The sequence below is a fragment of the Miscanthus floridulus genome, chromosome 7, assembly GCF_019320115.1.
Source record: "Miscanthus floridulus cultivar M001 chromosome 7, ASM1932011v1, whole genome shotgun sequence".
In the NCBI taxonomy this organism is placed as follows: domain Eukaryota; kingdom Viridiplantae; phylum Streptophyta; class Magnoliopsida; order Poales; family Poaceae; genus Miscanthus; species Miscanthus floridulus.
Window position 1 is genome coordinate 133,583,903 of NC_089586.1, and position 121,203 is coordinate 133,705,105.

A 121,203-nucleotide genomic window follows, 5' to 3' on the forward strand; every position below is an offset into this window, starting at 1 on the left:
GAGGGCATACGGTGGTTACGGCCACCGATTCCTTCAAAACCAAGTCACAATTTGAGTTGTGGACCTCTCTCATACATGGAAGCAAACTAGAGGAAGAAACCCTAAAGGAGAAAATGAAAACTGGAGGAGGTCAGGGAGATGGGGGCTCCCTCATCCTATTTAACAGGGCTATTACACATTCCCAGTTTTACCCCTGGATGCAAATGAGTTGAACCGCTAAGTCCAAGGGCGTTGTTGTCCAACCTGGTGTAATCTTGATCCGACGGCCACCGCGCCTTCTCATCGGTAGCTTCGCCTCGACGCGAACTCCCCGATGCCGCCACGTGCCGTCCGTCCCTCCTCGGAACCTCCGCCCGGGTTTTGAGGCCCAAACCCGTAAACCGTCCATCCGATGGTTTTGAGGTCCAAACCATCAAACCGTCCACGAGTAGCGTACTCCATACGCGTCCCCCGCCATCCGACGCGTGTCACCGCCGTCCTCGACCGGCCGGCCCGCCAAGTCCTCCTGAGCCTCACTCGACTCGCGCGTCCGCCGTCTTGACCCGGTCAACACCGTCACTCCATGTCTTCTTGCACTTGTCGATGTCCCAAGTGTCAGCCACCGCGGCTAGTCATCCGGCCTCTGGGTCCCTCGGTCCAAGCCTCACGTCTGTCCTTCACCGCTCCCGGTCTGTCGGCACGGCACGTTCTCCTTGACCTTCACCTCGCCGTCGACCACCGCATCCGAGCTCCACACCTGCACAACACAAGCCAAAAGACATGTCGCACACATAGCTTTCACCATGGTAGGGTTAGTCACCACTCAACCTACTTCGTGGATCACATTGACAATCACTCATCACAAAACGAACACACAAGGGTACTTGTCAACCTTGTGTTCGCAATCTCCCCCTTAATGAGTGCATTGTCAACACCAATACACGAACAGCTTGAGCAAAAGAAAACGAAAAAGAAGAGAAAAGAAAGAACTCACCCAAATGACCAAAAGCCAAAGAAAAGCCAAGAACTGGGTCATTTGAAAGTGAGCAAAACTTGGTCCCCAAAGACATGGGCAACGGCTCGACGCAACCAAGTAAAACAAAACTAGCCCTCAAGAAGAGGCAACGGGCTCAACGCCACTAGCAAAGCTCGAAAAGCCGAAAAACTGCTAGACCCTCCAGAAGAGGCAAAGGCTCAACACATCTAGCAAAACACCTCAAATGCAAAACTGCTAGACCCTCTAGAAGAGGCAAAGGCTCAACACATCTAGCAAAACACCTCAAATGCAACTCCCCCTGAACAAGTGCAATCTCTCTCAAATGAATGCATATCGCTCAACTTTAGGTAAAATTGGAAGTTTCTTCCCCTTTTCTGAATATTTCTCCCCTTGTGTCATTGTGAGTGTGGAAAACTTCTCCCCCTTGTTGACACATGCACTTATCAAGCTAGAGCCCAAAGATTGCATCTCCCCCTCAAATCATGCTATGAATGCAGAAATGCACGAATGCAGAAGCTTCAAGATTATAGTAAGTAGATTGAAAAGAGGCTCTAGTTGATGCTGTCATGTATATATAGCAACACATACAAGTGCTAGCAAATGCTCAAAGTGACCAAATGAGACGAAATATGGCATTTAAGCAATTTTGATCAAGTTTGAGCAATTTTAAAAGAGGGTTCACCACCAAAGGAGCACATAGCAAAAGTAGACAGGAGATCGACCTTGTGCTACACATGTATGCAAAGTGAACTACCCCAAACAAAGTTCACACATCATGTCATGAGACAAACTTGTGGTTTGATCAAATTTTAGACACCAATTGAAATTTATCGGAGTTATGCAACTTATTACCAAAGTTTGTCAGACAAGTGTGTGCGGGAGGTTATCTGTGCCATCAAAACCTGACTTAGCGACCATGTCAAGCCTATGCCAAAGGCAATCAGAAGCTTAAGACAATGATCTTGGTATCCATTACAGAGCTCAAGTTCACCAATGAGTGCAATTTGGAGCTGTTTCGATACTCTGACATAGGATAGTACAGACCCATCCCGATCTTTTCAAATCACTTAGTTTGATTTTCAAGTTTTCGCACAAATTCAAGTTTCTCAAGCAAGTGTGTAACTCAAGGTATGAGCCGTAGCAACTAAGCATATATATGAAGCAAGTAAAAGATCTCGACACATTCTACACATGCTAGTGCCACAAGTAGTGGTGAACACATTTCATGTTTCAATAAGTTTTAATCAAGTTCACAGTTTGGAAAACAAGCTTAGCTCATAACATGCATCAATTGATCAAGAGGAGCCTAAGCCAAAAGCACATCATGTATATCCATAACATCCCCAACAAGAGCATAGTGTCAATCTAGCTACTATAAGGATGAAGCTCAGGATGCAATATGATACATGATGATATGATATGCAAGTATGATATAAAAACAAAAACAAAGGCTAAACTACAAAGAAAAGCAAAACTAGAATACAACAACCAAAGTTTCCCTCCTCTAAAAAGGGAAACAAACTCCAAGCTCCCCTCGCAAGCGAGCAAACTAGGCTTGGTCAAGTGGTTTGGTGAAGATATCTACGAGCTGGTTTTGGGTATCAATGTGGTGCAGATCGATATCACCTTTCTCATAGTGGTCACGCAAGAAGTGAAAGCGAACTTCTATGTGCTTTGTCTTTGAGTGAAGGACTGGGTTTTTGGCTATACTTATGGCACTGGTGCTATCACAAAACAAAGGCACTCGCCTAAACTCTAACCCAAAGTCTCTCAGAGTAGCTATCATCCAAAGCAACTGGGAACAACAAGCAGCAGCAGCAACATACTCTGCTTCTGTGGTGGATTGGGCGACGCTAGACTGCTTGCGAGAAGACCAAGACACAAGAGAAGATCCAAGAAACTGACAAGTCCCCGAAGTGGACTTCCTCTCAACACGACAACCATCATAATCCGCATCAGAATACCTGCAAAGAGAAAGAGAGGAGGAGGCTGAAAACCAAAGACCAAACTCGGGTGTGAAACGAAGGTACCTGAGGATCCGCTTGATGGCTTGACGACGAGATGTGCGCAGAGAAGACTGAAAGCGCGTGCACAAGCAGACTATGAACTGGATGTCCGGTCTCGTCGCCGTTAGGTACAGCAGGGACCCGATCATGCTTCGGTATTCCTTCTGGTCCACGCCTTCTCCCTCCTTGTCCTCATCTAGGGCCGTCGTGGTTGACATAGGCGTCGAAAGAGGCTTGGCCTCACCCATATCAAATTTCTTGAGCACGTCCTTGGTGTACTTGCCTTGGTGCACGAATGTCCCCTCACGAGTTTGCTTGATTTGCAGCCCAAGGAAGAAAGTCAATTCGCCCATCATGCTCATCTCAAATTCCCTGCTCATAGTATCTAAAAACTTGGCAACAAGAGCATGAGAAGAGCCACCAAAGATTATATCATCCACGTATATCTAAACCAAAAGGATGTCTGTGCCTTGCTTGAGGAGGAACAAAGTCTTATCTACGGAACCCATCCTAAAACCCTTATCAAGCAAGAGCTTTTAAACGCTCATACCAGGCTCTTGGGGCTTGTTTCAAACCATACAAGGCTTTGTGGAGTTTAAAAACATGGTTGGGGTACTTTGGATTTTCAAAGCCAGGGGGTTGCCTCACATAAACCTCTTCCTCTATGTACCCATTCAAGAAGGCACTCTTTACATCCATCTGATACAGCTTGAACCCTTTCGAAGCTGCAAATGCTAAAAGAATCCTAATGGCTTCTAGACGGGCAACAGGAGCAAAGGTTTCTTCATAGTCTATCTCCTCTTTTAGGCAAAAACCCTGAGCCACTAATCTCGCCTTGTTTCTCACCACCACCCCATCCTCACTCTGCTTGTTCTTGTAAACCCACTTTGTACCTATGGGGTGGCACTCTGGTGGAGGTGGAACTAAAACCCACACTTGGTTCCGCTCAAAGTTCTCTAACTCCTCGTGCATAGCATTAACCCAATCAGCATTAGATAGTGTGTGTCCAATATCTCGAGGCTCAAAAGAAGCTACGAAAGCAGAATGAGCAAAATGGGAAATATGATAAGACTTGGAACGCGTTACCCTTTCGTCGATGTCGTCGATCATGGTCTAAGGAGGATGGCGTCGCTGGATATGTCGAGGTGCACCCAAAGACGAAGTCGCCTCCCCCTCATCCACAGCTAGGGCCTCCTTAGTCGATTGAGGAAGTGGCTCGCACGGACCCCATGAAGTAGAGGTGGAGGGCTCGGGGCCGTGAGCCAAAGTGGTCGAAGCTGGCTCGATCGGGGCAGCTGGTTGAGATGGCTTGGGATCATCCCAATCGATGTCATCGTCATCCTCAACAAAAATGCTGTCACCCATCTCTTCATCACCTGCACGTTCAAAGACAGAAATAGAAGAGGGCATGGTTTCGTCGAAGGTGACTTCACAAGTCTCCACGACACGGTTAGTCTCAAGATTAAGCACACGGTACGCATGTGAATGAGAAGCGTAACCGAGGAATATACCGTCCAAAGATCTAGATTCAAACTTGTCAAGATTACCTTGCTTAAGAATGAAGCACCTACAACCGAAGACTCAAAAATGACTCACCTTGGGTGGACGCCCAAACCGCAACTCGTAGGATGTCTTCTTTAAGAAAGCACGAAGAAAAATGCGGTTTGAAACATGGCAGGCGGTGTTGATGGCTTTGGCCCAATAACGCCTAGGAGTCCTATGCTCATCGAGCATCGTCCTGGCCATTTCAACCAAAGTCCGATTTTTGCGCTCAACAACACCATTCTGCTGAGGGACATAGGGTGAAGAAAACTGATGTTCAAGACCTAAGGAAGCACAGAAGGTGTCAAACTGAGAGTTTTTGAACTCAGTGCCATTGTCACTGCGGATAGCTCGTATGGCATTCTTTGGTAACTCAGTTTGCAACCTCAAGATCAAGTCACGAGCATGAGAAAACGCTTCGTCCTTGCCCTCCATGAAAAACACCCAAGAATAACGAGAAAAATCATCCACGATCACAAGAACGTACCACTTCCCTCCCTCTGACCGAACCCGAGCCGGACCAACAGTGTCCATATGGAGTAGCTCACCGGGTCTCGTGGTCATGACCTGAGTCACTAGAGGATGGGAAGCAGCCACCATCTTTCCGTGGCGACAGGGATGGCATACCAGATCCTTCTCAAACTTAAGTTTGGGCAATCCTTGGATCATGTCAAGAGAACTCAACCTCACTAGGAGATCGAAGCTCAAGTGACCAAGTCTCCTATGCCACTTCCACAAATCAGAAGAAGATCTGGCAACCAAACAGCGAGAAGAACCGAAAGACTGAGAGAAATCAGCTCTGAAAACTCGACCGAAAGGAACGATCTGACAAACTAGATGTCCCTGAGAATCGAGCACACGAGAAAGTCCAGTCTTAAAGCGCACCTCAAACCCATCTTGAAGGAGTTGCGAAACAGAGAGCAAATTGAAATGCAGGCTTGAAACCAAAGCAACGTCCTTCAAGATAAAAGACTCATTGACCCGAATGGTCCCACGAGACATCACCTTACCATTGCTATTGTCCCCAAATGTGATGTACTCCTTGTATTGCATGGGGTCGAGGCTGGAGAACCATTTGGAACTTCCGATCATGTGGCGCGAACAGCCGGAATCAACAAGCCACGTGTTCTCTAGGCCTCCACTCTGCATCAATAGAAAGACAGGGGGTGAGCAAATAGCACAACACTGGGGTTAGTGAAATGAGGAGAATACCAGTGTTGAGTCATTTGCCCTAGAAAAGTGTTAGGAAAAACACCATACATGCCATGTCCCATTGGAGAGAAGCGATCACCACGTGGGGGAAAATGTGGTCCGCTAGGAGTGTGGGACTGAAAGCCACCGTCGCGAGGTCTAGAGTCATATAGATCATGACTTGGGCCACGCCAGGCACGACCACCACGTGGTCTCGCCACCTGAGGCCTAGCACCTTGAGGCATTGCACCTCTAGGCCTAACACTGTGCCTCTGAACAGGCGGTACATGTACGCCATGGGGAGGACGGTACATGTTCCGGTTGTTCAACTCATACTCACGCCGCTCATCTCTCTTCCTCCTAAAGCAAAACTCAGCCAAATGACCATCTCTATGGCAATAGTCATAGTGGTACCTCACCTCTCTCTTGGATGGTGGTTGACTCACTCTCTTGTGGATGTGGTTCACTCTCTGAGGCTTTTTGGCTTTAGGAAGGGGTGCACTAGAGATGTTGGGTAGAGTATCGAGTGAGTTCTGAAAGTGGTTCGGTTTGGGAACCCAAACTTGCTTGGATGGTGGAGCTTTTGGTGGTTCTTCAAACACACCATCTTTGATCATAGGCTTGGTAGACTCTGGTGGAGGGATCTTGATCAATTTGGGAGTGTTGGTGGGTTTCTCACTTGGGTTCAAACCACTATGTTCACCAACCTTGCCATAGACATGCTCACCCTTCCCACCTATAGCAAAGCCTACTCCCGATGAGTTAGTTCCCCGCCTAAATTGGCTCACCATCATGCCCAACTGAGGCTCACTGCACGACACCCAGCTCAAGATGGACCGAAGTTGTGTGTTTTCTTCCTCGGTTCCCATCTTGTCATGCCTGCAGGACTTAAGCTCCAACACCAAAGCTTCACATCGAACACATGTAGTGGTGGTGCTATCTGAGTTGGCCTTCTCAAACTCAGCAAGTTTGGCAACCTTCTCTACCAACTCAGATTGCAAGCCTGAGCAGGACTTGCATGCACCGAGCAACCCAGAATGAGACTTCAGCTCATCACATTCATCAAGCAAAACAGCATACTTGGATTGCAAGTCAGAGAGGTTAGACATGTGTATAGCGCACTCATCGCACTCCTCCTCCTCTGACACCACTACACCACTCTTGGCAAGCTCCAACTCCTTCAAAGCAACCTCTAGCTGGTCCTTAAACTCTTTTCTCTCGCAGGCAGCACACTTAAGCAACTTATCTTGACTCATCAATGTATCATTCATAGTATCAAGCTCAAGCATAAGTGAGTCAAGTGTGGGCGGTACCTCATTTTCGTCGTCGTCGACGTCGACGTCCTTTTTGAGCTTTGCTCCACCGTCAACCGCCATAGTGCAAAACCCACCACGGTTTGCACCGGCAACAAAGCAGAGACCGTTGAGCTTGTCCTCGCGCTTCTTCTCGGACTCATCATCGGTCGAGGGAGAAGAAGAGTGATCATCGTCGGAGTCGTCGTCGAGGTCACTGAGGGAGGCGAGGAAGGCGCGTTCTTGAGCTTTGGCCTTCATGTGGTATGCCTTCTTGATCGCCTCCTTGTCGAAGCCGCCCTTGGCCTTGTGCTTGCTGGAGGTGTAGTCGCGCTTATCCTTGCGCTTGCCGGAGTCGTACTTGTTGGTGAAGGGCTTCTTCTTGGGGCAGTGCGCGACAAAGTGGTCCGGATCTCCACATCCATAGCATCCCTCCTTCGGGCCACCACTGCGTCGGTGGTTCAAACGGTTGTTGTGAAACCGAGAGAACCGACTGATGACGAGTGCCAACTCATCATCCCCAAGAGACTCCAGCTGCTCCTCTGTGACTGACATCAAGCACGACAAAGAGAAAGAAGCTTGTAAAGGGTTAGTCAATGAACTTGAACCACTACCTAAGACCAAAGCCATGGTTGGTGCAGAAGGATTCTTGAGCTTGGCTTGGGTTTGGTAGTCGATCTCTGTGGACTTGAGCTTGCTGAAAAGCTCGTCGACGGTGAGGGTGTCGTAGTTGGCCGACTCGATGATCGCCGACACCTTCACATCCCATACCTTTCGATCAAGGGCATAGAGAAGCTTGAGCGCCCTCTCATGATCACTATAAGGTAGGTTGGCCTTGTTCGCTTTCATTTTGTTGACGATAGTCTGAAAGCGGGAAAACATGGCATCGATGGACTCGCCATCAAACTGAGAGAAGTTCTCGTACTTGCGCTTGTACGTCTCGTAGAGTCTGGTCTTGACCTGTGCGGTCCCCTCGTGATAGCTCTGAAGCCTCACCTAGATCTCTCGAGCTATAGTACAATCGGAGACACGCTCGAACTCAGAAAGCGAAAGACTCGAGAAAAGCATACTGCGAGCTTTGCTATTTGCATTGTGCCGATCCTTGTGATCCTGGGTGGTACGGGCCGCAACAGGGAGCACAATGTAAGTAGCATCCTCGCAAATTTCCCAGACGAGCCAATCAATCCCCTGGAGATGCGCAGACATGCGGATCTTCCAATAAGGATAGTTGGACCCATCAAAGTGTGGTGGTTTGCCGGAACCACGCTCCATGTCGCCTTCGTGGATCACGGACCGATTAAGGTGGAATGATCCTTAACCGGCTCCGATACCAATTGAAGGACCGGAAACGGCGACCAGAGGGGGGGTGAATGGGAGCCTCAAATTTCTTTCGAAATCTTCGACCACTGTCCCAACATCAATCCCCAAAAAGCATACACGAAAGACTTGATGACCACGACCCTAGAGAAGGGTGAATGCTCCCTCAGAACACAGCGGGTCACCATAGAGCAAACGGAACACAGATCGAAGCCCAAACGAGCAAACTCTCAAAAGAAAACAGCACTGCTCCTATAAATATCGGACACGTCCGGTATTATATCGGACACGTCCGGTATTTTTAGACACGTCCGGTATGATCTCGGACACGTTCGGTATTTTCAGCAGCAAGCTGACCAAAAGAGAAAAATCCAAAACCCCATCAAATGGTGTCCAAAAATCATGAAATTTTAACCATAGCTCTTTAGACACCAAGGGAAGGTCTCCACCAAATTTTAGCACAAAACTCCAAAGTGAGAAATATCGGACACGTCCTAGATCATATCGGACGCGTCCGGTATGAACGAACAGTTTCTCGGGAAAAATCAAATCAAGGCATAACTTGATCAAATCAACTCCAAATGACTTGAAACTTTGCACAAGGGTTCACAAGCGAGTAGAAAGGCAACCTCTAAAGGATCATGGCCCGAAACAAAATCTAGCTCCGTGAATCGAAGGAATTGAAGAATCCCCCAAAAAATAGGTCAAGAACTTAAATTGCCCGGATCTGCGATCTCGTGAGGAATTAGTGGATTTCCTTTGGTGGAAAGCTTCTACTCATGTCATTGATCGATCCAAGGCAACAAGAACGAACCAAAACCATCCCAAAACGAAGAAACGAGAGGGGAAACAAGAGGGGACAAAAGGAGCTCATGAAGAACACCAAAATCACATCAAGAACACAACTAAATCATGAATCCCAGAGGGCATACGGTGGTTACGGCCACCGATTCCTTCAAAACCAAGTCACAATTTGAGTTGTGGACCTCTCTCATACATGGAAGTAAACTAGAGGAAGAAACCCTAAAGGAGAAAATGAAAACTGGAGGATGTCAGGGAGATGGGGGCTCCCTCATCCTATTTAACAGGGCTATTACACATTCCCAGTTTTGCCCCTGGATACAAATGAGTTGAACCACTAAGCCCAAGGGCGTTGTTGTCCAACCCGGTGTAATCTTGATCCGACGGCCACCGCGCCTTCTCATCGGTAGCTTCGCCTCGACGCGAACTCCCCGATGCCGCCACGTGCCGTCCGTCCCTCCTCGGAACCTCCGCCCGGGTTTTGAGGCCCAAACCCGTAAACCGTCCATCCGATGGTTTTGAGGTCCAAACCATCAAACCGTCCGCGAGTAGCGTACTCCATACGCGTCCCCCGCCATCCGACGCGTGTCACCGCCGTCCTTGACCGGCCGGCCCGCCAAGTCCTCCTGAGCCTCACTCGACTCGCGCGTCCGCCGTCTTGACCCGGTCAACACCGTCACTCCATGTCTTCTTGCACTTGTCGATGTCCCAAGTGTCAGCCACCGCGGCTAGTCACCCGGCCTCTGGGTCCCTTGGTCCAAGCCTCACGTCCGTCCTTCACCGCTCCCGGTCTGTCGGCATGGCACGTCCTCCTTGACCTTCACCTCGCCGTCGACCACCGCATCCGAGCTCCACACCTGCACAACACAAGCCAAAAAACATGTCGCACACATAGCTTTCGCCATGGTAGGGTTAGTCACCACTCAACCTACTTCGTGGATCACATCGACAATCACTCATTACAAAACGAACACACAAGGGTACTTGTCAACCTTGTGTTCGCACTCTTCTCTCTCTGATGTGCACAAAGACAGTGAGATCGAGTATATATGTGTGGGAACTGAGATCTAGAGAGGGAGAGGGGAACGGATCGGAGGGAGCTTCGAGAGAGGGAGAGAGATGGGGCCGTATATATAGACGATCCATAGAGATGGATGGAGCCATGAAGCGAAGAGGATGGATGGATCGGAGGCCGCGCCGCCGCCACAAAATTAAACATCCGGCTGCCCCAGGTCCAGGTCCAGGTCCAGCTGGAACGACATAGAAACAGACAGCCACCATGGGTGGGAGATGCCGGCGCGAGGGGAAGAGAGATGAGCGAGCTAGAGATCGCGGCGGTGACCATCATCATCATATACTAGCAAAGAGGGCCGGCCGGGGAGGATAGATGCATGGTCATGCCGGGCTGGGTTGGGCCGGCACGTACGTGCTGTGCTGGCTGTATAGTACGCCGGCCAGCTAGGCCCTAGCTAGCTAGCTACTACGCAACTTTCCTCACCAGCTGCACCTGCACCCATCAACTTGGTCCCCGTTTGTTCGAGTTGTAGTAGATTTTGGTTTTTTTGCTTTAAAGTTAACTTTCTGACTATTATATTATGGTTTATGGTTGCTGGCTTTTTGCAATTGGGTTTTAATAAAATTTTAGCTTCCCAGCATCACTTCAAAAGCCAGCAGGTAAGCCCATCTTAGTGTGCTTTTCAATTTTTAGTTCATTTTCTTACAAGCCAGATTTAATTTCTAGGTTCTCAAAATAATTTAGGAACCACATGCACTTACAATTTACTCATTTTATTTCTTGATCAATCATCCCTTCTTCTACTGCAAGCTCATGCATGCATGATTGTACGGACTCGTAGACGACATAACTTTTTTTTTACACTTTCACTACCAAAGCTTTATTTCCCTGTACACACAAAAAGCTCATGTATACGATTAATACACGCATATACATGTCCACCATATATGAACCTGCAGAGGACTAGAACCCTAGATTTTGAAATGGCACGCATTGATAGTCACGACAATCGTGTTGTTAACTAGCAAAAATCATCTACCTTACAAAAAATAGACCTAATAAGAGCAACTCCAGTAAGACCCCTACTTGAGAGTCTCCATAACTAAATATGGGGGGCTCAGGTAAAAAATCTAACTCCAGCAGGGCCCCTACTACGGACCCTAAATTTGTGGGGTACCAAAATCCTCCCACCAGACCCCATTCTGGTTGGGCCAACCCCAGCCCTCATCCCTCTCCACACGCATCTGGCTCACGCAGTCGCTGCTCCTCACCTCCGGCACCGCACCCCCTCACCTCCGGCGAGGAGCTCCAGTGGGCGGTGGCGCGTCTCCCTCTCTGCTCCCCGCACGGCCAAATACACAGAGTACACAGACGAAGGGCCTGGCGGCGAGCGGATATGCGACCTCAGCCAGAGCTCCAGCGGGCGACGACGCTTCTCCCTCTCTCCGCTGGTGGTGTGTCTCCCTCTCTCCTTCAACGGGCAAGCGCAGACCCGGCTGGCCGCCGCACGGGAGTGGCCCCCTGCTGACCGTCGCGCGGGAGTAGCCAATGGGATCTGCATGTGAAGGATGGGGAAGAAAGGTTTGACTCATTGTCTGCTAATATGGATTTGGGGGCCTGACTTTGGGTGCTGCTGCTGAAGTGGAAGAAATTTGTTGGGCCAATAAAAATAGGGTTGGGCACCCAAATAAAAAATGGGAGACCTAATTTGGAGGCTACTGCTGGAGATGCTCTAAGGAGACATGATGGGAGCCAATAATGCATGGGTTTTGATCTACGGTACTACCTGAATATTACAAATCTACATTATTCATCCAATCCTAAGACATCATCTTAAGTTTATCAAAGTTTATATAAAAAAGAGTGTTAATATTTATGTCACCAAATTGATATACTAGAAAATATATTTTATGATAAATCTAATGATACTAGCTTATAATTTATAAAATATATCTGTATTTTTATATAAACTTGGTCAAATATACATGGTATATAATGTATCTAGATACATGCATGTCCAGATGCATAGCAAAATCTACGTACCAATTTGGGAAAAAAAAACTACGTAAAACGACTTACAATTTTGGAACGTATGGAGTATATGCATGTGGGTTTATATACGATTCTGTGTTCTTGGGAAATGAAAACCTGCGTGGTTTCAGGATAGTCATCGATGGATCGGATCAACATTATTGAATTTGTGGAAGGATCACGGGCTGTCCGGGCCAATAAGAGAGGTGGTTGTGCACGTACCAGCAGTAGCATCACATGCGCCATCAGTACGTACTGTTTACACTTTTCACGTGTGCCCTAGCATCATATCATATATATCGCGACGAACTGACGGAGGCCCACGCATGCATGCATGGCCAGATAATTTAATACTGCTAGAATTTAGCTACCAAATAGTATCAAATCCAGCCGAAACACACGCAACAATTACTCCTATATATATACTACTGTACTTTGCGAGTGTATATATATTATTATTACTCCATCACCACCGATTTGGTTCCGTGGAGCCCATAAAGATTACCAATCAAACATTTCTGATTCTATGGTATATATCATGTATGCATGCTGATTTACTCCCTCTATCCTGAAATATAAGAACATACACTATAAAAGGAAATATTAACATGCGTACCTACCATTAGGCCTCCTTTGGATTGCAGGAACGTAAACCACAGGAAAAGGTGAAGCATAGGAATAGAATAGGAATGCAAGTGAAAAGCAGAGGAATCTAAAACAAAGGAATTTTCATACCATGGTGTTTGGATAGGCAAAGGAGAAACACATGAATCTTAAAGGATTTTTAGGAGCAAAGAGTGGTTGTTTTCTTAATCAAGCTACTTTATTCTATTCCACTCTCATGAATAGACACAAGTTGGTCACATAAGTCCATTGTTTACCTTGTTCCTTGTGCATAGGAATTTTTCTATGAGGTCTAGGTGGATTGTTTTTTCCCTATAGTTTTCCTATGGAATTGAAAGTTTCCTATGGAATTCCTATGACCAATTCCTACCAACCAAAGGGTGCTACAGTATTTCAATCCTATGGAATCTCAATCCTATGTTTTTCCTTTGTTTCACCTCTATTCCAAAGGGGCCCTTAATGTTCATCACCAACCCAAATATGGTAGTCAGAGGGGGTTATATGTGTCATTTGTCTTACCACATAATATATCTTAAAGAAAATAGGTTGAGGTCTACCTGAGTGTCTACCACACAAATGGGAGCCTGCAAGAGAGGGATGATATCACACCATATTGTGATGCGGGTAATGTACCTAAAGTCATTATAATGATTATGACATTGTTCCTCATTTAGGGCCGGGGGCTTGCAAGAGCGGCTAGGCTGGCGGCGCGGCATGGCCATCACGAATCCGATGATAATTCCGAGTTTCTGATTATCACTATCCACTATCACCAATAAGAACGTAAATCGGTGGTGATAGAGTGATAATATTTGTGCAGTAAATAACTAATAATTATAGGGCACACCCATAAAAGAATAATTTACTAATAGTTATAATTAATTTTCATGATGATCCATGATGCATGCATATATAGAGTATGGTGCATGGGTTAGTTACCCTATCGACGACGGAGAATAATACGTACGGCATGAATACAATATATACAACTAGCATACTTCGATCTGCAGAGTAGTAGAAGATGAAGCGAAGTGCATGAAGTCACAAGCACATACAGAATAGAAGAAGGAAGAATGGTAGATTAGATCTTGAAGAGACGACGGAGACTTGATCAGTGCAGTGTCGTTGCGCAGCTACTAGCAGAGTAACAACAAGCAGGCAAATCAGCAGCTAGCACCAGACGGAACAGCTCATCAGATCACGCTGCGTGCCAGGTGGTGATGCTGTGCCAACGCTCGACAGCACTATCCCTATGCAATCATCGTCCAACATTCCAACAACGACGATCCATATAATGCATGAAATCCGTTTCGATCCATTCTTTTGTTTCTTCCCCATTTTTTCTATAGGCAGATATAGAAATATATAAATATATATATATATATATATATATATATATATATATATATATATATATATATATATATATATATATATATATATTTAAGGGATCTTTTCCATTATCTTCAACCTCAAGCATGTCTCTCCTTCAAGGTTGTATAGTTAATAAATTTATAGGGGGCTCCATGCTTTCAGCAGCGGTAGGAGGAGCACGAGCCAATCCGTAATAGTAGCTACCAGGCAGGCAGGCAGGCAGGCAGGCAGGACCAGCTCGATCATAATGATGGATCAGCTCGTGTGCATTAGGTGCAGCACTGTGACAGTACAATAATGTGGTCACCATAAGCTAATTAGATCTACCAACCACTAATTAACAACAGTCCTTCTCCAGTAGCATATACAGTTCTAGCAGTATATTTGTTACTATATCAGTTATAATTGATCCCGTCGGTTGCTTCCATTTTCTAAAAGAAATCAGCTAATTATATCAAGAATTGCACTATTTACTTGAGTAGTATCTATGTCTATCTATCAGTGACCTGAATTTTGCAATGGATGTTTTGGTGGTGTGGAGACGTGCGCCAGGGAAGGTAGTGGTGATCCCTGACGTACAGGGACATGGATTTTGTGGCACTGCAAATCCGTCAGCCAATTCATATTTCTCTTGATGAACCACCACACCACAAAAACAATATGAGCACAGAGCCAGTGAAATCGCTGTGCATGCGTGCCTGGCCTGCTTTTGCATCTGAATTATTGGCTCCAGATTGCGAGTGGACCAGCTACACGAATCAAGCTATTGGCCAATCTACAAATATCTCTGTGTCCATCTGTCTGTATCTACATCTTTTCATGGCTCTCTCGCAGTCATTCAGTCGGACTGTCGTAGTATATATGGATAATCAGTCAATCTGTACATGTATGCAGATATACTCTGAGGGGTATCCCACGAAGATAGATTGATCGGTAGAGGAGCGTGAGATCAAGAACAAGAAGGTAACAGAGACACACGAGTTAGACAGGTTCAGACCATCAGTATGACGTAATATCCTACTCCTGTGGTCTGTTGGTTTGTATTAGCTATCGTATGATATTGCGTGAGTTTGGAGAGGGTCCCTGCCTGCCTTATATAGTTCGGGAAGCAGGGTTACAAGTCGGTTAGATCTGAGAGATAACTGAAAAGTAATAACTGATTACAGAAATATTAGGATCATACATATTCTAAAAGATCTCGTAGTATCTTCAAGATATCTTCCCGGTGTCTTGCGGGAAGCGCCGAGCAGAGTCATGCCCCGCAAGGCTTCATCTTGTGGGCTGGGCCACCCCAGGGGACGTAGCCCATGTGGTCTGCTGTGGGTATCCGGGGTTGTACCCCTCATAGCTAGTCTCCGAGCACCTTATACCCGTTGTGCAACGCCGTCCTGAGCTCATCCAAAGCAGGTATGAATAAAGCCGAGCTGTCAAACTCATGTCCAACCACCATGATGAGTTGTCGAGCAGCGCGACCTGTCGTCGAGCATGTGAACCGTAGCCGAGCAGCGTGACCTATCTTCGAGCAGTGGGAACCATCGCCGAGTAATGTGACCCAAGTACGGCTTGCCATAAGGGTGTAAGGAGCTCAAGTTTAGAATCAAAAATTTCCCCGCAGTGGACGAAGTGTGCCCACTTAGAGTCCGACCACGAGTGAATGAGATACTCTTCTTTAGCTTCAAGCGGCATGGAGTCTTCCAGAACAAAGCAAACACATTCACCACGAGGTGAAGTGTGCCCACTTAGTCCCCGAGCCTGACAGTAGATGACGTAGTCATGTGGTGCCAGGGTTAGAAAGTAGAAGTATAGTGGAAAACCAGCTGAGCAAACAGCCAGTCCCCGGGCGTGTCCCAAAAAGAGACAAAGCACATTCACCGCAAGGTGAAGTGTGCCCACTTAGTCCTCGAGCCTGACAGTAGGTGACACAGTCACGTGGTGCTAGGGTCAGAAACAGAAGAACAATCAAAGACCAGCCAAGCAGATAGCCAGTCCCCGAGCTACAAGCAGAGATATCGGAGAAATCAAAACTGTGGAGAAAAAACCGGAGTAAAGGCTGTACAGTGTCGGTTATTGAGACTCAATAAATGGCAGAGAAGTCGGCGATCATTCGACGAGTAGCAACTGACGGTGGCGATAAATGAGCGACATGTGCTGCGGTTGCGCAAAAGCCCACGTTACGACCCACCTTGCTGTTGCGGAGGATTCGGAGAGGCGCAAATCGCGGGAATGGTTTCCCAAAAACCCTCAACTACGAAGAGGTGGAGAAAGTGCTTTATAACTGCGCCGCCGCATCCCAAGTTTCCACCTCTGCCACTTCGTCTTCCTCCAAAGCTCTCGCATTTCCAGATTCGCATCCACAGTAGCTTCCGCCGCCAAACCCTAATCGATTCCAAGGGATGGCGCCGAAGAAGGGAAACGCCAAATCGAAGAAGACGAGCCCGAAGAAAGCGGGAACCGAAGCACGGCGTGACGAAGAGTGGACGCCATCGCGTACGGGAGAAGCGGAGTTGAACAGATTGGTGGAAGTCGGCGTTCTCCCTGACCGCGTAACCACCGGATGGCGGCCAGCCCGTGGTGAGCCCTTCCCGATGCCTAACATCGATGAAGTTGTAGTCTTTGAAGCTTATTTCTGGCGTGGGTTGAGATTTCCTGTTCACCCATTCCTTAGGGATTTGATGGAGTTTTGGGTGGTCAGTTTGTGCAATCTTCACCCAAATACCATATTACACATCTCAATCTTTATCCATTTCTGTGAGTCGTTTCTGGGGGTTCTGCCGCATTTCAACCTCTTTAGACACCTATTCTGGTTGAAGAAGAAAGACGACAGTGGCTCCAAGGTGGTCGGCGGTGTCTACTTGTAGCTCTAGGATGGAATGGCCAACGAGTATATCAACGTACCGCTAAACACTTCTCTAAAAGGGTGGAATTCCAAATGGTTCTACATGAAACAGAGCCACCCTACAATCTGCAGCGACGTCCACCATATCTCGGAGAACCAGAGAAGCTGTTTGGAGAAACCAAACAGTGTTGACATGGAACAAGTAAGACCTGATTAGAGGCGTGGAAATTAGAGACAAACTGGTGGCAACAAGCTTCATAGTGCGCCGCGTCCAACCCTATAAGGAGAGGGTCCACCCGGGTTTTGACTACAGAGGTGATGACGACGGGACCTAGGAGAGGATGGAATGACTGACGAAGAAGGATGTCATAGGGCAGGCCACAGAGCTATTCGCTCCCAACATTTCGTTCGTATGGCCAAAGTAGACGAGGGCCTTCAATTGTTCATATCCGCCCCCGGAGGTAATCATCTCGATTTTTATTCCCAAGACTTTTAATCCTAAAACATTGACGAGCTATGAACTGATTTACTTATGCAAAGATCCATTTGTAGGAAAGAGCAGTGCGCTTCTCCGTCGTCCCGAGGGTTGATTGGTCGAGGGGGGTAGATGCCCGGCGATCAGCTCGGTCTGAAGAAGATGCGGCTAGCACCTCATCAGAATCTGGAGTCACCAACGCTGGCCGGACGGAGACTTCACCCCTGGTGACAGAGAAAGTTTGGGGAAAGAGGGCAGTGGTAGACGAGCCAGCCCAGAAGAAGAGAAAAATGGTGGCTGCCGCTCCCCTCAAATGGGGCGGCATCTCGCTTGGTGGTGACCAGACCACTCGACAGCGAAGGACCGCGGTGCTCGAGTGGTCTGATGACGACAAAGATCCAGTTGCTCCTCCTCCGAGCACCCAAGCACCTCCAAGTAGTACACACATGGAGGAGCAACCAAGGGGAAGCAAAGAAGTCCCCGAGCATCAGGCGATAGAGGTTTGCTGGGCAGGCGACAGGAGTCCCCGAGCAGCAGGCGGAGCAAAGGCCGACTGTGGAGGAGGCGAGACCTTTACCCCAGGATAAGGGGGTCGACCCCATAGCCGCGCCTAGGGGCTTGGGTAGGCATCGCCGATTTAAAAAATTGCACCGGCAGGCCAAACAGTTAGTATTCTCGTGTTGGAGTCACTCTGCTGTCTTGTCTTAGCTTTGTTGCCGCTTGACCAGATGATCTGATGCAGTGCAAGGCAGACAGAGGATCCAGACTTGTCTGAACAACCTCAGGCTAATCCCGGAGCAGAGGTAACGCCGTTAGCTCCCATGTCGGGGTCCCCGGGTGCTCGACAGCCAACGGAAGACTCAACCACTGCTGCAGGTGGACTTGGACATGGTGAGAGGTTGGCATCAGCGGGGAACGAGTCAGCAACAATACCTAAAGCGATGGTGGTTGCTGCCAGGCCTTCGGGAGCTGAAGCTGGAATTGCCAGCGAAGCACCAGAGTCTAGGTCGACCAAACCGATGGCCCCCTTAGAGCTAAAGCGCCCCCGGAGGCATCATGGGGTGTGGTTGGACCCTTTGTCCAGCCACAAAGCCCCCCGATGGTTTCTCTCGTTGCTGCGGAAGAAGAGGACGAGGTGGAGGAGATCATTCGTGCTGAACCTCAAACCCAATCCGTCCGAATCCTCCGCAGGCGCGGTGACGAGGTGATAGTTATGGAGGAAGAGGACACCCCCAAGGAGATAAGGAGGCTGAAATCTGCCCTCGCCAGAGTAATAAAACAAATCGAGGTTAGTACTGAATCCAGAGCATTCATTTTAGCGTTGGAAATCGGATACCATTATCATCCTTGTGAATTTCAGGGAATAAATCGGACTGTCGAGCAGTGGATCAGTTAATAAAGAGGATGGAGCCCCTCGCTGAGGAGAACCTAAAACTCAAAGAGGTGATAAACCTCTCGAAGAAACACACTCAGAGGGCCCGGCGCGAGCGAGACCTTGCTGAATCCAATGCGCGAGATCTGGAGCACCAGAAAGGAGTCCTGTCTAAACAGCTGGCGATTGCAAAAGAACAACTACGGAGCAAGTTCGAGCAGCTGGCCACTGCCTCCACACAACTGAAGGATGCTTCTGAGCATTTGGAACAGCTGTAGAAAATCTCCGAGCAGAAAAAAGGTACGTGTGATCGACGAAAGTGCTCTGCATAGTTGGATACACTTACTTTTGGTGCTAACTATCGTACTTGTAGAACAAGATGTAGAGCTCGGCCAGCTGCGCCAGGCCCTCGAGCAACTCCGAGAGGAGAAGGTGAAGGAGACAGGGCGAGCGAGCAAGCTAGCCGAGGAGCTGAACGGTGAGTATTCCCTGGTCGGGATTACCGCTAAAGTAACTTCCTCGCCTGATGGAACTTTGTAATGCTTGCAGACTACCGTTAGAGGGTCAAGGCACAATTCGATGTGCTAGAGCAAGACGCCTAGACCCAAAAGGACAAGTTTGACACCATGGTTGTTGGAATCAGACCAGTGCTCGACTGCGTTGAACCAGAAGTGGCTCCTCAGCTCGACGGTAGGCCGCCGTGCCTAGACATCGTCATCGAAAGGTGCAAAATAGCGTGGGAGGGCTTCAAGGGATTCAACCGTGGCGCCGTTATTACCGCCGCTACCCACGCCCTTGCTATGGTTCGGTCCCACTATCCAGCCACTGACCTTCAGGTGATAGGGGGCGGGTTCACCGAAGGACTGAGCGAAGCAGAGACCCAACAGCTCGAGGATGAGGTGGAGGAAGCAGCGAAGAAGTTGGCAAGCGATATAGACCTGTTCGGTGAAATGGACGGCGATGGCGGGGCATAATGATCCGCCTGGCGGATATCATCTGTAATTTCTAGACAGTGCAGTCAGAACGCACGAAGGCATAAAAAATACTTATGTATACGATAAATATTATAAGGTGCATGTGTATGCGGTTAGATTGTATTTCAGCGAAAAAATCTTCATAGTTTTAACCACGTAATGTAAGTAGAGTCCGAGCAGTTGGCTTGCTATTGACCCATATGGCCTCGGCTAGCCCGTAGTCCATGGCGTCGAGCGCGGAGCCCGTGCACGCATAAGAGGAACAGGCGTGACCAAGGAACCATAGTCGACCACCCATAACGCAGGGCATGGAGCCCGTAGCACATATAGGGAGAGATCAGAAACTGGGTCTTCTCCATAGAGAAAAGAACAAGACGTGTGCTGCACGACGGTTATCAAGATGACTTGGAGATATAGATAATATAAACGGCGTTCGAGCAATGTATTCGATGCTGAACTCTCAGCCTTGGCTAACCCATAGTCCATAACATCGAGCGCGGAGCCTGTAGACGTGTAGGACAAATAGGCGTGACCAAGGAACCACAGCCAACCACCCATATCGCAGAGCATGGAGACCGTAGCACGTGTAGGGAGAGAACGGAGACTGGGTCTTCTCCAAAAAGAATAGAAAAGAAAGTATGTTGCTCGCCGATCAGCGAAATATCTTGGAGGTTTGGAGAAAAATGTTCGGCGATTTGGAGAAAAAACATGGCGAAATTCATTGGCGATTTAAAGGAGACATGTTCGGCGATTTTGGAGAAATCGTGTTCGGCGATTTTGGAGAAAACGTGCTCGGCGATTTAGGAGAAAACGTATTCGGCGTTTTTTGGCAAAAAATGTGTCGACGACTTGGAGAAATCTTTCGGCGATTTTGGAGAAAATAGTTCGGCAATAATGTTGGAGATTTGGAGGAACGTGGTCGGCACAGTTATAGCGATTACGTATTGGAGTTCGTTATGAAGTAGCATAGAGCTCGGCGACCGCGAGTGGATGTTAAACCACAATGGAGACAAAATGGAGACAAGTTATGGAGACCAAAACTTTATTCAATATAAAAGTGGAGAGTACATATCTGGAGCATTTTAAGGATAGAAATGTATAAGGTGTTCGATGTGCCATGAGTTGGGAACATCGACTCCTTCTAAGTCACTTAGGCGATAAGACCCTGGTCGGGTAACCTCTTTGACGACATAAGGCCCTTTCCAAGGGGAAGAGAGCTTGTGCATCCCTTTAGTTTTTTGTTTTCTACGAAGAAAAAGATCGCCGACAGCAAATGAACGACCTTTGCCGTTTCGGTTGTAGTACCTCCATAAGCCTTCCAGATATTTAGCTATGCGGACGTAGGTGATTAGGTGTTCTTCCTCAGCCCTGTCGATGTCCTCTGACTGAATAGCCGTGGCCTGCTCTTCATCATAGTTTTCCACCCTAGGTGCTCGAAAGGCAATGTTCGCTGGTAGTATGGCTTCTAAGCCATAGACCAAGAAGTATGGAGTCACACCGGTGCTGCGACTAGCTTGAGTACATAGTCCCTATACTACAGCTGGAAGCTCCTTGAGCCATCTATTCGGGTGCTTTTCTTCTTTCTGATATAGTCACTTTTTGAGGGCATCAAGGATCATGCCGTTCGCCCGTTCGACCTGGCCGTTGGCTCTTGGATGGGCAACGGAGACATATTTGACAAAGATGCAACGATCTTCGTAGAAATCCCAGAAGTGATGGCCAGTAAATGTAGTTCCGAGGTCAGTGATGATGCTGTTTGGGAGACCAAATCTATAGATGATATCTTCAAAGAGCTCGACTGCTTTCTTTGCAGTAGCCGAGACGAGCGGTTTATATCCAATCCACTTGGAGAACTTGTCGATGGTGACATATACGTACCGAAAACCACCTGGTGCTGGTTTGAAAGGCCTGATCATGTCTAGTCCCCAGCATGCGAAGGGCCAGGAAGCTAGGATGGTTTGCATCTCTTGCGTCGGCACGTGTATTTGCTTAGCAAAGAATTGGCATCCTTCACAACGTCGAATGAGGTCTTCTGCATCAGTGACTATTGTGGGCCAATAAAAACCAGCTCGGAAGGCCTTACCAACCAGTGTTCTCGAGGCCGCATGGTTGCCATAGGAACTAGAGTGAATTTCGAGAAGTAGCTTTACTCCCTCCTCTTGGGTGATGCATTTCTGTAGTATCCCTTCCTTAGCACTTTTCCTCATCAAGTTGCCGTCCACCAGCACATAATGCTTGCTTTGACAAATTAGGCGTTCGGTTTTAGTCTTGTCGGTGGGTACCTCAGCACTGGTGAGGTACTTGATAAATTGCTCCCTCTAATCGGCGGTCGGCGAAAGTACTGTAAGCACCAGTTGCTCGGCGGGGAGAACTTCCTGAGCTTCCTTATCTTCTTTGATGGATGGCACCAGGAGATCCTGAATGAAGACCCCCAATGGGATCATGGAGCGAGAAGAGCCCAACTTGGATAAGTGATCGGCGAGCTGATTTTGGTCGCGTACCACATGGTGGTACTCGATGCCGTAGAATTTTCCTTTAAGCTTCCTGATTTCGACGCAATATGCGTCCATCTTCTCGCTGGAGCAAGATCAGTCTTTGTTAAGCTGGTTAATGACTAGTGCAGAATCCCCGTACACCATGAGGTGTTTGACACTGAGCTTGATGGCTATACAAAGTCCGTGGAGACATGCTTTATATTCGGCGGCGTTGTTAGAGGACAGAAAGTGTATCCGAAGAACGTATCGGAGTTTATCCTTGGTCGGCGTAATGAACAAAATGCCCGCTCCAGCACCGTTGATGTTAAGGGTGCCGTCGAAGTACATCACCCAATGCTCGAGGCAAGTGGCAGCGATAGGCTCTTGGATCTCTATCCACTCAGCGATGAAATCAGCGAGCGCCTATGACTTGATGGTAGGCCTGCTTCTAAATTCGATGGAGTAAGTACCAAGCTCAACAGCCCACTTGATGATGCGGCCGTTGGCCTCCTTGTTGCGGAGAATGTCCCCCAGAGGGAACTCAATGACCACGGCGATCTTGTAGTAGTCGAAGTAGTGTCGGAGCTTACACGACGTAATTAGGATTGCATATAACAGCTTTTGTACCTAAGGATAACGAGTTTTGGGCTCAATAAGTACCTCGCTTATGAAGTACACCAGATGTTGCACCTTGTAGGCGTGCCTGGCTTCCTCGCGTTCAACGACAATAACTGTGCTGACGATGCAGGAAGTGGCGGTGATGTAGATCAACAGAGTTTCATCTAGTCATGGCACTGTCATGATCAGAGGCTTTGTTAAGAACAACTTGAGTTGCTCGAAAGCTATGTCTACCTCCTCCGACCAGGGAAAGCGCTCGGAGGCCTTGAGGAGCTTGAAGAAAGGTAACCCTTTTTCACCAAGGCGTGATATGAAGCGGCTTAAGGCGGGCATGCAGCCTATAAGCTTCTGTATATCCTTGACACATATCGACCGTTTCATGTTGGTGATGGCGGAGACCTTGTCAGGGTTGGGTTCAATGCCTTGAACACTAACAATGTAGCCCAGCAGTATACCGGATGGAACTCCAAAGATGCACTTCGAAGGGTTCAACTTCCATCGGTACTTGTTCAAGTTGGCGAAAGTTTCCTCAAGGTCAACGATAAGATTGTCGACGGCCTTGGTCTTGACGACCACATCATCGATGTATGCTTCGACGTTGCGGCCGATCTGTTGGTCGAGGCACATCTGGATGACCCTTTGATAGGTTGCTCCAGCGTTCTTAAGTCTGAAGGACATGGTTGTGTAGCAGTAAGCACCGAAGAGCGTGATGAATGATGTCTTGATCTGATCTTCTTCCTTTAGGGAAATCTGGTGATAGCTGGAGTAATAGTCAAGGAAGGAGAGCAGTTCACAGCCAGCGGTGGAGTCTACAACCTTGTCTATCCGAGGCAGGCCGAAGGGGTCTTTAGGGCAGTGTTTGTTAAGATCAGTATAATCAACACGCATTCTCCATTCTTTGTTCCTTTTTCGAACAAGAACAGGGTTTGTTAACCAATCTAGATGATACACTTCTTTTATAAATCTAGCAGCTAAGAGCCGTTTTATTTCTACCATAATAGCCTCCTTCTTGTCTGGCGCGAATTGGCGGAGTTTCTGCTTGATCGGTTTGGTAGTCGATGAGACATTCAAGGAGTGCTCAATCTTCTCCCGTGGTACCCCCAGCATGTCTGCAGGTTTCCAAGCAAACACGTCGGTGTTGGCACGTAGGAAGGAGACGAGCGCGCTTTCCTATTTGGGGTTAAGGTGAGCCCCAATCTTCACAGTCTTCGAGGGATCGTTGAGGCCAAGGCTGACCTCCTTGACTTCCTTTGACTTGGCAGAGGCGCGGGGAGGCTCCAGCTCTAGGATCTCCATGTCTTTGGCAGGCACCATCTTGACTTCGGTGACCACGCTAGCCATCTAGATGGAGAGGTCGGTAGCTTCGGTGAGGGCGAGACTCTCTGCCTCGCAAGCGTAGGCGATGGTGAGGTTGGCCCACAAGGCCAAGACTCCAGTAGGCGAAGGCATCTTCAGCACTAGATAGGCGTAGTGCGGCATGACCATGAACTTGGCTAGAGCTAGCCGACCAAGTATGGTGTGGTAGGCGATGTTGAAATCGGCGATGTAGAAGTTGATATGTTCGACATGGTAGTTGCTTGCCGTACCGAACTGAACTGGTAGGGTAATCTCTCCAAGCAGTTTGGAGGCCCTGCCTAGCACCACACCCCAAAAGGTGGAGTCGGAAGGTGTGAGATCTGACAAACCGAGGCCCAACTCTTTTAGGGCTTCGACAAAGAGGAGATTCAGAGCGCTCCCACCATCAACGAGCACTTTTCTAAAGAGCACCTTCTGTACGGTTGCGTCGAGGACAAGGGGAAAATGCCCTGTGTATGGAATATCCACCCACTGGTCGGCCCTGCTGAAGGTGATGGGGACCTCAGACCATGGGCGATAGATGGGGTTAGCGGTGGCATCTTTCGTAGTGACAGAGAACACCCGCCGTGCGGCGAGCTTCCGCTCTCTTCTGCTCTCAGTGGAGGCGAGGCCCCCGAAGATGGTGGCAACCACCTTATCGTGGTCCTAAAAGGCATTGTTGTTGCCCCTAGGTGGTCGGTGACCTCTAGCTCCATCGTTGGCGTCGTCGTCGAGCCTCTTGTCCTGGAACTCCTTAGTCAAACCAATACATTCCTTCATCTTGTGTTTGGCATTCTTGTGAAGAGGGCATGGGTCATCGAGGATCTTTTGGTACTGTTCGTCGTAGTTGTGCTTGGTGCGAGGTTGACTGACGGTGGCGACGATGTGGTCTGGCCGGTGGCGACGATTTTGGCTAGGCCTAGGTCCTCCTGTCTGATCACGCCCACTGTTGCGATGGTAGCTGCGGTCGTCGGGGCGGCGGTCGCTGTGGTGTCGGTCATCGGGGCGGTCGTCGTAGCGATGAGATGGGCGATGAGTGCTTGCATCCTCGTTGAAGCGCACCTCGGCTTCCTCAGCGTCGGTGTACTGGTTGGCCGTAGTGATCATCTCACCGATGCCGGTGGGTGGCTTAAGGTTGAATTTGTAGCGAAGCTCGCGATGGTGGAGTCCTCGGATAAAGGCGGTGATGACCTCAACTTCCGTGATGTTGGGAATAGAGTTCCTCATCTCGGAGAAATATCAGATGTAGCTACAGAGGAGCTCGGATGGCTTTTGGTTGATGCGGCTGAGATCATGCTTGGTGTCGGGTCGAGTACACGTGGCCATATAGTTGTCGGTGAAGACTTTCTTCAGCTCTTCCTAGGATCCAATGGAGTCCGACACAAGGCTGGTAAACCAGCTCATGGCGGGTGGCATGAGCATGACAGGGAGATAATTCGCCATGACGCTGGTGTCTCCTTCGGCGGCATGGATAGCAGTGGCGTAAGCCTGTAGCCACCGTGTCGGGTTCATTCTTCCTTCATAGGGCTCGACCCCAGTGATCTTAAAACCACGGGGCCACCAAAGTGTTCGGAGTGCCCTTGTGAAAGCTGGAGGCCCCTCAGGGTTGTCGACGCCATCGTCTGCAGTGTTGCGGTCAGGGATAGGCTCGAGGGCTGAGTTCGGGTTGCCGTACTCCTGCTCGTACTCCTGGCGGCGACGCACTTCGTCTTCATGGCGACCAAAACAATGTTGCTTGATACGCCGTCGCGCATCCCGGAGGTTGCTGAGGTGCACTCGAGCGTCCTGTTCGACCTCCTGGTCATGTTGGCGATGGTGTTCGGCGCGATAACCCCCGGGCTAAGGGTAGCGGACTGGTCGGCGAAATAGCTTTGACTAGGGCGGTGTGATTGGATCTTGGCGCAGCTGATCGGTGAATCGTGCTCGTAGAGCACAAGGTCTCTGATCCTCGTGAATCTCATTGACCTGACAGTGAGCCGCTTTGAGCATGGCAGCGATCTTGGCGAGCTCGGGCGTTTGAGGGAAACGAGCGAGCTCATTGGCGGGCTACTGCCAGATTGGCGCTTGGAGTCTTGAAGACGTCGTGGCCGTCACGCGGAGAAATTCTTCGTCAAGGTCGTGGTGGAGCGGGAGCGGTCTTCCTTGTGAATCGAGCCGATTATTCCGAGCAGCCTCGGCCCTCGCAATGGCTGCCTCGTTTTCTCAGCGCTGCGCGCGGTTGATGTTCTGGTTCTCCCGAGCAACGTGCTCCTCCTCGGTTTCGCCATTCCGAGGAGGGCTGTCGATGCTGACGTTGAAGATCGCACCACCCCGGAAGGGTGGAAGGAGGAGTTGCTCGGAGAAGGTTTTGGCGAGGGTCTCCGTAGAGCCTTGAGACTCGGAGCCCGGAGTTTCTTCCGAGGTGGTCTGGAGGGGCACCCCGGGGCACCAGCCTAAGTGTAGCATGTTGACGGCTGGCAAAAATTGGACGGTGACCTGGTCGACGAGTAGATGGGCGCATTCCACCTGGTTGGTGAGTTTGCCCCTCAGGGCGTGTTGGTAAGCGACGGCGGCGTTGGTGAACCCGAAGGGTAGGGCCGTAACCCCTACAGTTTCCCAAGCAGCCTCCGATAGATCTGGATCGGAGGGTGGTCGGTGCTGAACCAGAGTGTCCAGAGCCGATTCGGCGATGGAGACAATCGGCGAGCTTCAGTCCAACCCGATCGATGGATTCGATCAGATCGTTGTTGTTGATCTGCCTCCTCTGGTAGCGAGGAAGCGGACGGCGAGTTGTTGCTGAAGGAAACCTCAGAATCGGCTCCGAGATCGGATCAGCAGTTGCAGGTGCGGGGGTGGTCAGCGCAGAAACGATCTGCACCGGCTCGAGGAGCTCTCCGACTCCGTTAGCGTTGATGACCCACGAGATGGATCCGACCGTGAAGATCTGGCCGGGCTGCGGGAGGGACGAAGAGCCTGTGGAAAAAGTCATCTTGTTCGACAAGGAACAATACGCATTCCCCTACCTAGCGCGCCAACTGTCGATAGAATATTGTCGGCGGTCCTCCGAGGGGTATTCCACGAAGGTAGGTTGATCGGCAGAGGAGCGTGAGATCAAGAACAAGAAGGCAACAGAAACACACGAGTTAGACAGGTTCAGGCCGTCAGTATGACGTAATACTCTACTCCTGTGGTCTGTTGGTTTGTATTAGCTACCGTATGATATTGCGTGAGTTTAAAGGGGGTCCCTGCCCGCCTTATATAGTCCGAGGAGCATGGTTACAAGTCGGTTAGATCTGAGAGATAACCGGAAAGTAATAACTGATTACAGGAATATTGGGATCATACATATCCTAACAGATCTCGTAGTATCTTTAGGATATCTTTCCGGTGTCTTGCGGGAGACGCTTAGCAGAGTCGTGCCCCGCAAGACTTCGTCTTATGGGCTGGGCCACCCCAGGGGGCGCAACCCATGTGGTCTGCCGTGGGTATCCAGGGTCTTACCTCCCACACAAGTCTTGGTACCATCTGTATGCGGAGATAACCAAACAAACTCGCCAATTCCCATGGAATTCTAGTTTAGGAATTCAGGAAAATGGATTCCTGCCATGCCAATATACTGCTAATAGCATCAGTCTGTTAGTGCCATGCCATATTTAGCCTATCCTGAGTAAAGATAGGATAAAACGTTGGAACAAACCTTTCGTAAATTCCATCAGAAATTATACTTTCAAAAATTCTAGTATCCACAGTTAGGTCTATTTAGGAATACATGGGAAAGTCCAAACTAAATTTCTTTTGCCATACGCAAGAAATGACAAATTACTAGTGTGGACGCACGAAAACAAAAAGCAAAAAAACATAGCATATATATGGTCCATTTTAACATAGGCATCCGAATTTTCTTTAGAAAAATGAAGATATGATTTGTAACACAGTTTGTTTTTCTTTAAAACAGAATTAGCCCATGTACACCTAGATAGCGCCCAACATAAGAGGACAGAGATGGGTACAAAAGCTACTGTTGTGCAAACAAGAAGGAACTGTATGGTTAGTAGCTAGCTTCCAACACTTGTCCTCCTCACCTTGTATTTGGACTGGAAGCCTTAATTGGGCTCGTTGCCAGGCTTATTTTTAAGTAAATTTGTAATGTCTCCGGGCTTATTAACAGTTTGACCGATGGAGACTTTGGAGAGGTAGCAGGCTGGACAGTGTAAAATTCAAGCTTTTCAACATCCATGGAGAGGCAGCTGTTCACAATTCGAACTGTATAGTAAGTCTCCTGTAGCTAGGTGCTTGCACACATGGACAAACAGCATCCAGTACAAGTATGCATGACCGGTTCACAATTTGTTTGGTTAGTCCACCATCCGTGGATTAGTATGCAATTCCATCTGGCAGCACTGTTGCTTAACAGCAGCATAATAACTTTTATTAACTTTATCCCAACCCAGCACTGCATCAGCACATATCACACCATATCGATTTGTCACTACTGAGACGAAGAGTCACTACTCATCTTCATTGGCACAACTTCATCAGATGATGAAAATCAACTAGTTGACACAAGATACAGTATTTCCATAACCTATGCATATAGGACCATCCTAGATAGGTCTAACACCATCAAAAGTCTTCCTTGACACAACTTCATCAGATGATGCAAATCAACTAGTTGGCACAACATGATATTTCCATAACCCATACATATAGGACCATCATAGATAGGTTCAACACCATCAAAATTCCCTCCCTTTTCAGACCTTGGTTAGTACAAGGAGGCAGAATCAGTTCTGTCAAGTGATACTTAGTCCTCTGCCATTCGAGCAGGCTGACTGCTCTTGATTTTGGCTACAACTTCAATTGGTTAAGTTGACTTAAAGTGGGAGTCATCAATTGTTGAGTAGAGATGGCCCAAGTCCACATTGTCGAGAATAGCGTCCCTGCATAACAAAGGAGCTGCTGAGAATACTCTATTTTTTTCCTGTGTGCTAGTGAAAGTGAAGAGAGAGCTCTACATGATCTTCTTCTCCGGCAGTTTGAACCGCTTGATAACTTCATCAACATGTACCCCATGCTCACTCTCACTGTCGACAATAGAATGACAAATAAAGATAAGAAAACTTGCTAACCAAGGCATCACAACAAATCAACTTTTTATTTGTTAAGTGAAAGGGTAATTATTAAACTTAGGACAGGTAATGTGGAATCATATTTTGATAAGAAAGAAATAAAAGAAAGAAAAGGATGATTATGTGTAATATAAACTTTATTTAGGGCAGTTTATTGGAAAGGCTGGTCAAAACCAAAGAAAAAGGAGGGGCCACTCGCGGTCTCCTCGCATTGCACAGGCGAGGGTAAGGCTTGCCACTGACACCCTTCCTCAGACCCCACACAGAGCAGGAGCTCTCTGCACTGGGTACGCCCGTAGATATGACTTACAGGTTCGCTGGTTCTTTAAAAATATTAAGCACCTGCGTGCTCAAATCAGTATCGGATCCACTTGCTCCACTGGTCACTGGTGCCTATAGGAATTAGTAAGACACGGTGATATGTGAAAAGGTTTTGATTAAATAATCAATGCAATAACTGCAACTATAACTTACTAGATTCGATTTCAAAGATGTTGGTGTGCTTGATTGACTGAAACCATTTGAGACTGACACTCCCATAGAAGAACTGGTTCGTGCAGGACTGCCAGCCTATGATGTAAACCAAAAGCCTTGTAAAACAAAGCCACGGGAAAGACAGCATGGAATATTTCAATGACCTTAGTACAGGAAAGGGCGACACCTTTAATTTCGTGTTCTCTATATGCATCCGAACACACTGAATGAAATGCAGCGTAACCTCATTGAAATCAGTTATAGGCCTGAAAGAAAATCAATATATTATTTGTATGCTGCATTGTAAGAATTGTTCAGCTTAAACGAACTTACTGCCAGGATACCTGCTTGAGAAAGCAGTAGCACGCTTCCTCTCTTGAAGTCCCTTGAGGCTTCCAATGACCGCAACGTACATACCATTCCTTGATAACCAAAGAGAGAGAAAACTGTGATCTATCCGCACAAAAGCATGGCGACTTTCCTCCAGAAAAGATAGTGAAATGCTTTAACAACAATGTAAAGGCTGTAGCTTATACTTACTGAATAGCAGCAGTTTCGGAAGAATCTGAAGCATCATTCACCCTGCGAAACAGAAACATAAATAACATAACTGTGTGTAAGGAAACCTATTACTAATCGCAGACAACCAACATGATAAGACATGAATAACTTGGTTGAACGTAGGATTATGACATTGGTGATTATTATCTTCTTTTATAAAACAAGACAAAGATCTCCTTATCAATATATTATTGGCAGAACTCCAGCCAGCCATTTCTTTTCAAAAAAGGAAAAAAAAATTCACTGAAGTGCAGACTGAGTACATTTTGGGGAACTGACACGCAAGATTTGGCATGGTAGGAACTTCAAGGGCTAGGTTGGTTATTAAATCAGTTTGCAGAATATTTTGTGCTATACCTTTACATCAAGATTTGGTAAACTAACAAAATCTGGTTAGTCTACACGAATTCTGCAAGTAATTATTAAGGCCAGAAGCACTATATGATTACTTTCAGGTTAGCTTTTCTTGACAAATTGGCATCAAACAGAGCAGTTTGTATCACTTCAACAACTTATCAGGTCACACTAGAATCACTAGCCTTGCGGGGAGAATTTGAAGTTGTTATGGCAGAACTCCAGCCAGCCATTTCTTTTCAAAAAAGAAAAAAAAAATCTTCACTGAAGTGCAGACTGAGTACATTTTGGGGAACTGACACGCAAGATGTGGCATGGTAGGAACTTCAAGGGCTAGGTTGGTTATTAAATCAGTTTGCAGAAGATTTTGTGCTATACCTTTACATCAAGATTTGGTAAACTAACAAAATCTGGTTAGTCTACACGAATTCTGCAAGTAATTATTAAGGCCAGAAGCACTATATGATTACTTTCAGGTTAGCTTTTCTTGACAAATTGGCATCAAACAGAGCAGTTTGTATCACTTCAACAACTTGTCAGGTCACACTAGAATCACTAGCCTTGCGGGGAGAATTTGAAGTTGTTAATGAGGTTCACAGGAAGCATACAATGGTGAGGCAAGTTCAGTGGTTGGAAGGAACAACAGATGGAATTGTTACTGAAACATTCCACTTCCACATGTATGCCTTTCACATGCAGCTATGTAGTTTTCTGGTTATTATAACCTAATGCAGATGTTTAGCTTTGTGTTTATGAGTAAAAGATGATGTGTTCTGATAAGATGAGGTTAGTCCACACGAGTTCCTGCAAGCAGTTATTAAAGCCAGCAACAGGTGGTTTCAGATTGTTGTACAGCCAGATCCAGTGGAATCTATGTCATGGTTCTTGAATACAATGAATGCAAGACTAAAAATCTCAAAGAAGAAAAATTAAGGCCTCCTTTGGAGGAAGGCGGGATTTTGTCCTGTTTCCAGTGTTTTTCTTGTGAAAATGAATTGATTCATGTGAAATTCCTGCATTCCAAAGTGCCCTAATCATAATACATGGTTACTTTCAGGTCAGCTTTTCTTGACAAGTTGGCATCAGCAGTGTAATTTGTATCACTTCAACAACTTATCAGGTCACACTGGAATCACTATCCTTGCAGGGAGAACTTGAAGTTGTTAAGGAGGTTGACAGGAAGCATACAATGGCAACTTGGCAAGGCAGGTTCAGTGGTTGTAAGGAACAACAGATGGAACTGTTACTGAAACATTCCACTTGCACAGGTATTCCTTTCACAGGCACCTATGTAGTTTTCTGGTTATAACCCAATGTGGATGTTCAGCATTGGTGTTTATGAGTAAATAAATGGTGATGTTTTCTGATAAGATTTCTGGGATTGACTATGAGAGAACCAAACAAGCAGTGTTACATTAGGCTCACCATCTGATGAAATCGAGGCGGCCGGTGCCGTCATCGAGCGTGAATGTCACATCGGTCGTCCGCTCCACCTTGCCGTTGACCATCCCCACAAGTCGAATCTGAAAAGGGAACCGCGGCTGACGAATTAACGGCGAGAACATGTCCATGTCAACTAATCCAAGCACGAAGAAGAGGAAAGGCTGAGAAACGCATAGCGCAGGGGAAGAGGCGTGTCGAATTTAGGCCCCCATACGTTAGCCATCTCGACGCCATCCACGACGAACGGAGCGCCCTTCTCGCCGGTGCCAGATTGCTGCGCGTCGACGACCTGCTTCACGGTGAGCGGCATGGTGCTGGACGCGCCGCGCATCTGACAAATCCAATCACACAAGTCAGGTAAGTCCATGGCTAAGGGAACCGACGGATTGAGGTTGAAGAAAGCAAAAGAGGGAGTCCCCGCGGCGAGAGGAAGAGAGGACCTTGGAAGGCGTGGTGGAGTCGGCGGCGGCATTCTGGGTGGAGGTGAACTGCGACGGCGAGAAGTCGGGTTGGCTCGACGGCATCATCTTCCCAGTCACGAGCGGCGGCGGCTGAACGGCTTGCGGGTGGGCAGATGAGAGGATCGATGGGAGGGGATCTCAAGGGAGCGGAGCCCTAAAGGCAGAGCAACCTGGCGGGAGACCGGGAAAAAGCGCGGGAAATGAATCCCTGCTTCCCGCCATTTGCTATCACGGTGCGTGAGCGAGCGTGAGTGGGTATGGCTCGGTGTGGGCCTGTCCACATTCGCTGACAGGTGGGCCTGACCGTACTGTTACGGCTGAGGGCGGATACAGCAGCCGAGGAATAGTCAAAGCTCAAATCTCTTCTCTGAACAAAATTAACAAAGCTTCACCTTCAGACCTTCTTTTTTTTTAATAAATAAATAAAGGCAGTAGCACTGCCACTTTTTGCAGTAAGAGGTGAAACCCAGTGCAAGGCTTATGAAATTTGTGTCAATCAAACAAGTTTAAGTTTAACCAAATTTATAGTGAATGGTATTGATATATTTATGTCTCCAAATAAGTTTATTATAAAATATATTTTATAATTAATCTAATAATGTATATTCTGTATTATGAATGTTAGTATTTTTATAATTTTAGTCAAAATTCAAATTATATGACTTAGAAGAAAGCGAGATTGTTTTTTTTTTTGACAGAGAGAGTAGTGCATATTACAAGTAGCATCCTACAATAAGCAGCCTGTTTGGCTGGAGCTGCTGGTTCGTGGATTATTACTGTTGGCTGATTTGGTATGAGAAAAAAATATTGTTCTGGCTGGATGACCGTCATGTGAACAGTGCCCATGTAACTTCAGCCAAACAGGCTGAAGATTCAGCTAATGACTGCGTACGGATATTTTGGCTGGCAAACTCACAGAAAAAAGGTGTGCAGAGATTTGGCAACCCGCAGGGTTTAATTATTATCACAATTATAGTTTGGCAAGCAAACTTACAGAAGAAAAGTGAATTCATTATATATATTATCAGAATATTGCCAAAAAAAAAACTGATTTTATGGCACAACATACAATTTCAAGCTGACAGACAGATGCAAATGCAAAACAACTTTTTTTTCTTTTTGATAAAGGAAGCTTTCATTACTTTCTCAAACTCCAACTAAATGTATTATCAGAAACCATCAATGAGTAACTATTTAGCCAAAGGTGATTACAGCTTAAAATTATTCAACAGCTTCCAACAACACACATCAAGTTAGAGGGGAAAGGATATATAGTTCAGAACTGGATGTTTAGAGTAGCCATGATGGATGGAAATGGAATCAAAGCCAAGCCTGTTATGTCACTCCGCATCGGCATCTTCTAGGATGGCAGCTTCAGCTTCGAGCACCTCCTCCTCGCTCTTTCTGCCTTTCTTGGACTTGTAGTGGGCGCTCATGAAGGTCCCTACAGCGCCGTACTTGCGGCGGCAGTGCTCATAGTGAGAGGGATCAAACATTCTCCAGAAGTCCTTCTCGCTCAGCTCAGACACCGCATACTGCGCCTGGTACCCGTGGTTCCTAATGAGCCACTGCTCCAGCCTACACACGGCTTCGGCACCGTTGAACTCCTCACCCCGTAGAACAGAGGCAGAGGCAGGAGCGTAGTAGAAGCCGACGTCGGTGAACATTTGGGCTTTCCTGCGATGCTGCTCAAATCCTGGTTCCGGGTGCACCATCGTCTTCACGGGAAGCTTGTACAGCCGATGCGGGCACAGCCACACTGGGTAAACCTAAGATCAGATCAAAAAACAAAATTCTGAATCCCATCCCAACCAAGTTGAAGAGGGCATGGTCTAGAGACTCTAGACTAGCCACCAGCGATGCAAAAGAAAAAAGAAAGGAAATTGTACCTCCAGTTCACGGTGAGCAAACTCAAGAGCGTCGCTGACTTTGTGAAGCGGCACCAGCACGTCTTGGATCACGTGGTTGTCATGGTAGTAGTTCCTGATAGCTTCACCCTGGGTGATCTTGAGCAAGGAAATCTTTGGTGGCATCAGCCAGCCAAGCAGAAACCTGAACCAGAGCTGGTCCCCGAACGGTATGATCAGTTTGCCTTCCCAATACGGGGATCTAGTGTGGCGATGGTAGTACTCCCTTGTAGGAATCTACTCCACGAACTCACCCCTCTTCAGAGCCGCCTCAGCATACTGGTGGAACCAGGGCTTAAACCAACAGCCTACACGGTTGATCTTGCTGCCCTTCTTCTTTGCCTCCTCTTCCGAGGCATAAACACCGGTCATCATCACACCCTCTGAGGATGAGTACACCATCCCTTGTACAAAGTCAGGGATCTTTGCAGGGTCACCATCCCTTGGCACGAAAGAATCAGCATAAGACTCCGCGATTTCCTTCAAGGTCCCCCTGACAGGAGTATATGTGAGCCTCATGTATTCCTTGATGGGAATGAGTTTGATCTCAGCTGAAACGAGGAGTCCGATTGTGCCTTGGGACCATGGCATGCCATAGAAAAGGTCAGAGTCCTCATTGTCCTGGGTAGCTCTCACAACCTGACCATCTGCAAGAACAACCTCCATCGCGACAACCGTGTCAGAGAAGAGGCCATAGATGTGAGAGCCCCCTGAAATTCCATAACTATTTATCAGACCACCAACGGTAAGGTCATCAAACTCAGGAGCCACAGCGAGCGAAAGATTCATCGGGCAGGTAGCTTTAGTTATCTGACCCATGCTAACAAGAGGCTCGACCTTGGCAACCATTCTCTCTTTGTCAATCTCAAGAATGTTCCTGAATGCAGAAAGGTCAACCTGAAAATGTCTGGCACGCTTGTAGTCTACGTTGCGCATACCGACGACCACCCATGGCTTCCTAGCAGTGCAAACAAGGCCATCCCTCTTTGGATTCCTAAGACGCTTCACGACTCTCTTTAAAACTCGACCTGCAGGGGTTATGACGGCCCTCGGGTTTTCCGTTAAGAAGAAGTATCTTCTCATATAGATCGAGAAAATCCCCGAACCCCCGCCCCCATCCTGACACAGGAGGTGCCGTAACCCTGTGAGAATCGGGCCGGAGCCTTCCAATGCGTTTTGGCACATGGGAACGGGCAAGGGGATTTTTTTAATCTCAGTCTGAAATCTGCTCCCACGGGGAGTCGAACCCAAGACCTGAGGAGTGCCGCTGGGTCACCTAGCCGTTTGAGCTAGGCGCCCTTTGGCTCACGACTCTCTTTAGATTCTCCTCATGGTCCTTCTGTCGACATGTCGGGTATCGATAGTAGGGATACCCAAAGCAAGGAGATTAGCGCTCACGCTGACTCTCCCGGATAGCCCGAGACGTATTAAAAGATCTCGCCCGACCCTAAGGCCGCGGGCTCCGTCTCGCCCGACCCCTTAGGTACGGGCTCCGTCTTGCTCGATCCCAAGGTCGCGGGATCCGCCTCGCCCGACTTGTTGGGTGCGGGCTCCGTCTCGCCCGGCCCCTTGGGTGCGGGTCCCGTCTCCCCCGACCCCTTGGGTACGGGTCCCGTCTCGCCCGACCCCCAAGGTCGCGGGATCCGTCTCACCCGACCCCCAAGGTCGCGGGCTCCGTCTCGCTCGACCCCTTGGGTGCGGGCTCCGTCTCGTCCGACCCCAAGGACGCGGGCTCCGTCATTCCCGACTTCGAGGCCGCGGGGGTCTCGCCCAAGGCCGCGGGCTCTGTCTCGTCTGACGGGGACCCGTACCGCCGTCAACCACTCTAGGTCCAAGCGTATGGGCCTAGGTCAAAACTCTGACACCAGGGAAGAGACTGGCACGCCTCGATGGAACCTGTGGCCATGACGGGCCATACCTGAGGACTTAGATCAAGAATAGTGTCGGGCATGTCAGTGCTGTTCTGCCTAACCCTCGTACAAACACTGACAGGCGCGTCAGTTCACCACGGCATCTGCCGGGACGGAATAGAATGCCATGACCGGCAGATGACACTTGCGCATGGCGCCAATGATGAACAGGGCCGCGACGTGGAGCCATCCCTATTGACATCTACAGGATTGGCGGGACCTGCATGAAGAAGAAAAAGGAGCCGGCGACCTTGTAAGCCTTCTTCCCTCTCTCTCTTGTTCTTCGCCTCTTCCTCCATTGTAATCCGCGTTTTTCCTTCGCCTATAAAAGGGAAAGCAGGGCACCCTATGAAGGGAAGGGAAACCGAAACATAAGAGCATGACACGAGCAGACGGCTAAGTGACAAGCGAACTCTCAACACCCTTTCACTTCTTCCATCAGAGACTTGGGATCATCTCCCTCTCTCGCCTGTTTGTAACCCCTACTGCAAATCAAGTGCCGGTAACACGAGCAGCAGCGAACTAGACGTAGGGACGTTCTGCCCGAACCAATATAAACCCTTGTGACCTCCGAGCACACCATCCGAGCCACACGTGCAAATACAAATTTACTCGTCGGTGGTCTGAAAAACACCGACAGTTGGCGCGCTAGGTAGGGGCCTTTTGCGCGTCTCGACGTCCACATCAGGCATTGGATGGCTAGTCACGGTGTCAGCTGGGTCTCGGGCGCGCACGTGCGCTTCGGGAACCTGGACTTCATCATTTCGATGGAGGGAGAGTTGGCGTAAGTTCCCGCCGTCGTCCAAACTCTCCACCCCACCGGCCTTGACGCGATCGCTGAGGCGCTTGAGGAGCTACAGCTGCATGCACCGAAGGCCCGCACCCCTAGGAGCGACCAGCTCCTCGGCTTCGATTACGGGAGGCTAGAGCGCCAACTCGGTGCCTTTCTAGGACCTCGACCATCCCAGAAGGGCCTGGGTCGCCTCACCTTCTCGTTCGCCAATGTCATGACACAGCTTGTCGGAGGAGAGCCGCTCTTCCCGGAATACCTCATCCGAAGCGCCTTGACAACGCTCCCGTTCAGTCTGCACAACGCCGCAAAGACCGCTGGCCACCTATGGCGCAACGCACGCCCTCATCCCCTGCGAACGACGAGTTCGTGGGGATGACAGAATATGCCGTGGAATCTTTTGACGACCTTCTCGCGGGAGAATCGGAGTCGCCCTCCAACTCTGACTCCAGCAGGGGGAGCCATCACCCCTCGTGTGAATGTTTCATGGCAGATACCCCCGAGGGATACATCGAAAGCATCCACATGGGAGGGCTACCCCAACAAACGACCTTGACGACGAGGTCGAGGGGGACGCAGGGCCCCACCTCGCTTGTGGGTAGAGCAGCTGAGGGCACGGCACCAAGATCTCAAAGAAGCATGACTCCAGCTCGAGAAGGAACGCGTAGAGCTCGAGCGAGAGATCGAGCGCCACGAAGACGGTGGGCGTGCGCGCGCCGTGGCCCGTGATGTGAACCGAAGGATCATTGAGGACGACGAAGCCCTCCCACACTTCATCCGGGCAAGCCAGAATATCGCTGCTACGGCGGCCTTGCTCCGGGGGCTTCTAGGGCCCGCGACGCCCGAGGATCGTCGGGTCCATCACGAGATTCACACGCTACTCGAGCGTGCAGCGGCACAGCAGGCCGAGAGCTCGTTGTCCCGACGACGCGAGCTCGATGCCAACCAGCGCACACCCTCAGAGCGACCCGACAGGGACATGTCAGTCCACCAGGTGCATCAAGGCGGCAGGCCGCGCGCCGCGGTCCCGGTGCATGAATGTCTCGGCCTCCACCGTGACGCGCGCGACACCCTCGATGCCCGCAGGTGTGCCCGTGGCGATGCAAGGGAGGAGGCTAGCCATGGCTACCACCCTCGTCATGGCGGACGCTACGATAGCGGCGAGGACCGAAGCCCGAGCCGTGACTTGTCGGGACCTCAGGCCTTTGGCCGACACATCCTTAACGCCGTCTTCCCACCGCGGTACCGACCGTCGACTAACATCCCGAAATACTCCGAGGAAACAAACCTCGAACTGTGGCTCGAGGATTATCGGCTTGCTTGCCAAGTCGGTGGAGCAGATAGTGACGATTTTATTATCCGCAACATTTCATTGTTCCTAGCCGATTCGGCGCGAGCATGGTTGGAACACCTTCCGCCCAACCAAATCCAAAGTTGGGCGGACCTAAAAGAGATCTTCGTGGGAAACTTTCAGTGCACATACGCGCGCCCTGGGAACCCATGGGATCTCAAAAACCGCTGACAGAAGTCCGAGGAAACTCTTCGTGGGTACATCCGGCGCTTTTCCCGGTAGTGCAACGAGTTGCCCAACGTCGCCGACGCCGATGTCATGGGAGCTTTCCTGTCTGGGACCACCTGCGAGTCCTTGGTTCACAAGCTAGGACGTAAGGGCCCGCGAACTACCAAGGAGCTCCTCGACATCGCCACCAGCCACGCCTCGGGCGAGGAGGCGGTCGGGGCAATTTTCGACTGCCTCAAAGGCAAGGCAAAGCGGGACGAGGACGCCGGCGAAGGTGCCTCCAACCGTCCCAACAAGAAGAAGAACAAGCAGCGGCGGGAGGGCTCGCTCGTGGCCACCGCCGACCGCAAGGGGGTCGGAAGCCCTCCGAGGGTACCACGGACCACTTCGAGAAGCTGCTCGAAGGGCCATGCCCGAACCATGTTTTCCCCGTCAAGCACCTATACAAGGAATGCGTCCTCATAAAGCGGTTCTTGTCCGGAGGCTCAAACAAGGGGAGCATAGGAAGGAGCCCAAGCCGGCCGTAGACGACGCCGAGGGGAAGGACGATGGATTTTCGACGCTGGATGGCTGCCTCATGATCTTCGGAGGGTCGGCGGCCTACGACTCCAAGCGCCGCCAGAAGTTTGCGCGCCATGAGGTCTATACAGCTGAGCCGGCCGCGCCTACCTTCCTCCGATGGTCGGACTCCGCCATAACCTTTGATCAGACCGACCACCCAAAAAGCGTCCCGCAGCCGGGGAGATATCCGCTTGTGGTCGACCCGATCATCAGCACGAAGTGGCTCACCAAGGTGCTAATGGATGGAGGTAGTTGCCTCAACATCATGTACGCTGAAACGCTCGACGCCATGGGCATCGACCGAGCGCGCATCCGGCCGATCGGGGTGCCTTTCCATGGCATCGTGCCAGGAAAGCAGGCCGTGCCACTTGGGCAGATCAATCTGCCTGTCACCTTTGGGGATCCGACCAATTATAAGACGGAGACCCTTACCTTCGAGGTGGTCGGGTTCCACGGAACCTACCACGCCATCCTAGGACGTCCATGCTACGCGAAGTTCATGGCCACCCCCAACTACACCTATCTGAAGTTGAAGATGCCGGGTCCATGTGGGGTCATCACCATCGGCACCTTCCAGCGCGCCTACGAGTGCGAGGTCGAGTGTTGCGAACACACCGTGGCAATTGTCGCCTTCAAAGAGCTTGCGGCCATCAGGGAGGAGGTCGTCGAAGAAGCGCCCGACCCCAAGCGGTCGTCCGGGTCTTTCGAGCCGGTAGAGGGCGCCAAGTAGGTCCTCATATACCCCAGCGGCTCCGAGGGCAAAGTGATGCGCATCGGCACCACACTTTCCTCCGAGGACATAGTGACAATTGTAGTATAAATCCTAAAGCACAATCAAACGTATATAAATATGACAGATTTAGTACCAAGAAAGTTAGAATGACTTATAATTTAAGATGGAGGGAGTAATTTTTAAGTCACATCGATCTCCAATAAAAATCCTAGAAGTATACTAATTTTGAGACAAAAGGAGTACAATAGTACAGCAGTAGCACGCACATCACATGGCATACGTGGCAGCTTCCGATGAGTTGGATCAGCCCTGGGTACAGACGTACAGTTATTACAGGACAGGACCAATGCAAGCTAACATGGATGTTGGCTTTAACTCAAAACTAGTGTCCACGTAGGCAAAAGAGAAACGGGGTTAATAATCTCACAACCGAGACTACTAGTGATGTTTTCTCCCAACGCGAGAAATAATAGGAGCTTGTAGCTTTTGTTAGATGAGGCGTTTGGTCCCTCTGCAAGCTACTCTCACAAGATATGAGACCACCAATCGATATGTAATCGGAAGGGTGTGACAGCAAAAATGAATATACACTTGGCTCTCTTCACTTGCCGGAAGGAGGTGACAACAAAAACGAATCAAGTACTCTCTTGCCTTTCCCCTAAAAAAGAGAGAGAGAAAAAAGGAAACAAGAACAAAACTCTCTTGTTGTCACCCTTTACAACGAAGTAACCAGCTTCAGTCACAGCAGCCAACCAGGCAGTGCTAGGCTGGCCGGCAGATTCCTTTCCGCCCCAATGCAAATGCTACCTCTGCCTTCACTCACGGTCACGGATTGAAATAGCCTGAGCCACCGAGGTTGGATGACACCAGCACCATCACACTCGTTATGGCCGCCAGCCACACCAGAGCCGTATCTGCACAACCAGCCAACGTCAGAAAATCCAAGCAGATACTCTACCATGCTAAGCAAATCAAGCAGAAAAGCGCACACAACACAACATTAGCTTCACCTGTGGAGCTGTTTGACACGGTGGATGCCTCTGTATCAGCCACCGCTGCACTAGTGCTAGTAGAGGTGACGACTCTGTCAGTGCTTTCTGGCCCACTGCCCGCTTGCTCGCCTTCTCTCGACAAGCTTCCTGCTTCGGATGACACTATGCCTTGGAACTCCTCGCTTACCAGCAACGCGGCGAGGAGATCCATGAAAGTTTCTCTTTCTTTACCTACGAAACCACTACCCTTGCTCATGCCACCAACGTAGTCCAGCACATCCTCATCTGAGGCATAACCCGCACCAAACTCACTTCTCACCGCCTCGTCTTCTTCGTCCTCGACATATGCCTTGTATGTCAGCCGAAGTAGAACTTCCCCAGCCTCTCGTTTCCCAAACAAACCCCATCCTCCATATAAAGTCACGATTTTGTCCGTAGGTACTGTATCTTTAAGTGACCCTAGCTCAACCTGACAAAAATACTATCAGAAACCCCAATCCCCAACTTAACAAAACATGCCCAGGATGACAGGGAAAACCAGACCCATTCACCTGTCTTCCATCTATGCATGTTGGACACAGTCGTATATCAAATATAAATGGGCATGCATTGCAAAAAGGAAACCTTCTGCACACACTCAAATTTACCTCTCCAGTGCCAATAGTGATGTCAGTTAGACCAATTGAATCCTTCACTTGAATGGTCAACTTCTGTTTGCGGGGATTTGCGACAAGCATATGGAAATCCTGTTTGATGTTGTATCTATAAGCATGATAGTGTGCATGAAATAAGTCTTCAGAAAACACACATGGGATCAGAGTGTTGAAACTTTACTTGATTCCAAATTGGTTCTCCCGGTAGTCCAATCACAGTTGTTTGACTGTTCTTCTTGCTCTTTATCACTTGATCACCAAGAATCATGACAACATAAGGATCCGTCTTACCTGCACGAGAAGTATAATGTCAAGTTCGACATGAAACTGGTCGCATATCAAAAGGAGTTGACTTTTCTTACTTCTGCTTTTTCCAGCTTATACAGATATTTTTATCGAACACCAAATACTATCGCATAATTTTGGCTGAACTAAGAGCAAGCATACTTCAGGGTAGTACCACTCAGCTATGTGCTTCTTTCAGTCGAGATATTAACATTCAACCAATTCCTTAGCAAATATAGCTCAGCTAAAAAAAAAAACTGTGCTACTTTCGACAGGATAAAACTAATCTTGCCAAGCCTAGAAAATATGGAAGTCATTTTACGTTGGCCCCAAATTTGTTAGGCCTACTGTATTCTACTTTTGGACTTCATTTACCAAAAGGAAAATTTTCATTTACAGCATTTTCTTACTTAATACAACAATTGATGAACTGGATCTCGGCTCTTAACTACTCCGTCCAGTCACAAATAAATGACATTTTTGGGTTGTCTGAAGTCAGCCATTCCAGACTTTGGTTACAAAATATTTTTATATGTTGGGTTCAGATATTAAAAATGATATGAGTAGATTTGTATGAAAAAGTTCCATAATTGCATATTTTTGCAAATTGCAATATGTTTCAAATATATTATAACAAAAGTTAGCGGTCAAACTTGTGTCCTGGAAACAGTGTCGGTGTGGCCGAGACGTCATTTATTTGTGACTGGAGGGAGTAATAAACAGATGCTAAATCTATCCATGAATCGTAGAATTCAATCAGCAAACAAAGACCTCTTACCAAATAAGACAAAGCTAAGCTTCCTGGCATCAACTAGTGTCACCGATAGCTCTCCAACAAAGTCCTTATTCCCCTCTTGGATCAGGTCACTTGCAACATTTTGAATTATATCACTTGCAACACTTCCTGAAACAGGTCCCATAGCTCTCCCCTGTTGAAAATCAAGGACAATCTTTTTGGGCCGCACAAAGAGACGTGGCAAATCTTCTGTCAGAAGTTCTGTGAGAAACCTGGTGATTGTAATTTATCAGGTCGTGGCTAGCTGTGAACAAGACCTTTCTATGTGAAATACAAGCATACAAAATTGTTCAATAAAGAGCTGTTCCAAAGAACGTTGCATTTAGGAACAACCGCGGACTTCCTGATACATCATACAAACAAAATACTGAAATATTATCTACATCACATGTACATCAGTTAACTACATTAAAGTTGTAGGCAGGCATGCAGTTTTATATGAACTAGATGTTTTAACCATAAATTCTTAGAGATATTTCAAGGAATCCGTGAGTCGTATTCACTAAAGGAACTAGGTGATATCCAATTAAGCAACCAAGCATGACCAGGAATAACCATGTTAGCTTAATAGCTTGTGTAAAATTTCACAAACTATAAGGTTAGGCCTGGTGCAAGTGGTAGAGTCTTACCGCCTGTGACTGGAAGGTCCCGGGTTCGAGTCGCGGTCTCCTCGCATTGCACAGGCGAGGGTAAGGCTTGCCACTAACACCCTTCCCCAGACCCCGCACAGAGCGGGAGCTCTCTGCACTGGGTACGCCCTTTTATAAGGCTAGCACATACTATAACGTTTAACTATCATCCGAAACTTAGACTAATGAGGATCAAAGATGGGAACAGGTGTAACAACAATAATCTTATCATTACAAAAAATAACCTAAATAGCCAATGTAATGAGAATAAATGCACCAACAGTAATTGCAAGTTGTAGGGAACATTCGATTACTAAGAATAAATTATTGTACAAGACAGACATGCTTACATAGACAGAACAGGAATCGCTGGTGGAGATAAGCACCATGTCCATGCAAAAGATGTGAGCATATTGTTAGCCAAGTATCAAATTTGTAACACATGATGCTGTAGAAATATAAGAGAAAAGAAAGAACAGAAAAGGTCCGCAGTCAGAAACAAACAATGAACAGCACCTACTAGCTACTACATACGAAACTGAATGTTGCCCAAAAAAGTCAATTTGAATTTGGGTATTGGATTTGTGTCTCATCAACAAGCTGATTGTGTTCGAGAGTGGCTATTGAATTTAGAAAGTGATCTTTTTGGGGTAAAAGATTGCAGGTTTCTGACTTCTGCAAGGAGTCTACCAACATCCAAAATTCCAAATACTAGAAAAATGGAGGATATTGACACTATTTTAATCTTAATATAAGAAGCACCTCTCATGTTACAATTCCATTCATTAGTTAAAAACTATGTGACCATAATGACATGTAAATAACAGTAATGGAACCTATGTGATATTTCCATGACCAATTGCTAACAAGTATATGGTTTTTTTACAAAAAACTGCCTATAAGCATGAAACATCCGATAGTATCCCAGAAATAGCTCCAGACCTACGTGCAGAACAAGTATATGATGGTTTACAAGGACACGTCTATAAATAACAGTCTACCAAAGCCATGCATCTTACGCAAGAAAATCAATAGTCCAAATTCCATAAGTACATTCACGCTAGAAGGCGCCAACCGTGCTCAGTCTCCAACATCAGGAGCGATGAAATTAGTTGCAACTGGAAATGTCAAAAGTTTGGAGAAGCAGGAGTGTACCCATAAGATTGAATAGCCAGAACAGTGAAAGCTCAAACTTAATCTTGGGGAGAGACACAAAAGCCCAAGATACAGCTCCCACCCACGGTTCTGTTGGTATGAGCCTCAGTTTAACCCACAACTCCCCATCGATATCAAAATCTCGAACCCAAACCGGCACGACGACAGGTACTTTGGTAAACTTCAAGGAGAGTGCCAATGCCATGCGTGCTCCACCGGCATAGCGAATGCCAATCTGGTACCTGGATGGAACACATAATTAATGGATTTGATGGGTGGAACCAATAGCTAGCTGATCCATTGGAGAGAAGAGAAGAGAAGATACTACTACTGCTAGTAATAAACAGCATTACTGCTATACTAGGTGTAGGTGGTGGGGAAGGGGAACTGACTGCAGGTCGTTGGCCCGCCTTGAGGTGCAGCGCTCGACGTTCCTGACGGAGAGGGGCTCCTCGCCGAGGTAGAACTGCCTGATCTCGACCCTGTTGACGTAATCGGGCTTCTGGAGGTTGTCGATGACGGGCTGGAGCAGGCCGACGATCCAGTTCTCGATGCCGGTGCGGTAGACCTTCCAGAGCTTGCCGAGCACCATGTTGACCCACTCGACGGACTCCTTGCGCTGCAGGTCCTTCTCCTCGAGGAAGAAGGAGAAGCTCGGGGTGGGCACCTGCGGCCAGGAGCCGTTGACCTTGAGCTCGCGCTCGGCGCGGCGGCGCTTGCGCAGCGTCCAGAGCTTGTCGAAGGCGGCGCCGACGAAGAAGAAGAGGGCGAAGAGGCCGACGACGGAGCGGCTGACGGGGGGCGCCGGGAGCTGGTGGATGACGCCGAGCTGGGTGCGGAGCTTGGAGACGAGCGGGTCCTCCCCTCCCCGGTAGGTCCCAGCGGCCGTGACCGAGAAGGGCGCCGGGGCGGAGGAGGAGGTGGAGGGGGTCTCGGGCGGGAGGCTGGTGGTGGGGACCGACGCCGAGCGCTCGGGGGGAAAGGCGACGGCTCTGGGGACTGGAAGGCGTCGGCATCGTCGGAGAGGGCGGAGGAGGGAGTAGGACGTGGAGGGGCTACTAGCTGCAGAGAGAGAGGGCGGCGGGATGCCGGCCGAGGGGGTCAGCATCGGGGTCCAAACCCCGACATCCGGCGAGGACGCCTGGGGTAGGGTGCGGTGCGGTGGTGGGCTCGCCGGAAAGGACTCCCACCCCCTCGAAGCAGCAGCGAATGCACCACCACCACCACCACCAGAGACACCCACCCAGTCGGCCAGTACACCACACGGCCACACCGGACCCCGGACGAGGTGGCGCTGCTCCTCCCACCAGTTCGGGCCGGGGTGGGGCCATGGGCCGTCACTTTTTTTTATACTAGTGGGCCCTCACTTTTTCCACCAGTTGGTTCGTTCTTTCTTTCTTATTGGGCTTGATTTTGTAAGTAGGTAGTATAAACAAGCCCATCAAAAGGCCCAATCAAATCAACCCAGCTCTGCCATACCCCATGCATGATTTTCCAACCCTAGAGAAGATAGAATAATCCATTCTAAATAAATAGGGTGAACAGCCATTTAGACGAACGGTAGGCAAGAGAGACAGCGACAAATCAATGTCAGCCTTTGGATGTGTTTGATCAGATGTAATGTAACCTGTGGGCCGGATGTGTAACACGTAATTTACAGATGCAAGGGTTCATGATGTTTGGGGGCTCGCATTGTGATTGGGTCGATCTTGATTTGACCAATTAATACTTTCTAGTTTATTAGATAGAAAAGACGAGATATAGATATAATAACTTTATTTTTTTATATTATTCCAATTTGATCATTGCACACTATGTAGTTCCTGGTGATCAATACTCGCAGCAGCATTTTAGGACGCCGAGCAAGGTGAAGCAATCTGCTGTAAAATTGGTGTATCCCAACGAGACACATAGCTGGTGGCCCTTGTCAAGGGTGCATCCTTCGAGCTTATTGCAATCCGCTGCAACATGTGAAAAGTAATGATCAAAGTCAACTCATGTTGACGCCATGTAAAATGACAAGAACAAAGCCCTTGTTTAGTTCGTGAAATTTGGATTTTGGGGCTACTGTAGCAACTTCGTTTCTATTTGACAAATAGTGTCCAAACATTGACTAATTAGGCTTAAAACGTTCGTCTCGCAATTTTCCACCAAACTGTGCAATTAGTTTTTCTTTTCATCTACATTTAATGCTCCATGCACAGACTGCAAACATTTGATGTGACATGTACTGTAGCAATTTTTTGGATTTTGGAGTCTAACTAAACAAGGGCAAAGTACTACTTAAAGTACCTATAATTGCTTGTCCGTGTCCTTGAACGAAGTAGAGCGATAGGACCAATGCTATAATCGTAGTGACCACCACAAAGAGAGGCATTGTTGCATCATTGGTTTTGACAAGAGCCATCAGATGAGAGACCTTGTTCTAAATCTAACGATACGATTTCTCTTATCTTATGGCTTGGTTTGGATGTGATCAGTGGCGAATCTAGGATTTTAACTTTAGGTATGCCGTCAAAAAAAATTTATATATAATTTGATAAATCTATTTTAGCAATTCAGTAACAATTGTAAATTTTACAACGTGATTTGGTATACATGCACTAAGTAACATGATAAGGCTTAAATTCAAGGATTAAGTTGAAACCATCTACTAAATACAATATAAATAGTTCAAAAGCCATACCGATAGTTTAAATATAGACATAAAAGAGTACCAGATGCTTACAATGCTATTTTTTATACTGTTTTATTCGACGCTTTCCAAGGAATATGAATGTCTTACTATATCTTCTTCATCAACCAGATCAACCACCGGTCTTCCACCACTAGTTCAACCTGATCAGGTGGAGGATTAGAAGGTTCAACTGGCTATGAATGTTACCAAATAGCTATGAATGTAGAAAATAATTTTCTAAAAAACACAAAGAGCAAAGATTAAAATTTACCTAACCAAAATAGTGAATCAAGACGATAAGTCCTGACTGGCGCAACCGTATATTTTGTAGACAGGACGTGGGAATTAGACGGCGATCCTCCGATCCAGCATTCAGAGCATGGCGGAGGGCGGCATGGCACCAGGGGCCGCGGCCGGCCAGGGCGTCACAGACTCACTTGTCAGGCGGCGACGCCCGTGTTCCTCCGTGGCTCCCCGTCTGATCGAGATTAGATTAGGAAATTCGAAGGGTCGTATACGGAGCGCATATACCGGACGTTTGGACTTTGGAGAATTAGAGTTCCCTTGCCACATGGGCCGCGTCAGTGCATCATATGGGCCTCCCGTCATCACGTGATGGTGTCCACGTATGTTTTTTTTCTTTTTAACAAATACAACGTATATACAATATAATAGTATATATACTACTGCAACTGTCTAGGTTTGCAGGGTATGCCGGTGCATACCCGACATACCCTGTGGCTACGCCACTGGATGTGATGCTTCCTCTTTTCCAAGCTTATGTAAAGGTAGATGGATGAAGTAAACGTGGCTAATAATTAATTAGTGATGTCATGCTTCTCTCTCTATTCATGAGATATCTTTAATTGGCCGCTATTAATTTGATCCCTTACAACACTGCTTTATGTATTGGCAACTAATTAACTATTGTGTGATATTTGTGTGAATTAAGCCGACTATTAATATTCCCTCCATTTCATATTACTTACCATTGTAGCATTCAAAATTTTCTACACACATTCTAAAACAATCCACCCTTCATCAATGTAGTCACGTGGCTTCTTTAATTTGAAAAGAAAAACATTATGATCTTATAATAATAATAATAATAATAATAATAATAATAATAATAATAATAATAATAATAATAATAGTTTAAGTCTCCTAGTTAATTATCACTAGACATGTAAGAAGAAAGCACCCCTAGAAAAAGATAAATCTTATAATTTCTCATTAATCAGAAACATCTCGTCTTTAATTTGGTGGACCAATCATCATTGGCGATTAGAGCCATTGGATCTATTTTGTTTTTTAAAAATTACCCGCCTTTGGCAGTATGAAAAATACATAAAGTACCCCATGATTTTGCATTTAAATTACCCACATCTTCCACTGTGGAAAGATAATTCAGATAACCCCTAAATTTGTGTCTAATTATCAACCTTTGCTATTATGAAAGATAATTCAAAATAACCACTCTAAATTTGCTTCTGAATTACCCACCTCTTTTATTACTATAAAAGGTATAATTCAAAATAACTCCATAAATTTATATCTGAATTACCCATCTCTACCATAATAAAAAATAATTTTAAACAACCCCTAATATTTTTTTATAAATTATTCACCTTTGTCATTATAAAAGATAATATAAAATAACCCTTAAATTTGCATTCAAATTACCCGTATATGCATTATAAAAGATAATATAAAGTAACACATTTTAATTTGAATCTAAATTATCCGTCTTAGCCATTATAAAAAAACAAGATATCTCCCAAAAATACATGTAAATACTAATATAAGTACTACAGAAAATATTCAATAGTTTATTGTCCTTCGTCTAGGTTATTCTCTAACAGTATTTTATCCTGAAATTATATTGCACGAACCTGGGTTTAATTCTCTCACATAGGCCACTACTCTTTATGGACGACAACACCCTTCGGCCGCACGTGCGTGCCCACGACGTCGTGAAGGACCGTGATCCTGGATAGGCTTGCACCGTCCGAGCATGTCCGCCCAATGTAAACCCTAATTCTGAACAAATCGTCTATTCTTTTTAGTGAAAATGTCCCACCCAACATCAAATCTGATATCAAAGGTATTTTCCCTGTGGTTGACCTCATCCCCAACAATATCCACCTGGGTCACCCCCTTCTGTTTAATCGCAAAGATAGATCCAAAGCTTATGAATTCATTCTTGACAAATTCAAGGCCAAGTTAACCACAATCAACGCTAACAAACTAAACCATGCGGGTAGATTTACTTATATCAACTTAGTCCTAGCACCACTGGAAAACTGGACTTTGCCGAGTGCCTAAGACTTTGCCGAGTGCCTCCCACTCAGCAAAAGGTGGCCGGCCCGTGACGGCGGCCACCTGCCGTTAGATTTTACCGAGTGCCTAACGGCTGGCACTCGGCAATTTTTTTTATTTTTAAAAACTTATTTTGCCGAGTGCCAGCCCATGGCACTCGGTAATTTTTTTAAATATTTTGCCGAGTGCCAAAGATAGGCACTCGGCAATTTTTTTTATTTTTTAAAACTTATTTTGCCGAGAGCCAGACTCAGGCACTCGACAATTTTTTTTATTTTTTAAAAACATATTTTGCCGAGTGTAAGTCTTGGGCACTCGACAATTTTTTTTTAATTTTTTAAAACTTATTTTGCCGAGTGCCAGACTCAGCAATTTTTTTTTGAAAATCATATTTGGTCGATGGGCCGGCACTCGGCAAAATAATTTTTTTATTTTGGGCCCAAATTTTTTTCTGAGGCCTTGTGACAGTATTTCAAACTCTATTTTAAAATTTGGGGTAATTTTGACTTTTTTTGATATATTTCATTAGTTTATTTTGTTTCGTCGAATTTTTCGGGATATTTCAAATTTGAACTACAGGTACATGGAATAATGGACTTTGGTCATCCAAAAATTTATACTCATGATATTTAGGGTATGTTTAGGCCGTATCCAGGAACTCACATGAAATCTCGAGCATCTCGTTGACGTAACATGTCGAGGTACTTGTCGAAAATGTGATTTTAAATTATATAAAATGCAAACGAAGTCCGAAAATCACGAAACTTGTCAAGGCGTCGTGTTATCGCATGTGGAGGTTGTGGTAAAAAATTGAGAAGGTTTCGAGCAAGTTGCGACGTCGGATGCCAAAAACCCAGACATCTCCACATGTGATCACCCGTCGCCGGCCGCGCCCCTCCCCCAGCCGCCGGCCGCGCCCCGCCCCGGCAGCTCCCTGAGGCCCGGCCCCCCTCGCCTCGGTCACCCAGAGGTGGCTGGCTGGTGCCGGCCGACCATTTCCGGCAGCGGCGGCCATGTCCCGGCCGTCCCTTCCCTGGCCGCGCCGCCCGTAGGAGCAGGGGAGGTAGGAGGAGCAGGGGAGGAGGGAGAGAAGGGAAGGGGAGAAGAGGAGGAAGAGAAGAGGAGGAAGAAGGGAGAAGGGAGGAGGAAGAAGGAAGAAGGAAGAAGGGAGGGAGGAGAGGAGAAGGGGGAGGAAGAAGGAGAAGGGAGGTGGAGAGGAGAAGGGAGGAGGAAGAAGGGAGGAGGAGCCCCGACCGCTGTCCACGCCTCGTTAGCGGCGGTGCCGTGCCCTCGGTGCCCCGTTCCCGACTCCGCCCACCGTCGACGAGCACACTAGGTTCGCCCTTCCCTTTCTATTCAAATCGTGCAATGGATGTCGGCCATCGAGCCCTTGTTAGTAGTAATAGTTATTGTATGTGGTTTTCGGCCATCGAGCCGTTGTTTGTGGATGTTGGCCTTCGTGCTGATCTTTTTTGCAGGTTTTGAAACCTCCCCGTGCAGGGGAGGTTTTGGCAAAATTTTCAATTGTCACTAATGTATTGCCTTTTTATGCAGGAGGAGGCCCCGGTGGAGGGACCTCGGTGACCCCGATTGTCTTCGTCAGCGTTGCAGGTCTGCCTACACCACATCATGGTGCCACTGCACCGACTCGCCATAGCCCTGCTAGCCTGACCTCACCGGTACCCTAGGTATAACCCCTCTATCCATATCATGGTCTTAGGTCGCTGATCCCAGTTAGGCGTCTTCCGTCCGAAAGAGATACGGTCGGAGTTATGCAGGTCTTTGCATATCTACGAGCGTTTTTGTTTTGGATTGTCCACGTTTTTTGGACAGCCCGCGGATGCGTAGATGGGTTAGTTTCCATGGTTTGCTCTGGTCCGAGATGGTGTTTCGGCATCACCCCCCTGTTGTTCTCTGGATACACACTCTCCCTTGCAGGACGTGTATCGGGAGAACAACGGGGAGGTGCTACCGAAATTCCGTCTCGGATAGGAGCGGAGCATGGAAACTAACCTCATCTACGGATCTGCGGGTGGGATTAGGACCTATCCTCACCTATTAGAGAGTAGGGACACCGCGTAGATGCAATTGATGGTGACTCATATGTGCTGATACGTCTGTTAAAGGATGGAGGACCGTGAGTGGATGTACACGCTTCGGAGAGACGAGCACGATTATGACTTGCTGTTTATAGTCAAGGTCGAAGAATTCTTACAGCATGCATTTGGCGAGAGTGCTGGAGGCCATTCTCTAGTGGTTTGTCCGTGCAACGGTTGTGACAACAGAAGAAGGAAAGATAGGTTAACCATGGGTAAACATATTATGAAGTTTGGACTTACTCCGGGCTACCACCGGTGGATCCACCATGGTGAAGTTGATCGTATCAGGGAGGAGGTGGTGAGACCACGGCTCGAGGCTTTCGATGATGATGCCGGGGTAGTAGACATGCTGGATGACATGCACCAAGCTCAATTCGCTGAAGGACGTGACAAGGAGGAGATGGAGGCTACCGCAGATGCCTTCTACCTGATGTTGGACTCGGCACAGAGACCCCTTCACGATCATACTAATGTTTCTCAGCTGGATGCCATTGGTCACGTAATGGGGTTGAAGGCCGAGTTAAGCCTAAGTCGAGAAGGCTTCGACAAGATGGTGGCCGTGTGGAGCGATATGCTATCGAAGACACACATTATGCCGAAGAACTTGTACGAGTCAGAGAAGCTCCTTCTTGCACTTAAGATGCCGTATGACAAGATACATGTGTGTCCGAAGGGGTGCGTCCTATTTAGGAAAGAACACACGGATGCAAAGTACTACCCGAAGTGTAAATCCTACAGGTACGTGGAGGTAGACTCAGGCGATGGCCAGAAGAGGCAGCTTAAGATCCCCATGAGAGTCCTACAACACCTTTTGTTCCTGCCGAGGCTCCAACGGCTATTTATGACCGAGGAATCCGCGAAATAGATGACATGGCACAAAAATGGCACACGGTATAATCCTGAGAAGATGGTACATCCATCCTATGTTGATGCATGGAAGTACTTCAATTCGCGGCATCCTCTCAAAGCAGAGGAGGCTCATAATGTACGTGTTGTGTTGGCAACAGATGGGTTCAATCCATATGGCATGATGGCTGCACCATACACATGTTGGCCCGTGTTCGTCATCCCCCTGAATCTCCCCCCCTGGCGTCTCCTTTCAATAGCATACTGTGTTCCTGTCGTTGATAATCCCTGGACACCCACGGAGTAATATGGGTGTCTTCATGGAGCCTGTGATAGATGAGTTGATCGATGCTTGGGTCAAAGGGGCGTGGACATATGACCGAGCTACGAAGACTAGCTTCAAAATGCACGTCTGGTACCACTACTCCCTACACGACTTCCTGGCGTACGGGTTAATGTGCGTCTGGTGTGTTCAGGGGAAGTTCCCATGCCCAATATGCAAGGAAGCTGTGAGGTTCATATGGTTGAAGAAGGGTGGCAAGTATTCGTCGTTCGACAAACATCTTCAATTCCTCCCTCTTGACCATGCATTCAGAGAAGACGTCAAGAGCTTTACGAAAGGTGTCAAAGTGATGGACCCTAGACCGCGCTTGAGGACTGGGGCGGAGGTTCGTGCTCAGATAGATGCTCTCGTGCCCAACGAAGATGGTGGTTTCGTGGGATATGGTGAGCAACATATGTGGAAGCGGGCACTGAGGATCGGTCCAACTCACCACCAAGGCAGCCGCAACCTCTCCGCATTCAAGCGGGCACTTGTACGAGATGTCATTTATCTATTCTAACGCTTAATTTTGCCTAATTTCTAATCATCTTGCCGTCTTTCTCACAGGAGGTGGCACATCCGGACGTGCCGGTGTCAGAGTTTGGGGGCATGGGCTGTGTCCCACATGGGCCCGGTGAAATCCGGTGTCGTCTTCAACCCGGATGCCACTGCCTAGGCTTACTCTGACCTGAGTGTCCACACTAAGTTCAAAGACTACACGGAGGCGGTTAGGGCGCTCTGTGGCTCAGATCACAATCTGAGCACTAGGCCCCTTGAGACAGAGGTGATCGTGAGGCTAGGGCAAGGCAGGAAGCACGGGCGGTTGTGGATTGCAGACGGCGCCGACTCCTCGAGCTCTACACCCTCTCTCTTCGACGTGAGGGCATGGAGCACGGCCAGAAGCCTTCCCATACGTGCACGGCCTACTCCAACACTGTCGTGGGTCGACGAACTTTAGGTAATTCTGGTTTCACTCGTCGTACATTGATCGTTACACACATTGATCAGATTTGCAATACTAAAACATGTGATTGAAACACTGCAGGCCGAGCTGGCAGAGACAAGGGAGACGCAAGCGCACCTGACCGCAGAGTTGGAGGCCACGAAGAAGCAGATGGCGGACATGTATCAGATCATGCAAACCATCGGGCAAGCATCGGGTGTCCAAGTGCAGTTGTCAGCTCCAGCTCCGGTTCGACACTTCACTCCTGTGAGTATGAAAGTTTAATGCGTTCGTGCCGTTGGGATTGTCGGCCTTCGTGCTGTTGTGATTTTTGGTCTTCGTGCCGTTGGGATTGTCAGCCTTCGTGCCGTTGTGATTGCCGGCCTTCGTGCTGTTGTTTCTTGCAGGTTGGAAACCTCCCCGTGCAGGGGAGGTGCTGCCGAAATTTTCAATTTTGAGTCTAACACATGCAATCTCTTCAAACAATCCCGCTACCGTGTCACCGGCGGCTGATCGCGTCAACCCTTCGCCGCAGTCCGGTCCTTCACCGCAGTCCGGGGGGCCACACCTACAGTCTCCGTCGCCGCAGTAGGGATGTTGAACTTTGTGATGTTGAATTTGTAATAATAAACTTGTGATGTTAAACTTTGGTGCATTTGTGATGGATTTTCGATGGATTTATTAAATATGCGTGTGCTTGTGATATATAATGTATGTTGGTGATATAGATGTGATGATTGATGTATATATATATATATATATTTATTTATTTATTGTCTGTTACAATGGAATGTAAATTTTTTTTTGCAATTCTCGGGGTCTTTGCCGAGTGCCATGGGCAAGGCACTCGGCAAAGATTTTTCAAAAAAAAAAAAAAATTTCTTTGCCGAGTGCCTTGTCGCGGCACTCGGCAAAGTATATATTTTTTTAAAAAATTCAGAAATTCTTTGCCGAGTGCCAAAACAGGGGCACTCGGCAAAGAAATTATTTAAAAAAAATAAAAAAAACTTTGCCGAGTGCCTGGGCAGGGGCACTCGGCAAAGTAAATTTTTTTAAAAAATAAAAAAACTTTGCCGAGTGCCTGGGCAGGGGCACTCGGCAAAGTACTTTTTAAAAAAAAATAAAAAAAACTTTGCCGAGTGCCTGGGCTGGGGCACTCGGCAAAGTAATTTTTTTAAAAAATAATTTTTTTTTGCCGAGGGGCACTCGGCAAAATAACCGTTAACGGCCGGCGTCGCAACAGCCGAAAATATTTTGCCGAGTGCCGCCCCAAGCACTCGGCAAATTTTTTTTTATTTTGCCGAGTGCCCGGATAAAAAGCACTCGGCAAATACCCTTTGCCGAGAAAAAAATTTGCCGAGTGCTACACTCGGCAAAGCCTTTGCCGAGTGCAAAGGGCTCTTTGCCGAGTGTAAAAACACTCGGCAAAGCCGCGGCCTCCAGTAGTGTAGCTTCCATTCCAATTTACTGTTCTCTTCTCCAAAACCTTCCATTATCTGTCGTTTCTGGTGGGCTGGAGTGCAAGATGACAATCATATTTCCTCAATTGCTTTTCGCTCTTGGGAAGACATATGCCAGCCTAAGAGCAAAGGGTGTTTGGGAATTAGAGATCTCTACACCGTTTACAGAATTCTCATTCTTCAAGCAGTCTGGAATATTGCAAATTCAAAAAATCAGCACCTCACTTCTATCCTCATGGCAAAATACTTCCCTAATACTTCTTTCTGGAAAGCCACCAGCGGCAGCCCCAAATCCATTTTTTTGATCTTCCATTCTTTAGGTCAAAGAAGGCCTTAAAAAAAACTCTATGTTACAAATTCAGCGTGGCAACTCCTATATCTGGACCTCACCTTGGTGCAATGTCTAGGACAACATACATGACCATCTCAATTTGCCCGTGACTACCAAACATGCAGCATGTATATTCCTATCCAAATATCAATGGATCACTGTATCCCATCCAAGTTCGCACTCTGAACCAAACGCATCCTAAACATCTAAACCCCAGTCCATGAAGCCCGTTTTCGTCCCGACTAAAAGCTCTAGTTTGGTTTTGGTGAATTGATGAAACCCTAAGTGCTAACCTAGTTTATCAAGTGATCATGACATAGGTAGCACATTCTAAATGGTGAAGCAAATGAAGATCATGACATGATGATGGCAATGCCATGGCGATGATCAAGTGCTTGGACTTGAAAAGAACAAAGAGAAAAATAAAAGGCTCAAGGCAAAGGTATAAATGGTAGGAGCTATTTTATTTTGATGATCAAGACACTTAGAGAATATGATCACATTTAGGTTTGATAGTCGTACTATTAAGAGGGGTGAAACTCGTATCGAAATGCGGTTATCAAAGTGCCACTAGATGTTCTAACTCATTGCATATGCATTTAGGATCTAGTGGAGTGCTAACACCCTTGAAAATGTTTGTGAAAATATACTAACACATGTACACAAGGTGATACACTTGGTGGTTGGCACATTTGAGCAAGGGATATGAACTTCACCGGCAGAGTGTCCGCCCGTAGAGTGCGGACAGTCCGACGGTGCCACCGGCACCCTAGACAGAAAAGATGGAGGTCACTGTAAGTGACCGGACGTTGGTCTAGGTTGGACCGGCGCGTCCGGTCAGTGGCAGCAGAGGGCGCGCAACGTCGGTCTTTGACCGGACACTGAGTCACAAACTGACCGGACGCTAGAAGCCTGCGTCCGGTCCTGCTGACATGGCAACACATAGTGTTGAAGGTGACTGACCGGACGCTGGCTGTGTCTGGTCAAACATGACCGGACACGTCCGGTCGTGAAAAGTCATCTCTGGATGCTTACTGGAAATGATCGGACGTTGGGGTTCAGCGTCCGGTCACTTTGAGCTGCAGCGTCCGGTCGTCACTTGACCGTTGAGATCGGGCAATCAACATTTGAAGAGAGGGGACACGTGGCACGTATCACGTGACAAGACGCTGAGGTCTAGCATCCGGTCAATATGACCGGAGCGTCCGATCACACCGTGTTGTGGCCAGTGAAGGGGTACAACGGCTCTATTTCGTGGGGGCTTCTATTTAAGCCCCATGGCCGGCTCAAGCTCACTTTCTTGGTCATTTGCATCGACATAGCAACCTTGTGAGCTTAGCCAAAGCCCTCCCACTCATCTCTATCATTGATTCATCATCTTTGTGAGATTGGGAGAGAATCCAAGTGCATTGCTTGAATGTTTGCATCTAAAGGCACTTGGTGTTCGTGTTTCGCTGTGAGATTCACTTGTTACTCTTGGTGGTTGCCGCCACCTAGACGGCTTGGAGCAGCGAGAATTGTCGAGTGGAGGTTGGTGATTGTCTCCGACTCCGATCGTGGTGATTGTGAGGGGTTCTTGACCTTTCCCCGGCCCCTTCTCTGACCCAACACCTTCCTTGCTTGTTCGTTCGTGATTTTGTTTCGACGCGATTTTGTGTCTTTGTAGGGGAGGGGTTGCGGGAATTTTCCTTTTGTGCGCCAGGTAGTCATGGGTCGCAGGTTGGTCTTGGTGCTACCGGATAGACGTTGACAATCCATGTGTTTTAGTCGTAGAGATTTACACTGAGACGGTCCGGCCAACCACCCCTTTAACAAAAAACGGCCTGGGCGGGGGGGGGGGGGGGGGGGGGGGGGGGGGGGGGGGGAGGGGGTGCTCACGGTCACTGGCCGTTTCATCCAAGGACTCCACAACTATAAGTAGGTCTCAACAGCTATTCGAATAGTGCCACTACACACAATAGCTGTACAAAGTGATCAGATGGAGAGCAAGCAGAGCACGGAAGGCAAAACCATTCCGGTGAAGAACGACGACGTTCAAGCGCTAGCCGAGAACGCGGCGGCGGAGCTGACGGCGGAGGCCATCCAGCGATACATCAGGCCGGATCTGGAGAGCCCCAACGATATGGTTGTGGTTGCTCATCATGATCATGGTGAGAGCATTCCTGTGATTGACCTTGCTAGGCTTCTTGATTCCCAGACCTCGCAGAAGGAGGCTGCCGTGCTCAAGTATGCGTGTGAGGATTGGGGGTTCTTCCAGGTAAAGTCAATAGCTTTTATTTCTTTTCTGGAAAAAGCTGGCGCTACTAGCATCCACGCGTACTAAAAGTCAATACACACTTTTGTTCGTTATATTAGTGTTGTCGTCTTTTGTTCATTCAATATATTCACCTGAAAAAAAATCAGACTACACACTTGCTTCCGTTGCCCTTAATTTTGCTCGATCATATCGTTGCCATGCATCTCCGTGATGGCTGTAGGTCTCCCTACCGTTCAGCTCACATGCCTCGCTAGTTTTTCCTTTTGTATCGTTATTTTTTCTCTTGTATATATCTCCAACAGTTAAGGTTTTTTTTTTTTGCACCGAGTGCAAATGCAAAAAAAATTTTGTTTCCTTTACTTTGATGATACAATATATAGAGATCTCTATGCGTGCCTTTTTGGTTCCAATATAAAAGGCGTAGTAAAGAACAAAGCTAAATCTTTCCATTGCCATATACTTTTGTTCTCTCGGATTCTCTATATGAAGGTATATTTTGTCATAGCATTTATCCCCACAGGTGAGTTAGTTAAACCCTTTAATTCATACTGTGTCCTAACACATGCATGTCAATTCCTTTTAGTTATAAAAATACCATTGATATTACTTTTCCCTTGAGAAGGGGAGTAATATAAGTTGTTGAGTTAGTCGGTCGTCCATATATCCCCATTAGCACCTCGAAAAATAAAATTATCAGAAGACGATATCATACTCATAACAACGAACTCCCTACTAAAATTAGCATAATAACAAACAAACTCCCTAATAAATTAGCATCACAAAATGAGAACAATTTGGATCATGATAATTTTTGATTTTTTTTCAGCTAGCAGTGTCGTTTGTTTATTTTATTTTAATGTTTGGCTGGCTCAATAATTAATTTTCTACAATAAACTATGAAATGAGTCGGGACTCAGGGACACCATATTCCCAAATCCCACCCTTAATTATGTACATCGATCTGCTTTCATAAATAAAATAAATAAATATTGCATGCAGTTTTCTCTCCATGCATGGAGACGTCATCAGTACAACATAATATAATATAATACATAGTAGCACAATTATATTTATAGGTGGAAAACCATGGAATTCCGGACACAGTTCTTGAAAAGATGAGGAACAACATGGAGTGCTTCTTCAGACTTCCCCTGGACGAGAGGAAGAAATTTCGTCAGCTGCTGCCTGGAGACGTGTTGGTCGATTCGGAAAATCGAACGCTGGAGTGGAGTGACAATTTTGGCCTGATAACCCAGCCACCTCGCGATCGTGACTTGACAGCATGGCCTACAACTCCTGTTAATTGCAGGTAAGCTCTCTCTCTCTCTCTCCCTCTCTCTACACACACGTGCGCGTCCTTGATGTTCAAAATTCTAATTAATCAAGACTTAATTACAAGCAGCATCACCAATTATTATTGTCGAGATCGATCGATCCCCAAGCATGTATATATCTCTTAAGCTATAGACCTCCCTTTGTTCATTGTAAAAAAGAAAAAAACAAGAAAAGAAAAGGTTCCAAAACATGCACCATGCATGACTACCTAAATCGAAGAAGCATATATTGTGCCTGATATGAATTAACTGTTTCAATGCATGCATGCAACAGGGAATCCATTGAATCGTACTCGTCTGAGGTGATGAGGATAACTCACTCGCTCGTACAGATGATCGCCAAAAACCTAGGTGTTGATGATCCCGACAAAATCAGAGATACATACTGTAGTCAGGCATTAGGGATAGCCTGCTACCCTGCATGCCCCGTTGCCCATGATAAGGTTTTAGGGGTTTCACCACATTCCGACGTTTCTCTTCTAACGGTGGTATGGGAGCTGAATCATGTACAAGGGCTCCAGATCAAGAGACACGGTGCATGGGTGCCAATAAAACCCCACCCCAAAGCACTGGTCGTCAATGTTGGTGACATTCTTGAGGTATATATATATAGGGAGAGTATATTCACTAGCCAGCTATAAAATAAGTTATTCTGTAGCCATATTCATTTACGATAATTTTAAATACTAATTTACGATAATGTCAATACATATTTACGATAGTTGGGTTACTACGACACATGTGAATATTTATCATAACGTTATAGTAAACCATTTAGTAAGGAGTTACTATAATCTCGTAAATTAACATAGTAATTATCGTAACTCAAAGTGATTACAGAATAAGTTATTTTGTAGCCAGTTACATGGTAGTAGTTATATATATGTCGTGTTTCTACCTGAATAACATCAGATTAAAAGAGCTAGCACTTCTTATTTGTAGATATTGACAAATGGGAAGTACCAGAGCATTGAGCACCGGGTCACCGTTAATCCTCACAAGGAGAGGCTGTCCATTACTGCATTTCACATGCCAAAGGTTGATATGAGCGTGGGTCCACTTCCTGAAATAGCTGGAGGAGCAGAGCTCAAGAAATACAAGACCCTGAGAGTGGACGAGATTATTGCTTTCTCCAGCAAACATGAAGGGAAGAAAGCCAAGTATGGCCTGTTCAGCATCTGATCAGAAGCTTCTCGATCGCGTATGAGCTACTCGAGCAGAAACTTCAACTTCCATATATAGCTGCAAAAGATAAGGCTCGATACGTTTGATGCGCTACCCCACTGTAGCCTTGCTACTATATCACTGCAACAATAAATGGATCGATGTATGCAAAACTGTTTGTTAAAATAATTAAATGAGTGTGTGTTTGTTAAAATAATTAAAGGGACCGTCGGAGCAGGCAGGGGAGATGCATCTAGCGGTTGGAAGAAGAGGACATAAGATTCTAGGTCGCCTTCCTTTTCCTTGCCGCGTCAAACAAGATCCCTTTTATACTTCCTTGTCCCTTGGACTTACATATAAGTAGGGGCAAGGGGCGCCTTAGAGGCAATCGACCCACCATTAGAGAACAAGCTCATTGCATACCTACTCCGATTGTAAACTCTTAAACACTCTAATATGAAATCGCTTTGGATGTAGGGCTTGATGCTTGAACCATGATAAAGTCTCTTGTGTCCTGAGTGCTAACCACCAAAGTCCCACGCATTGACCATCTACCATTCCTCATCGTGAAATGCCTTCCTCAGCACCCACTTCTCAATTCTTCCAAGATCAGGCCAGACCTATACCATTCATTAATTATTCTCATCGCCAAATTGCTATTTTTTTAAGGAGTGGAATGTACTCCTCCTTGTTGGGTGCCTTGTGGAAGTAGAGGTACCCTTCGAAGAGCTCATCAGAGCCCTCGCCAGAGAGGACCATCTTCACCCCGAGCGACTTGATCATGCGCGACATGAGGAACATGGGCGTGCTCGCTCTGATCATCATCACGTCGTATGCCGGGTGGTAGATCACGCCATTGATGGTGTCGATGCCATACCGCAGCAATAATTAACATTTTATTCAGTCGGTGTTAGATGCTATGAAGTAAGTACGTACCTTACGTATTTTCAAGATGAAGATTAACGGTGATCTCCAAGGTGCACTTATGACTTGAATTCGGGCTACATTTGAAGTCCGATGTCACCAAATTCAACTTATTGGCCGCGTTTGCTGGTCTGAAACTTGGCTGAAACTGGTTGAAAACACTGTTCCGGCTGAATTGTTGTGAGAGAAAAATACTGTTCCGGCTGAAAAAAGAAGCCGAACAAACCGAATATGGGGTAAGCCAAACAGGGCCATTTTGAGATCATAGACTTATTCACTACCCAGAACGGACTATCACTGCCAATTCAAAAACCTCATCACTGCCGGTTCTAGACCCGGCACTGACGTGGTTTCCAGAAAACCAAATTTGTGCAAAAAAACAGAGCAAGAGATTTTTTTAATACCAGGAGACAGCCATTGGCAGACACACGTGCACGCTGTCACAAGTCAAAGTCACGCGATTTTACTGTGCAGCTCTTATTTTTAGAGGCGGTTGAAATTGATTTTTAGAGGCGGCTAAAAATAGAGTCGTCTCTAAAAATCGATTTGTAGAGGCGATTGGATATAGAGCCGTCTCTAAAAATAGGGGCATTTTTAGAGGCAGCTGAGAACAACAACTACCTCTGCAAATGCATTTCTAGAGGCGATTCGATTTGGAGGCCACTATAGACGGCTGTATATTGACCCGCCTCTAAAAAACACCTCCCGTCTCTAAAAATCGTTTTTGTAATAGTGAATTAGCCTCCTCACTAGCCCTCCCTTTTGGATCTCGAGGGCTAAAAATTATCAGCTAGTTGTTAGTCCATGGGAGCCAAATATGGCCTAAGAATTAATAATGGTCCGCATATGAGTGGTAGATATTATTATTACCTTTCCAAACCAAGAGTGGTAGAAGTGATTATGAAATGTTCATTACATTTATTATTAGTAGATGACGTTAATCAAAATATAAAACATGGGTAAATAAATTAATCTAGTGTTCAACTTAGATTAAATTAATTAGACTTAATCTAGTGTAAATTAATAACATGGGTAAATGTTAGCACCCATGTTATTACATTTATTAAGTCTAAATTAATTAAATAAATTTAGGGAAGTTAATCAGATGTTCTAATTAAATAGCATTAGAAAATAGCCTATACATAGTTAAATAGAATATGGTGGTACTAAATTTGTACTTCCTCCTTTTTTTGTGTGTGTCCGGTGGTTGTACAAAGTTCAAAATCTCATCAGCCCAGAATATCGCAGGCCAGCAGCATGCGTAGCCGATCACGCTCCCCCGCTGTGTCACTCAAGCTGTCGGTGGCTGCACATGTTGACATTGATTAAATAGCTTATGAGCCATGGCAGTCCTTAAGTCTGTCGAACCAACAACCATGTGTTTTATGTAGTTTCAACACATGAATTTTTTTACACCATAGAATTAACATCCAACAACCTCCAGCCTTCTTCTACCTCCAGACAATCATAAATCACAAGATCACAGATGCACATATCACAAGAAATAATTTTTTTTCTATGCAAGGACAAGAGGACAAGATGAGATCGACGCAGTTGACACATCGCGCCCCACCCCCACCGGCAGGATCAGCCGATTCTCAGCGTGCTCTCTGAAAACCGAGATCGTGTGGTCACATGATTCGGTGGGTGCGGTGCGGTGCAGTGCAGAGACGAACCACACATATCAATCAAAAGGTGGGTGAGAAAGGATGCAGACACACAGCGGAACGCTCGTGTTCCATCGGGACGGTTGAAAAGAGGGAAGGAGAGAGAGAGACAGAAAATCCATGTGTTTTTTTACGTTAAAAGACATGTGTGTTGTATAGTATTTCTGAATTTAATTTATATATGATCCCGAACCACGCCTCCTGCTTTATTTGTTTATCTTTACCACTCATCTCATTATTTCTAATTCAATGATCATGCAGAAGGGATGGGCATAGTGCATCGTCTCGGCCGACATATATGGGCCCTCATCGATCAACGCCAGCAGATAAGATTTGGATTCGGTTCGATTCTCCTCTCGTCAGCCTCTTATTTTATATATGGCATATGCAGGATTTCCATTTCTCCATATTTGTACTGCATATTTTTTTGATCGGGTCTGTCTCTTTGTTTCAGATTCGTTTGCGTTTCCATTTTTCTATTTCCTATTCTTTTTTTCGTTCCAGGATACCTTTGCATTTTGGACTTTCTTTTGTTTCTGTTTTTTGTTCCAACTGTTTGCGTCGGATTCCTTTGGTTCCTGATTTTTTTTGTTCAGCTCAGTTTGAGTTATCTATTTTTTTGTTTGACTCCGTTTTTTCTATTTTTCCTGCTCAGTTTATGGGTCTGATTTTTATTCACCTGTTCCTTGGTACGTTTTGGTTGTTTTTTCTCATAAAAAACATATTGTGAACCTTTGAACCTGTTAAAAAACATAAAAGTTTCAATTCAAAAACTTTTCAACTACAAAATTGTAGATCTCGTCTAGAGCTACAACTTTTGATATAAAATTTATCTTCATCCGAGTTCATATGAAAAAGTTATGAATTATTTTTTTGTTGCAATCATTAACCGAGGCGGACATCATAAGACACACGCCTTCGTAAATCGATTTACAGAGGGGGACGTTTAGAATGACCGCCTCAAAAAATAATCGATTAACGGAGGCGGACATCTTAAGTTGCCCGCCTCCGTTAATCTGGTATTAACAGAGGTGGATGCCTGCCTCCGTTAAGCATTAACCGAGGCGGGCGCTCAGGCGGCGGCCCTGCCACAGATTAACGGAGATGGACACCCAACCCGCCCGCCTCGGTTAATAAAAACCCACCACCTCGCAAAATCAATCTTGTAGTTGTGGTTGCAGCTTTGAAACCATCTTAAACCAGACAATGTTTCGATTTGGTTATGATTGGAAATATGCCGCTGAAAGGCCGACACTCACTACACAGGGATTCCAGGATAAGTTGCATGTGACTAAAAGCGGATTTGACCCAACCACTTCTCGACCACCGCTAATCGTCATTAGTAGACCCTGTGCTCGTACTTGTGAAACAAGGGAGAGTGCACTGCTTAATGCGTTGCTCTACATCGATAATATTCTCTTATACTGCATCGGTGACCTACACTTCGCTGAGTTCATAGTATGATGTAGTCAAACTTGGTGATATAGCTACTTGTGTTTGCATGAACTTTGGTGTGTACTTAAACATCTGGTTTGTAATGACTTGGTTTAAATTATTATGGTTGGTATTAACTTGATGAATGGGAATAATCTCATTGTAATATACAAGCTCTTGTTAATTAGTTCCATTCTTATCGATGGACGTATAACAGTAGCATATAATACGTATACGAAAAACTATTTGAAATGAAAATGAATTAAATGGAAAATAAACCAAAAAAGAAAAGAAAAAGAAAAATGGACATTTAGTGTAGCCGGTTGGTTATACCAACCGGGACTAAAGATAGGCGTCCCCGGGCCTAGGCTAGAGGCCCCTTTAGTCCCGGTTGATATAACCAATCGGGGCTAAATGTGTCCATTCACTCACGGTTTTCTGACCTGGGCCTTTATTCCCGGATTCGTAGTCCCGGTTGAGAAATAAAGACCGGTGGGGTTTTCCAACCCCGACCGCCGCTCAATTGTACACTAGTGTTTCGTCATTCACTGTAGAAGCGATATTGGTTCCATTAAACCCACCCACCCACCCCCATGTGATCCATCGGCAATAAGGGATATCTCGATCGCGCTCTGAAGCTGTCGGTGGCTTGCACAAGCAGTCAGGCACCTCGCCCTGCACTTGCATGTACAGATTTTTTGACATTGATTAAATAGCTTATCATCTTTGAAGTGGGATGTCATCAAATTCAACTTATTTTGAGATCACGAGTCCAATCGGTGGAGGAGATAATAATAATATCTTCGCTGCGCCGGGCAAATCTGTTGCCTTCCATTCACCCCTCTGTATCATCTTTGCTAGTGTCGCTGTTCTACTCCTGCGCCGGTAGTCGTCGTAGTTCTGGCCCTTGCGCCCTTGCACCGCCGATCTCTCTGATGCGCGCGCACCTTGTCTCAGAACGATGTGAGGGTAACGGCCAGTCCTATTGGAACCTGAATGTAAGAAGTATAAGCCAGCAGCAGTAGCTGTCCGCTCCACATTTTTTTATCTCTCAGATTCCTCTTCTGTTTTCATATGAAATCAGAAAAGAGCATCTAATAGTCCTGTTTTTTTTAAACAATTTTGGGCATGGTTCTATCAATTTTGGGCATGGATAAAGTACGGTCTACTGCATGGAAAACATATGTACGCGTTTGTTTTAGTAGCGGTTTGATGGTCTCTCTGGAAAGCATCTGTTTGCTTTGAAGGGAAACGAGTGATGTCTCCTACTGAGATTGTATGCATGATGTCTTCTTTTCTCTCATATTTGCCAGGGCTCCAAAACGAGGACCTCATCCCATAAGTGGAGCAAGGTGTGGAAATCTTGAAGACCAATGCTCTCTATTTCCATTAACAAGCGCAAGCAAGCAAGGAGCAGCCAATGATCAAGGACAATGACCTTTGTTCGAGCTGGGTTCCGAAGGATCTGAGAATAGCCTGGTGCTGTAACCTGCTTTGCTTTTGTAGTGTCTGCGCTTGTTAATGCTGGTGCTATGTAAGCTGAATGGTATGTTAGCTATTTTGGTCACCTTGCTCTTGATCCCTGGGTGATTGGAGTAATGGCTGTAAACTCTGTTGCTTTCAAGTAATGAAATCTGGGTTTCCCCGTGGTGGGAAAAACACTATTCTTTTTTGAAGATTTAACTTAGATGAGTAGTCTCTTTCCGCTCGATTAAATTGTCCAATACACTGTTGATCCCTGCTTAATTTTCCCTGTCCTCATGATCAAGAAAAGTTCTCTGATGATCGAATTTGTGTCTGGCCCTTCCAGATCTTGATAAGCAGCAGGCAGACAGAAGCGTGGAGTAGTGCATTACTGCATTGAACTGTGCCAGTGTTTTTCGGCTAAAACATGTTGATTAGTTTATTGCTGCTGGTGCAAACAAGCTAATGAGAATACTCCAAAATAGTACTTTATTACCTACTCCCTCCATCCCAAATTGTAAGTCATTCTAAGAATCTTGGAGAGTCAAACTTTTTTAAGTTTGACTAAAATTATAGAGAAAAACACAAAGATTGATGACATCAAATAGGTATAATATGAAAATATAACTAATGAAGAATCTAATGATACTTACTTGGTATGATAAATATTATTATTTTGTTATATAAATTTGGTCAAACTTGAAAAACTTTGACTCTCCAAGATTCTTGGAATGACTTACAATTTGGGATGGAGGGAGTATTATTTATTACCTATATATGACAACAACACCACACTAACCTCGTGAACACGCAACTTGCAGTGAGTGATGAATGGATAAGCATAAGCGTTTATTTAGCTTTATCCGGCGGGGTGCCTGCTGCCACTGTCACGGCCACAACCACGCCTGAAAATGACAATCACGGCCACAACCACGCCTGCTTATCAATCTTGTAGTTGTGGTTGCAGCTTTGAACCATCTTAAACCAGACAATGTTTCGATTCGGTTATGATTGGAAATATGCCGCTGAAAGGCCAACACTCACTACACAGGGATTCCAGGATAAGTTGCATGTGACTAAAAGCGGATTTGACCCAACCACTAGACCCTGTGCTCGTACTTGTGAAGCAAGGGAGAGTGCACTGCTTAATGCGTTGCTCTACATCGATAATATTCTCTTATACTGCATCGGTGACCTACACTTCGCTGAGTTCATAGTATGATGTAGTCAAACTTGGTGATATAGCTACTTGTGTTTGCATGAACTTTGGTGTGTACTTGAACATCTGGTTTGTAATGACTTGGTTTAAATTATTATGGTTGGTATTAACTTGATGAATGGGAATAATCTCATTGTAATATACAAGCTCTTGTTAATTAGTTCCATTCTTATTGATGTGTATTGATGGGCGTATAACAGTAGCATATAATACGTATACGAAAAACTATTTGAAATGAAAACGAATTAAATGGAAAATAAACCAAAAAAGAAAAGAAAAAGAAAAATGGACATTTAGTGCAGCCGGTTGGTTATACCAACCGGGACTAAAGATAGGCGTCCCCGGGCCTAGGCTGGAGGCCCCTTTAGTCCTGGTTGATATAACCAATCGGGACTAAATGTGTCTATTCACTCACGGTTTTCTGACCTGGGCCTTTATTCCCGGATTCGCAGTCCCGGACCGCCGCTCAATTGTACACTAGTGTTTCGTCACTCACTGTAGAAGCGATATTCGTTCCATTAAACCCACCCACCCACCCCCATGTGGTCCATCGGTAATAAGGGATATCTCGATCGCGCTCTGAAGCTGTCGGTGGCTTGCACAAGCAGTCAGGCACCTCGCCCTGCACTTGCATGTACAGATTTTTTGACATTGATTAAATAGCTTATCATCTTTGAAGTGGGATGTCTTTAACTTGTATCATCCCCGATGACGTCATCCTGCTTTATTTATTTGGTTTGTAGTTGTCTGTTTGTTGATCTCCAATGACCGTTCACGATCATTAGAGGAATCCTATCTATGTTTAGAATAATGACTTGGTTATTATCTTTACTACCAATAGCTTATCCATAGGGAAATTAATCAGATGTTCTAGTTAAATAACTTTGAGGCCAAACGGGGTTTGGCGCGGAGCCCATTGGTGGATTGATTGCCAGGGTGTGTGTCTCTGGCCCTGTCCTTCTTTGAGTTTGAGTTCGAGGGCGAGGTGAGGATTGTGTTGTAGCCCTTCGCGTTCTAGCAACACGAGGGAGCTCCGGGTAGTGTACGTCACGTCTTGTCCTCTTTGAATTTGAGGGCAAGGTGAGGTTTGCTTCGGAGCCCCTCCTGCTTTATCTAGTTTGCAATTGTTTATTTGTTTATCTTTACCACTCATCTGCAAACCATTATTTCTAATTCAATGATCGTGCAGAAGGGATGGGCATAGTGCATCGTCTCTCGGCCCGACATATATGGGCACTCATCGATCGACGCGCTCAGGATTTGACTCTCCTATATATCACCAGCAGATAATGTTGATTTGGATTCGATCCTCCTGTCGTCAGCCTCTTATTTTATATATGGCATATGCAGGATTTCCATTTTTACAAATAGCTTATCCATATGTAAATAGCTTATCCATATGTAAATAGCTTATCTTTAGGGAACTTAATTAAATAACTTAACCATAGTTAAAGAGAATGAGATATTGGTATTTAATTTGTATGATCCCAAACAACGTCGGCCTACTTTATTTTGTTTGCGATTGTTTAGACCAGAGCCAGAGCTTTGGCTCGTGAAAAAACAGCTCTGGCTCTGGCTCATATGGAAAATCAGCTTTTTCTAGCTCTGGCTTATTTTGTACCAAAACTTTTGGCAAAACGGCTTCTCATACCTTTTTAGAATGTATAGAAGATGTCAATTGTCCATTGTACCCTTATCTCTCTTTTTTCTTCTTTCATTTTTTTTCTTTTTTCATCCTCTTTTCTTTTTTTCTCCTATTTTTCTTTTCTTTTCTTTTTCTTTCCTTTCTTATTTCTATTTCCTTCTCCCCTTCTTTTCTTTTTTTCCCTCCTTTCTTTCTCTCTCTCCGGTTTCTTTCATCGGCGATGCTGCAATCCTGGAGAGGACTGTCCTTCGTTTTCTCTCTCCGATTTCTCCCTAGCGCTATGTCTGACCGGCCCATGGGCACATGCGTCTTTACGCGAAGTAAGGCAAGGATGAGCCGCAAAAAGCCACAAAAACTGGCTCCCGGTTTGAGCGCCCTTTGGCACGGCTTGCCCATAAGCTGCTCCTGAAGCTGGTACATAAGCCGTGCCAAAGGGCACCTTAGCTAGTTATCATTATGGAGCCATGTTAAATAGCTTATCTGTGCAGGAGCACCAGATTTGTATGAATACCTTATCCAAAGGAAAATAACTTATCTATAGGGAAATTAATTAAATAAATTTAGGGAAGTTAATCGGATGTTCTAATTAAATAGCGTTAGAAAATAGCCTATACATAGTTAAATAGAATATGGTGGTACTAAATTTGTACTTTCTCCTTTTTTTTGTGTGTGTCCGGTCGTTGTACAAAGTTCAAAATCTCATCAGCCCAGAATATCGCAGGCCAGCAGCATGCGCAGCCGATCACGCTCCCCCGCTGTGTCACTCAAGCTGTCGGTGGCTGCACATGTTGACATTGATTAAATAGCTTATGAGCCATGACAGTCCTTAAATCTGTCTACCCAACAACCATGTGTTTTATATAGTTTCAACACATAAATTTTTTTACACCATAGAATTAAGATCCAACAACCTCCAGCCTTCCTCTACCTCCAGGCAATCACAAATCACAAGATCACAGATCCACATATCACAAGAAACAATTTTTTCTATGCAAGGACAAGAGGACAAGATGAGATCGGCGCAGTTGACACATCGCGCCCCACCCCCACCGGCAGGATCAGCCGATTCTCAGCGTGCTCTCTGAAAACCGAGATCGTGTGGTCACATGATTCGGTGGGTGCGGTGCGGTGCAGAGACGGACCACGCATGTCAATCAAAAGGTGGGTGAGAAAGGATGCAGACACACAGCGGAACGCTCGTGTTCCATCGGGACAGTTGAAAAGAGAGAAGGAGAGAGAGATAGAAAATCCATGTGTTTTTTTACGCTAAAAGACATGTGTGTTGTATATCATTTCTGAATTTAATTTATATATGTTGTTTATCTTTACCACTCATCTCATTATTTCTAATTCAATGATCATGCAGAAGGGATGGGCATTGTGCATCGTCTCGGCCCGACATATATGGGCCCTCATCGATCGACGCCAGCAGATAAGATTTGGATTCAGTTCGATTCTCCTCTCGTCAGCCTCTTATTTTATATATGGCATATGCAGGATTTCCATTTCTCCATATTTGTACTGCATATTTTTTTGATCGGGTCTGTCTCGTTGTTTCAGATTCGTTTGCGTTTCCATTTTTCTATTTCCTATTCTTTTTTTCGTTCCAGGATACCTTTGCATTTTGGACTTTCTTTTGTTTCTGTTTTTTGTTCCAACTGTTTGCGTCGGATTCCTTTGGTTCCTGATTTTTTTGTTCAGCTCAGTTTGAGTTATCTATTTTTTTTGTTTGACTCCGTTTTTCTATTTTTCCTGCTCAGTTTATGGGTCTGATTTTTATTCACCTGTTCCTTGGTACGTTTTGGTTGTTTTTTCTTATAATAAACATAAAAAACATATTGTGAACCTTTGAACCTGTTAAAAAACATAAAAGTTTCAATTCGAAAACTTTTCAACTACAAAATTGTAGATCTCGTCGAGAGCTATAACTTTTGATATCAAGTTTATCTTCATCCGAGTTCATATGAAAAAGTTATGAATTATTTTTTTTGTTGCAATCATTAACCGAGGCGGACATCATAAGACACACGCCTTCGTAAATCGATTTACGGAGGGGGACGTTTAGAATGACCGCCTCCGAAAATAATCGATTAACGGAGGCGGACATCTTAAGTTGCCCGCCTCCGTTAATCTGGTATTAACGGAGGTGGATGCCTAATGATGCCCGCCTCCGTTAAGCATTAACCGAGGCGGGTGCTTAGGCGGCGGCCCTGCCACCGATTAACGGAGACGGACACCCAGCCCGCCCGCCTCGGTTAATAAAAACCCACCACCTCGCAAAATCAATATTGTAGTTGTGGTTGCAGCTTTGAAACCATCTTAAACCAGACAATGTTTCGATTTGGTTATGATTGGAAATATGCCGCTGAAAGGCCAACACTCACTACACAAGGATTCCAGGATAAGTTGCATGTGACTAAAAGCGGATTTGACCCAACCACTTCTCGACCACCGCTAATCGTCATTAGTAGACCCTGTGCTCGTACTTGTGAATCAAGGGAGAGTGCACTGCTTAATGCGTTGCTCTACATCGATAATATTCTCTTATACTGCATCGGTGACCTACACTTCGCTGAGTTCATAGTATGATGTAGTCAAACTTGGTGATATAGCTACTTGTGTTTGCATGAACTTTGGTGTGTACTTGAACATCTGGTTTGTAATGACTTGGTTTAAATTATTATGGTTGGTATTAACTTGATGAATGGGAATAATCTCATTGTAATATACAAGCTCTTGTTAATTAGTTCCATTCTTATTGATGGACGTATAACAGTAGCATATAATACGTACACAAAAAACTATTTGAAATGAAAACGAATTAAATGGAAAATAAACCAAAAAAGAAAAGAAAAAGAAAAATGGACATTTAGTGCAGCCGGTTGGCTATACCAACCGGGACTAAAGATAGGCGTCCCCGGACCTAGGCTGGAGGCCCCTTTAGTCCCGGTTGATATAACCAATCGGGACTAAATGTGTCCATTCACTCACGGTTTCGTGACCCGGGCCTTTACTCCCGGATTCGGGGTGCCGGTCGGGAAATAAAGACCGGTGGGGTTTCCCAGTCCGGATTGCAGCTCAATTGTACACTAGTGTTTTGTCACTGTAGAAGCGATATTGGTTCCATTAAACCCACCCACCCACCCCCATGTGATCCATCGGTAATAAGGGATATCTCGATCGCGCTCTGAAGCTGTCGGTGGCTTGCACAAGCAGTCAGGCACCTCGCCCTGCACTTGCATGTACAGATATTTTGACATTGATTAAATAGCTTATCATCTTTGAAGTGGGATGTCATCAAATTCAACTTATATTTTGAGATCTCCAAGGTGCGCTTATGACTTGAATTCCGGAATTTATTTAATAATATACTGCCGCGCGAGGCAATAACATAAACGATGGCTGGCCTGCTGCCCACCTACTCTACTGTTTAGAACAATGGTCGTCTGTAGATGAGTGGCAGAGATCGACGTCGTTAGAGGAATCCTATCTTTCGGGGAAATTGATTAAATAGCCTATCTTAATGCATGGTCTTTAACTTGTATCATCCCCGATGACGTCATCCTGCTTTTATTTATTTGGTTTGTAGTTGTCTGTTTGTTGATCTCCAATGACCGTTCACGATCATTAGAGGAATCCTATCTATGTTTAGAATAATGACTTGGTTATTATCTTTACTACCAATAGCTTATCCATAGGGAAATTAATCAGATGTTCTAGTTAAATAACTTTGAGGCCAAACGGGGCTTGGCGCGGAGCCCATTGGTGGATTGATTGCCAGGGTGTGTGTCTCTGGCCCTGTCCTTCTTTGAGTTTGAGTTCGAGGGCGAGGTGAGGATTGTGTTGTAGCCCTTCGCGTGCTAGCAACACGAGGGAGCTCCGGGTAGTGTACGTCACGTCTTGTCCTCTTTGAATTTGAGGGCAAGGTGAGGTTTGCTTCGGAGCCCCTCCTGCTTTATTTAGTTTGCAATTGTTTATTTGTTTATCTTTAGCACTCATCTGCAAACCATTATTTCTAATTCAATGATCGTGCAGAAGGGATGGACATAGTGCATCGTCTCGGCCCGACATATATGGGCACTCATCGATCGACGCGCTCAGGATTTGACTCTCCTATATATCGCCAGCAGATAATGTTGATTTGGATTCGATCCTCCTGTCGTTAGCCTCTTATTTTATATATGGCATATGCAGGATTTCCGTTTTTACAAATAGCTTATCCATATTAAAATAGCTTATCCATATGTAAATAGTTTATCTTTAGGGAACTTAATTAAATAACTTAACCATAGTTAAATAGAATGAGATATCGGTATTTAATTTGTATGATCCCAAACAACGTCGGCCTACTTTATTTTGTTTGCAATTGTTTAGACCAGAGCCAGAGCTTTGGCTCGTGAAAAACAGCTCTGGCTCTGGCTCATATGGAAAATCAGTTTTCTCTAGCTCTGGCTTATTTTGTACGAAAACGTTTGGCAAAACGGCTTCTCCTAACTTTTTAGAATGTATAGAAGATGTCAATTGTCCATTGTACCCTTATATCTCTTTTTTCTTCTTTCATTTTCTCCTTTTTTCATCCTCTTTTCTTTTTTTCTCCTATTTTTCTTTTCTTTGTCTTGCCTTTCTTATTTCTATTTCCTTCTCCCCTTCTTTTCTTTTTTTCCCTCCTTTCTTTCTCTCTCTCCGGTTTCTTTCATCGGCGATGCTGCAGTCCTGGAGAGGACTGTCCTTCGTTTTCTCTCTCCGATTTCACCCTAGCGCTATGTCCGACCCGGCCCATGGGCACATGCATCTTTACGCGAAGTAAGGCAAGGATGAGCCGCAAGAAGCCACAAAAACTGGCTCCCGGTTTGAGCGCCCTTTGGCACGGCTTGCCCATAAGCTGCTCCTGAAGCTGGTACATAAACCGTGCCAAAGGACACCTTAGCTAGTTATCATTATGGAGCCATGTTAAATAGCTTATCTGTGCAGGAGCACCGGATTTGTATGAATACCTTATCCAAAGGAAAATAACTTATCTCTAGGGAAATTAATTAAATAAATTTAGGGAAGTTAATCAGATGTTCTAATTAAATAGCATTAGATAATAGCCTATACATAGTTAAATAGAATATGGTGGTACTAAATTTGTACTTCCTCCTTTTTTTTTGTGTCCGGTGGTTGTACAAAGTTCAAAATCTCATCTGCCCAGAATATCGCAGGCCAGCAGCATGCGCAGCCGATCACGCTCCCCCGCTGTGTCACTCAAGCTGTCGGTGGCTGCACATGTTGACATTGATTAAATAGCTTATGAGCCATGGCAGTCCTTAATTTAATGAGTCTGTCTACCCAACAACCATTTATTTTATGCAGTTTCAACACATGAATTTTTTTTCACCATAGAATTAAGATGCAACAACTTCCAGCATTCTTCTACCTCCAGACAATCACAAATCACAATATCACAGATCCACATATCACAAGAAACAATTTTTTTCTATGTAAGGACAAGATGAGATCAGCGCAGTTGACACATCGCGCCCCACCCCCACCGGCAGGATCAGCCGATTCTCAACGTGCTCTCTGAAAACAGAGATCGTGTGGTCACATAATTCGGTGGGTGCGGTGCGGTGCGGTGTAGAGACGAACCACGCATGTCAATCAAAAAGTGGGTGAGAAAGGATGCAGACACACAGCGGAACGCTCGTGTTCCATCGGGACGGTTGAAAAGAGAGAAGGAGAGAGAGAGAAAATCCATGTGTTTTTTTACGCTAAAACACATGTGTATTGTATATATATGATCCCGAACCACGCCTCCTGCTTTATTTGTTTATCTTTACAACTCATCTCATTATTTCTAATTCAATGATCATGCACAAGGGATGGGCATAGTGCATGGTCTCGGCCCGACATATATGGGCACTCATCGATCGACGCCAGCAGATAAGATAATGTTGACTTGGATTCGATTCTCCTCTCGTCAGCCTCTTATGTTATATATGGCATGTGCAGGATTTCCATTTCTCGATATTTGTACATCATATTTTTTGATCGGGTCTGTCTCTTTGATTCAGATTCGTTTGCGTTTCCATTTTTCTATTTCCTATTCTTTTTTTCGTTCCAGGATACCTTTGCATTTTGGACTTTCTTTTGTTTCTGTTTTTTTTGTTCCAACTGTTTGCGTCGCATTCCTTTGGTTCCTGATTTTTTTTGTTCAGCTCAGTTTGAGTTATCTATTTTTTTGTTTGACTCCGTTTTTCTACTTTTCCTGCTCAGTTTATGGGTCTGATTTTTATTCACCTGTTCCTTGGTACGTTTTGGTTGTTTTTTCTCATAATAAACATAAAAAACATATTGTGAACCTTTGAACCTGTTAAAAAACATAAAAGTTTCAATTTAAAAACTTTTCAACTACAAAATTGTAGATCTCGTCGAGAGCTATAACTTTTGATATAAAGTTTATCTTCATCCGAGTTCATATGAAAAAGTTATGAATTATTTTTTTGTTGTATTCATTAACCGAGGCGGACATCATAAGACACGCGCCTTCATAAATCGATTTACGGGGGGACGTTTAGAATGACCGCCTTAGAAAATAATCGATTAACGGAGGCGGACATCTTAAGTTGCCCATCTCCGTTAATCTGGTATTAACGGAGGTGGATGCCTATTGATGCCTGCCTCCGTTAAGCATTAACCGAGGCGGGCGCTCAGGCGGCGGCCCTGCCACCGATTTACGGAGACGGACACCCAGCCCGCCCGCCTCGGTTAATAAAAACGCACCACCTCGCAAAATCAATCTTGTAGTTGTGGTTGCAGCTTTGAAACCATCTTAAACCAGACAATGTTTCGATTTGGTTATGATTAGAAATATGCCGCTGAAAGGCCAACACTCACTACACAAGGATTCCAGGATAAGTTGCATGTGACTAAAAGAGGATTTGACCCGACCACTTCTCGACCACCGCTAATCGTCATTAGTAGACCATGTGCTCGTACTTGTGAAGCAAGGGAGAGTGCACTGCTTAATGCGTTGCTCTACATCGATAATATTCTCTTATACTGCATCGGTGACCTACACTTCGCTGAGTTCATAGTATGATGTAGTCAAACTTGGTGATATAGCTACTTGTGTTTGCATGAACTTTGGTGTGTACTTGAACATCTGGTTTGTAATGACTTGGTTTAAATTATTATGGTTGGTCTTAACTTGATGAATGGGAATAATCTCATTGTAATATACAAGCTCTTGTTAATTAGTTCCATTCGTATTGATTGATGGACGTATAACAGTAGCATATAATACGTATACAAAAAACTATTTGAAATGAAAACGAATTAAATGGAAAATAAACCAAAAAAGAAAAATGGACATTTAGTGCAACCGGTTGGTTATACCAACCGGGACTAAAGATAGGCGTCCTTGAGCCTAGGCTGGAGGCCCCTTTAGTCCCGGTTGATATAACCAATCGGGACTAAATGTGTCCATTCACTCACGGTTTCCTGACCCGGGCCTTTATTCCCGGATTCGCAGTGCCGGCTGGGAAATAAAGACCGGTACACTGGTGTTTCGTCACTCACTGTAGAAGCGATATTCGTTCCATTAAACCCACCCACCCACCCACCCCATGTGATCCATTGGTAATAAGGGATATCTCGATCGCGCTCATCCGTGTCACTGAAGCTGTCGGTGGCTTGCACAAGCAGTCAGGCACCTCGCCCCTGCACTTGCATGTACAGATTTTTTGACATTGATTAAATAGCTTATCATCTTTGAAGTGGGATGTCATCAAATTCAACTTATTTTGAGATCTCCAAGGTGCGCTTATGACTTGAATTCCGGAATTTATTTAATAATATACTGCCGCCCGAGGCAATAACATAAACGATGGCTGGCCTGCTGCCCACCTACTGTACTGTTTAGAACAATGGTCGTCTGTAGATGAGTGGCAGAGATCGACGTCGTTAGAGGAATCAGCCTATCTTAATGCATGGTCTTTAACTTGTATCATCCCCGATGACGTCATCCTGCTTTATTTATTTGGTTTGTAGTTGTCTGTTTGTTGATCTCCAATGACCGTTCACGATCATTAGAGGAATCCTATCTATCTTTAGAATAATGACTTTACTACCAATAGCTTATCCATAGGGAAATTAATTAAATAGCTTTAGGGAAATTAATCAGATGTTCTAGCTAAATAACTTTGAGGCCAAAAGGGGTTTGGCGCGGAGCCCATTGGTGGATTGATTGCCCGGGTGTGTGTCTCTGGCCCTGTCCTTCTTTGAGTTTGAGTTTGAGGGCGAGGTGAGGATTGTGTTGTAGCCCTTCGCGTGCTAGCAACGTGAGGGAGCTCCGGGTAGTGTACGTCACGTCTTGTCCTCTTTTAATTTGAGGGCAAGGTGAGGTTTGCTTCTTCGGAGCCCCTCTTGCTTTATTTAGTTTGCAATTGTTTATTTGTTTATCTTTACCACTCATCTGCAAACCATTATTTCTAATTCAATGATCGTGCAGAAGGGATGGGCATAGTGCATCGTCTCGGCCCGACATATATGGGCACTCATCGATCAACGCGCTCAGGATTTGGCTCTCCTCTATATCGCCAGCAGATAATGTTGATTTGGATTCGATCCTCCTATCGTCAGCCTCTTATTTTATATATGGCATATGCAAGATTTCCGTTTTTACAAATAGCTTATCCATATGTAAATAGCTTATCCATATGTAAATAGCTTAGCTTTAGGGAACTTAATTAAATAACTTAACCATAGTTAAATAGAATGAGATATCGGTATTTAATTTGTATGATCCCAAACAACGTCGGCCTACTTTATTTTGTTTGCAATTGTTTAGACCAGAGCCAGAGCTTTGGCTCGTGAAAAAACAGCTCTGGCTCTGGCTCATATGGAAAATCAGTTTTTTCTGGCTCTGGCTTATTTTGTACGAAAACGTTTGGCAAAACGACTTCTCCTACCTTTTTAGAATGTATAGAAGATGTCAATTGTCCATTGTACCCTTATATCTCTTTTTTCTTCTTTCATTTTTTTTCTTTTTTCATCCTCTTTTCCTTTTTTCTCCTATTTTTCTTTTCTTTGTCTTTCCTTTCTTATTTCTATTTCCTTCACCCCTTCTTTTCTTTTTTTCCCTCCTTTCTCTCTCTCTCTCCGGTTTCTTTCATCGGCGATGCTGCAGTCCTGGAGAGGACTCTCCTTCGTTTTCTCTCTCCGATTTCACCCTAGCGCTATGTCCGACCCGGCCCATGGGCACATGCATCTTTACGCGAAGTAAGGCAAGGATGAGCCGCAAGAAGCCACAAAAACTGGCTCCCGGTTTGAGCGCCCTTTGGCACGGCTTGCCCATAAGCTGCTCCTGAAGCTGGTACATAAACCGTGCCAAAGGACACCTTAGCTAGTTATCATTATGGAGCCATGTTAAATAGCTTATCTGTGCAGGAGCACCGGATTTGTATGAATACCTTATCCAAAGGAAAATAACTTATCTCTAGGGAAATTAATTAAATAAATTTAGGGAAGTTAATCAGATGTTCTAATTAAATAGCATTAGATAATAGCCTATACATAGTTAAATAGAATATGGTGGTACTAAATTTGTACTTCCTCCTTTTTTTTTTGTGTCCGGTGGTTGTACAAAGTTCAAAATCTCATCTGCCCAGAATATCGCAGGCCAGCAGCATGCGCAGCCGATCACGCTCCCCCGCTGTGTCACTCAAGCTGTCGGTGGCTGCACATGTTGACATTGATTAAATAGCTTATGAGCCATGGCAGTCCTTAATTTAACGAGTCTGTCTACCCAACAACCATTTATTTTATGCAGTTTCAACACATGAATTTTTTTTCACCATAGAATTAAGATGCAACAACTTCCAGCATTCTTCTACCTCCAGACAATCACAAATCACAATATCACAGTTCCACATATCATAAGAAACAATTTTTTTCTATGTAAGGACAAGATGAGATCAGCGCAGTTGACACATCGCGCCCCACCCCCACCGGCAGGATCAGCCGATTCTCAACGTGCTCTCTGAAAACAGAGATCGTGTGGTCACATAATTCGGTGGGTGCGGTGCGGTGCGGTGTAGAGACGAACCACGCATGTCAATCAAAAAGTGGGTGAGAAAGGATGCAGACACACAGCGGAACGCTCGTGTTCCATCGGGACGGTTGAAAAGAGAGAAGGAGAGAGAGAGAAAATCCATGTGTTTTTTTACGCTAAAACACATGTGTATTGTATATATATGATCCCGAACCACGCCTCCTGCTTTATTTGTTTATCTTTACAACTCATCTCATTATTTCTAATTCAATGATCATGCACAAGGGATGGGCATAGTGCATGGTCTCGGCCCGACATATATGGGCACTCATCGATCGACGCCAGCAGATAAGATAATGTTGACTTGGATTCGATTCTCCTCTCGTCAGCCTCTTATGTTATATATGGCATGTGCAGGATTTCCATTTCTCGATATTTGTACATCATATTTTTTGATCGGGTCTGTCTCTTTGATTCAGATTCGTTTGCGTTTCCATTTTTCTATTTCCTATTCTTTTTTTCGTTCCAGGATACCTTTGCATTTTGGACTTTCTTTTGTTTCTGTTTTTTTTGTTCCAACTGTTTGCGTCGCATTCCTTTGGTTCCTGATTTTTTTTGTTCAGCTCAGTTTGAGTTATCTATTTTTTTGTTTGACTCCGTTTTTCTATTTTTCCTGCTCAGTTTATGGGTCTGATTTTTATTCACCTGTTCCTTGGTACGTTTTGGTTGTTTTTTCTCATAACAAACATAAAAAACATATTGTGAACCTTTGAACCTGTTAAAAAACATAAAAGTTTCAATTCAAAAACTTTTCAACTACAAAATTGTAGATCTCGTCGAGAGCTACAACTTTTGATATAAAGTTTATCTTCATCCGAGTTCATATGAAAAAGTTATGAATTATTTTTTTGTTGTATTCATTAACCGAGGCGGACATCATAAGACACGCGCCTTCGTAAATCGATTTACGGGGGGACGTTTAGAATGACCGCCTTAGAAAATAATCGATTAACGGAGGCGGACATCTTAAGTTGCCCGTCTCCGTTAATCTGGTATTAACGGAGGTGGATGCCTAATGATGCCTGCCTCCGTTAAGCATTAACCGAGGCGGGCGCTCAGGCGGCGGCCCTGCCACCGATTTACGGAGACGGACACCCAGCCCGCCCGCCTCGGTTAATAAAAACCCACCACCTCGCAAAATCAATCTTGTAGTTGTGGTTGCAGCTTTGAAACCATCTTAAACCAGACAATGTTTCGATTTGGTTATGATTAGAAATATGCCGCTGAAAGGCCAACACTCACTACACAAGGATTCCAGGATAAGTTGCATGTGACTAAAAGAGGATTTGACCCGACCACTTCTCGACCACCGCTAATCGTCATTAGTAGACCATGTGCTCGTACTTGTGAAGCAAGGGAGAGTGCACTGCTTAATGCGTTGCTCTACATCGATAATATTCTCTTATACTGCATCGGTGACCTACACTTCGCTGAGTTCATAGTATGATGTAGTCAAACTTGGTGATATAGCTACTTGTGTTTGCATGAACTTTGGTGTGTACTTGAACATCTGGTTTGTAATGACTTGGTTTAAATTATTATGGTTGGTCTTAACTTGATGAATGGGAATAATCTCATTGTAATATACAAGCTCTTGTTAATTAGTTCCATTCGTATTGATTGATGGACGTATAACAGTAGCATATAATACGTATACAAAAAACTATTTGAAATGAAAACGAATTAAATGGAAAATAAACCAAAAAAGAAAAATGGACATTTAGTGCAACCGGTTGGTTATACCAACCGGGACTAAAGATAGGCGTCCTTGAGCCTAGGCTGGAGGCCCCTTTAGTCCCGGTTGATATAACCAATCGGGACTAAATGTGTCCATTCCCTCACGGTTTCCAGACCCGGGCCTTTATTCCCGGATTCGCAGTGCCGGCTGGGAAATAAAGACCGGTACACTGGTGTTTCGTCACTCACTGTAGAAGCGATATTCGTTCCATTAAACCCACCCACCCACCCACCCCATGTGATCCATTGGTAATAAGGGATATCTCGATCGCGCTCATCCGTGTCACTGAAGCTGTCGGTGGCTTGCACAAGCAGTCAGCCACCTCGCCCCTGCACTTGCATGTACAGATTTTTTGACATTGATTAAATAGCTTATCATCTTTGAAGTGGGATGTCATCAAATTCAACTTATTTTGAGATCTCCAAGGTGCGCTTATGACTTGAATTCCGGAATTTATTTAATAATATACTGCCGCGCGAGGCAATAACATAAACGATGGCTGGCCTGCTGCCCACCTAGTGTACTGTTTAGAACAATGGTCGTCTGTAGATGAGTGGCAGAGATCGACGTCGTTAGAGGAATCAGCCTATCTTAATGCATGGTCTTTAACTTGTATCATCCCCGATGACGTCATCCTGCTTTATTTATTTGGTTTGTAGTTGTCTGTTTGTTGATCTCCAATGACCGTTCACGATCATTAGAGGAATCCTATCTATCTTTAGAATAATGACTTTACTACCAATAGCTTATCCATAGGGAAATTAATTAAATAGCTTTAGGGAAATTAATCAGATGTTCTAGCTAAATAACTTTGAGGCCAAAAGGGGTTTGGCGCGGAGCCCATTGGTGGATTGATTGCCCGGGTGTGTGTCTCTGGCCCTGTCCTTCTTTGAGTTTGAGTTTGAGGGCGAGGTGAGGATTGTGTTGTAGCCCTTCGCGTGCTAGCAACGTGAGGGAGCTCCGGGTAGTGTACGTCACGTCTTGTCCTCTTTTAATTTGAGGGCAAGGTGAGGTTTGCTTCTTCGGAGCCCCTCTTGCTTTATTTAGTTTGCAATTGTTTATTTGTTTATCTTTACCACTCATCTGCAAACCATTATTTCTAATTCAATGATCGTGCAGAAGGGATGGGCATAGTGCATCGTCTCGGCCCGACATATATGGGCACTCATCGATCAACGCGCTCAGGATTTGGCTCTCCTCTATATCGCCAGCAGATAATGTTGATTTGGATTCGATCCTCCTATCGTCAGCCTCTTATTTTATATATGGCATATGCAAGATTTCCGTTTTTACAAATAGCTTATCCATATGTAAATAGCTTATCCATATGTAAATAGCTTAGCTTTAGGGAACTTAATTAAATAACTTAACCATAGTTAAATAGAATGAGATATCGGTATTTAATTTGTATGATCCCAAACAACGTCGGCCTACTTTATTTTGTTTGCAATTGTTTAGACCAGAGCCAGAGCTTTGGCTCGTGAAAAAACAGCTCTGGCTCTGGCTCATATGGAAAATCAGTTTTTTCTGGCTCTGGCTTATTTTGTACGAAAATGTTTGGCAAAACGGCTTCTCCTACCTTTTTAGAATGTATAGAAGATGTCAATTGTCAATTGTACCCTTATATCTCTTTTTTCTTCTTTCATTTTTTTTTCTTTTTTCATCCTCTTTTCTTTTTTTCTCCTATTTTTCTTTTCTTTGTCTTTCCTTTCTTATTTCTATTTCCTTCACCCCTTCTTTTCTTTTTTTCCCCTCCTTTCTTTCTCTCTCTCCGGTTTCTTTCATCGGCGATGCTGCAGTCCTGGAGAGGACTCCTTCGTTTTCTCTCTCCGATTTCACCCTAGCGCTATGTCCGACCCGGCCCATGGGCACATGCGTCTTTACGCGAAGTAAGGCAAGGATGAGCCGCAAGAAGCCACAAAAACTGGCTCCCGGTTTGAGCGCCCTTTGGCACGGCTTGCCCATAAGCTGCTCCTGAAGCTGGTACATAAGCCGTGCCAAAGGGCACCTTAGCTAGTTATCATTAGGGAGCCATGTTAAATAGCTTATCTGTGCAGGAGCACCAGATTTGTATGAATACCTTATCCAAAGGAAAATAACTTATCTCTAGGGAATTTAATTAAATAAATTTAGGGAAGTTAATCAGATGTTCTAATTAAATAGCATTAGAAAATAGCCTATACATAGTTAAATAGAATATGGTGGTACTAAATTTGTAATTCCTCCTTTTTTTTTGTGTGTGTCCGGTGGTTGTACAAAGTTCAAAATCTCATCTGCCCAGAATATCGCAGGCCAGCAGCATGCGCAGCCGATCACGCTCCCCCGCTGTGTCACTCAAGCTGTCGGTGGCTGCACATGTTGACATTGATTAAATAGCTTATGAGCCATGGCAGTCCTTAATTTAATGAGTTTGTCTACCCAACAACCATTTGTTTTATGCAGTTTCAACACATGAATTTTTTTTTCACCATAGAATTAAGATGCAACAACTTCCAGCCTTCTTCTACCTCCAGACAATCACAAATCACAAGATCACAGATCCACATATCATAAGAAACAATTTTTTTTCTATGTAAGGACAAGATGAGATCGGCGCAGTTGACACATCGCGCCCCACCCCCACCGGCAGGATCAGCCGATTCTCAACATGCTCTCTGAAAACAGAGATCGTGTGGTCACATGATTCGGTGGGTGCGGTGTGGTGCGGTGTAGAGACGAACCACGCATGTCAATCAAAAAGTGGGTGAGAAAGGATGCAGACACACAGCGGAACGCTCGTGTTCCATCGGGACGGTTGAAAAGAGAGAAGGAGAGAGAGAGAAAATTCATGTATTTTTTTTACGCTAAAACACATGTGTATTGTATAGCATTGATGAATTTAATTTATATTTGATCCCGAACGACGCCTCCTGCTTTATTTGTTTATCTTTACCAATCATCTCATTATTTCTAATTCAATGATCATGCAGAAGGGATGGGCATAGTGCATCGTCTCGGCCCGACATATATGGGCACTCATCGATCGACGCTAGCAGATAAGATAATGTTGATTTGGGTTCGATTCTCCTCTCGTCAGCCTCTTATGTTATATATGGCATGTGCAGGATTTCCATTTCTCGATATTTGTACAGCATATTTTTTGATCGGGTCTGTCTCTTTGTTTCAGATTCGTTTGCGTTTCCATTTTTCTATTTCCTAATCTTTTTTTCGTTCCAGGATACCTTTGCATTTTGGACTTTCTTTTGTTTCTGTTTTTTTTGTTCCAACTGTTTGCGTCGGATTCCTTTGGTTCCTGATTTTTTTTGTTCAGCTCAGTTTGAGTTATCTATTTTTTTGTTTGACTCCGTTTTTCTATTTTTCCAGCTCAGTTTATGGGTCTGATTTTTATTCACCTGTTCCTTGGTACGTTTTGGTTGTTTTTTCTCATAATAAACATAAAAAACATATTGTGAACCTTTGAACCTGTTAAAAAACATAAAAGTTTCAATTTAAAAAATTTTCAACTACAAAATTGTAGATCTCGTCGAGAGCTACAACTTTTGATATAAAGTTTATCTTCATCCGAGTTCATATGAAAAAGTTATGAATTATTTTTTTGTTGTAATCATTAACCGAGGCGGACATCATAAGACACACGCCTTCGTAAATCGATTTACGGTGGGGGACATTTAGAATGACCGCCTCCGAAAATAATCGATTAACGGAGGCGGACATCTTAAGTTGCCCGCCTCCGTTAATCTGGTATTAACGGAGGTGGATGCCTAATGATGCCTGCCTCCGTTAAGCATTAACCGAGGCGGGCGCTCAGGCGGCGGCCCTGCCACCGATTAACGGAGACGGACACCCAGCCCGCCCGCCTCGGTTAATAAAAACCCACCACCTCGCAAAATCAATCTTGTAGTTGTGGTTGCAGCTTTGAAACCATCTTAAACCAGACAATGTTTCGATTTGGTTATGATTGGAAATATGCCGCTGAAAGGCCAACACTCACTACACAAGGATTCCAGGATAAGTTGCATGTGACTAAAAGAGGATTTGACCCGACCACTTCTCGACCACCGCTAATCGTCATTAGTAGACCCTGTGCTCGTACTTGTGAAGCAAGGGAGAGTGCACTGCTTAATGCGTTGCTCTACATCAATAATATTCTCTTATACTGCATCGGTGACCTACACTTCGCTGAGTTCATAGTATGATGTAGTCAAACTTGGTGATATAGCTACTTGTGTTTGCATGAACTTTGGTGTGTACTTGAACATCTGGTTTGTAATGACTTGGTTTAAATTATTATGGTTGGTATTAACTTGATGAATGGGAATAATCTCATTGTAATATACAAGCTCTTGTTAATTAGTTCCATTCGTATTGATTGATGGACGTATAACAGTAGCATATAATACGTATACAAAAAACTATTTGAAATGAAAACGAATTAAATGGAAAATAAACCAAAAAAGAAAAATGGACATTTAGTGCAGCCGGTTGGTTATACCAACCGGGACTAAAGATAGGCGTCCCTGGGCCTAGGCTGGAGGTCCCTTTAATCCCGGTTGATATAACCAATCGAGACTAAATGTGTTCATTCACTCACAGTTTCTTGACCCGGGCGTTTATTCCCGGATTCGCAGTCCTGGTTGGAAAATAAAGACAGGTACACTAGTGTTTCGTCACTCACTGTAGAAGCGATATTCGTTCCATTAAACCCACCCACCACCCACATGTGATCCATCGGTAATAAGGGATATCTCGATCGCGCTCATCCGTGTCACTGAAGCTGTCGGTGGCTTGCACAAGCAGTCAGGCACCTCGCCCCTGCACTTGCATGTACAGATTTTTTGACGTTGATTAAAGAGCTTATCATCTTTGAAGTGGGATGTCATCAAATTCAACTTATTTTGAGATCTCCAAGGTGCGCTTATGACTTGATTTCCGGAATTTATTTAATACTTCCTCCGTTCCTTAATATAAGCCGTATAGATTTTTAAAGAAAATTCCAAAATATAGGATCGTATCAGCTCCCACGCCGATTAGTTTAAAAACCTTCCCACCATACATAGCACATGCCCCAACCAATCCCTTAGATTTAGGAAGCAACCTGATTGGGAGAGAGAAGATGGCCTGATTTTTCTTTTTTTCCTTGTCTCACATCTTTCCCTAAGCCGTGCGTTAATATTGATACTAAAAACTATATGGCTTATATTAAGGAACGGAGGGAGTAATATACTGCCGCGCGAGGCAATAACATAAACGATGGCTGGCCTGCTACCCACCTACTGTACTGTTTAGAACAATGGTCGTCTGTAGATGAGTGGCAGAGATCGACGTCGTTAGAGGAATCAGCCTATCTTAATGCATGGTCTTTAACTTGTATCATCCCCGATGACGTCATCCTGCTTTATTTATTTGGTTTGTAGTTGTCTGTTTGTTGATCTCCAATGACCGTTCATGATCATTAGAGGAATCCTATCTATCTTTAGAATAATGACTTGGTTATCTTTACTTCCAATAGCTTATCCATAGGGAAATTAATTAAATAGCTTTAGGGAAATTAATTAGATGTTCTAGTTAAATAACTTTGAGGCCAAACGGTTTGGCGCGGAGCCCCATTGGTGGATTGATTGCCAGGGTGTGTGTCTCTGGCCCTGTCCTTCTTTGAGTTTGAGTTTGAGGGCGAGGTGAGGATTGTGTTGTAGCCCTTCGCGTGCTAGCAACGCGAGGCACTACAGCAGTCAGTGGCTTCCCCGAGTGCCAGTTGCACTCGGGGAAGGCTCAGTTGCACTCGGAGAAGTCTTCCCCGAGTGCAACACTCGGGGAAGACCCTCTGGCTAATCCTCATCCGGGAAAGGTGTCTTTCCCGAGTGCCGAAAATCGTGCACTCGAGGAAGGCTTTGCCGAGTGCCGTACTGACACTCGGGAAAGATTTGACGCCGTTGGCCGATGGCCGACGCCGTTTTCTTTTTTTTTATTTTCTTCCCGAGTGCAACACTCGGGGAAGATTTACACTCGGCAAAATAAAAATGCGAAAAAACCCAAAAATAATAGCAAAGAAACCCAAATTTTTTTTCGGGGGAGGCCGCCACCGGCCAGTGCGCGCCCGCCTCCATTGAAGTCGCTGCATTTTTTGCGCAAAATTCACGCGCTAACGCCAGTGGGATTCGAACTCACGACCTATCCCCCACGTGTCTGCTGCTCTGCCACTGCACTACACTGTCACTTGTGTCTGGATTCCGTTATCTATCCTCATATATTATATTAAACCGAGAGTAAATTGCTTGTTTGAGGCCCTAAACGAATTCAAATCAAAAAGTGGTAAACTACAAAGTTTCATAACTTTGCGAGATGTACAATTTTCATTTAGGAAGTTTTTCCATCCGAGGTCGTTTGAAAAATTCGAATTTCAAATTTGAGAGATTCAAACGTAGTTTTGCATGATAAGATGATTTTAAATCAAAAAGTTGTCAACTACATAGTTTCATAACTTTTGGAGATCTACAATTTTCATTAAGGAAGTTTTTCCATCCGAGGTCTTTTGAAAAATTCAAATTTTAAAATTTTCAAATTCAAACGTCATTTTTGCATGACAAAATGATTTCAAATCAAAATATTGCCAACTACAAGGATCATTCAAGGAGTTAATATTAATACCACCAGATCCAAGGTTTAGGTAGGCCCCGACAAGTTTCGTGATTTTCGGATTTTGTTCGGATTTTATATGATTTAAATACACTTTTCCCGCAAGTACCTCGTCATGTTACGTCAACAAGATGCTCGACATTTCATGTGAGTTCCTGAATACGACCTCAACATACACCAAATATCATGAATATCATTTTTTGAATCACCAAATTCTATTATTTCATGCACCTGCAGTTCAAATTTGAAGTATGCAAAAAAATTCAACGAAACAAAAAAAATTAACGAAATATACCAAAAAAGAGTCAAAATTGTCCCAAATTTGAACAAGGAGTTTTAAATAATGTGAGAAGGCCTCACAAAAAAATGGGGCAAAAAAAAACAAAAAAAATTATTCCCCGAGTGCCTTCTCTAGCACTCGGCAAAGAGGCCCTTTGCCGAGTGCCATGACAGGGCACTCAGGGAAGCCAGCCTCTTTGCCGAGTGCCAGGGTGCGACACTCGGCAAAGCAATTTTTTTTAGTTTTAACGGCGTGGGCGGGATGGGCCGTCAAGTAACATTTTTCTTTGTCGAGTGCCGCTCTTCCCCGAGTGTTGCACTCGGGGAAGAGGGCCTTTGCCGAGTGCCGCTCTTTACCGAGTGCTAGGCACTCCGCGGCACTCGGCAAAGCCTCACTTCCCCGAGTGCTATTCTTCCCCTAGTGCAACACTCGGGGAAGATTGGCTTTGCCAAGTGCCCGATTTTTGGCACTAAGAGAAGCCTGCGACACTCAGGGAATTTTGCCTCTTCCGTAGTGAGGGAGCTCCGGGTAGTGTACGTCACGTCTTGTCCTCTTTGAATTTGAGGGCAAGGTGAGGTTTGCTTCGGAGCCCCTCCTGCTTTATTTAGTTTGCAATTGTTTATTTGTTTATCTTTACCACTCATCTGCAAACCATTATTTCTAATTCAATGATCGTGCAGAAGGGATGGGCATAATGCATCGTCTCGGCCCGACATATATGGGCACTCATCGATCGACGCGCTCAGGATTTGACTCTCCTATATATCGCCAGCAGATAATGTTGATTTGGATTCGATCCTCCTGTCGTCAGCCTCTTATTTTATATATGGCATATGCAGGATTTCCGTTTTTACAAATAGCTTATCCATATGTAAATAGCTTATCTTTAGGGAACTTAATTAAATAACTTAACCATAGTTAAATAGAATGAGATATCGGTATTTAATTTGTATGATCCCAAACAACGTCGGCCTACTTTATTTTGTTTGCAATTGTTTAGACCAGAGCCAGAGCTTTGGCTCGTGAAAAAACAGCTCTGGCTCTGGCTCATATGGAAAATCAGCTTTTTCTGGCTCTGGCTTATTTTGTACGAAAACGTTTAGCAAAACGGCTTCTCCTACCTTTTTAGAATGTATAGAAGATGTCAATTGTCCATTGTACCCTTATATCTCTTTTTTCTTCTTTCATTTTTTTCTTTTTTCATCCTCTTTTCTTTTTTTCTCCTATTTTCTTTTCTTTGTCTTTCCTTTCTTATTTCTATTTCCTTCTCCCCTTCTTTTCTTTTTTTTCCCTCCGTTCTTTCTCTCTCTCCGGTTTCTTTCATCGGCGATGCTGTAGTCCTGGAGAGGACTGTCCTTCGTTTTCTCTCTCCGATTTCACCCTAGCGCTATGTCCGACCCGGCCCATGGGCACATGCGTCTTTACGTGAAGTAAGGCAAGGATGAGCCGCAAGAAGCCACAAAAACTGGCTCCCGGTTTGAGCGCCCTTTGGCACGGCTTGCCCATAAGCTGCTCCTGAAGCTGGTACATAAGCCGTGCCAAAGGGCACCTTAGCTAGTTATCATTATGGAGCCATGTTAAATAGCTTATCTGTGCAGGAGCACCAGATTTGTATGAATACCTTATCCAAAGGAAAATAACTTATCTCGAGGGAAATTAATTAAATAAATTTAGGGAAGTTAATCAGATGTTCTAATTAAATAGCATTAGAAAATAGCCTATACATAGTTAAATAGAATATGGTGTACTAAATTTGTACTTCCTTCTTTTTTTGTGTGTCCGTGGTTGTACAAAGTTCAAAATCTCATCATGCCCAGAATATCGCAGGCCAGCAGCATGCGCAGCCGATCACGCTCCGCCACTGTGTCACTCAAGCTGTCGGTGGCTGCACAAGTTGACATTGATTAACAGCCCGATTCGGTAGGCTGGCTGGTGCTGGGCTTATCAGCCTAGCCGTTCGGCGGCAGCCCAGCACCACGGCTGGGCTGATAAGCCCAGCACCAGCCACACCAGCCGAACAGCTGGCTTATATCCGTTGCCGACTCGCGTACGTCACTTTCTCCCCTTGCTCCCGTCGCTCGCGGTGGCTAGGGTTCCACGCTCACGCGGCGCTCCTCGCCATCGCTCCGCGCATTTACCCTTATACTTGTATATTGAATGCTAAGTATGGAGTGTTATAACTCATGTTTTTCATTGCAATCAGCATTCAGTTGGTTCGTCAAAGTGGTTTGTTTTTCTTGAAAAATTTTTATGTTGTCTTCTGTAGGTGAGTTAGGTGATAACTGATAACTAAAAAATCCTTTGAATGTTCATGCATTTTAAATAGGTCTGATTTTAGATCTTTTATTCTAGATTTTTTTATTAAATTTCTTCTGTACATGAAGAGATGCTAGGTTAATCAGATATGTATCTTTGGTGCACTTGTGTCATTTGATTCTCATGCAACTAGCTGTGTACTCATTTTGCTTCCATAGGCCAACTTTTACTAAGATTCCTGTTTGCTGTTATTGCGTTCTAGTAACTTATGACTTACAGGGCATATCTAATGGTTCGTAGATTACAAAATGTGCTTACCTATACCAACAATTTGATTTAAGATTCCAATAAACACAATATTTACAATGTCCACAGATCTTCGCTGTTGTCTATTTGACTGTTGTATGAACGCAATTGGTCAATGATCTTTACCTGATTTATCATTGCTTTGATATTCATACGTTCTACACATGCGATGTTCGTTACCCCTTTCAATGTTAAAATTTTCAGATTAGGTTTTTCATCTTACAATTGTGCTCTATGATTACACTGCAGACATAGAAGGGACGTTTCATCCGGTTGTGATCAGCGCTGCCCAAACTGGCAGCGTTGTCGGCTTCGTCTTGCTCTCCAACTGCTGCCAGGCACTACAACCTCCGCTCAAAACGCTGAAAACTACCACAAAAGGCAAGTTTGGGATACTATTTGTCAATTTGCAGCTTGCATTTGGTGTTTAGTTGTCCTTTGCGACTGTTATAGTGACACTGAATGGTGCTCCTTACGCACCATGGTCATTCCTGTGGTTAATTTGCTTGCTTCATCTTTTGCTTTTCACCATGAAATTTATTGTATGTATGCTCAGTTCTCAGTTTCCAGTAGATTCTTGCTTGTGTGGAGTTCCATCCTCCATTCTGTTGACACAAGCCACATGGCTGTGATTTCTCTCTCTTTTTGTGTGTGTTGCCTTTGTTGTTGTCTCCTTTTTGTTCTCTATATTCTCTGAGGGGTTGGCTGTGGTGGAGAATTAGCACAGTGCCAATTGATTCCTATAATTCATTTAAGGGATAAGTGTTCTAGTTATTTAGTTCTTTGGTTTGCTCTATGCTTCCTACACTTTCAGGCAACTAGTAGTATCCGTGATAGAAGAAAGCATTACGAATCAATTAGTATATCTATACCAGCAGATTCTAGTACAATGCTCAGTTTTCAGTTCCCAACTGATTCTAATACACTGTCCTAACTGGTAATTACATTTTGCGACTGGTGCATTACTAATAGCTTTGTCGATCCTTGAATCAGATGAGCCAGGACCGTGCTGTCTGGGATGACAGAGCAACCTCTGTGCTTCTTGACCTCATCATCCAGCAAAAAGAGCTCTGTCACTGGTCCTCTGCCCACGGTCCAACCTCACTAGGGTGGACCAATATCATTCATGACTTCAACCAAGTCACGGACCTTGGGTACAGCAAGAAAGTGTGCCAGAACAAGTACAACGAGCTAAAACGTTGTTACTTCAACTGGCGCGATGGCTAGACCCATACTGGGCTAGGCCGTGACCCGCTGACTGGAGAGGTTACAGCTGACCCCGAGTGGTACGGCGCCAGCCCCGGGGTACTAACTACACGCATTTCTTTGAATTTTTTATAGCAATTAGGTTCCTACTAACTCAGTACTAACTTCGCCATCACTGCAACACATGTAGGAAAGTAGCCAACCCGCTAGAAACAAGTTCAAACGGCCCCAATGCTGTGAGCAACTGATCATGATTTTGGGACGCACCCCACGTGACAGGGGCCAGTTGGTATCGGCGGGGGCCATCGACCTGACAAGTCACCCAGTAATGGAAGCCCTCGCACTCCTCCATCCTAGTCGGATGAGCCGGTCGAGGCACCTATGATGAGTACAGGCCCGATCTTCCGAGAGGTAGCTGGTAAGTTCGATATGTGGAGATCTCGACGTTGGCGATCCGGCTTCAAATCAGACGCGATTCGAACCCTACAACCGTTACACCACTGCTCCGTTGGTTATCAACCAAGCACAACTTGATTGACCTCGCCAAGAAGGCTTTTCCTGCAAGTGAATCAAAGAGCACAAGCAAGAAGGTAAAATACGCAATCTGATATTGCAAATATGAATGACGCGAATATCAATAGAGGGTTCAAGAACTCGGTTCCAAAGGACTAATCGACACAGTGGAGGAGATCAAGAACGGGGGCCCTGGATCACTGTAAAAGGATTTGTCACCACAGTTACAATGAACGATTCAGTTTCTCGATGGAAAACTAAACTCTAAACAAAACCCAATTGTGTAGCAGCGGCGGCGGCTGTGTTTATAGTCTAAGACTCGACCTAGGGTTGGGGACGGCCAGGGGTTGGGCGCCCACAACTTGGGCTTAAGGCCCGACACGATACATGGCCAAGTTGGCCCAAATAGGTGACGCAGCACCTTGCCGTGGTCACACAGAATGATCCACGGACCTTCTGGAGCTGGGACCAGATCCAAAACGACAGCGTCGTCGTCCCCTTTCCAACGCATCCAAGAACGGCCCGTTTCGATGTCGTATGAGAAAGTTATGACCGAAACAGTGACGACGTGTCTACTGAATCCGAGGGCGACGTGGCAGCTGAGTTGGGAACGAATTGCAACTTGGGGAAGACCATGGCGTTGGTGTGTCCAGCGTGGCGATGTCCTCAACATCCTCCCCTTCTCGAATTGGAGTCGTCCTCGACTCCATCTTGGCGATGTCCTCATCATCCCCTCCTTCTAGAATTGGAGTCGTCCTCGACTCCATCCCATCATCAGCGAACTCCTGCAAAAGGTTAGTGACAGCAGGCAATGCACCAGACATAAAAGGTTGACAAAACATAGTATAACATGGTGCATCAGGATTATCACATAACTCAGCAGTAGCAGAAGTTGTAGCAAGAAAAGCACCTCCTTTTAACTTAATCCCATTAGTTTTAGCAATGTCTGCTGGAGGTTTATTTTTAATCTCATTAGCATGTTTAATAATATCCGTAGGAGACAAAGGCAGCAATGTAATTTTCTTGTCCTTATGTATGATAGTGTATGTATTAGTTCTACCATGGTGTAAAGCATCATTATCAAATTCCCATGGTTGACCTAACAAAATGGAACAAGCTTGCATAGGGACAACATCAAAATCAGCAGTATCATGGTAAGAGCCTGTGAAAAAGCTAATGCGTGCTGATTTAGTTACCTTAGTCTTACCACTATTATTGAACCACTGAAGTTTATATGGGTACGAATGTTGTCGTGTGGTCAAGCCAAGCTTGTCAACCAAATCTGAACTCACCAAGTTGTTGCAACTCCCGCTATCAATGATAGTGAGAACACGACAACCCTGCACAATGAGATACATGTGGAACAAATTGTGGCGTTGGATCTTCATCTCTTCTTCATGTCCCACATGTGTACTCAACACACGCTGCACAAGAAGGCTAGGGTAGTCCGCGGCAGCAGCCACGGAGTCAATGGTGATGGCCTCCTTGTCTTGATCGCCCTCGGTGGGATCTGCATCAATGCTAGCAGCAAGGGCTAAATCATCTTCAACATCACTAGCACTTACATATCCATCCTCGATAGCAATGAAAGCGCGACGACTGGGGCACTCCTTCATGACATGTCCCATGCCTTTGCATCGGTGGCAAATGATTTTAGAGCTGGACGAGGAGGAGCTAGTAGAAGCACCCGGAGTTCCACCTTTCTTCAGCTGTGGAAACTGCACATTAGACAATTTACTTACCCCGGAAGGAAATGGAGGTGTAGATGGCTGTGGTGCAACAGGAAGCTTGGGCATCTCCGGCTCGGAACGCTGCTGAAAATTCCTCCCATTGTGAGACCTGAAAGGCTGGTGTTGTTTGCGTCCCTGTACTTCTCGTTCTGCCTTAATAGCAAGATGATACAATTGGGAAAAATTGCGCCATTCTTTGTAATCAAGTATGTTCTGTATATCATGGTTTAAACCACCAAAAAATCTAGCACTAGCATCATCATCATCTTCATTTATACCACAACGTGCTAAACCAATAAGCAATTCTTGATAGTATGCTTCTACTCCTTTATCACCTTGTTTTAAAGTTTGTAGTTTCAAACGTAAATCACGTTGGTAATAAGGAGGAACAAAACGAGATTTCATACGTTGCTTTAAAACATTCCAAGTTTGAGGCACAGCAGCAGCATTATTAGCATTGTAAAGATCACTCCACCAGAACAAAGCAAAATTAGTAAACTCACTAGTAGCAAGTCTAACTCTATGCTCAGGAGGAACATTATGAGAATCAAATTTTTGTTGAACAGCAAGCTCCCAATCTAAATATGCCTCTGGATCAACATTACCAGCAAAAGGAGGTAGACTAAATTTAATTTTAGCAAAAGGATCATTATTACCATGATTATTACCTCCCATACCGCGACGATTGAAGTTGAGGCGGCGACGGGCACCACCGTCAGCATACACATCTTCATCATCAGCACGATAAGGCGGAGGGCGTTGCTCAAGCTGTTCAATGCGGGTGACCAGATTGTTCACGTTGCGCGTCAGCTCGGTCATAAGATTGCGTTGTTCAGTCATGAACGTTGCAAGCTCGCCCTTGGACACGCACTCATTGAAGTCCGTCGGAGTTCCTGCCATGGTTAGAAGATAGAAAAAGACCACCAAAGTATTATCCCTATCAACTAAAAGGAAACAAGTGGTGGTGGTGATGGTGGTGAAAGTGGAATGCAAAATCACAAGCGGCTTACCACCGTCTTGCCTGTATTCTTACCAACGCCAAACAGGAGCAAAACCAAAGTGGCGAAGCAATCTGTTGTGGAGCGTGGGTAACAGTTGCAAGATGAACCTGTGCTGACAGAAGAATATGTGGAGCTATGGGTAGGCACACAATATGACAGCAAGGATTAGCAATTAACGAATGCAGATTAATGATTGTTCAATCCGGATCCAAAGTACAAATCACAGGTGCTGGCTAAGACGTGTCGAGACGTAGCGCAACAAGGTGAAAACAAAGGACGATCGAAAGAACTCGCAGAACAAGCAAATAGCCCGGATTTCTCCTTTTTCCTGAATTTTTTTTTCCGGATTTTTCCAAAATGCACTAGTAGGAAACAAAATTTTTTTCTTACTATTTTTTTTATACTTTTCTCTGAACAAGGATCACAAAAGATGCAACCACAAAAATTGGCACCTACAACTGAGGTGGGATGTGGTCTACAGAAATTCAGCACGTTCTCTGAAAAGCGTGCAAAAACTTTGACAATTTTTTTTCTATATTTTCCCGATTTTTTTGGCAATTTTGATGAAACCAAACAGGGCGAGTGTGGCTGTGACCAAACCAAATAAACTAGTTATATGTGGCAGCTTTGCCGAGTGTTACACTCGGCACAGCGGCTATTTGCCGAGTGCCATGGAAAATACACTCGGCAAAGCGGGCACGTGGCCAAAATCTATATATTCTGGGACTAAAATGGCCATCTTTGCCGAGTGTCTGCGCTGTGACACTCGACAAAGAAGCCAAAATCTGTAACATTCTAGGGGCTAGTCTTTGCCGAGTGTCCGGGATGTGACACTCAGCAAAGAAGCCATGTTTGCCAAGTGTCAGGGCCTGGACACTCGGCAAACAAGGGCATGTTTGCCGAGTGCCGAGGCCGTTAGACACTCGGCAAACGCGCCATGACCGTCTCTGCACCGTCACATTGCTTTTTTTTGCCGAGCGTCGGTTTCGACTTTGTCGAGTGCCCGATAAAAAACACTCGGCAAAGAAACTTTTGCCGTCACTGTGTACGCCGTGTGCTGTTTGTCGAGTGTAACACTTGGCAAAGCCTTTGCCGAGTGTTTTTTGGGCTTCGCCGTGTGCGTGGACACACGGCAAAGCTGGGCATTCCGGTAGTGCATTAATTAGGCTTAATAGGTTCATCTCGGGAATTAGCCACGGCTTCTGCAATTAGTTTTATAATTAGCTCATGTTTAGTCATTCAAATTAACATCTGAACATCCGATATGACAAAGACTAAACTTTAGTCCATGGATCAAGCACCCCCTCCATCATCTGTCTTTCCGGCTGGCCTCGGGGTTGCCGAGAAGTGCTCATGCTGCCAGATGGCTTCATTAAAGTCCCCCATCAAAAGCCAGGGGCTGTCCCACATCCCGCACAACAAATCCCACATGAACTTTCGGTTTTCAACACGTGGCTCACCATAAACAAAGGTGGCCCTCCAAGGGGAACCCCCTGAACTTTCATTAACCAAAACATCCATATAAGGTTGAAAACGGACGGAAAAAATCCCGTTCCGACCCATCCCATTTTCTACTTTGTTCCATCTGTTTCCGTATTCGTGGGATCTCGTTTCCGTATTTACAGAAATAGGAGAGGGGTTTTTTCCATCCGTTTCCCCGGAATCCCGCTTTCATCCAGAATTGACCCATATTTATTCCGTTTTTCATCCCGTTTTCAATCTATGTGAGATATGTCTAGAAATTAATATGTTCATAAACCTACTAATCACCAATTATGCATGTTAACATGTTAACACATGGCATGCTAGTGAATATTGGACCGATAACTTCGTACATATATATTCTTTTGTGACTTTGTTTATGTATACTCAAGGATATTTGATCATGTTATTCTAATTTAATTTTCTGGCTCTCCGTCCATATTTGTCTGTTTCCGTATTTCCGTATATCCCCATCCGTTTTTTCCCGAACCCGATCCCGTTTCCGCTAAAAATATAGAAACAGAAACAGGAGAGTAGTTTTTCCACCCGTTTCCGTCCGTTTTCATCCCTACATCCAGAGCACGCTCTCCTTGATATAAAGGAGAGTTACATTTATTGACTCATCCCAAAATAAAGCAAGACCACCACTAAGACCGACACTACTAATAGCAAGACTATGACACAAACCAAAGCGCCAGGAGAGATTCCTAGCACGACTTCCACGCATTCTTGTTTCTGAAAGAAAAAAACTAACTTAAGTCCTTGATCACCCCCACCTCTGAGATCGTGAAACGGCAGTACCTGTAACCAAGTTTAAGACCTAAAAATAGGAGAAACTGTTGGTAGTAGCTACTTCTTAGTTTTCTAACCAAGAAGATGATGCTAGTTTTTGGGAAGGCATATCATCTAGGTACTAATGGAGCTTAGTAACGATGCTAGCTTTTGTGAAGTTATGTTCCTGTGTTGATGCCAGACATATATGGACATCTTAATTATATGGTTGTTGATGCAGACCTATGGACATCATAATTTATAGCTATTGATGCCAACAGAGTGGGCGTCTAATGTATATGTATGGCATGTGGACGATGACAAATTGATACTCGTGAATGTACTATTATCATGAATGAATCAGATATAGAATTAGATATATGATGTTTGTGAATGTACTATTATCATGAATGAATTATTGAATGAAATTATAAATAAATGAGACATTTCTGTGGACAAACAATGATGGCAGGGAAACATATTTCCTGTCAATACGTATAAATTTCATGTTGGTCAGATGTCGACGGAAAAAACTTTTTTTCCTGTCAGTTCAGTTCCGACGGAAAAATCGTCAATTTTCTTGTCGGGTAGTTCGTTGTTTTTTTGGCGGTTGGTCGTTTCCCTGTCGGTACATTGCATTTTCCTGTCGACTTTGAACGACAGAGTCATAATTTCAGACCTGACGACTAACCATTTTTCCCGTCGACGGCGCACCGACAAAAAAATAGACATACCGACAAGAAAAATTGCGCACCAACAGAAAAATTCGATATTTCTGTCGCTCTATTTTTGGCGGTGTTTTCCTGTCAGTATACCGACAGAAAAATTGATTTCCTAATTTTTGTGTCGGTTATTTGCATTTCTCTATCGGTTTTGCACTGACAGAAAAATTTGAGTTTCCAGTAGTGAGAGATGCGATGGACCAGTGGACACTGGTTATCATTCATCACGCAGCTTGCCTCTGCTCGCCACTCGCGCGCCTATACATATATATCAAGCAACCAGATTTGGTAAGCGTCTATCGATCGACCAGTAGTAGCATCTGCATGCAGCTCCTAGCTAGACTGAAAAACATGCCTACCGTAGGATCCTCTGAGGTGCCCGTTCGCGTGTTGAGTCGCCGGCTTGTGAAGGCCTCCGACCCCTCCCTCCAGCCGCACGTCGTCACCTTCTCAAACCTAGATCTCTACCCGGACAACGTGCAGGCCTCCATAGTATGCCTCTACCCCAAGCTGCCAAAGTCCAGCCCGGGCGGCTTCTACGCCGTCGTCTCCACCTTCGAGGACGTCCTGCCGACCTTGCTTAGCCACTTCTACCCTCTCGCCGGCCGCATCGTCATCAACCCAAGCTCCGGCGTCCCCGAGCTCCACTGCCACAACCAGGGCGCGGAGCTCGTCGTGGGAGAGGTCGGCGTCGCCTTGGGCAGCCTAGATTACGGCCTTGCGGAGGAGTCCCTGAAGAAGATCATGCTGCCGTACCCGGAGGACGTCACGCTCTCGGTGCAGCTCCTGTCCTTCGCGTGCGGCGCCTTCTCCGTCGTGTGGGCCAACAACAACCTCCTCAACGACGGCAACGCCATCACCATGTGCGTCAGGATGTGGTCCGAGCTGGCACGGACCGGCGGGAGCATCGCCACCGTGGGAGCGGGAGCGGTGTCAGTGAACCACGACCGCTCGGTGTTCCGCCCCCGCGACCCGCCGGCCTACAGCGACGCGCTCGACGCCATGTTCGCCACGTACGACGACCACCGGACGGTGAACGCCCTGACGGCCGCCGCCAGCTTCCTGGAGCGCCTCTACTACGTCGAGGCGAGCGACATCGCCAAGCTGCGGGACATGGCCACCGTGACCGAGCTCCAGCGTCCCTCGCGCGTCCAGGCGGTGTCCGCGTACCTGTGGAAGGTGCTCGCCGCCGTCGTGGCCGCGTCCCGCGTGCCCGAGGAGCGGTGCTGCATGGGCTGGATGGTGGACGCGCGGCGGAGGGTGAAGTCGCCCGAGCTCGTACCCGCGATGCGCAACTACTTCGGCAACGTCACGGCCTACGCCCTGGGTGGCGCCGTCGTGGAGGAGATCCGGAGGAAGCCGCTGGCGGAGGTGGCGGCCATGGTGCGGGAGATCATCACGTCCATAGATTACGACGAGTACCTCCAGGAGCTGGTGGACTGGGTGGAGGTGCACAAGACCGAGCACGTGATGGAGAAGGGCGTCCTCGGGATGGGCTCGCCGACGTTGAACCAGACCGTGTTCGCGTCGTTCCCGCTCGACACGGACTTCGGCTTCGGCGACGCCGCGCTCGCGCTGCCCATGTGCGACTACGGGAGGCTTTGCTCAGGCTACCTGTCCGTCGGAGCGCGGCCTGGAGGAGACGGCTCCTGGCTCCTCAGCGCCTACATATGGCCGCAGCTGGCGGCGGCGCTCGAGTCCGACGGCATCTTCAAGCCTCTCACGGCGGAGTATCTCGGTCTCACACCCTAGCTGCGTGGTCGCCTTGTCGATCTCCATGCATCAGATCAGATATCATGGCTCATTGGTTGCACACATGATTTCGTCCGATCCTTTATTTTCCCTTTTATTACTACTTGTTGGCATGTGTACCTACGTGTAATAAAAAGGGGTTTGCTAAAATTTAAAATTCAGGTGACTGAAATTTAGTTTCTTTTTGCATATATTTTATATTAAAATTACAGATTTCGTTCATTGTAATTTCTGTAGTCGCAATCTGTAATTTTTGATACCGAGAATAAAAAATTCGTTAGACAAACCACAAACCCGATAAAATCTAGTTTGTGTTGGCACAAAGACAATTAACAATTTACAATTATTTCTATAGGAAGACAAGGACAAAAATTTAATATGTTATGAGACAAAGACAAATAATAAATCACAAAAATAACAATTTACTTGCACTAGTTGGTGGTACAAGAGTGTTGCCTAAAATCACCTTAAAATTCAGGCACCTGAAATATAGTAGAAGTGAAATAAAAAACTTTTACTTATTTTGTTAATTTCCTTTATTTAAATGGAGGTCATTATCAACTTTTTGTTTATTATCCATTATATATCTATATGATAAAATGGACGTAACCAACCATATACTCCCTCAGTTCTAAATTATAAGTCGCTTTGACATTTTTGTTTCGTCCATTTTACTATGCATCTAGATATAATAATATGTCTAGATACATAGCAAAATAGATGATGTCTACCTGCATAGTAAAATGGATGTACTAAAAAAGTTAAAGCGACTTATAATTTGGAATAGAGAGAGTATATAAGATCGCCTCTGACAGCTCCTAATAAAAGAATTGTCAAATCACTCCTATTATTCTTCAAAACTTTACAAAAATTTTCAGATCTTGACTCCCTCTAATGCAGAGAGGATTTTTGGAGGCGGACAACCTGGCCACCTCTAGCAAATGATGTGTGTTCGGCTATTTCCAGAGGCGGATGCCTTAAGAAACTCACTTCTGTTAGTAGGATTAACAGAGGCGGTCGTCTTAAAAAACATGCCTCTGTTAATAATACCATCAAAGCATAAAAAACATGAAACACAAAAGAAGCATACGAGGGCACATCCTAACCTCCTACAGGCACCTACTCTAAAAAATAAGATCAAAACGTGTCCCTTGAAAAATGGACTTTCCTTGAAGATCTAGTGTTGTTCACCACGCACAAGAACTTCTCCAAGTGAGTGAGCTCGTTGAGGAAGAAGAGAAATGGGTGAGGTCTTTTATAAGCCACTCGTTAATAGACACGGGTAAGACAGACGGCCGTCTTAGAGCATCTCCAAGAGATTAGCCAAATCGTTTTCTAAAGATAAATTTAACTATTATTAAAGGAAAAATATTTCCAACAGACTCTGTAAATAACTCTCCAAATTTAGTAGCTCTCCATCCCACCTCATTCGCTCTCTACTTTTGGATAGCCACCTCAGTAACCATCCAGCCTCTTGGTTTTACGGTCTATTGGAGTACTCTAATATTTTTTGTCAAATCTATTTTATAGAGTAACTAAATCAGTAAATTTGGCTAATCTTTGTGGCTAATTTCTTGGAAATGCTCATATAATGTATGTCTCGTTAATAACTAACTAGATAATTCCCCATGCATTGTTGCGGGATATTTTGATGACACTAATTTTAAAGAAAAGACTAAACAAATGGCAATGAGACAAAGAAAAGTAGCAGAATATTATTTAATTATGGGAGTGAACATATCTATAAACGTTTTAGCTTGTCATGGGCTCTCTTGAACCAAGACGTAAACAATATTAGAATATATAAACCGAATGAGATTACTAACCAGAGTTTGGTAGTGTACATGGCGTGGCCTATTAGTAGAAAGGTGTCGGTGTGAAATGTGACCTACAAATAAATATTTATAGTTTTATCTTGCGTTGTGATCAGATGTGACCTAGTATTCAATGACACAGGATGTATACTGGTTCAGGCAACGTGCCCTACGTCCAGTTTGAGTCGATCAATGACTTTATTTCTGAGTCCAGGTGCTCGAAGTCTGTAGTGGGGGTACAAACGAGTGAAGAATGAGTTGGGGGGGGGGGGTGTAAGAGACCCGGTCGGACTCTGATCCGAGCGAAGAGAGTGACGGGAGCCCAAACGTGCGCTACATGTTTGAGAGCGTGTAGACCCTTTCGAGAGTCGAGGGTCACAGTATTGTTGAGCCTGTGTGGCTGTTGTGACTTATGTTTTTTTTCTCAGGAGGGTTTGTCTATCGTTTTAGGAGAGAGCGCATCCCCTTTTATAGCTTGAAGGGGATGGCCTTACAAGAGGGAGAGAGTGAATACATGAGCTGCTTAGTCTTGTTGCCATGCCTCTAGAGTCTTGTTGCCCACGCCTTCGGATACCGGATGGCAGCCACCCGCCTTACTATTTATGCCACCATCGCCCACCATACTATTCAGGCTCTACTGTTTCTGACAGCCCACACAGTGTCCGCCCGGTATGGCAGATGACAGCGCCTACAACACTGTTGTAAGTCGGTACCGCACAGAACACGTCTGATATGATAAGACGGCACCGCCCAGCGCATGCACAGGGCGTGGCAGGGTACGAACCTCGGTATTGTAGTTGACTTCCATCCTGTTGGGATCGGACGAGACGAAGTCTGTGCCCTTGGGGTCGGGCGAGTCGGACTGCGCCCTTGGGATTAGGCGCGGCTCGCGCTTATCTGCTCTGCCAGTTCCTCGAGACCATACTGACTGGGCGTCCCCAGTCGGTTACTCCTGGTCGGCACCGATCGTTTCGGTCGGGAGGACTGGCGCGAGTAGATCCAGCGTATTCCCAGTCGGGGAACTCAGTCGGAGTCGGACCGTACTCCCGGCCAGCCTTTCTGGTTGGAGCGCCAACCAGGCCATCTAGCCGAGGGTACTGGTTTAGTGGCTGGACATGGTCTCGGCCTGTTGTCACGTACCTAGGCTGGCTCAGGTGCGTGCTGCCGCTGTGTTGCCTGCTGGGCCAATTTCCCGGAGAAGCGGTCCTGTTAGGGACCTCGGGTTTATGAATCCGACAGCAACCCCCCAGTTCCTTTGGGACTTTTGTGAAGCCGTGAAGGGGTTGTTTGAGCGACGATCGGTTGGTTGCTGCTTTTGAGGAGCACACGGGAGGACTGTTCATCCTTACCCTGTTGCAAGACGGACGAGTCGTATACAAGTACTGCCCTGGATTATGGATAAGGATCGCTCTCACGGGGGTACTGCTCGCCCTTGTCTGTTTGCGAAGAGGGGGACAGGTCGTGTGTTTGTAGGCCCTGGATTCCTAATAAGGATCAGGTTCACGGGGATACTGTGTCGTCGTCATGCACTCAGGCATTTCTGCGGTGCCACCACGGGTATGCTGTAGCCTTCCTAGATGGCAGCTTGTGGTTTTGGCTATAAATAGAGCTGCTCCTATCAGTGGAGCATCCATGCCTCGAGTTATAGCATTAGTTGGTTTGAGGCTCTTGCTCTTTGCCAGGGGTAGCGTTAGCAATACCTCTTGATGCTAGAAGATTTTTCATAATGGTGTTGAGAAGCTCCTTCCCTCCAAAGCCTCTTTGGGGATGTCTGAGGGCCACGATGCTAGAAGATCTCTCGTAAGGAGAGGGCATCATGCGTCTTGAATGGGCCCATGTCCTGGATTCTAGATCAGAGGACGGAGGAGAGGGTGGAGAGCATTGGAGCAGGAGAATAAGGATCTTGGCTCCCTTGTCCCACTTCTGGCTCTAAGGTGAGGTGCAGCCCCAGAGCTGTTCACATACGCTTGGCGTGATATTGTAAAAGCCCAGGGCTTCTGTTTTTCGCATAATGAAAGCTCATATTCGCTGTGTTCCCTATGCCCATGGTGCCATGGAGGCGGGTTTGTTATTGGAACTTTGGTGTTTTCCTTCCTGGTTTGTCGCTCTACACAGGGTAGCCGAGTGGGAAAAGTGGCGCCCAACCCCCGAGGATGGGACTGGCGAAGGCCACGGAGGCACGTTGAGTAGATGTAGGCGCCCAACCTCCGAGGGACTCGTTGTTGGTCTATTTTTCCGCCGGGTGCGCACGAGCGCACCGAGTGGATGTAGCCCCTAAGCTACGGTCGACTGGTGAGTCGGTCGGAGGCTGAGCACATGGGTACTTTTTCTGGGGCCTTAGACTCTTGTGTTCCTATCAGTCGATATGAGACCGTTTCAGTTGGGGCGTTCACCTGCTTGTGTTCCGACTGCGACCCGTGCGGTCGGCCAGGTTCCCGAGTTGAGACCTGGTGGCCCGAGCTCCCGAGGCACTAGGGGCCAGTTGGGGTCGATCATATGTTTTCATGCGTCACCCCATCCGTGGTTTCCGCAACCGGAGGGGTTGAGCTGACGCCACTTGCCTCGATGGCTCGAGTGGCGGGCTCGGTGAGCTCTCTAACGGGTATGTCCGAGTGGAATCCGGGTCCGTTGTTTGTAACGGGGTTGGCATAGCCCTCATGTGGCATTCCACTGCTCCTTAGCCCGCCTCCCGGTAGATGCCCAAGTCGTTCCGGAGACCGACTTAGGTGGCCCGCTAGCCTCCCCTCGATGGAGTTTCTGTAGGTATGGCTCTAGGCTAGGATCAAACAAGAAGGTCGAGATGACCTTGTCTACTTCGGAGCGGATTGGGCGAGGACCACTGGGGCGCATCTGCATTTTCTCCTCTAGCTCTGTTTGACACGAAGTGGCCTCGAGCCCTTCACGGGCCAGCCTTTGAACCTCGGTCAGTCGTCGCTCATTTTGAATGAGACGATTACCGCTTCGTGACGCGACGCGAAGCGTTTTGATGCACTGATTGCATATGCAATGATTTGGATGTATGAGATGAATATATGGATGAATGCTTATGCGCTGGAAAAAGAAAAAGAGGGTATTGGTAAAGTTACCTTGATGGCTCGAGTGATGGGATAAGTGAGCACTTGTCGAGCATACCCGAGTGAAATTCAGACTCATCGTTTGTGATGAGCTCGGCATGGCCTTCGCGCGGCATTCCACTGCTCCTTACCCAACTGACTCGGTTGTTGCCCGAGTCGACCGACTGACTCGGGTGTTTGCCCGAGTCGGCCGACTGACTTGGGTGGCCCACTGGCCTCTCTTTGGTGGAGGCTCCATCAGTGGGCCCCTACAGACCCTTTCTAGGAAGGCAGAAAGTCATTTGTGCGGAGGCGTGCCCCGTTTTCTACACCCTTATCGTGGTAGTGGTGGGTCCCACTTCAGACAACATCCTGTTTGGCAGGGCACGTCCCACTGGGCAAGATACATCTCGTCAACAGGCCATGTCCCTTCTATTGGGCCGCGTCCTATCCCGCAGCCCTCCCATTAAACAGAGGGAAGGGGAGCGTTTCTCTCCCACCTTTTCGCCTTGCCTCAACAACCGCCGCTTCCTCTTCCTCCCCTTTTGCCAAGCCAGTTCATGAGCCATGGCGGTTCCTAGGAGAGAGAAGAGCGAGGGAGAGGTAAACTCCATAGATCCGTTCATCTAGATCCATGGAGCGATGTCGACCTGGAGGTCATCGAACGTGGACGAGGACATGCTGACCAACTTTGTCGCAAAGGGGCTCCTTCCGGTGAAGGAGGTTGCGCATTGGAGGGCCCCCACACCGAGGGAGATCATTCTGTGAACTTGGGACGGTGAGGTCGTCTCCTTCCTCGCCTTCCATGAGTGGGGGCTTGGGTATCCCGCGCATTGGTTCTTGCATGGGTTACTCAATGAATGGGGCCTAGAATTGCAACACCTCAACCCCAATGGGGTGCTACATATCGCTAGCTTTGTGATGGTGTGTGAGGCGTTCCTTGGGATGGAGCCTCATGTGGATCTGTTCCGACAAATCTTCATTGGGCGAGCCTTGTTCGATGCAGATCTGCCCAGAATCACTTCGGTTGGGGGGTTTGGCCTCCAGAAGAGGCCAAAGCCGTCGGTCTTCTACCCCATGTACTCCCCCAGCGACTCCAATCGGGGATGGCACAGCGACTGGTTCTACATTAGGAATCCGATGGAGGCGCCGTTCCCGGTGTTTACTAGGGGGAGGTCGGAGAACAAAGAGAGCTAGATGTGGGGCCCCCTCGTCAATCTCTCAAGAAGCTGGAGATGATCGAGCGGGAGCTGCGAAAGATTGTGAAGAAGGGCCTCGACAGGTTGCGGGTCTTCTTCACTATTTTCCACCGTCGAACCGCCCCATTGGCAGAGAGGTCATGGCCAATGTGGCAGTATTCCGATAAGATGGATCCCGACCGTTCGTCATCGACAGAGTTATCGGGGGATGAAATTTGGGGTCGTCTTGGTCGGGTGTTGTAGCTAAGCGGCAAAGATAAACTTGATGGGATGCCCGGACCCCTCAACACCACGAAGCTGTCGACCACGGTATGCTCCTTTCCCTTGATTTTTCTTTTCTAGTTTTGATTTCTTGATTGGTTCTTAGTCATCTGTCTTGCAGGGTCTCGGGGCTTGAAATCCCGACCGCATCTTCCGAAGGGGCCAGAAGGCGCGGGTCGGCAAGCTGCTTAGAAGGAGGCCGCGGAGGCTAGGAAGAAGAAGAAGAAGAAGGAAAAGGTTTAGAGGAGGGCCGCCAAGGAGAAGGAGATCAACCGACGGGTGCACACCAGTGAGAGCCAGAGCGACGTGGAGGAGGCGCTCCAGTCGGAGGATTTCCCGGAGTCGGGGGATGATGAGAGTTCCTCTAGGAACGAGGGAGGCAGGGGTGCCATTGCATCCCTATCGGAGCCTCATGAGCCTATGGTCACGCCCGTTGGCGGTGGTCGTAGTACGGAGACATGCAGCGACGCTCCCGAGTCGAGGAAGCGTGCCGCGAGTGAAGACGCCACCCATGAACGAGAGGCGAAGCGGGCGCGGCAGCCGCGCCCTTTGGAGTCATCGTCGGCCTCTAAGTCCCCTGCTCCGACTATGGCAGAACGTGTCGGTCGGTTGAGGGAGCAAGATCGTCCACCCATTCCCTTGGGGTCGTCGTGCGCGCGTGGCCCTCAGAGGAGAGATGCTCCCCTGACTGCCCCAGTTGCTTTGAGGGGGCGCGGGAAGCAACCCCCGAGTGATCCTTGTCTGGTTGACTCATCGTTGGCCGGCTGGGGCTTCATGGTTTTACCAATTACGGTAGGGTATGCAACCACGTTCCCCTCTATTCTCATGGTCAAGTTTTTGGGTGTTTGGCTAACCTGCATTTGTGCCCTTTTTGCAGTGGCCGGGAGCCGGCTGGCGTCAAGATCTCCCCGACTACGGGCATGGAAGAGTGGAGACCCTATCATGGGCAAGTCATGGTGAGCGGCGGGGGAAGTGGACTGGCGGTAGCCCGACCCTTCTTGGTGGGGGTTGCTTCCTCTCGATCGGTCAGGACTACGAAGGCAACGACGACAGCGGTGGCCGTGATGGCGGCGATCCCCATGATGACGGTGGAGGCCAAGTCAGATGTGATTGTCGTGGTCCCACCATCGGTTGAGGTGAGGTAAGTCGGGCCTCCTATTTCGTCCGGCAGAGGAGCACATGGCTCACCCTCCTAGTTGAAGTTGGAGGGGGTCGCCAGAGCCGCCGCTAGGGCAGAGATTGTAAAAGACCGCCAAATTAAACTAGCCCACATACACCTGTTATTGTCTTAAAGACCTCTGACTGCTATGTATGGGAATCAGATAATTTTAGAAGTCTATTACGGGTTCACTTTTCACATCCGATCAGGATCATTACAGAAGACATTGCAGTATTACAACAATTGATACAAAAATGTTACATCAGAGTTATATATAGCGGAAGTATTACAATTCATAAGTTTACAAACCATTTGTTTAGTTATTACAAACCATAAGTTATAAGTGTACAAACCATAAGTTATGTCTTTCTATACAAAGTAGGATAGCAAGACCAACATGATCTATTTCAATATAAACATAACATTCTGCCCAAGGATGAGAGTATAACAAAACTACTGCTGGCTATCATCCTCCTGAATATGCATACAACAGGGATAAAACTCTATTACCTATTGTTGATCACCTGCAACATGGTTTAACAAACCTTAAGTACTTGAGGGTACTCAACAAGACTTAACCAACAAAAGAAAAGACTCCAAAAATATGCAGGCTTAAGGGATACAAAAAATGGTTTAGCAAGAATCAAAGTTTGCTTTTGCATAAAAGCTTACTACTTGTGGATCCTTACTTTCAATGTTTTAACTTGACATTATATCATTAATAGTATCCAACTTGTACTAAGTATAAATCAATAACACCATTTAACATCTCATATCATTTCCATAAGTAACCATGTTTCATTTATTAAACTACGATGCAAAACAGTGATCCAGTTTCTCACTATCTGGGAGAGATGGCAATTCAAATCGATGTACATCTAGCTGGAGTCAACCTTAACCAGCATGACATATGCAGGTCCTAGACCTACATATATCAACCATTCTCTAAGATCCCCGAAAACATGAATTGGATCGCACCACCCGAGAGTACAGTACTCCACCGCCCTACGCCGTCCCAAACGGTATCGCAGGGTGGGTACACGCTACTCTCACCATCTCTCCACTCCTAATGTGTGTTATCAATTCTCATAATGGGATAGCTAAGATACTCAGGCTTACCAAAGGCATGTAGTTAAGTACTTTCAATCTCGATCATCAGTTTTACAATGAACGATCCTCAATCGACACAGACGGAGGACTACAGTGAGACTCCATTCTCACTACAAGCTAACCCGCCCGGTCTCAAATTAATCATGTCTCACATTTCATTCATTTATATCCATGAAAGGGTAAAGGTGTAATGATGAACTCATCATCCGACATGTAGTATCTAAGCATGGCTAAGCATCAACTAACTTAAAGTTCTAAATGATACCAAGGATAGGAATTGGAAACATCAAGGTAAGTAATGCAGCAATTTGGTTTCAACCATATCCTATCCACTTAATGCACATGTTATAGGACTCAAGTGATAAAAGCAATTGTAAATACAAGGATAAGTTTATATGCTCTGGGGCTTGCCTTGGTTGGCAGAAAAGTCAGGCACCTCAGAAGAACCACAAATGTCAAAACCAACCTCCACTAGTGGCTGCTCCTCTGGAACGGGATCAGCAGTAACCTCCTCACTCGGGTTCACTGCACGTGATAAAAGATGCATGCTCAACATTATGATCATAACATGATGCATGATAGATGCATACAAGTGCATAGATGAAATCAAACAAGTTTAACAAAACTTGAGTACAACTTTCCTTCGCATAGAAATCAATTAGGGTTTGCATGAAATAACGTTTTGTTTATTTCGCAAAACCATTCATTATTTGTTATTAGAAAGACATATTGATCTTCAAATGAACAATGGATGTTTTGGTGACCCATTGCCCTCATTCACTAGTTAAAAGTTAACAAATTCATTTACTCATTTTTCTACATCATTTTGGTATTTATTTAATACATTAAAAGCATTTTAAACACACTTGTATTAATTATGGAATTTAGAAATGTCAAAATAATACCAAACTTTTTGTGAAGACAGGTATTAACACATAACATTTTCACAAAAAGTTTCATGATTAAAGATTTATTATTTTGGCCTACAAAAATCATACACATACCAATTTTCTATTAAAACTTGTAATTGTTAAGCATAACAAAAGTATTGAAAATGACCAACTCATATTTTTCTTGGATAGAGAACTTGATAACAAGGCTACACAAAAATTTTCATGATTTTATCTCATCCCAATATTTAATTATGAATTAAACAAAATTCAGGTCATTTTAATCATTTCTGGAAAAGAATAAACCGAATAAAACATTTCTCACTCATCTCTCTCTCACTCAGTCACTAACCGGGGGTTTAGTCAACGCCGGCACAGTGACCTGAGCTCGACGGCGGGGCAGAGGCTTTGACCGCCGGTTTTCTCGCCGACGGCGAGGTCTCCAGCGACGGTGAGGTCACCTACGTGTTCCCATGATCTGGAGGTTCTATTGGTGGTATTGGTTGAACCGATTGAGGCTCGGTTCGAGCTCGACACCGGCCATGGCGGCCACGGTGGCGCGGTGCTCGACACACTGGCCATTATAGGCCGGTAGAGATGAAATTGATGGAATGGAGAGTACCAGGAGCTCACCTAGATCTAGCTCAGGTACTTGGTTGGAGCGGAGGGGTCACGGTTGCGTCTACCGACGTTGAGGACGACGGCGGCGATGGCACGGGCGGCGTTCCGGCGTGCTCTGGGCGCTAGAGATCCAACTAATAAGCTTTTAAGCATCACAGAGGTACAGGTAAGCTAAAACGATTAACAGAAGGGAGAAGGCTTCACCAGAGAGCTCTGGCCATGGAGAGACGAAGCTCGGCGGCGCTGCGGCTGGCTGTGAAGAAGATGACGGCATTCGGCCGACTCCGGTGAACTCAAGTGGCTAGGGCTGGTCAAATGGCTTTGCAACAAAGCAAAGGAGCTGCCTGAGCAAGCAATTGCACAGAGGTGGAAGATGGACGACGAATTTCGTCGGTGTGGCTCGGTGACGGTGGCGGCTGGCAGAGGGGAAAGAGAGGACGGTAGTGGCGCTGAGGCCTTTATATGGGCAGGGCAGCCACTTAGGGCGTGCCAGCGATGTTGGCGAGCTCAGGCACGCGCTCAGTGTCGTGGCTCGACGCTAGAAGCATCGTGGCGGCGAAGAAATGATACACGGCAACGGCGAGGTGAAGCTCTGCTGTTGTGGCCGATCACTGTAGCAGCTAGGCAGAGCTATTTTTCTTTTCCAATTTCACTTGATTTGGCTAAGTAAAGTGACTATGTACCTTAAGCAATGTTGTTCACCTTAATTAGACCATCAACTTTGTTTTAAGGGCCAAATTCAAATGAGAGAATTATGTATTTGGCATTAAAACAAATTGGTCTTTCATATTTGGCACTAGAAAATTTGAACTTCCTTATCTAGCATCGAATTGAAATTTTCTTTCATAAATGGCAGTGCCGTCCATTTAAGCCAGTAATGGTGTCAAGTGGCTAGCAAGATGGCATAAATGCCCTTGATAGTAAGAGTCTATGGTGCTAAATAGGAAAAACATAAATAGACAGGTTGTCAAATAAGAAAATCATAAATATACTTTGAACTAAAATGTGGATTTTTGATAATTGAAGACTGCAAATAAATAATCAATAAATTTTAAATTGGTAATAGCGGGTACATATTATGTCCCTCGCTCTTCATTTCATCTCGGCCACAGAAGGATGCATAGCTCAGGATGGGCTGCTGGTTGAAATACGTAACTTATATTTTCAAGGTATTTATCTTTTAGTTTTCTAAAAGAAAAAGAGAGTATACGCCGTCATCATAACATCATGGCTCAAGAGCAGAGCACACCGTGCATGGCTCGGCCGGCGTTTGACGCCGAGCGATTCAGCACCGGGCCACGTGGCCACGAGCGCGCCCGAGTCGTCTCGCGCCATCTGGCATCGCTATCTTGCTCCACACCAGCGTAGGAGAGGCCGCGTTTTGCGCAGCACCGCCGCCGCTCGTCCCACGCCTGGAGCCACATGACCGGCGTCGTGTCGAGCTCCAGCGCCATCGCATCATCTCTGGACAGAGAAGCTGCTTGACGACCTCCTCCTCGCTGAGACGCACGCTATGCCGTGCATGAACTATCGTGGCCTGTTCGTGACAACAAGCTAGGTGGGCTGGCCAGAGCGCCGGCGAGTGAGCTCGCCTCGTCACGTCCCCCACGTCGCGGCCTGGCACTATTTCTGGTTGGAATCATTCTAGTGCACTATTTCCCTGCGACCGAACGGTGCCTAATAAAAAAGAATCGAACTGAATCCTTCTTTACTGTTACATTTATTTCCAACATTATTTTGCTAGAAACAAGAAAAATACCAAATTGGATAAGCCTGGAAATAATGCAGGAGGAAACGGAATCTAACCAACTACCCGTGGGCCCCGTCCCCCACTCCCGTGCTCGCCACCTTCTCTTCCGTTCCAGAAGCACCTCCTCATCAGTGTCCTTCCTCTAGGGGAAAAAAGGGAAAAAGAAATAACAGTGTCTGTCTCTTCCTTGCTCACTCTCCTCGCTAGCTGACCTGCTCCCAAGCTCCCTCCTGCCTTTATAATCCACCGAGCCACACCACATCATAGTCACAGACACACACCGCTGCTTCAAGAAACCACTGAGCCCCCAAGCGCGCAAGGCAGGAGAGAGGTGAGGAGCGAAAAATGGAGGGGAACGAGGAGGACGTGCGCCTGGGCGCCAACAAGTTCTCGGAGCGGCAGCCCATCGAGACGGCGGCGCAGGGCGTCGGGGACGACAAGGACTACAAGGAGCCCCCGCCGGCGCCGCTGTTCAAGCCTGGGGAGCTCAAGTCCTGGTCTTTCTACTGCGCGGGCATTGCCGAGTTCGTCGCCACCTTCCTCTTCATCTACATCACCATCCTCACTGCCATCACCATCCAACTAGGAATAGTGCACTGGCGGGCGAGGAACTCCCAGCGCGTCCCCCGCCCCTCGATCTGCCGAGTCCAGCGTGAGAGGCCACCGCGCCTCCTCGAGCTCCTGGGCAGGAGACGAGCCACCGGCCACGAGCGAGTAGAGGGGCATTTTGGTATTTCTGAAAAAAACATGACAGGGTCAACATAGTGAACTGACGGATCGATGCGATAAATGGACGGTAGTGTCATTTGCATAAGAAAATTTTAACTCGATGCCATATAAGAAAGTTCGAAATTTTTAGTGCTAAATAAAGAAGACTGATTTGTTTCGATGCCAAATACATAAAAGGCCCAATTCAAATTCAAATTAGTTTAGCAAGTAAGGATTGAAAACCCAAGTATATGCACTGTTCATCAATTGAAATTTCAGCATGGAAACAATGTTGCTTGGCTTGTTTTAAGTAATTAATTGACCATTAACCACCAACTAAACCCTTCAACCAATTTCACCATTTCAAAGTTTTGTACCAATTCGTAGAACAAAATTTGTCAAACTTCTATATATGAAAATTGATTTAAAAATTCACCAAACATTGAACTTTCTAACATTCGAATCAATAACTTAACCAAATTTGCAACTTGTAGAAATTGATGTTGGATTCAAATTTGAAACTCCAATTTGAACATATTGAACTCAATTTCAAAACCCAACTCTAGTACTATGATAAAACCAAATTTGTAATTGCTTACAAAATCCTTGCTCCATACAATCACAAAACCCTAATTCGATGTTTTTGGTAACATTACATGAAATCACATTACAAGGCATATGCAACATATACATGGTATAACCAAAACATGAGATGCATTTATGCCATGATGCTTGATGATTATGCATGATAATGATCATAATTAAAGTTTTATTAAGTTTTCAACATCTAGGATGTTACAATCTTCCCCCCTTACAGAAATCTCATCCTGAGATTAAGAAACACCTAAAGCCTAGGGTTAAGTAATGGAAAAGGAAATGCGTCAAACACTTCTACTTCCATTAACTACATAAGGCAAGAAAGAAGATCTATAGGTTACAACAACTTTACAGATAGATCAAGAAGAAGTAAGGAAATCTAGATAATGGTCCATAAGATAATCTTCAGACTCCCATGTAGCTTCATCTTCGGAATGCATATTCCACTGTATCTTGTAAAACTTAATAGTTCTCTTCCTAGTGACTCGATCTTTTTGGTCCAAGATCTTAATAGGATATTCCGAGTAAGACAGATCTGGCTCAAGGTTGACTCCCTCAATCTCAGTAGCTTGATCTGGCACTCGAAGACACTTTTTCAACTGAGACGCATGGAATACATTATGAACAGCAGAAAGATGTTCTGGTAGTTTAAGGCGATACGCTACCGGTCCACACTGTTGTAAAATCTGAAATGGACCAATGTAACGTGGTGCCAGTTTTCCTTTGACTCTAAAATGATTAACTCCCTTCATAGGTGACACCTTCAAATAGACATGATCACCTACTTGGAATACTAAAGGTCGACACCTCTTGTCAGCATAACTCTTTTGGTGAGACTGTGCTGCTTTCATTTGACCTTGTATAAGTTGAACCTTTTCTTCAGCTTCTTTCACTAAGTCCACTCCAAAGAACAACCTTTCCCCAGGTTCTGACCAATTCAATGGAGTTCTACACCTTCGACCATAAAGAGCTTCAAAAGGTGCCATTTTAATACTCTCCTGATAACTATTGTTGTAGGAGAACTCTACCAAAGGTAGACATTCATCCCACTTGGCTGAATAAGCGAGAACACAAGCTCAAAGCATGTCCTCCAGAATCTGATTGACTCTTTCAGTTTATCCATCAGTCTGAGGATGATAAGCTGAACTGTGAATGAGTTTAGTACCCAAAGATTTATGCAACTGTTCCTAGAATTTGGAAACAAACTATGTACCTCTGTCAGAAACAATAGTCTTGGGTACCCCATGGAGACTCATGATACGATCAAGATACAACTTGGCATAAGTGATAGCTGGGTATGTTACCTTTATAGGAAGGAAGTGTGATACCTTTGTTAGGCGATCAACAATAAACCAGATAGAATCAAAACCTTTGGATGTTTTGGGGAGACCAACAATAAAATCCATACTGATGTCCTCCCACTTCCAAGAAGGAATAGACAAAGGTTGTAGCAGACCTACAGACCTCAAATGAATAGCCTTCACACGCTAACAGATGTCACACTTAGCTACATATCGAGCAATTTCTATCTTCATCTTTGTCCACCAGAACCTTTGTTTCAAATCTTGATACATTTTATTACTTCCTGGATGAACAGAAAATCTGGACAAGTGAGCTTCATCAAGTATCTATTGGCGTAATTCAGGAACTTTGGGAACCACTAGACGGTTCTTGAACCAAAGAACACCCTTATCATCAATCTGAAAACACGGGGCCTTTCCATTTATAACTCTTTCTTTGATATGAGCTACCCCTTTGTTTCCAGTTTGAGCAGATACAATTTGATCTAGAATAGTAGAATCAATAGCAATATTAGCTAAAGTTCCATGTTGAATGATCTATAGATTTAGCTTCTCCATCTCCTGACATAAAGTATGGTCCAATGACTTTGCCATAAGACAATTGCAATGAGACTTACGACTGAGTGCATCGGCAACAACATTTGCTTTGCCAGGATGATAATGAACTTCTAGATCATAATCTTTGATCAACTCCAACCATCTTCTCTAACACATATTCAATTCTGATTGAGTAAAGATGTACTTCAAACTCTTGTGATCAGAATAAATATGACATGTATTGCCCAACAAATAGTGGATCTAGATTTTAAGTGAATGAACAACAGTGGCTAACTCCAAATCATGTGTAGGATAATGTTCTTCATGACGCTTAAGTTGCCTGGAAGCATAAGCAATAACTCTGCCTTCTTGTATCAGTACACACCCAATACCAATACCAGAGGCATCACAGTAAACATCAAACAGCTTCTCAATGTTTGGCTGAGCTACAACAGGAGCTGTGGTCATAAGCTTCTTCAAAGATTGAAAAGCTTTCTCACATTCAAGTGACCAAACAAACTTAACATGATTCTTTAATAGCTCAGTGATAGGCCTGGATATTTTTGAGAAGTCTAGAATGAAATGGCGGTAATATCCTACCATTCCAAGAAAACTACAAACCTGATGAGCAATGGTAGGTGGTTTCCAATTAAGGATATCTCTCACTTTGGTAGGGTCAACAGCAACACCCTCAGTAGACAAGACATGACCAAGGAGTTGTACTTCCTCCAACCAGAATTCACATTTACCGAATTTAGCATAAAGTTGGTGTTCTCTTAAGCGGCCCAGAACAACACGTAGATGTTCTGCATGCTCTTCTTTAGTTTTGGAGTAGATAAGAATGTCATCAATGAACACAACAACAAACTTATCAAGCTCTGGCATGAACATAGAGTTCATTAGATACATAAAGTGAGCTAGGGCATTGGTTAAACCAAAGGACATGACAAGATATTCATAAAGACCATATCAAGTTGTGAAAGTAGTCTTAGGAATATCCTCAGGTCAGATTTTTATCTGATGGTACCCAGATCTAAGATCAATTTTGGAGAACACTTTAGCTCCCGCAAGTTGATCAAAAAGTAGATCAATGCGAGGAAGAGGATACTTGTTTTTGATCGTTACCTCATTCAGTGGACGGTAATCAACACATAGCCTCAGGGTCTTGTCCTTTTTCTTCACAAAGATAGTAGGACATCCCCATGGAGAGGAACTAGGTCTGATAAAACCCTTATCAATCCGTTCTTTCAACTGAGTCTTAAGTTCTGCTAACTCCTTGGGAGGCATTCTATAAGCTCTTCTAGATATTGGAGCAGTGCTAGGTTTCAATTCAATCACAAACTCCACATCTCTCTCTGGAGGCAAACCAGGCAAATCTACTGGGAACACATCTGGAAACTCTCTCACTATAGGAATAGCTTTCACTTCCTGAACATAGGCTGCATACACCCTCTCAATAGCCCTTTTTGGAGTTGGTAATTGGATTAACAATTTAGAACTACTATGAGGTGAGTTCAACTGTATTGTTCGGCATAGAGTATCAATGATGGCTCCACGCTGACACATCTAATTCATGCCTAGGATCACATCTATATTTTGATTCTTAAGAATAAGCAGATTGGTAGAAAAGGTGTGCCCCTTAAGGTCTATAGGTATTTGACATGCCACTTCCTTAGTATATATGTATCCCCCAAGAGACTGTATACAAAAACTATGCTCCACAGCCTCCATTGGCAATTGATGTTTCATGACAAAAGCTCTATTAACGAATGTATGGGATGCACCAAAATCAAATAGTATGACTGCAGGATGCTTGGTAATAGAAAACATACCCATCATCACAGGTTCACCCTCTAGAAATAGATTCCACCTGAACATAATGAACTTGTCCCATCTTTTGAACAGGTCCCTTCTTCTGAGCATTCTGCTGACTCATTGGTGGCCTTGGAACATTGGCCTATTTGGGCAGGCGACAATCTCTAGCAAAGTGCCCAATCTTACCACAGTTGTAACATGGGTTGGGATTATATGAAGTATTTTGCTGTGTTACACTAGGGCGAACACCAAGGTCATTCGGTTGGCGTGGGTAGAAAGGAAATGCAGCAGGTCTAACAACTAACTGCTGCTGGCTTTGCTGCTGAGGTGGACGATAAGTAGGATGATAGACAGGTCGAAAGACAAACCTCTGACACTGACTAGAGCTACCATAGGATACAGCTAAAACATTCTTCCTCTTCTTAACCTCCTTATGCTGGCGATACTTCTCCTCAGTAGTAATGGCAATACTCACCAGCTCATTAAAAGTAGCAGTGGTGCATGTTGTCAACATTATTTGAAGCTTGCTATTAAGACCACAAATAAAGCAACGCTTCTTCTTAGCATCAGTGTTGACATGTTCTGGGGCATACTGAGATAGTTGATTAAATTTCCCCACATACTCCATAACACTCCTACCTCCTTGTTGTAGCTTCAGAAACTCCTCAAGCTTCATTTCCATAACGCCATCAGGATATGGTGTGCCTAAAAAGCATAATGGAACTCCACCCAAGGATCCTGATGTCCCTATGGCTGCATAGCAAGGTGACTTGCCCACCAGGCATCAGCAGGGCCCTGGAGTTGAGCAGCAAATAGAGTCTTCTGGTTCTCACTGCAATGGATAAGCCCAAACTTCTGCTATATAGTTTGGACCCAGTCATCCACCTCAAGTGGTTCATTTGCCTTGATGAAGATAGGTGGCTGAGTTTTTAGGAAATCAGCATAAGTGCTATTGGCTTCAGGACCACGGTGACCCTACTGACCAGGTGCCATATTCTGAGCCATAGTCTGGAGAATGCGAGTATTGTTAGCAGTGGCATTGACCAAGTGAGCAATAGCATCCACCAAGGTTGGTGTGGCTGCTGAAGGTGGTGGATTTGGCATGTTGGCACCATCCTATGAAGTGCCAGCAAAATCCGTGTTGACAGAACGGGTCCTCATTCTGAAGGATCAAAAACGATAATCAACCATAGATTTGTACAAAGATAAGGATAACATAGATAGGTAAAGAAAGATAGCATGAACATGATGCATGAACGATTCTTACGTTATACAAAACGACCTCACCAAGACTAAAACGATAAGACATATATGATGGCACATACATACGGATCATTCTTACTAATATAAGGTTGCTCAACACTCTCTTACCCATAAGTTAGTGTACCTGCAGAAATTGTTTGCATCACAGCCCACCCCAACATACATTACCAGTTGAATATAGAAGTGGCACCCATGCGATTAACGCTGCATACGTGTCTAGCACATATTCACTTCCCATACCTTCGCTTTACGGGACATGCACGAGTAAACACACCCCGGTTGTGCGACCATGACCACATCGCATGGTAGATACTTACACCCTGTATGGTGCCATACAGGCTGCCCTCAAGTAGGCCACTTCCTGAGGGAAGCGTCCGAATTCACCCCTCCGACAAAAGGTCCAACATCACTTCTCCAGAGGGAGGGTTACCAACACCATTTGACCATGAGGTAACTGATGGTCAACTTTCCTGCTTACCTGGACGTAGGTGCGTCATTACAGAATATTAAGTTTTAACTGTAAATAATACAGAATATAAACCCTTCCCATACATAACCTTTATTGAGTTAGTTTACATAAGTGCCATCATCTACATAACCTTTAACCATACTCATAATTTAACATAGAACTGCCAGCACTCTAATTTTAGACATAGGGCAATATATTACATGCTATCCCACTCTTTCATAGCTCCTAAGCATAAAGTAAGCTAGAAGCATTCTGGTTATCAAAATGACTTGAAACTATTTTGTTATGTTGTTTTGAAGTTTTTCAAACAGTAATACTAGCAATAATCTCTGTAATAATGCTCTGATACCAACTGTAATAGACCGCCAAATTAAACTGGCCCACATACACCTGTCATTGTCTTAAAGACCTTTGACTGCTATGTATGGGAATCAGATAATTTTAGAATTCTATTACGGGTTCGCTTTTCACATCCGATCAGGATCATTACAGAAGACATTGTAGTATTACAACAATTGATACAAAATGTTACATCAGAGTTATATATAGCAGAAGTATTACAATTCATAAGTTTACAAACCATTTGTTTAGTTATTACAAACCATAAGTTGTAAGTGTACAAACCATAAGTTATGTCTTTCTATACAAAGTAGGATAGCAAGGCCAACATGATCTATTTCAATATAAACACCACATCCTGCCTAAGGATGAGAGTATAACAAAACTACTGCTGGCTATCATCCTCCTGAATATGCATACAACAGGGATAAAACTCTATTACCTATTGTTGATCACCTGCAACATGGTTTAACAAACCTTGAGTACTTGAGGGTACTCAACAAGACTTAACCGACAAAATAAAAGACTCCAAAGATATGCAGGCTTAAGGGATACAAAAAAATAGTTTAGCAAGAATCAAAGTTTGCTTTTGCATAAAAGCTTACTACTTGTGGATCCTTACTTTCAATGTTTTAACTTGACATTATATCATTAATAGTATCCAACTTGTACCAAGTATAAATCAATAACTTCATTTAACATCTCATATCATTTCCATAAGTAACCATATTTCATTTATTAAACTACGATGCAAAACAGTGATCTAGTTTCTCACTATCTGGGAGAGACGGCAATTCGAATCGAAGTACATCCAGCTAGAGTCAACCTTAACCAGCACGACATATGCAGGTCCTAGACCTACATATGTCAACCATTCTCTAAGATCCCCCAAAACATGAATTGGATCGCACCACCCGAGAGTACAGCATTCCACCACCCTACGCCGTCTCAAACGGTGTCGCAGGGTGGGTACACGCTACTCTCGCCATCTCTCCACTCCCAGTGCGCGTTATCAATTCTCATAATGGGATAGCTAAGATACTCAAGCTTACCAATGGCATGTAGTTAAGTATTTTCAATGTCGATCATCAGTTTTACAACGAACGGTCCTTAATCGACATAGACGGAGCACTACAGTGAGACTCCATTCTCACTGCAAGCTAACCCACCCGGTCTCAAATTAATCATGTCTCACATTTCATTCATTTATATCCGCGAAAGGGTAAAGGTTCGAATGATGAACTCATTATCTGACATCTAGTATCTAAGCATGGCTAAGCATCAACTAACTTAAATTTCTAAATGGTACCAAGGATAGGAATTGGAAACATCAAGGTAAGTAATGCAGCAATTTGGTTTCAACCATATCCTATTCACTTAATGCACATGTTATAGGACTCAAGTGATAAAAGCAATTGTAAATACAAGGATAAGTTTATATGCTCTGGGGCTTGCCTTGGTTGGCAGAAAAGTCAGGCTCCTCAGAAGAACCACAAATGTCAAAGCCAACCTCCACTGGTGGCTGCTCCTCTAGAATGGGATCAGCAGTAACCTCCTCACTCGGGTTCACTACACGTGATAAAAGATGCATGCTCAACATTATGATCATAACATGATGCATGATAGATGCATACAAGTGCATAGATGAAATCAAACAAGTTTAACAAAACTTGAGTACAACTTTCCTTCGCATAGAAATCAATTAGGGTTTGCATGAAATAACGTTTTGTTTATTTCGCAAAACCATTCATTATTTGTTATTAGGAAGACATATTGATCTTCAAATGAACAATGGATGTTTTGGTGACCCATTGCCCTCATTCACTAGTTAAAAGTTAACAAATTCATTTACTCATTTTTCTACATCATTTTGGTATTTATTTAATGCATTAAAAGCATTTTAGACACACTTGTATTAATTATGGAATTTAGAAATGTTAAAATAATACCAAACTTTTTGTGAAGACAGGTATTAACACATAACATTTTCACAAAAAGTTTCATGATTAAAGATTTATTATTTTGGCCTACAAAAATCATACACATACCAATTTTCTATTAAAACTTGTAATTGTTAAGCATAACAAAAGTATTGGTGGTCACCTACGTGTTCTCCACGATCCGGCGGTTCTATTGGTGGTATTGGTTGAACCGATTGAGGCTTGGTTCAAGCTCGACGCCGACCATGGTGGCCATGGCGGCGTGGTGCTCGACACGCCAGCCATTAGAGGCCAGTAGAGATGAAATTGATGGCATGGAGAGTACCAGGAGCTCACCTAGATCTAGCTCAGGTACTTGGTTGGAGTGGAGGGGTCACGGTGGCGTCTACCGGCGTCGGGGACGACGGTGGCGATGGCACGGGCGGTGTTCCGACGTGCTCTGAGCGCTAGAGATCCAACTGATAAGCTTTTAAGCATCATGGTGGTACAGGGAAGCTAAAATGATTAACGGAAGGGAGAAGGCTTCACCAGAGAGCTTTAGCCACGGAGAGACAAAGCTCAGCGGCGCTGCGGCCGGCCGTGAAGAAGATGATGACATTCGGCCGACTTTGACAAACTCAAGCGGCTAGGGCTGGTCAAATGGCTTCGCAACGAAGCAACGGAACTGCCTAAGCAAGCAATTGCATGGAGGTGGAAGATGGACGACGAATTTCGTCGGTGTGGCTCGGTGACAGTGGTGGCTGGCAGAGGGGAAAGAGAGGACGGTAGCGGTGCTGAGGCCTTTATATGGGCAGGGCAGCCACTTAGGGCATGCCAGCGATGTTGGCGAGCTTGGGCACGCGCTCAGTGTCATGGCTCAGCGCTAGAAGCATCATGGCAGCGACGAAATGATACACGACAACGGCGAGGTGAAGCTCTGCTGTTGTGGCAAGTCACTGTAGCAGCTAGGTAGAGCTATTTCCCTTTTCCAATTTCACTTGATTTGGCTAAGTAAAGTGACTATGTCCCTTAAGCAATGTTGTTCACCTTAATTAGACCATCAACTTTGTTTTAAGGGTCAAATTCAAATTCAAATTAGTTTAGCAAATATGGATTGAAAACCCAAGTATATGCACTGTTCATCAATTGAAATTTCAGCATGGAAACAATGTTGCTTAGCTTGTTTTAAGTAATTAATTGACCATTAACCACCAACTAAACCCTTC

The 121,203-nt window shown here is 45.5% G+C and overlaps 4 protein-coding genes and 2 pseudogenes across 4 annotated transcripts; 3 read left to right on the plus strand and 3 right to left on the minus strand.

The window, feature by feature from the left end:
* Positions 1 to 28,918: 28,918 nt before the first annotated feature.
* LOC136464891 (replication protein A 32 kDa subunit A-like) lies at positions 28,919 to 32,852 on the minus strand. The gene is made up of 10 exons (XM_066463840.1): positions 32,634 to 32,852; positions 32,408 to 32,524; positions 32,176 to 32,273; positions 30,376 to 30,417; positions 30,180 to 30,257; positions 30,023 to 30,101; positions 29,836 to 29,931; positions 29,672 to 29,754; positions 29,248 to 29,316; positions 28,919 to 29,172 (listed from the first exon to the last, which is right to left on the minus strand). The coding sequence occupies exons 1-10, from the start codon at positions 32,718 to 32,720 to the stop codon at positions 29,097 to 29,099; spliced, it is 825 nt and encodes a 274-aa protein (XP_066319937.1). The 5' UTR covers positions 32,721 to 32,852; the 3' UTR covers positions 28,919 to 29,096.
* Positions 32,853 to 33,994: 1,142 nt separating this feature from the next.
* On the minus strand, positions 33,995 to 35,644 carry LOC136466327 (delta(24)-sterol reductase-like; annotated as a pseudogene).
* A 4,998-nt stretch (positions 35,645 to 40,642) lies between these two features.
* Positions 40,643 to 45,834, minus strand: LOC136468069 (calcium-dependent lipid-binding protein-like). The gene is made up of 8 exons (XM_066466932.1): positions 44,977 to 45,834; positions 44,585 to 44,826; positions 43,780 to 43,798; positions 42,783 to 43,012; positions 41,901 to 42,010; positions 41,714 to 41,812; positions 41,085 to 41,535; positions 40,643 to 40,988 (listed from the first exon to the last, which is right to left on the minus strand). The coding sequence occupies exons 1-8, from the start codon at positions 45,690 to 45,692 to the stop codon at positions 40,900 to 40,902; spliced, it is 1,956 nt and encodes a 651-aa protein (XP_066323029.1). The 5' UTR covers positions 45,693 to 45,834; the 3' UTR covers positions 40,643 to 40,899.
* A 5,873-nt stretch (positions 45,835 to 51,707) lies between these two features.
* Positions 51,708 to 54,166, plus strand: LOC136466328 (uncharacterized; annotated as a pseudogene).
* Positions 54,167 to 57,522: 3,356 nt separating this feature from the next.
* LOC136464892 (S-norcoclaurine synthase 1-like) lies at positions 57,523 to 60,758 on the plus strand. Its single transcript, XM_066463841.1, has 4 exons — positions 57,523 to 57,838; positions 58,915 to 59,147; positions 59,447 to 59,771; positions 60,115 to 60,758. Exons 1-4 carry the CDS (start codon positions 57,560 to 57,562, stop codon positions 60,352 to 60,354), a joined length of 1,077 nt encoding a protein of 358 aa, XP_066319938.1. The 5' UTR covers positions 57,523 to 57,559; the 3' UTR covers positions 60,355 to 60,758.
* A 37,013-nt stretch (positions 60,759 to 97,771) lies between these two features.
* On the plus strand, positions 97,772 to 99,239 carry LOC136464893 (coniferyl alcohol acyltransferase-like). Its single transcript, XM_066463842.1, has one exon. It carries the CDS (start codon positions 97,772 to 97,774, stop codon positions 99,170 to 99,172), a length of 1,401 nt encoding a protein of 466 aa, XP_066319939.1. The 3' UTR covers positions 99,173 to 99,239.
* The last annotated feature ends 21,964 nt before the right edge of the window (positions 99,240 to 121,203 follow it).

What these genes read in the sequence shown, in the direction of transcription:
- LOC136464892 (XM_066463841.1), top strand. Translation starts at nt 57,560, where the DNA reads ATGGAGAGCAAGCAGAGCACGGAAGGCAAAACCATTCCGGTGAAGAAC. An exon ending in ACAACTCCTGTTAATTGCAG is followed by an intron (nt 59,148 to 59,446) that starts GTAAGCTCTCTC and finishes TGCATGCAACAG; the next exon opens with GGAATCCATTGAATCGTACT. An exon ending in ATGTTGGTGACATTCTTGAG is followed by an intron (nt 59,772 to 60,114) that starts GTATATATATAT and finishes TCTTATTTGTAG; the next exon opens with ATATTGACAAATGGGAAGTA.
- LOC136468069 (XM_066466932.1), bottom strand. Translation starts at nt 45,692, where the DNA reads ATGCTGACCCCCTCGGCCGGCATCCCGCCGCCCTCTCTCTCTGCAGCT. An exon ending in GAGAACCAATTTGGAATCAA is followed by an intron (nt 41,813 to 41,900) that starts GTAAAGTTTCAA and finishes AACATCAAACAG; the next exon opens with GATTTCCATATGCTTGTCGC. An exon ending in CGTGTCAAACAGCTCCACAG is followed by an intron (nt 40,989 to 41,084) that starts GTGAAGCTAATG and finishes CTGGTTGTGCAG; the next exon opens with ATACGGCTCTGGTGTGGCTG.
- LOC136464893 (XM_066463842.1), top strand. Translation starts at nt 97,772, where the DNA reads ATGCCTACCGTAGGATCCTCTGAGGTGCCCGTTCGCGTGTTGAGTCGC.
- LOC136464891 (XM_066463840.1), bottom strand. Translation starts at nt 32,720, where the DNA reads ATGATGCCGTCGAGCCAACCCGACTTCTCGCCGTCGCAGTTCACCTCC. An exon ending in ACTCCACCACGCCTTCCAAG is followed by an intron (nt 32,525 to 32,633) that starts GTCCTCTCTTCC and finishes TGGATTTGTCAG; the next exon opens with ATGCGCGGCGCGTCCAGCAC. An exon ending in CTGCCGGAGAAGAAGATCAT is followed by an intron (nt 29,173 to 29,247) that starts GTAGAGCTCTCT and finishes TTTGTTATGCAG; the next exon opens with GGACGCTATTCTCGACAATG.